Source organism: Cornus florida, unplaced genomic scaffold, assembly GCF_030987335.1.
Source record: "Cornus florida cultivar Cherokee Brave unplaced genomic scaffold, ASM3098733v1 CherokeeBrave_3.0.0_Hap2_Chr05, whole genome shotgun sequence".
Taxonomy (NCBI): domain Eukaryota; kingdom Viridiplantae; phylum Streptophyta; class Magnoliopsida; order Cornales; family Cornaceae; genus Cornus; species Cornus florida.
Window position 1 is genome coordinate 34,513,732 of NW_026775575.1, and position 144,179 is coordinate 34,657,910.

Genomic DNA, 144,179 nt, shown 5'->3' on the forward strand with positions numbered 1-144,179 from the left:
CATATAACTATATATATAAAATTCGTTCCATCCAAACATAAAAATAAACTATGGTATGTCATCTAATTATTCATTGACCTAACATAAATATAAGTAGGATTTAACATTTTTGTTAATTCATTCCCTTATACATGAATAGGTAGGACTTAACTTCTTTTGTTAATCCATCCCTAGAATGCCACCATCCCATACTGGTGCATTAAACCATACAATCCATAAATGATGCAACATATATAATATCACATCAATTAAATCCAAAAATAAGCATAATAGAAATCAGATATATACATTACCATATTATGCAGCCAATACATGATTAAAATCATACAACCTCCATTTAAATTGCTATGATAGTTTTAAGCAATTAAATCCTCCATTATCAACATGCAAATTCAATTAGAATTTAATACCGATTTAAATCCTTAGTATAATAAAATCATAAATATTACATGATTATATTATACTGCCAAAATATAATTAACATCATCCAATATCCACTTTAAATTGCTAAAACAAAAGTAAGCAATTAAATCAGCCATATCCAATAACAACATGCCAATTTATTTTAACATTTCATATTGTTCAAGTTCTTAGCATACTAGTGTTTATTATATATTCTGGTATTTTTCATGTCCATAACAATCATATAAATCATGTTTTATGAACCAATCAACCCTAAAACTCCAAAATCCAATTTCTAGAACCCAAAAACACGTCCCAGTCAAACCTTTAGCAATGGAGCCGCCTCCATCCAACATGGAGCCGCCTCCCTCTAAGAGGGAGCCGCTTCCATCCAACATGGAGCTGCCTCCATTCCTTATGGAGCTGCCTCCATTCCTTATGGAGCCGCCTCCCTTCCTACTACTCTCCATCTATTTCGTCTCCGGCGACCTTCGGACCTTCTGTTCTCCTCCGTTAAGGGTCCTAAAGATCTAAACTAAGTCCCAATTAACCCTAAATACATATATAAAGGTAATATGCATCTTAAACACAAATCAAAACAAGGTTTCATACAATAATTATCAAGATGAAACAAGAACATGCATCAACATATAAAATTTGTTTTAATTCAATTTAAGCATGCATCATAGATCAATTTAATATCTGATTACTCTTGGAATTAACCTAGGCATGCATATATAGAACACAAATCTAAGGGATAGAGTAGCAGAAGAACTTGCCTTTAAGGATTTCAGGTTAAAACCTTAAACCACCTTCTCCTTCCTTGATTCCGGTGACCTTGATTGCCATCAGACTCTCTGCTGCTCTGTCCCCATCCTCAACCAAGCCTCCCTTCCTTTCTCCTTGGTCCGCCCTTAACCTTGGCCAAAAACCCTCTTCTTTTCTCTCGGTTTCTCCTCTCTATCTCTCTGCCTCCACAATACATGAATAGAGTTTTGAAAACCCTTTGGCAGACTATCAATATATATACTACTTATAACAAAATCCTATTCTACATCCAATTCCCATCTAATTTCCTTATAGAATAATAAAAGAAAAAAGGAAAATTTATAAAATATACACACACACACACACACATATATATATAGGCTTAGTCTGAAAACTAACGTGATATATAGATTTATGTATATACTATATATAATTTATAATTATATATATAATTCTGACTATGTGTAAATTTTATCACTATTTATAATAATTATAAAATCCTTATGTACATATACACACATATATACATGCACAACTATCCATAGGTAATATTCGTACCCATTATATCTCTTATCCAAGTAGCCTATGCGACCCAATTGGTTAGTACATTACTACTATCCATAACCATCCTTTTAAGCAAAAAATAAAATAAAATAAACATTCAATCTACCAAATAAAATTTCAATTAATTCACATCATTTATGCACATAATTTAATTAAACAAATAACACATAGATAAATAGCCAATAAATCAAGTAACACTTAAATCAATTAAACACATAAGCAATTAGCTAAATAATTAATTAAATAATTAAAAATACAATTAAAACAAACAAATAAATACCGAGACTATCCTTTTAAAATTAGGAGTATTAAATTCTTCCCCCCTAACAAAAGGAATTCCGTCCTCGGAATTCGCCCTTACTTTCTTCCATTATTTCTGAAAACTATGAGCGAATGACATCCTCCCGTTCCCAAGTAAACTTAACCTTATTATGATTGCTCCACTTAACTCCAATGTATCAATATATTTAAGAAACACAATAACCGTACTACAAAAAGGTTGTATCTAATAACAACTCAATCTTATCCAATATTTATTCAAGGGCAACGATCCATAGTTCTTCAAGTTTAATAGAATATATGCACAAAAATCCTATGCACCTAGCGCTAAAGATTTGGTAACGCTAATTTATAGGCTACTGCCTTAATATAAACCAAATCCACGAGAAGTCAATTTAATAAGTAAAATTGACCTTCCTACAAAAATTATCTTGCTTCCTATATGGAAGACATCACGAGCAAACTACTTCTTGATAAAAAAAAAAAAAAACTCTAGTATACGAGTTTGACTATTTCCAAAAATTTGTTGCCACCTCCAAACCACGGGTAAACTATTACAAATGAGAGTATTTCTCTCCGACGTGTCTTTAAATGAAGTCAGGGTCTGATTATACAACCCTTGCTTCCATTTCAAACCAACAAATGAGAGATCTGCACTATGTAATATACAATAATATCACAGATAAAATTCTGAAAAGTGAAGTAAACACTTCCAATTGTCCATGAAAACCTAGGATATTTGCCTCAAGTATATCTTCCATGATCTAATTTAATTCTCGATCAATTACTTCGTCTAAAGATATGAAGCAAAACTGCTGCTCCAAAATCTTTAGAGAACTCCTTCTAAATAGTATTTTTCATCCACTATAATGGATATCCACATGCTATAACACCATTATCAATGCAATGTAGAACCGATATGAAGCTCTAAAGTGAACATCACTCGAATAATGTCCATAAAAGAACTTGCTTGTGACGGCCCTAGTTTTTCAAGCCAATGCGTCCTATGATGAATCGAAGATTGACCCGATAACGAATCTGAATGAGGTAGCGAAAACAGAAAATAAGACTCTAAGAAGTCAAAGTGACCTTCCATGAGGTCGTGGAACTCAATGAGAACTGATGTGGAAGCAAAAGATGAAAAATATGACAAATAAGCCCTAGGGGTAAAATGGTAATTTTCTAAAAATATGAACTCGGGTGCCACCGAGCACACCGCTAGGAAGATAATGAAAAATTAATCAAGATAGAGTCAAGAATCGCATGATTCGAAATCCGGACGAAGGAGAAACGGTATGACGAAGAAAAACGAGCACTTCAGGCAAAAAGGGTAAACTGATAATTATCTAAGAAGATCTAGGTGCAACCGAGCACATTGTTGGAAAGACAGTGAAAAATTAGTCAAGTTCAAAAAAAAGTTCACTCGATTTAGAGTCCGGACGAGGGAGAAACGACGGTTTGAAGTTGAGACGTCGCGGCGGCCGGACGAAGGCTATGGCGAGCCCGGCGCCAATGCGCGAGCCCACCGACAAGCATCGTGACATGCGAGGAAAGAAAACAATTTAGCCATAACTGAGAGCCGAAACGAGGTCCGAAACGAATTTTTTTGGAAAAACATAAAGAAGAAACCCCCCCTCCTCAAAAAAAAAAATCGAGTCTTCTACCTGACAGCGCGGAAGGAAATGAAAAAAACTCATTGCAAAATCTCCAAATGCCCCTAGATCATAACTGGACAAGAGGGCAAAAAGCTGCTACAGTGACTCTCCACATCTGAGATCAAATATGGGCTACCAAATGAATTTTTCTGGAAAAACCCAAAAAAGAAACCCCTCCCGAAATCAAATTTTCTACTTGGACATGTGAGAGGAAATAAAAAAAAAAAAAAAAAAAAAAAAAAAAAAAAAAAAACTCGTTGTAAAATGGCCAAAATTCCCCTCCAAGAAATCAGATCAAAAGGGCTAAAAAGCTGCTAGAATGCAAAACTGAAAGCTGAACTTCACGAGGGATTTTTGGTACCAAGACGGCATTTTCTGGGAAAATGTGAAGAAAAAATCACGTTTTCTAAGTGACTATGTGAAGAACGGAATTTATTTCTCAAAGAAAAATTCCAAAATGCCCTAAAATCATATTATGCAATAAAAATGCAAAATGAGTCCATAGGAGGGTCAAATCACCAAGGATGAGGTTTTTCTCGAAAAAGATCATGCGTAAAAAGTAAATTACCCATTCGGACATGCTACAATGGTTCACGGCTTAAAAATATCACCGATGCAAAATTCGACCCCCCATGGCCAAAAAGGCAAAAATGAACTAGAAATGGAAAATTTGAAAACTAAAATTAACAAATGATTTCAAATTACCGTTTGGCCATTGGCCACACTTCATGCATATTAAGTAGGTCCTAATGAATGTGCTCGTGCACACTTTGCATCACCCAATTTGGAAATTAACCCTTAAAGACTCGGATTTTACTATTTTAGCTCAAAATGCAAAGTATAAAACTAAAATGCAAAAATGAAAATAAAATGGTGATTGGCCCTTGGCCACACCTCATGCATATTAAATGAATGCTAGATAATGAATTTCATACTCGATTCACACTCCGATGCAAAAATGTCATGTTAAAACCCTAATTTCTCATATATTCTCATTAAAGGCAAGATTTCAATATTTATGAATATACATGAATTTCAAATATGGTTTGGCCCTTGGCCTCCTATCATATACATAAAATGAGAATAAAAAAGTGTGTTTAGGCACACATTACAAGTTTAGAATCAAATATACACATTTGACAAATAAGGCTACAAATGGCTTTTCAAGCCAACCTTTATAAGAATGGAACCTTCAAGTCCACAAATCATCCAAGCATAACGAGAATCTCAACCTTGATTCTTGTACCTGAAAAATGTCGCCACTACGTGGCTGAGTAACATAAAGCTACTCGTAGGAAATAAGCATGCATCAACCTAACGTTTTATAAAGTTATTATATTAACTTAAAATAATTCAAAAGGGTCATGCCACCTAACATCTATGTCAAAGGTGAGACTCAGGGAGCATCCTAAACTACCTTAAAACATTTCTAGCATAAATCACATCATTCATGCAATTCAAACAACATAGAAGCATGCTATACAAAGCAATGAGCTATAGATCTTCAAAGCCATTGACTTGAAATCTAAAATGTGAAAACAATTAAAGTGGGTCATGCCACCTAACGTCTATGTTCCAAATAAATCTATAGGATCATTCCTAAGTTGCATTTGAATATATAGCATAGATGTATTTAACAACATCAAAAACCTGCAATGATTCATTAGAAATCATAATGCCTGAATGTACTTAACAACATCAAAACCTACAATGATTCATTAGAAATCATAATGCCTTAATGTACTTATCAATATTAAATCGCCAATAACCAAAACCACAAATTACAATTAAACATTGGTTGCCAACTTAGAATTAAATGCGAAATCAAGTAGTGGAAGACTTGGATATCAAATCTTGGATAAAGTCAAGACCTAAACGGTTATCCGGGCATTAACCCGCTAGGAATACCACCCTAAGTGCGCACTATAAATGGGAAGAACTTATACCTCCCGCACTAGAGCTAAACTCTAGCCATGTCTCTGTAACAATGTCCTAAGTGGCTCCAAAATAAATAAGTTAACAACTTATATATGAAATATATATATATATATAGCACGAAACTACATTCCATACACAAGTAGGTTGTAACCACACAGCTCATGCTCTAAATCCATAACTACTATAGGATGATAAATGTCGAATCTTCAGAACGCGATTCGTTACGCACTATAATAATACCACATGTCGAATATTCAGTGTGCGATTCGTTACACGCTATTACAATATAATTCAATATTGAAAACATAAACTGAATAATCTAATACAAGTCCAAAATCATGATTTAAATATATAATCAATGTCAAACACGTGATTAAATCATTAACGCGATAGAAACGGAAATTAATTACATAACCTAATTAATTTCTCTAAGTTTCAAATCTCAATTAAATGACCCATAATTAACACATGTTAAACAACATAGCATGGCCATTACACATACCACATCAAAATCTTAATTAGGTCATTGAAATAATAAAGTAAAATTTAATTAAATCCCTAAGTTCTAAAGCAACTTCAAATGGTCCCAATTTAATATATGCTAGTACACAAGTCCTAGTCATCACAAATATCAAGTTAAAAACTCAATTAAGCCAATGGAACCTTTAAATATATTTTCATTAATTCTTTTAATTAAAATCTTTAGATTTTCAAACTTATCCAAATACTCTCAAATTAAAGTATGTTAAAGAACATGACAAGACTCAATTTAAAAGTATATCACAAGTTATTTCCATGCAAGGTACGGCCATGAGAATTAAACTTTTATCAAAGATAATTATTAAATAAAAAATGCAATTCTTATTCAATTAATCCCAATTTAATATATATTAACAAATATATTAAGGCCTAATTTATCATCATGCCACAATTCAATTCTAACTTATATACATCCTTGCAAACTAAATCTTATATAAAGAAATAAATATTACTAATTTTCTAGATTTGATACAAGGCATGCAAACAAGTTATATAATCATGGAAAACACTCAATACAACATATACATAATCCTAAAACATCCTCTACCTCAATTTGAGATGAAAATCTCAAAAGCCACCAAAATGAAACGGTTCCGAATCCGACAATACTTCAGGGTTTTATCGGGGATAACGTTGTGAACATTAAACTCCAAAGAGGACCTACCAAAACCCTAACTTGACCTCAAACCCGAACTCAAAAATTGGCCAAAAATGGGTTCTAATAAGGGGAAAAGATACGCGTAGTCAAGACAAACACAAAACGCAAAGGTACTATGACTTTTTAACACAGGGAAGGAGGTTTAATTGAGAGAAGAAGAGTGACAGCCCCCCTTGGGCTGCCATGGCAACTTCTGGTCATGCATGAAGAGGGGGGAAGATAACTTTTTAATTTTATAAGCCCCTATTTATAGGAAAACCCTAAAAATGCCCCGAAAAGGCCCCGCCAAGTCCGGAAAAGTGGAATTTGAGCAGATGTGCTCAAACGGCAAAACTCCGTGAACAGAAAAGAACCAAAATGAGAAAAGATGAATAACGAAACAAACTGCGTCAAAAACTGAGTCCTAAGAAGAGAGATATGCCCTAAACAAGTTCGGTGACAACCGGGGCTAGAAACCCTGAAACTGGAGAAAAACGACCAGAAGGGAATTCTAAGAGTACGCGACTTAACAAAAAGCCAAAATGAATCCTGTATGAGGATCCAGGCTCAAAATAAGGCATTTAGTAATAACTTTCATTAACTGCACAATGGCCCCTCCAAAAAGTGAAAACTGCACTAATGTGCATCATGATCAACCTAACGATTACAAACGACAATTACAATCAATCATGCAATATGCTTCAAAGTCAGACAACTGTAATTTAAATTAACAAGTATTGTTCCAGATCAAATTAAGCATGAATAGAAGACTAATTTATCATTCAAATAAATTCCTAGAGACTACCTAGGCATGCACAGAAAATAGGACAAAGGGAAGGAGCAAGAAATAGAACTTGCCTCTAGGTTTTGAATTGAAACCTTTAACCGTCCTCTGTCTAGATTTTCTGGTTACCTCTGATTGTCATCAACTTTTTTGTTGCCCTAGGTTCAAACTAGGAGTAAGCATCGATCACTTTTCCTTATTTTAGTCTTTGTCCATAGCCAAACCCTAATTCTCCTCACTCAGTTTCCTCTCAACCCTCTCTGTATACATGAACCCTCTGTATACATGAATAGAGTCTGTGTTTCTTTTTTTAAACACTAGGTAGACATAATACGATATATTTATATGTGTATTGGAAAACTTAATTCTAATTAACTGAGGAGACGCAACCGCAAAAGAAAAGAAAATAACAAATAAACTAACTATATGTATAAGTCGGCGATTTAATAAAAATATAAAACTCTAAAACCACATTATACATATAATGAAAAATGACATTAATTTAATCATTAATAATAATTAATAATTAAACCAACCCTTATACATATATATAACCAAATATATATGTAGAACCATCCATGGGTATTAACTGTACCCATTTAATCCCCTATCCTAGTAAACCATATGACCCAAAACCGTTGGTCCATTACTATTATCCAAGCCCAACTCCTTGACATAAAAAACATTTAATTTCAATTAAACAATTAAATCATTCTAAACATATAACTTCAATTTAAAACAACTAATCAATTCAAACAATTACTCAAGTAACCAATTAAACAAATACCACATAAATATATAATTTCAATTTAAAACAAATAAATCAATTTAAACAATTAAACAAACACATATTAAATAATTTCATATAATCATTAATTTAAATAAACCACGTAAGCACACAGTCACATAATCTATTAAAATGCACAAGAAATAAAAATTTAAATTCCAATTATATCCATTTAAAAACTAAGAGTATTGCAATTGCTAAGCTAGAAACTCAAGTTGGGCAAATAGCTAGAACTTTGAATGCTAGAGAATAAGGGAAAATGTCTTTGAATCCACCAAAGCAACAATTTGTTATGGAGACAAATTCCTCATCGGAAAGTCCCACAATTGAATATGTCAATGCAGTTACAACCTTGAGAAGTGGAAAATTTGTTGACAATCAAGTTGGTGTCCAAAATGAAGTGAGTGAACCGGTGCAACCAAAAGTTGACACCCGTCCCGTTTTCCATTTTATTCCTCCTTCATTGTATGTGCATGATCATCTTCTTGAGAAAATTGTGAAACATGATTTGAAAAATTCTTGTGTTAAAAATGTTGTGAGACAAGATTTTGAAAAAAAATTTGAGCCTAAAGCTCCATTTCTAGATGCCTTAAAAGGATCCATTTCTCTTGAAAAGCAAAAGACCAAAGTGAATGAAATAATTGAAGTGTTTAGGCAAGTGAAGATTAATCTTCCGCTCTTGGATGCAATTAAATAAATTTTGGCTTATGCCAAATTTTTGAAAAATCTTTGCACCCAAAAGAGGAAGAACAAAAGCCAATCACCAAAGAAAGTGATCTTGACCGAGCAAGTAAGCTCCATTTTGCAACATAACACTCTTCAAAATTTAAGGACCTCAGTTCACCTACTACTTCTTGCATCATTGATGACCATGTCATTAATCGGGCTCTTCTAGATTTAGGAGCAATTGTTAACCTTCTTCTATATTCGGTGTATGTTCAATTGGGCTTAGGAGATTTAAAACCGACGTTGATAGTTTTGCAACTTGCTGACCGATCCATCAAAAAGCCCTAGGGTATTATTGAGGATGTCTTGATAAAAATTGATAAGTTCTTTTTCCTGGTTGATTTTGTTGTCAATGACACTGAACCAGTCCCAAATCCCAAGAATTAAATTCCCATTATCCTTGGCCATCCATTCTTGGCAACCACTAATGCCAACATAAATTGTAGGATGGGGATAATGAAAATTTCATTTGGGTATATGAAGGTGAAGTTAAATATATTTAATCCAACCCCGAGTTCAATGGACAAGCATGAAGAAGTGTGTGTTTTGGAAAAGTGTCTTGACAATGAATTTGAAAAAGTTGAGTCTTTACTTGAAAATGAAATTTTCAAAAGTTTACCTTCCAAAATGATTTCAAAGAATATTGTTTTGAAAACAAGTGTTGAAAGAGAATGGAAGCCCAAGAGTTGCATTAACAAAGGATAATCAATCTCTTTTAATTCAAATCCAACAAGTTCTCTAGGGAACCATTTGTTGGGTGGGATTCAAAATGCCATTCACCCCTTCAAAGAGGGGATGGACAACAAGAGTTTTTATTTGAGTTAAAAGAGCCTAACGTTTTGCTAGAGACGTTAAAGACTAGTGCATTTCGTAGGGTTTGACAACCCTATTACTCCCTCATTTCTGTTTTACATGTTTCTACGTCGTCTAGATAAGAGTTGCATTGAAAAATCTAGCTTGAGAGCCATTTTCTGCATTTTGAGTACTGCCAGGGACATTTCGAACAATCGAACTCAAGTTCGATTGATCGAAGTCCCACTTCGATCAATCGAATCACCTGTGATGAGGACTCTTCAGTTTCCATTTCGATCGATCAAGGTTGAGTTCAATCAATCGAAATCCATTTAGGATTAATCAAAGTTAAGGGTTCGATTGATCGAAGTTCTTCGATCGATCGAAAATGCGTCATTTGAATTTTTCGGAAATCCCTTTTGGCCTTTCAGCTTCCCTATTTTTTTTATTTTTTTCCTTTTTCCTTTTCTTTTTCTTTCCTTTTTCTTTTCCTTCCCTATTTTCCTTATTTTTCTTTTTCTTTTTCCTTTTCTTTTCTTATTTTCTATCTTCTTCCCTCCTATTCATCTTCTCCCTCTCTCGCAAACCCAAGCCACCACCATCTCTCTCTCACCCGAACCACCTCCCTCCTCTCAATCTCTCATTCTATCTCTCCCTCAACCTCACACAAACCCAACTCCACCTTCTTCTTTTCATCTCCGGCGAAGAACCAAGTGGCCGAACCTCCATCACCACTTCCTCCATAGATTCTGGCGAAGTTTTGGCCCAAAAGTGACCAAAACCAATTTTCCCAAGCTCCATCCATCTCGGATTCTCTCTTTTTCTTCACCTCCAGCCAATTTAGGCCAAGGAAGACTCGAAAATAAACTCCAGCAAGCTCTAAATTTTCTGGCGAGGCTCCGGTCATCTTCTTCGACGCCGGCGAGGTTGAAAAACCTCCGTTTTTGCTTCAAATTTCTTACTCTACTCTTTTCTACTCTCTAAGTTGCCAGGTGAGTTCCAAATCTTTAAATTTTCATTTTTGCATCATTTTATTTTACTTTTTTTCATTTTTATTTTCATTTTGTTTCTTGCTTTCTTTTTATTTTTGCATTTTAGTTTTACATTTTTGTTATCATTTTGTTTATATTCTTATATACATATTTAAATTGAAAACAAAATAAAAATTTAAAAACAACAAAAACAAATAAAAAATGAAAAATGCTGAAAATAATAACAAAAAATGTTATGATAAAAACTTATTGAAGATTTGTTTAAAAAATTGGAAACATTTGATTTAGACTACACTTTGATATGTGCTGAATGAATGATGAAATTTTGGTTGGTATAGTTGATAGAAGGAGAATGGGCATAATTGAATTGGTTTTGTAAATTGGTTGTGGGCGGTGTCCCTCGTTGAACGTTGAGATTGATTATTGATTGATAAATGATATATACATGTTGTTTTGTTGTGTTTGAAAACTTTTAGGATGTCCATTTTTAAGGGCAGACCATGCTGGATTTTTAAAAAAAAATTGAACTTTGATTTTAAAATTCAAATGGCATGTGGTTTGATTTTAGGACATGAGTTAGAATTTGAAATGGATTTTCAAGTACATTTTGGGTTGAAAAGAAAGAAAATTTTAAATTGTTTTACAAAGTTGAGCTATTGATGTTGATTTTGCAAATTAAATGGCATTGAAAGTTTGAATTGTTGTGAGCATAGTTCCATCTTGTCTCATTTACTTGTCTTGAATATGAAATGTATGGATGTATTCTAAGTTACTTAAATTGCTTACAAGAATGACTTGACTTGAATTTATGCCTTTGAAATTGAAAATGCTAAGTCTTGTCTTAATGCATGAAAAATGTTTCAAATGGACTTCTTTGCAAAAATCTTGATTGGATTGAGTGCATTGTTTTTGGTAAAATGATCTTTCATTGTTGACATGCTTTGTGATCACACTTGTTAGGTTTCAAATGATTTAAAAAGAGAAATTTTTGAACTTTGTTTGAAAAATGTGAAGTTGAGTTGTATGATTCCTTCTATTATTGTTCAGTCATTGCATGATTCTAGTTATGAAGCTTTTCTACAATGCAATTGAATGTCTTGACCCCAAAGTTTTCAAAAGTTCCAATTTTGCCCCAAAAGTGTTGAGAAATTCCAAAGTTAACCAAAATGCCCTTGATTAAGTTGAAACTTGTTCCATTTGATTCATTTGCATCCATTTGCATGTTCTAAATGCCTTTGAACTTGTCTGTGATCCAATTCTTGATTTTTTCCATCCTCGGGCCCAGTTTGATATCTTTGGACCATCTTTTCCATGATTTTGATCTTCTAGTACTTAATGATTTTAAAACTTGCCAAATGTGATTTCTTTGGAATAATTGTGTGCACTTTGGAATAATTGCAACTTGTTGGTTGTATATACACCATTTTGCCAACTTTTACCACATTGACCGTTATGGACATTTTTTATGCATCCTTTGACCCTATCTTATTGGAATTGATTCCTGACTACGTTTGGGGGTGTGATATGGATTCTTGGAATTTCAAATGCATGATTTGGGATGTTGTATCTATTCTTTGGCCTTAGTCTATTTTCTCAAGCTTCATTAGGAAATTGCTATACATTTGACTTGACTCTGAGACTATGCTTGCTTTATTTTGCAAAATATTTGTTTCTATGCCATTGCCTTGATATCTTATACACTTTTGATCATTCTTGATGACCGAAGTTCCTTCCGGTCCAGATTTTGACTTATAGATTGTAAGCTTCTTGTATTCTCAATATTTAACCATTCTCTGCTTCATTTTAAGCATTCGAGGAGGTCACTAGCTATGAGTGATCATAGGATGTTGATTTTGTTGCATTACTATATAGGATATTTCTTTATCTGGAGTTGTTCTTATTTGTGCATCATTCAGATATATGCCATCTAGTTGCATACCATGTCCAGGATTCTTTCTTGAACTTGTCTATCATAACATGCCTTGGATTGCTGTGTTTTGCAACCGTGTATTTCATTTAGTCTTTATTGCATGACATGCCTGTTTTTTGAGTCCTAGGTTGACATTTGCTATGCTTATATGCTCCATACTATCCTATTGCTGTATTTTGATCTTCATTGTTGCACCTGTAGACATTCTTGCTAGGAATTGAAACGATGTCATTGTAGAGTCTACTTGTCATACCATTGTAGCATCTTCTTGAGTTTTAGGTTTGTGAATGCACGTTGCATCATTTATGCATATCACAACCTATGCTTGTCCAGTTGATCATATTCCTGCTCCATCTGTTTCATATGTGACTTTTCTGCCCTCTATGCCATTATTGCATATCTGATCTGTTTTGTTTAGCTAAGGCATGTAGAATGATGATTTTGAAGCTTTCTTAATCACTTCTTGCACAAACATGATCTTTCCTATCTATCCTTTGTCCTTATCTAACTCAGGCATGCTTTGTGTTTCATTATCAATTAATTACCATATTTTCTACCTATGCACTAATTTATAATTGTTTTTGCAGATGCAGCGTAAAAGAAAGACCCTTGCCAAGAAGAGAGTTCCTAAAGTGCCACAGCCTGCATCTCCAGTTGCAAAGCCTTCCTCTTCATCTTCTTCTTCTTCATCTGCCATAGATGCAGAGCATGCCATTATTAGATAGGTCCCCACTGAGTCTTACGCCAGTAAGCCATAGGAAACCGAGTATAGATTTGATATAGAGTTATTCGCTTCATTGGACCAGACTAGGTGGTCCTATGAGGAGCTCGTGAGGCAGGGCATTGCTGCTATTATGACCCCAGCAGACATAGACGTCTACCCCTGGTTGGTTGCTCTCTTCTACCAGCACCTCCAGATGGATGAGGATGATAGATTTCTATTGCACACTACCATTCACGGCCAGGAGATTGACATTTCTTTTCCGGCTATAGCACCTGCCAGTCGATGCCCCTACACTTCTCCACTAGCTGATGATACTCAGGAGCCTCTGTACCCTGCATATCCACCATTTCCTACTGAGCTGACCATGGTAGCTATACTATCACCACAGGTGGTATATGAGGGACACACATTTACAGACCCGGTCGAGATTGATCCTCGGTACTGGTTCTTCGATTCTTTGCTTCACCTCAATGCTTTCCCTACTGGTCATGGCACTCAGAGGAGAGAAGGGATCTTTCAGGCTTTATACCACATAGATTAGGGTTATTGGTTGATCGGTTGTCAATTATACATTAACCTTCGCAATAGCACAAATCATTGTAAAATAGGGCTATTGGTCGGGTAAGTCGAACCACTGGGACTGCGCTAATCTATGGCAACCTAAGTGTATAGAGTCTTTTTAGAATGATACGGGTGTTCATAGAGGATTTTTTGGTTGTCACTTAAGCTTATGAAATTAAGATGCATAAAATAAAAGCTTGCAAGAATTTAAATGAGATGAAATACAAGTAAAGAGGACTAGGGAAGTGAATCTGCCTCCATCCCTATACACATGCCAGATTAGAGCTAAATTGGGGAAAAACAATATATAATGGTCAAGAAATATATAGCAACACATCGTTGCCATATAATCAACAAGATGTACATTAAATCTCAAGCAAGCATGATCCATCAAAGGTGAACATGTTCAGACTACCTAACTAAGGTGTAGCTTAACCACATTTACTTGAATGAAAGATTATCAAGCCCTAGATAAAATGATGAAGCACATGAAGGTAAGAAATAAGCATAAACCATCAAAGGCATCACCTAAGCAATGATCTATCAAAGTTCTCCAATTCCATGCCATTAAAACCATTCCATGATCCAACTTCCATTATCACTATGAAAGTGCTAGCAATATGATTAGGAAAAGTAACCATCTAAGACAAGATGAATAACTCAAAATAACCATTTATAAACATTTAAAATCCATTACAACAAATAGAGGGCTCTAGATCATGGAAAGACCAAAAATATACATTGTTGTCCCAAAATATAACCTAAATTAGAACATGCTTACAAGGGAGGGGCCTCATCACCTCCCTAGATGGAGGTTTAGTTACCCATAGGAGCCTTAGAAGAAGGAAGAAGCTTGCCCTCCACCTCCATTTTCGAGCTCCAAGCTTCAAGACCCACCAAGTCCTTCAAAACTCAATTTTTTCTCCCTCTTGAAATCTTGCAAAGATGAGAAATCAAATAAATAATCAAACCCCTTTCTTATCCTCCAAAACCTACTCCCCATACTCCAAAATCCCGAGCTCTCCCCTCTGGCTCAATCTCTACCACATAAAAAGAAGATAAGGGAACACAAATGCTGAAAAAAAAAAAGGGGTAGGTGAACTGGAGGGCCGGCGGGAGCCCGCGAGGCGCCGGCGGGCGCCTGCGGAAGCTGCGGCTCGCGAGGATGGCTCTGGAGTGTTTGGCGGGCTCCCTCGGGAGGGCACGGGGGCTCTTGCGGCTGCTATGCAAGGTGCCACAAAACAAGGCAGTGAGATGAGCCATTGGCGGGCGCATCGCGGGAGCTCCGCGGGCGCCCGCGGAGGCCTGCTGTCTTCTCTTTGGCCACTTTGGATTGGCTCGACGACACCATCGTCATACTGGAATCAATACCATAACATTTGTGCACATAATGGTTCACGAACTTGGCCTAGATAACGGTCCCTAGCAACGGCGCTCTTCGATTCTTCAAAAACATGTCAAAACCGCTTTCTTTAACAATAATTGGGGAGACCGACCTAAAAGAAGATGAAAGCAAACAAATAAAGCTAAACTATGCATTAATATCAACTAATGGACTTAACTAATGCAAATAAGGGCGCTTGAATATGAAATATTCGATGCTTATCACACCCCCAAACTTACATTTTGCTAGTCCCTTAGCAAAACAAAAAGAATAGAATCTAGCAAAAATTACGACATGCATCAATCATTAAGCAGGAAATTTATCTACGAAGCTCAAATGTAACATGGAATGACAAAAAAATTTGGAGGAAGTTCCATTAAACAGACTACCTTGTATATATGAAGCCTTAATAATCAAAATGACAGAAATGAGTTCAATCTTGAATGCATCAATCATTAAGCTTTATATAAAAACTTCAATTATCATCTCTTGAATAACATGAACTCTCACTTCAGTGAAAGTGCGCCGAAATCCCAATATGCGGTTTTAACCCTCTTTTTCCAATCCCAAAAACACATTTTCACATCCTTAAATCTCCTTCAAAATGAGGTCCCCATGGCATAGTTTATTCACAATGCAACTTTTGTCGCTTATTAAGAACTCTATTGTTCAACACAAAAGAAAGCATACAATTGGTTGTGCAATGCAAAAATCCCTTAAGCTTTCTAACCAACCCATGTAGCAAGCGTTAAGCCAACAACTCCCAAACCAAATGGCTTTACGGTGCTAAGTGTAGAACACTCCTAGGGCTTAATAACTCGAGCTGGAAAGGCTACGAACTTCGACGAACCAAATCTATTTACTTTTGAATAACCGTGCAATGTCTAGGTTCTTTAAGCTTTCTAACCAACCCATGTAACAAGTGTTAGGCCAACAACTCCCAAACCAAATGGTTTTAGGGTGCTAAGTGTAAAAACACTCCTAGGGCTTAGTAACTCGAGCTGGAAAAGTTACGAACTTCGACTGGTCATTGATTGCTTTTTCTTTTTCTTTTTCTCTTTTTTTTTTTTTTTTTTTAAGATGCCAAGGGTATCCATTCATTAGGGTCATTAATTCAGATCACTGAGTCCCGATCAAGGTCAATTTGGGTTGCATGCCTCACGATTAGGTTTTCGGTGTGTAAATGTGCAATGTGAAGCATAAAAGAGTATGAAATCTGATATGAATTTAATTGAAGTCTTTATACAAACCAACTATGAATCAACATGCTTATTTCAAAAGTTTCTTTATTTTTAAAAATTATCTTGGCTTTTATACACAAAGTATTAAGTACATGCTTCAACCTTCAACAAGTTCCATGGTTACACTATCATTGCTTTTAACAATATGATTTTATTAACTTATGAGCATCAAAAAAAATGAGCAAAATCATACGAATGAAAGCACATGCACCCCCAAACTTGAATGTCATATTGTCCTCAATGTGAGAAGACAACGGGTAAGAGAATTAGAAAGAAAACTGGAGAGTGCAAAGAACAATAGTACCAAATTAAGGAGGAATAGAGTAGCGGTGCAAAAATAAGCCACTTCGTGAATTCCGAGAGCATTCCCCCAAACTTGAAATCAAAAACTTGTCAAAAGCATCTATACAGAGCAAGAATCAAATGAATCAAAAAATAACTAATGATAACTGCAATTTATTTCAAAGCTAAAATTCATGCAAAGTAACAAAAGAGATGCAGTTAAAAGTTTAAAAGAACGGGAAAAAAAATGCCAAACGCGGCCCAAAAGAAGTCTAAAAGTAATATTACTGCAAAAGGGAAATAAAACGAGAAACAGGAAATCAATCCTCCATCGGCGTGGAGGAGGAAGCACCAGGTGCGCCCGGCGCCCGGTCAATCAATGACTGGAGCATAGCCTGCAAAATCTCTTGATTCTCCTGGGTCTTCTGGACGGCACCCTCAATGGCGTCAAAGCGTAAATCAAATGCATCAAATCGAGCATTCATGGCAAGATAGTCAGCTCGAGTCATGACATCCGGCGGCTGGACAAAAGTGGCAGCTGGAGAAGCGGGGGCATTAGGAGGAGGAGGAGCAGGAGCCACAGGGGGGGCCGGAGCACCCCAATCCAGCGCGTCACCAATGCGAGCCTGATGGGATGTCTGAAGTTGAGCTGTGCTGGACTTCCAGACCCCAAGGTTGAAGTGCAACACATTTTTCTCTTTCTGTTCACCACGGGGAGCTCGGAACCCCATATTTTTGAGCAACCTTGTAATAAGGTATGGAAATGGGAATGCCCAGGTTGTGGTGGTGCACGACCGAACCAAGATTAATTCCTTGTACATTTTAAGCAATTGGTCCCAGACAAGTTGTGGGACACAAAACCAACACTCCTTTTCAGCATAGTAGAGGGTTTTCAAAAATTCCCCCTTTCACTCGGAATGGCCTGGCACGGGTAGGACGTTCTTGGCCAAGACCGAATCGAGAAACCATAGCCAGCAAGGTAAGAAAGATTTATTGGTGCTCGTGGTTCTGTTTCCGGTGAATTGATCATGACAAATTTCTCCCACAATGTCCGCTAAGGTAGGCTGATCGGGACCTTCAACATAAAGGGGGAGGCCCGCCTCATCCACTGGTGAAATCAAGGGGCAATCCATAGCCATAGCAAGGTTATCGAGGTCAAATTCATAATCATAGTCATCAATGGTGGTTTTGATTTTATCCGGTTCCTCACATGAGTGGACCATGTTGGCATAGAATAGCCGGACCACACGTGGGAAGTTCGAATGAGCGCGCGGTTTGAAAATAAAGGATAGGCCATAAGCCCTCAATTCACGGACAGACCATGCGGTCTCCACATTGCTCTCGAAAGTAAGTGTAATTTCAAAACGAGCTTCGGTTTCAAGTGGCCATTCAGCCCAATTTGGGGGCGGAGGAGCATTAAAAGGGCCCTTGGATGACCTAACACGCTTGGAAATAACCCTAGGAGCCATGGGAATGAAGAAATTTGGTTCAGGACTTTTAGCGAACACCTGGTGTGCAGCACAATTGGGAAGAGAGCAAAATGTTGGTTAGAGACTGAAAAACCCAAAAATTTTGTACCTAAAATCAACCATGCACAACTCCAACAAATTCACCAACCTTCACCACATCAATACTATCCTCCATTGATCACAAAATCAAAGAAGTAAAAGAAGAAGAAGAGAGACTTACCCAATGTGGAGGAACCAAGGCTTTGCAAGCTTGAATGATGGATGAGGAGGATGGAATTTTGATATTGGATGATGATGATGGAGATTGGAGATGGGAAGATGAATATTGGGAGAGAGAGACGGATGGTTGTAGGGTTTGAGAGGGTTGGGGCAAGAGTAGAGAGAATGGGAAGAGTTTAAAAGAAACCAAATGGGCTTGGAAGCCCATTTAATTGGCAGTGGAGGGAACCCGCGGGCGCCCGTGGACGCTCGGCGGGCGCCCGTGGACGCTCGGTGGGCGCCCGCGGTGCTGCTGAGTGCACTGGCATAATTCGCGGGCGCCCGCGGTAGCACGGCAGGCGCCCGCAAAGCTCTTGTAATGCTGCCTTGTGCAGCCAATTCAGGTTTTCCAACACACTAGCGGAAGCACAAGAACTTCCAACATAAATTGGAAAGCAACTGGGTCGTGATGACTGCGAAGAATGAAATGGAATGAACTAATTCACCACAACGGTCATAAGATGCAAACACTAAGAACTTTGGATAGAACGGGAGACGTGTCCAAACGGTTTCGAATATTTCCCGAAGTTGAACACAGATATGGTCATGATGAAAATGACCAAATGGAATTTCTGAAGTGCCCGATGAACCATTTCAAGAAACATCCACATTCTTGGTCAACTTCGCCACTTCTCAGAGAAGTCTTGTCACTGGACATGTAGAAGAAGGAAGTTAAGAATTCGGAAGAATTGCTTCTCATGAATGCTAAATTTAATGTCGATAGCTAGATGAACCAGGCTTAGCATGGCGCACTAGTCCTCATAAATTGGGTCCGTCAATAGGACTTTCTCAACTTTTCGAATAGGGACTATGCCATCAACATAAGGCTTGAGGCGTTAGCCGCTAACCTTGAAGAGAGATCCATTAGCAGGATCTTGAAGCTTAACCACACCATGAGGAAGGACAGAATTGATGAGGTATGGACCATCCCACCTTGACCGGAGTTTACCGGGAAAGAGTTTCAAGTGGGAATTGAAGAGCCAAACTTTTTGTCTCGGGGCAAAAAACTTATTGACAATGTGCTTGTCATGGAATGCTTTGGCCTTTGCCTTATAGATTTTGGCACTTTCATACGCATCATTACGCATTTCCTCGAGTTCATTTAATTGCAAAGCACGATTAGAGCCGGCCTGTTTGAGATCAAAGTTAAGCCTTTTTATGGCCCAAAAAGCACGGTGCTCTAATTCTACCGAGAGATGACAAGCTTTTCCAAAGACAAGCCGATATGGCGACATGCCAATGGGCGTCTTATAAGCTGTCCGGTAAGCCCAAAGCGCATCGTTTAGTCTCAACGACCAATCTTTGCGGTCCGGTCGAACCGTTTTTCCCAAGATGTGCTTAATCTCCCGATTAGATACTTCCACTTGACCACTCGTTTGAGGATGGTAGGGTGTAGCAACCTTATGAATAACAGAATACTTAAAAAGGACGAATTTAAGATAACGATTTCTGAAATGTGATCCGCCGTCGCTGATGATTGCTCGGGGCGTACCAAAATGACTAAAGATGTTAGATTGAATGACCTCGATCATGACTTTATGATCACTGGTTCTGGTAGCTGCGGCTTCCACCCATTTGGAAACATAATCCACCACTACAAGAATGTACTCATAGTCATAAGAAGGTGGAAATGGTCACATGAAGTCGATTCCCCACACATCAAAAATTTTAATTATTAAGATGGGAGTGAGGGGCATCATGTCTCTTCGGGACATGGATCCGAGCCTTTGGCATCTTTCACATGATTTACAGAAATTGTATGCATCTCGAAACAGGGAGGGCCAATAGAATCCGCTTTGAAAAACTTTGTGAGCGGTCTTTTTAGCACTGAAATGGCCTCCACAAGCAAGAGTATGACAGAAATTGAGGATGCTTGTGGTCTCAGTTTTAGGAATGCATCGCCTGATGATTTAGTCCGGGCAATACTTGAATAGTTCCGGATCTTCCCAAAAGAAATACTTGACTTGGGAGAAGAACCAGTCCTTCTCTTATTTGGACCAATGAGTTGGAATTTTAACTACTGCAAGACAGTTGACAATATCCGCAAACCATGGAAGATTTGTATGAGAAATCTGGAAGAGTTGCTCATCCAGAAATGAATCACGGACGACGGCAAAATCTGAAGATTTTTCAATGAGTAAGCGAGAGAGATGATCGGCGACAAAATTGTCTGCCCCTTTTTTGTTCCGGATTTCAATGTCAAACTCTTGAAGTAAGAGTATCCATCGAATCAAACGGGGTTTAGTCTCTTTCTTTGCTAACAAGTGCCGAAGAGCGGCATGATCCAAGAAAACTATGACCTTGGAACCTAAAAGATAGGAGCAGAATTTATCCAAAGCATAAACTACAACTAGCAACTCTTTTTCAGTAATTATGTAATTTAATTGAGCATCAGAAATAGTTAGACTAGCATAATAAATGACGTATGGGAGCTTGTCCACACGTTGGCCCAAAATCGCGCCTAATGCATAGTTGGATGTATCACACATGATCTCAAAAGGGAGAGACCAATTGGGCGGTTTCATTATTGGGGCAGATGAGAGGAGAGTGCGAAGTTTAATGAAAGCTTTTATGCAAGCTTCATCAAAATTGAATGAAACATCCTTGGTTAAAAGATTACACAAGGGCCAAGAAATTTTGCTAAAGTCCTTGATGAAGCGACGATAAAATCCGGCATGGCCAAGAAAGGAACGGATTTGACGGATAGAATTTGAAGGAGGAAGATTAGAGATTAACTCAACTTTCGCCTTGGCCACCTCAATTCCCCATTTCGAAATAACATGTCCTAAAACAATGCCTTCTTGGACCATGAAGTGGCTTTTCTCCCAACTTAGAATGAGATTTGTCTCCTTACACCTTTGGAGCACAAGAGATAAATTTTTTAGACAAGAATCAAAGTAGGAGCCAAAGACGGAAAAATCATCCATGAAAACTTCCAAGAATTTTTCAACCATATCGGAAAATATGGACATCATGCACCTTTGAAACGTTGCCGAAGCATTGCATAGCCCAAAAGGCATGCGACGATATGCAAAGGTTCCAAAGGGACATGTGAATGTTGTTTTCTCTTGATCTTGAGGGGCGATTGCCACTTGGTTATAGCCGGAATAACCGTCAAGAAAACAATAGTAGCTTTGGCCGGCTAGCCTTTCTAGGATTTGATCAATAAATGGGAGTGGAAAATGATCTTTCCTAGTTGACGAATTGAGCTTCCGATAGTCAATGCACACACGCCACCCAGTGGTGGTTTGTTGCGGCACGAGCTCACCTGTTGAATTTTCAACAACAGTGAGACCGGATTTCTTGGGAACAACTTGTGTGGGGCTTACCCACTTGCTATCAGAGATGGGGTAGATGATTCCCGCATCGAGCAATTTTATCACTTCCTTCATTACCACTTCCTTTATGTTAGGATTTAACCGACGCTGAACCTCTCTAGTAGGCTTTGCGTCCTCCTCCATATGAATGCAGTGCATACAAATGGAGGGGTCAATTCCTTTCAAGTCAGCCACTGCCCAACCAATAACTTCTTTGTGCTCTTGTAGAACCACTAGAAGGTTGGTTTCTTGGTCCTTTAGAAGGTCCGATGCAATGATGACCGGAAGAGTTTGATTTGAACCAAGGAATACATACTTGAGATAGGCCGGGAGCGGCTTAAGCTCAAGTTATGGTGGAGATTTCAGAGATCAAACCAGAGGAGTGGTGGAGAGCTGAGGAAGCGGCTCTTTTGGAATTTTCCAAGGGGGAATGTCCATGACAGCAGTAACATCAAGCAGAGAATTAATTTCTTGGATAGATTGATCAATGTCAAAGTTTGAGAAGTCGAAATAAGACATGCAAGTTTCAAGGGGGTCCTTGCTTAGAATGAAGGGGAGAGATTCTTCAACCACTTCATCAATGACATCAACAAGGAAACAATCATCCTCATTGGAAGGATGTTGAGTTACATGAAAGATATGGAGTTTGACTTGCATGTTTCCAAAAGCAATGTCCATCACCCCGGTTCGGCAATTAATTGATGCATTAGCCATAGCTAAGAATGGCCTACCAAGGATCACGGGAATGTGCTTTTTTGGATCGTGGACCGGTTCTGTGTCAAGAACCACAAAGTTTACCGGGAAGTAGAATTTGTCCACTTGGATGATAACATCCTCAAGAATGCCTCAGGGATGCTTGACCGATCCATCGGCAAGTTGCAAAACCATGGAAGTCGGCTTTAGATCTCCCGAACCAAGCTGTAAGTAAACTGAGTATAGAATTAAATTCACACTAGCTCCTAAGTTAAGGAGGGCCCTCTCGATTTTGTTGTCACCAATGACGCAAGAGATTGTGGGGGCACCCGGATCTTTATACTTTGGAGGAGTGCTGTGCTGAATGATAGCACTAACATTTTCAGTTAATCTCACTTTCTTTGGTAAATGATTTTTAGAAGTGCGCTTTTGAGTACACAAGTCTTTGAGAAATTTTGCATAGGGAGGGATTTGCTTGATAGCATCCAAGAGGGGTAAGTTGATCTTCACTTGCTTAAAAACTTCCCACATGTCTTGAATTTTACATTTCTTGTTCCTAATATGTGTTGACTCTTGAAGACGTTGAGGAAACGGAGCTTTTAGCTCATAAGTAGCTTCCACATTTGGGTTAATATGTGTGGGATTTCCGTGAATGGTATTTGGACGAGAAGAGCTTGGAATTTGATTGGAAGAGCTTGAATTTGGATTTTTCAAAGGAGGTTCATTTTCATTTTTGTCTCCATCAACCTTGTTGTCAACCACTCTACCACTCTTAAGGGTGGTGATTGCTTCAACATGCTCATGACTCGGCCCACTCGATGAAGGGGTTTCATCAATCGCATGCAACCCTCTAGGATTTTCAAATGGTTGAGCGGGAAGCTGATAAGCGCCGAATATTGCATATTCAAACGCCCTTATTTGCATTAGTTAAGTCCATTTGTTGATCATATTATACATATTAGCTTCATTTATGTGTTTTTGATCATTTTCAGGTTGGTGCCCCAAAGATAGTTAAGAGCGTTGCTTTGTTGAGTTTTTGAAGAATCAAAGCATGCCATTGCCGGGGACCTTCACTTTGGCCAAGCGATCTCATGTTTTCCCTGCAAAAAGCGCTAAGGAGGATGCCTACCAAAGCGGACTAAGCCAAAAAAAACATGGCAGCAGTGAAGTTTAACTTTGTTCTTCAATTTTGACCCACCACACTTGAGAATTGGACTCCCACTAAAACATGGCGTACTTAGAGCCTTGAATTAGATTTCCAAATCATCAAATGGTTCTTCATTTGGAGTTCATAGCAGAGAGTTATGGCCTTTTAACCAATGGTGCGCAGAACAGCCTGGCAGCAGTGAAGTTCAACTTTGATCTTCATTTTAGACCTACCAAACTTGAGAACTGGACTTCCATTAAAACATGATGTACTTAGAGCTTTCAATGAGATTTCCAAATCATCAAACAGTTTGTCATTTGGAGTTTGGAACAGGGAGTTATGACCGTTTTACCAAAGGTACACAGAGTTGAGGAACATCTGTGGCCGCCCGCCAAGAACCCGCGGGCGCCCGCCAAAAGGGCCAGTAGCTTCATGCATCCATGGGCGCCCGCCATTCTACGGACCAACAGGCATGGGCCTCTATTTTCTTCACCAAATGTTATCCCCTTTTTTTGGGGATTGCTCTAATCTTGTCTAGGGCTTTTAGGACCACGAATTTGGAGTGGATAGGAGGCTTAGGTGATATTTAGAAGGCGTGTATGGTTGTAAAGAAGGATATCTATCATTTTTGTAAGGTTCTAGAGAGAGAAAGGAGTGTTCTTGACTTCTTGGCTTGTGGGTGTCCTCTAAGCAAGAAAAATGGAGGGGGTTCTCATCTCTTCTCCTTCTTCTCTTGCATCCATGAGCAACTAACTCCCTATCCTAGGGAGGTGATGAAGCCATTCTTTGTAAGCATGCCATAATCTTGTTTTGATTTGGGGAATGAAGTGTATATGTGATCTTTTCATATTCTAGAGACTTACACATGTTGTCAATGTTCTTCAATTCAATAAATGATTGTGTTAAATGTATCATCTTGTCTTAGATTATATGTTTTCATGATTATAAGGATTACATCTTCATAGTGAGAATGAAGATGAGAATATGAAATGGTTTTAATGGCATGTTGTATGGAAGGTTTGATAGTCTATAGCTTAGGGCCTCCCTTTTGATGGATTATCCTTAGTTTTTGACTTCATGTGCACTTATCACACAAATTGAGGACTTTGATGGTTCATAGATTAGGAAGGATATTTCATGCTATACCTTAGTTTAGATAGATGAATTATACCAACCTTTGATAGATTATACTTAATTCTTGAATGTGTGAACTTCTTGAAGATATTGTAGTTGTCTTGCATTTCTACATATCATGGTTACATGTATATTTTGTCTCCCAAGTTATTTACAAGAAAGCATGTTTACATAGTTGATGGTGAATTCACTTCCCTAGACCTCTCTTTCTAGATTTCTACCTCTTAAATTCCTTGCATTTATTACTTTAAGCACATTTCAATTCTAGTGACTAAGTGACAAACCAACAAAACTCTATATCCCACTTTCATCAAACTAAAAGTGATTTTAAACACCTTGGTTGCCATAAGCTAGCAGTCCCAATGGTTCGACCTACCCGACCAATAGCCCTACTTTACAATGATTTGCGCTATTGCAAAATGGGTTGATTTATAATTGTAATCAATCCATCGATCAATTTTCGGCGCCGTTGCCGGGGATTGCAAACAGTTTTGTGACCGAGGTTTTAAAAATTACCTTTAGCTTGATTGTGAATATTTTATTTTGTGTATAGTTTTTGTTCTTGTGTTTTTGCGTTTTGTATCTTTCTATGTGATCTTAGGAACTCAAAACTCGCTAAGGAGAAGCTGAAAATCTGAAATCTTAAGGACTCCTGGTAAGTTTTTCAAAGTTCTAGTTTCAACATTGTGAATATCTTGCATGTGTTAAGTTAGAGATTTTTGAATTGTGAAGCCCTTGTCGAGGCTATTCCTGTTTTACTGTTTTACAAAGCATCAGTCCTTGTCGTGGCCATTTATTTTCTGTCTTATTGATAATTGAAGAGAAAGGGATCATTGCATGTGGATGTTTTGGTGAAGGGTTGTTGTGTATCTTGTTTGTGTTGTATCTATGTTATGTGTGAAATTTTTTTTTTTTTTTATGTATCTCAACAAAAGGTTGAATTAGTCCTAAATGGAGGGTAATTTTCCTTCAACTCAATTTTACACACCACATGAGTTTTGTGCATTCTACTCTAGTCATACACATCATACTAGAGATTGTCCTCCACCGGGATAATTTTCAGAATTTTATCTAGAGCAACCAAATGAAAATTTCTTTAAACCGGGAAATGATCCATACTTCAATGGTTATGACTCGGGTTGGGGAGATTATCAAAACTTCTTGTGGCGTGACATTGGAAATTCAGCCCCACAATCTCATGGGCAACATTTTCAAGCCAATTTTCAGCCCCATGATCATTATTTCCAGCCTTTATCTCATACACCCTCTCAATTTGAAAAAGCGATTGCCAATAACAACAAAGAAATATTGGAGTCCATGATGGGCTCTAACAAGCAAATATTGGCTTCCCTTGCTAGCATGCAATCCACAATAGAGTCTATCAATCAAGGGGTACCATACCACAAGTCCCAAGTTAGTGCAATGATAGATGACCAAATATCTCAAATTCAACAAAGGATTAATGCTCTAAATTATGTAAAGGAAGAAGAATTTCCCATTGAACTTGTGGCTAATCCAAAAGAAAATTCTATGAATGATGAGATTACTCCTAGTAACTTTCATCATGAGAATGATCAAATGATTACCACATGTGAAAATGAAGAAATTATGGTTGAAGATCAAATTGTTGCCACACAAAAAATTGAAGAATTTGTGGTTCAAAATGAGGAAAATAATGATGAAGAGATTGTCTCCTTTGAAATTCCAAATCAACCCCTAAATAATCCTTTGCTTAATACACCTCCTTTAATGGAGGATCCTCTAAAAGCTTGCTTGGCTCATTTCAATTGTGAGGATTTTGATGTTGACAATTCCATTTGGGAGGTAAATTCTTTGCTTGATATTCCTCCACCCATTCACTCTCTTCCTTGGGCAACATCAAATGTATCTCTTTCTTGGGAGATTGCATCTCTTCCCATTCCCTCACTTGAGTTTCTCAAACTATTGAGCCCGAACCACCGGATAAGTGTAAGGAGGATGTTGAAAGTGTGAAGGATATTTTTCCAGAAATTCCCACGCCAAATCTAATCCTTCACAAGTCTTTACTTAATGTGCCCTCACTTGATCCACCTTCCTATAATCCAAAGCAGCCCCATAGTCCAAAGTTCTTCATTGTGGATGAAGAGTGGGTTGAGGTCTTTCCGTTACCTCTTTTCAATTCTTATCTTCAAGCTCTTTTTCCTCTACTTTTAAAAGAACTTTCTTATTTGGGAAAGCATAACTCTCTAGAGAGACTTGGTGTAGGGTAAAACCTACTTTGAGATTCGTAGTTAGATTTTATTTTATTTTATTTTAGATTTTATCTTATTTCATTTTAATTTTTAGATGTTTTGATTTTACTAGACAATTTTTTTTTAATTACATGAATTTGTGAATATGCTTAGTTTAGTTTTCTTTGCACATTTTTAGTTTGTTTTTGTGTGCCTATGCTTTTATACTTGTGTGCTTTAGTTTTGTTTTCATAGGTTCTTGTGTCCAAGTTTGGGGGAAGATCATTTTGGCATCTCTTCATGGGATTGCATGCGGCCACAATGCCGGAATTGCCTCAATCACTTGGTATTATTGTTCCTTTTACCCCCCTATGCTCTTTATTTATACATCTTTATCTTGACACATTGAGGACAATATGCCATTCAAGTTTGGGGACATAGTGTATGGTATTGTGTATTGTAGAGTGTTTGCATTTGCTATTTTGTTCAAATAGATTTGTATAAAACTGAAATTTTTAAAAAAAAAAATGGAAGCAATGAATGGATACCTTTTGCATGTTGAAATTTTAAAAAAAATAAATAAATAAATGAAGTTGAATAATGATAATGACCAGTTTAAGTTCGTAGCCTTGCTGACTCGAGTTATTAAACCCTTGGAGTGTCTTTATACTTAGCACCCTAAAGCCATCTGGTTTGAGAGTTACTAGCGTAACACTTACTACATGGGTTAGTTAGAAAGCTTAAGGAACTTAGGCATTGCATGGTCATTCAAGAAATAAAAATAAATAAATATGGTTCGTTGGAGTTTGTAGCCTTGCTGACTCAAGTTATTAAATCCTAGGAGTGTCTTTACACTTAACACCCTAAAGCCATCCGGTTTGGGAGTTGCTAGCCTAACATTTGCTACAGGGGTCGGTTAGAAAGCTTAAGGGACTTCGGCATTGCACGACCATAATATGTATTTTAAAAAAAAAAAAAAAAAAAAAAAAAAAAAAAAAAAAAAAAAAAGAAGGAAACAAAAGTTGTGTTTTGAATAAAATCATGCCTTAGAGACCTCATTTAAAAGGAAATTCAATGAACTGAAAACTTATGTTATTGAAATTGGAACAAGAGGGTAAAAGCTGCATATTGGGAATCCGGTTCACTTTCAATGAAGCTTGAGATGATTTCTATTGTAGATATGACAATTAAAGTATTTATATAGACTATGATGTTGATACTTGAGAATTGAAAGATGATTAGCCATTTTGTTCTATCAATGCTTCATATACACAAGGTAGTCTTCATAATGATTCCATCTCCAATGTTCTCTATGTTCCAAGTTTGCAAATGAGCTTTGTGCATCTTCATGCACCATGTTTAATGTTTGTCGGTAACATTCCTGTCAAACCCTCACGAGACTTCACTCGTCCTCTAAGGATGCCTAGGGGTTTATAAGGCTTGTTGCATATGTTAAATGCAACCGTCTCTCCCACGAAATAGGAGAGTTGTTGTCATTTCATTAAGTATTTTCATTCTAGTTTTGCTATAGGACTAGCAAAATTAAGTTTGGGGGTGTGATAAGCGCCAAATATTGCATATTCAAACGCCCTTATTTGCATTAGTTAAGTCATTCGTTGATCATATTATACATATTAGCTTCATTTATGCGTTTTTGATCATTTTCAGGTTGGTGCCGCTAAGATAGTTAAGAGCGTTGCTTTGTTGAGTTTTTAAAGAATCAAAGCATGCCGTTGCTGGGAACCTTCACTTTGGCCAAGCAATCTCATGTTTTCCCGGCAAAAAGCGCTAAGGAGGATGCCTACCAAAGCGGACTAAGCCAAAAGCAACCTGGCAGCGGTGAAGTTCAACTCTGTTCTTCATTTTGACCCACCACACTTGAGAATTGGACTCCTACTAAATATGGTATACTTAGAGCCTTGAATTAGCTTTCCAAATCATCAAACGGTTCTTCATTTGGAGTTCGGAGCAGAGAGTTATGGCCTTTTAACCAAAGGTGCTCAGAACAGCCTGGCAGCAGTGAAGTTTGACTTTGCTCTTCATTTTAGACCCACCAAACTTGAGAACTGGACTTCTATTTAAACATAGTGTACTTAGAACTTTCAGTTCGCTTTCCAAATAATCAAACGGTTTGTTATTTGGAGTTTGGAGCAGGGAGTTATGGCCGTTTTACCAAAGGTGCGCAGAGTTGAGGAAGACCAGCAGGCGCCAGCCAAGAACCCGTGGGCGCCCGCCAAAAGGGCCAATAGATTCGTGCATCCGCGGGCACCCGAGGGGTACCCACCGTTCTATGGACCAGCAGGTATGGGCCTCCATTTTCTTCACCAAATGGTATCCCCTTTTTTAAGGGATTGCTCTAATCTTGTCTAGGACTTTTAGGACCACGAATTTGGAGTAGATAGGAGGCTTAGGTGATATTTAGAAGGCATGTATAGTTGTAAAGAAGGATATCTCTCATTTTTGTAAGGTTCTAGAGAGAGAAAGGAGTGTTCTTGACTTCTTGGCTTGTGGGTGTCCTCTAAGCACGAAAAATAGAGGGGGTTTTCATCTTTTCTCCTTCTTCTCTTGCATCCATAAGCAACTAACTCCCTATCCTAGGGAAGTGATGAAGCCATTCTTTGTAAGCATGCCATAATCTTGTTTTGATTTGGGGAATGAAGTGTATATGTGATCTTTTCATATTCTAAAGACTTACACATGTTGTAAATGTTCTTCAATTCAATAAATGATTGTGTTAAATGTATCATCTTGTCTTAGATTATATGTTTTCATGATTATAGGGCTTACATCTTCATAGTGAGAATGAAGATGAGAATATGAAATGGTTTTAATGGCATGTTGTATGGAAGGTTTGATAGTCCATAGCTTAGGGCCTCCCTTTTGATGGATTATCCTTAGTTTTTGACTTCATGTGCACTTATCACATAAATTGAGGACTTTGATGGTTCATAGCTTAGGAAGGATATTTCATGCTATACCTTAGTTTAGATAGATGAATTATACCAACCTTTGATGGATTATACTTAATTCTTGAATGTGTGAACTTCTTGAAGATATTGTAGTTGTATTGCATTTCTATATATCATGGTTACATGTATATTTTGTCTCCCAAGTTATTTGCAAGCAAGCATGTTTACATAGTTGATGGTGAATTCACTTCCCTAGACCTCTCTTTCTAGATTTCTTCCTCTTAAATTCCTTGCATTTATTACTTTAAGCACATATCAATTCTAGTGACTAAGTGACAAACCAACAAAACTCTATATCCCACTTTCATCAAACTAAAAGTGATTTTAAACATCTTAGTTGCCATACGCTAGCAGTCCCAGTGGTTCGACCTACCCGACCAATAACCCTATTTTACAATGATTTATGCTATTGCAAAATGGGTTGATTTATAATTGTAATTGATCCGTCGATCAGAAGCTCACCTTTGTCCTTTTAAAGCAATTGGTTCACAGAGTTAGCTATTTGGCCCACTTGATTTTTGAGCTTAGCTATGGATTGAGTATGAGAGTGAACCATTTGAAGAGTAGACTGCAAAGATGTCAAGAGTTGCTTGTTGAAATCCATAATTTGCTTGTTTAATGATTCCATCATTTGCTTGTTTGCAACCACAATTTCATCAGTTGGGTACACCGGAGGTTAATTGGAGACATTTGGATTATACGGAGGACAGTAACTTGAAGAGGCTGGAAATTGCCTATTTTGAAATTGAGGAGGGGGCTGATTTTGATGCCCAGGATTTTAAAATTGCGAATTTTGTGGGGCTTGTTACCTCCACGAGAAATTCTGGTGATCTCGCCATCCCGGATTATAGGTATTGGAATATGGATTATTCCCAGATCTTGAGAACATGGCATTAGCTTGCTCTTGATTTGGATTGGAAAATTGCTCCGGTATGGGGCAATCTTCCGTGAGATGGAATGGACTAGTACATGATGAGCATACCGAACTTGCCGAATTTTGAGATAATGAAGGAGAAAGATGTGGTGCCATCAATTGATAGAATTTATGAGCTATGGCATCCACCTAAGATGATTCCTCCCTTATTGATTTTGGTTGACAAGGGTTGGTGTTCTTTGCATTGGTTGAGGTCGGAGCCCTACGAGAATTATGTTGAAGTGAATTTTCGCTTAAATTCTCTAGTAGGGTCCAAGCCTCATCCGCATTCTTGGACATGAACATCCCACTACAAGAAGAGTCAACCATGAATCTATGGGGTTCGGTCAAGCCAGCATAGAAAACTTGCACTAATTGCCATTTTGGAATCAAATGATGCAGACATTTTCTAAGAAGATCTTGTAGCCTTTCCCAAGTCTCGTGGAGTTATTCTCCATCCGTTTGAGAAAAGCTAAGAATGGAACGCCTCATTTGGTTGGTTTTACTCATCGGATAATACTTCTTAAGGAATTCTTGCTGTAATTGAGCCCAAGAAGTGATGGAATTTGGAATGAATGAGTTCAACCAATACTTTGCCCTATCTTTTAAAGAAAATGGGAAAAGATGTAGATGGAGTGCATTCTCAGGGAAACCTCTCAACAGGATGGTCGAACAGATTTCAAGGAATTCATCAAAATGCTTATATGGATCTTCATTATCAAGGCCATGGAAAGATGGAAGCATTTGAATGGTACTTGATTTGATCTCATATTGAGCTGCATCAATGTTTGGCATCACTATGCATAAAGGTGAAGCATACGTAGTAGGGATGAAATGGGCCCTGAGAATTGGCTCTACATTTGGAATTTTGGCCCTATCATTATTAATTCCCTCATTTCTGTCATCTCCTACATTTTCAGCCATTGTGTTAAATTCAGTTTCAAGTTCTCTTACGCTAGAAGATTCCCTAAGGTTTCGTCTAAGAGTTCTTTCAAGTGAATTCATGTCAACTGGTGAGTCAAGAGTTGGTAGGGAGAGTGATCTACGGCCAAACATCAACAACACATAATGCTATCAACGCAACTATTCATCATTCACAACTCCACATACGATGTTCCCATTCTCCTCAATTATCAAGGCAGAATTTAAATGGTCACGACAAGGACCGATGTTTGTACACGAAATTTAAACAAGATAATAGCTTCAACAAGGGCTTCAAAACTAAATTATCACTAAATTTAAAACATGCACAATATTCACAATGTCGAAACTAGAAGGTCAAGAGACTTACCTGGGGTCCTCTAGACTTACAAATTAGCTAGCTGTCCCTCAGCGAGTTTCGAGTCCCTAGAATCTCACTTACAACACAAGATGGTCAAATTACACAAGAAATATTCACAATTCACAATATTGACAATCAAACCAAAATTAACCCTAGCACTTCGATTGCTAAACCGTTTGCAATCCCCGGCAACGGTGCCAAAAATTGATCGGTTGTCAATTATACATCAACCTTCGCAATAGCACGAATCATTGTAAAATAGGGTTATTGGTCGGGTAAGTCGAACCACTGGGACTGCACTAATCTATCGCAACCTAAGTGTCTAGAGTCTTTTTAGAATGATACAGGTGTTCATAGAGGATTTGTTGGTTGTCTTAAGCTTATGAAATTAAGATGCATAAAATAAAAGCTTGCAAGAATTTAAATGAGATGAAATACAAGTAAAGAGGACTAGGGAAGTGAATCCGCCTCTATCCCTATACACATGCCAGATTAGAGCTAAATTGGGGAAAAACAATATATGATGGTCAAGAAATATATACCAACACATCGTTGCCATATAATCAACAAGATGTACATTAAATCTCAAGCATGCATGATCCATCAAAGGTGAACATGTTTAGACTACCTAACTAAGGTGTAGCTTAACCACATTTACTTGAATGAAAGATTATCAAGCCCTAGATAAAATGATGAAGCACATGAAGGTAAGAAATAAGCATAAACCATCAAATGCATCACCTAAGCAATGATCTATCAAAGTTCTCCAATTTCATGCCATTAAAACCATTCCATGATCCAACTTCCATTGTCACTATGAAAGTGCTAGCAATATGATTAGGAAAAGTAACCATCTAAGACAAGATGAATAACTCAAAATAACCATTTATAAACATTTAAAATCCATTACAACAAATAGAGGGCTCTAGATCATGGAAAGACCAAAAATATACATTTTGTCCCAAAATATAACCTAAATTAGAACATGCTTACAAGGGAAGGGCCTCATCACCTCCCTAAATGGAGATTTAGTTACCCATGGGAGCCTTAGAAGAAGGAAGAAGCTTTCCCTCCACCTCCATTTTTGAGCTCCAAGCTTCAAGACCCACCAAGTCCTTCAAAACTCAATTTTTTCTCCCTCTCGAAATCTTGCAAAGGTGAAATATCAAATAAATAATCAAACCCCTTTCTTATCCTCCAAAACCTACTCCCCAAACTCCAAAATCCCGAGATGTCCCCTCTGGCTCAATCTCCACCACATAAAAAGAAAAGATAACACAAATGCTGAAAAAAAAGGGGCAGGTGAACTGCCTGCAGAGGGCCGGCGGGAGCCCGCAAGGCGCCGGCAGGCTCCCACGGAAGCTGCGGCTCGCGAGGATGGCTCTGGAGTGTTTGGCGGGCGCCCGCGAGAGGGCGCGGGGGCTCCTACGGCTACTATGCAAGGTGCCGCGAAACAAGGCAGTGAGATGAGCCATTGGCAAGCGCATCGCGGGAGCTCCACGGGCGCCAACAGAGGCCTGCTGTCTTCTCTTTGGCCACTTTGGATTGGCCCGACGACACCATCGTCGTACTGGAATCAATACCACAACATTTGTGCACATGATGGTTCACGAACTTGGCCTAGATAACGGTCCCTAGCAACGGCGCTCTTCAATTCTTTAAAAACATGTCAAAACCGCTTTCTTTAACCATAATTGGGGAGACCGACTTGAAAGAAGATGAAAGCAAACAAATAAAGCTAAACTATGCATTAATATCAACTAATGGACTTAACTAATGCAAATAAAGGCGCTTAAATATGAAATATTCAACGCCTATCACTGGTTCTCCATTCATACACTCATCTGGGAGCTTATCCATAAGTTTTGGAAGAACTTGCATTTTTCGCCTACCACCAGAACAAAGACCTGGCTTTTACCTTTTGGCCATTTGATCACATAGGTACTCATATCAGTTTAACCTTGAGGAGATTGCAGAGCTTAACGCTAACAGGGCAAAGACAGCTTATGATCTGGCCCAGTGGAACAAGACATTCAATTCATGCCGTAAGAACAGAGCCAATAGAGACTTCAAGAGACTTCAGAGGCAGCCGCAATAGGCGATGCTCCAGAGGATGATACAGCAGATAGATCTCCTCCCAGACAAAGACGTCACATTACTACTTCCAATTCTACCTCTTAGCCAAATGTACCTAGTGCATCTCAGCAGACTAACCCTTCACATGCTCTTTTTACTGAGCCGACAGCCCATGCCAGCACTAATTCTAGCTATAGATCAGAGGTAGATCAGTTGCATATAGATTTCATATCTTTTAGAGCTGATATGACTAGACGTCATGAGGATGTCGCGAGGAGGCATGATGACTTGGTGAGGAGACACGACGATCTGGTGGGGAAACATAATGATTTAGTTCGAAGATCCAATGCGCTACGAGATGAGGAAGCTGAGGTGAGACATGAGCTTGGAACTTTGAGAACCAACCTTACCACTTCGTTCACTCGCCACAACACTAAGATGTCTGCCATACTATAGCATATTGCTGACATGTTTACCCCTGATCCTACTGTCTAATGCCACCATTCTCTCTTTTTCCTGCTCATTACCTATCTTATATTTGCATTGCTATGACTGTGATATTTCTGCACTATTTAGATATTTGAACTAATTTATGGATTTCTGTTTTTGGATATTTTGGGATATTTTCTGGATATTTGATCTTGCACTTATTTTCTATATATGGATTTTTGGATCTTTGATGTTAGTTTTGGCTATCCTATGCTATATATTGCTATATGCTATGAGTTTTGCCCAGTTCTCAATATCACTTCTCATTTATATCATTGATGCATATGCTTTAACCATTGTTAGTGTGACCTATTTTCAGACAGGTGTCTGGAATCTAAGTTTGGGGGTGCGCCTTCCAAAGCTAAGCTTCCGTTGTCGGGTCCCTTTTGCTTCACCCATTTGGTATACTCTTTCCATTATCTATTACTTCTTTGTACATTGAGGACAATGCACAGATTAAGTTTGGGGGTGTATTAGCATATCTTACACGTCGCACTTGATTTCTATGCATGTGGTATGATTTGAGATAGATTTTTGGGTTATGATTTTGATTTTTTGAGGACCATGATACTTAGAATTTAAAAATTGCTTGACTTGAGAGTCCAATACTCCTTGTATGCCACCTAAAATAATTAATCCTATAAAGAAAATCAAATATAATACATATATGGTAATACGATAACATTTCGTGACAAAACCTTTAGACAACATATAATCTACCCAAGCAGGAAAAATAAATTACATTGATTGTCAAAAATTAAAAAATAACGGAACTTTAATCATAGAAGCTTTATCAAAGTAGTAAAGTATGATCCACTTCGAATATAGCCCAGCGATTTACTCGCTGGACTTTGGAGCTTAGCAAGCCCAAGGTCTAGGGTTCGAGTCCCGCTGGCTGTTCTTTGTGGCTAACATCCGCTGCCCCTGCAGTAACTTACCATGCTCAGGTGGGGAGGTGCCCTTCCGGGTCCTCGGGGATTAGTCGAGTTGTTGTGGAGCCCTAAGGGTTTGTGCCATCCCGGACACCCCGGGTTAATCAAAAAAAAATAATAATAAAGTAGTAGAGCATGTCTTCCATGGAAATAACCTGTAAACCTGCACAATGCTCAAACAAATCTACCTATGAAAGCTTAACCAAGAAATATAATCAACATATACCAATATGTCAATATCAATATTTCTCCCCCTCAATATAAGTAATTCTCCCCCTCAACATATACGCACACTTCTCCCCTTTTTTGTTACAAATTGACAAATAAAGCTTTAACAAATCGAATTCCGCCTGATAACTCATATATAGATTTACTATTTAATTAATAATTCATTAACAATCCAAATTTGATAATTCCTTTAAAATCATATATAAATTATGGTCGATGCAATCCGTTAACAATTCGATGTGAAGAAATTAATATAATATATAATATTGTACATATATTTTCTATCATTTAATTGGTAATGCAGTCGATGAAAAAATTAGTCAAAAATATTGTTTACATAGTGTCTTCATGTATGACATTGAAACTCATTATTATATCTTTTTTTTCATTTCTTAATTCTTTTCTTCCTCCTATTAGTTTTTTTCTCTTTTTATTGGTTTTTTCTTCAAATAATAATCAAATATATAATTTATTCTCCTTTTGTTCATATGTTACGGCCCTTCTTCTCCCTCTCTTACCTTTTTAAAAAAAAAATATTTTAAATAACAAAAATTAAACCTCTTAACAAATCGGATATTCAATAAATTACAAAATCGAATATGAATTCAATAAGAGATAATTCGTTATGTTATTGGACTGGATTGGATCAAGCTAGATCTTATTTGCATCCGATCAGTTAACAAATCTAGGTAATAGACCATTGTGGATGTTAAGAATGTAATTAGATACTCTCTTTTTTTTTCTTTTTTTCTTTTTTGTTAGGTATTTATTCACACCCCTCCCCCAAAAATACGTACTATGGAGCTCAAACTCCTCACCTCCCATTTTATAGAAGAGACATACAATAGAATTGAGTGGTCCTGCTAGGAATGACAAAGAGACTGGTACTTTCCCCACCTTGCACAGGCAGGATCTCAATGTCAAGTCTTTTTATTTATTTTTAATAGTTCAATAATACAATGCTAGAATTTGCAATTTTCTTGGTGATGAAGTTGAGCATATTTTATTATGTTCATTTTAGTGCCACCCCACTCCCCATTAAATATATATGCTATATCGTGCTACCAAGTAATGCACTAGCTTTATCAATATTTTACCTAAAACAAACAAGAATTAAATTATACAGGAATGATTGTACAATCTCCTTATAAAAAACCAATGCATTGAGCACCCAATAGGTCACCCCATCCCTTCAAGAATTCAGTAGCCCCAACACTCGATCTATCCATTCTCACACAGAAACACACACACAATTAAATTAATGGCTCTCTCCACTTCCTCACTTGCAATCTCTATGCTTCTCTTGTCAATAGTTGTGGTTGCTTCTGCAAATGGTTATGGCTATGCCCCAAAACCAAAGCTTGACAATCCTAAGCCAGAAGATAAGCTCCTCCCCACAATCATAGGCATTCAAGGGATGATTTACTGCAAATCAGGCCCTAAGCTCATCCCTCTTCAAGGTAATTTCTGCACCTATCATCATAAACTTATATCTCTTATAATTTGTATCTAAAGATTTCCTTATTTTGATTTACCCAAAAAAAAAAAAAAAAATGCTTATTTTAACCGTTGAAGGTTTAATATATATGTGTTTGTTGTGCTTAAATATATTAAATAATAGGGTAAATTTTATTTATCTCTCCTAAAATTTGTCAATAATTCACGAAGACCCCTCTAAGTTTTATCATCCTACTTATCTTCCCTAAAGTGCTGGCCGGTTTATGTAACAAATTCCTCCATGCTTGATCATTTTACCCTTCCAATGCCAGTAATGAAAACAAACATTTCTTAAGTAAAATAATATAAAAAAAAGTCACAAATAGGGGAGATAAGTGAAATAATGAAATACATGAGATAATATCACTTATTATTATTTGTTTCCAAAAATTTTTTATTTTTAACCAGAAATAATTTAATATGTAGTATATGCTTAAACATAAAAAAACGTACCACCAAATCACCAATAGTACATGTATAATACCCATTTAAACGTCGTACATAAAGGGCAGTCTCTGTTGTCACTATTATCAAAACAACACTGACAATTGTCGAAACAAATATGGTATTAGCCAGTATTCTAGTTAGTAAATCCTCCAACTGCATAAAATAAAAAAATTAAAATTAAAAAATTAAAAAAATAAAATAAAATAATATATACTTATAATATATACTTTGGAGTGTCAAATTTCGGCTCTCTCCATCTACTTATAATCTAACCTCTTACACTTCTAGGCTTGAAAGAAAAAAATACCTCTTACACTTCTTGTCTTGAAAGAAAAAAATAAATAAAAATTACAAAAAAGTAAATCATGCTAATGCTCTCAAGACATTCTTTTTCTTGTTGTTGTTAAAGGCGGACCTTTAAATAATTTTTCGAGTCCGTCCCTGCACCCCGTCACAACGGTGACTACATTTGCTAATTGATATACAATTTTTCATACTGTTTTAGGAGCTGTGGCAAGAGTAACATGTCTAACCGTCGATCAGGAAGGTTATGAACCGACTCCTATCACCATCTTGCGTTGCCCAACGGATGCAAAGGGTTACTTCTATGCTACATTGTCTTCATCCGAGCTTGAAAATGCATGGAAGCTCACAGAGTGCAAGGCATTCCTCGAGAAATCTGCATTGGAGACGTGCAATGTTCCAACTGATATCAACCAAGGGATCAGCGGCACTCTTCTTTCTTCTTCTCGTTTCCTCAGTGACAAGCATGTCCAATTGCATTCCGTTGGACCTTTTGTTTACACATCAGAATCAAAACCAATCTCCAAGGGTTATTAGAAAGAGAGATACACACACACACACACACACGTACACACGCACAAATGTAGTATCAAATGATCAGATCAAAAGTTAATTAATCTTTTTAATTGTTTCTATAGCAAAGAAGACGAGGGAAGGGAGTGTGTGTTTAATGTTTGCATTTGGAAATTTGTGTTAAGGTGTGTCCTGTTAATTAATAAGTTGAGAGCATATGCAAATATTGCTCTCTTGATATATTGTTTGTAATTCTTTGATCCTTATATTTGAAATTTTCTTGATCATATTAGTGCTTTCGAGATTATGTCATTTGAGTTTTATATACATAAATATGTTGGGTTTGTGGCTCAAAATTTGTATGTAGAAAATTAGTTTCCTTTTTCATTTTGGAAGGCTAAAATTTGTGGAGAAAATTGTATCCCATTATGTTTCTATTTTAGAGTTTTGATCATTAAGTTGAGGAATACTTGTCAACAAGAAATTGAGTTTGAATACTCTATAAATAAAGATGGATGTGAGGGGTTTAGAGTGAGAGGGAAGAGATAAAAGATGTAAGAGGTTTAAGGGTGAGTTGTAAGGAGAGAAGAGAGTATATGTAATTTCCTAGTGTATACATGTAGCCTCAAAAGAGATGATGAGTGAGTGAATGAAGTTTTGACATGTGGTTGTATATTCTCTTTCTTGATTCATAATAGTGAAATCTCTGTCTCTCATGGACGTAACCCTAGAATTGGATGAATCATGTAAAATATTGTATTGTGCGTGGATGTGTGTGATTGCTATCTCCATATATGCTTGTATTGATGTGATGTAATGATGATTTCGCTGTATGTGATGAAGGGGAATTTAACTCTCAACAATAGTCGACCATTGAGTTAATTGGAGAGAGTTAATTATCCCTAATAAAATAGAGTCTGAATGGTGTATTTTTTATATTGAAGAATATGTATAGTGGTGACAGTTTTTTTTTTTTTTTTTTTTTTTCTTTTTTTATAATATGATGAACTTATTGGCATGGTACATCGTGCTGTGTTGTGTTTGAATTTTGGCCTAATTGATTAAACAGCAGATAACATGAGCACCTAAATTGGAGGGTTTCTAATTGTTATGGGCATATATGCGTTGGCAGAAATTCAAGAGATAAGTCTTTGAGATTTTACTTTTCAATTGTCCTCTCAATTTAAATTGTACGTGTATTGTAGGGCCAAAACACATACTTTAAAAAAAATAAAAAATAAAAAAATTTATTGGAGGGTTTCTATATTCGTACACTTTAATTTGGAATCGCATTTATCTAATTTGTAAGATCTTAATCTAATAAACCTCTTTCAATTCATGTGGTTGAAGTGAGCCTATTAGTATCGTGTTGTTCGAGTAGTTGAGTTGTTCTCCATATTCGACTCTTGTACCTTCTCCTTCCCTCTAATAAATAATAAATAAATAAACAGTGAGCCCACTAAAATTATGTATCATAGAATTTGTAAGGAATATCATTTTTCCTGTTAACATGGGATGGTTTCTATATTAGTTGACCTTAATTTTGAATCACATTCATTCTTTGACAACTCGCCATAGAAGTCTCAACAGTGTTCCTCATCTTGGAATGGGGAATACCAGAATTATTCATTTTTGCTCTTGTGATATATATATATATATATAAACCAAACTAGAGGGGTTAATTTTTAGTCAACTCCTCATTGTTGAGTGGCTTTTGGTCATTTACTTTTACAACGAGGATTGACCTTTCCCTAAAAATCTCAATCTGAACTTAATCAATGTTGGATTTAAGTTGAGGTATTAGTAACCCAACCAAACTCAAATTCAAATTGGAACCCTAATTTTTTATATATATTTATAATTTTAAATATATCATATGTATTTCAAACGGTGATCAATCTTTTCTTTTCATCTTTTGTTTTTCTTTAAATCTTAATTAATTGTACATTAATTTTTTGGAGAATTAATATATTAGAATTTATTTATACTCCTTTAGATATTTATACTCATCAAATGTTGTACCTTAAAGATGGACATCTTAGATTCTGTAGAAGTTCACGACTCCTTTCACTATTAGCGCCTTCGGGGCCAACAAAATGTTGAATAATAGTGGTGATGAGGGTGTAAACCGCATCTGGAGCAGGTCCGGGTTGTTGGGTAGCTTCATCTTTAACTAACTTGGTGGCAGAAAAGATTTCAGCTTTCTGAATGTCAGTGAGAACATTATCCCACCATCCTTTAAGGATGCCTGTAAAACCAGCAACGACAAATTTAGCAATGGTTGGGTCAGTATTGTTGTTGATTTTACAAACTTGGCTATACATCAACATTTGATGAATAACCTCGTAAATCTGATAATCAGATTTCCCATCTATGTTCCATTCATAAATGGTCTTATCATGAAAAGATTTCTGTGTATGAAAATAATCTTCTTCATACAAGATATCTTGAGGTGTGGGTCTGGGATAATAATATCGACTCGGAGCAGGAGCTGTATTGGAGTGGATATTCTTATCATAGACAATTCTGTTTAACTCAGGTATCGGAGTAAAATCATTTTTGAAAACCTCAATATGAGATAACACATCATCAGAATCAGAACCTACTTCAGATTGATCATGGGATAAAGTCTGAATTTTTAGTCCTTGAATTTTCTGAGTAAGAAGAGTAAGAAATTCTTCATTCTTCTTAGGATGTGAAAGATTGAAGCCTGTAACTTCAATTGCAGGTTTGACCAATGCTTTGGATAGGGAAGCTGTAGGAGGAGAAGTCTTATCAGTAATACACTTAGTATTAATTGTATTTAATACTGTGTCTATTCCTGTTTCAATTCTCCCAAGCTGAGAGCCTATCGTTTGCAAACAAACACTCATATAATTGTTCTGCCTGTAAACATGAGAAATATCTTTCTTAGTAGCATTACAGGATGGATCAATTATTCGGGGTTGGCTATAAGCCTTGGTTTCCACTTGGACACCACTGTCAGGGTCAATCCTTTTCAGAATTAAATGTTCAGTGGGAGGATGGACAGAGTGGTAAACCTTATCTTCAGATTTAGTCCATGTTTTGAAAAAATCATCCAGTATGTTTATATTAACAAGAGAATGATTGGTCATAAAGAACCAAGAAACAAAAGGTATAACCATTTTGCGTTCTTGTAGAAAATCATAAAATTGAGTTTTAAAAAGCTGTAATTGATTTTGGTCAAAAGCTTTAAAATACCAATTTCTGAATTCTTTATATTGATCCTGTTGAAATTCAGTATTAATGGCAATTCTATCTGGGACAAAATCCATTAAAACTAATATTCATGAGGGTCATTGATGTCTGTAGGATCATCAAATTGATCCTTGACAGATTCATTTCCGATTCCCATTTCAGATGGAGTTGGGCTGAATTCAATTCCAAATTGGCGACGAGACATACCTATTGGTGCTTTCTCGTAGACTCCTCTTGGAATTTGATTCTGAGATTGTTGTATTCCTTTCAGCTTGAGTTGATTTGAACCAACGACTTCAGGGAGATCTTCCTTTCTGTAATTCGACAAAACTGAATGGCGAGAAGGAGGACAAGAAACATGATAAGGAAGATGACTTCCTTTAGATGATGTAGATCTAGGTAGATCTATTGATTTTCTGAAATTCAGAAAAACATCACCATCTTGATTCTGAATAACACAGTCCAAGCTATAATTAGCAATTGGCTTTGCCGGAACTGCATTAGAAATCGTCCAATGTTCAGGAAAAGTTATTTCACTCCAAGGAATCATCCTTTTTGTGGCAACATTGGATGTGTACATATTGGTGTCCCATAACGCTGTCACTCCTTTAGAGTCTTTGCGTATGGCATTCGGACACATAGTACCAAGTACTTTGTAATGGATGCGATAAATAACACTTATCACTTCCGATCCAGGTAAATAATCATACCCATAGGTCTGAACACGAAGACTGACGGCCTCATGGATATTTTTATCTGTTAAAGATAAATTCAGACTAGGATATACATTAAAATAAACCGGTCCATGACATAGACTGGTTTCCAGTGCACCCATTAAGGAAGGGTGAAATTTCAGATATCGAGCATCCCGAAGGGTTGCTTGAATACAAGCATCCATACCTAACAAGGTTAAAGGTTTAAAAGCAATCTGAATTAAACCTATATGGATGTACTTATATTTGTGCATGTGCCTCTGAAGGTCACGGGAAGACAATAACTTAATTATTGTATCCTTAGTGCTTAATTGCATGGTCTGTTCCATGGTCTTGACAGTCCATAGATCAGTTAAATTAAGCATTCCGATTTTGTAAATGCTCTTTGCACTTACTGGAGGGATAGTCCATCTGTTCAATTTATTTTGAACATTGGTCCATTCCACTAATTTAGTATTTTTTACCAGTTCTGAATCCTGATTTTCCTGTACTCCTGAAGAGGAGGAAGAAGATGGTTTTAACATATCTATTAATTATTGTTAATGCTTTAAGGTCTGCATAGTATAAATATTATAATATTATATAATGAACAGTAAGTTACTATTCTGTCGTCTCTCTGCTTAAAAGAGATTCTATTACTCGTCTGTCAACGATTTACTGGAAACAACACCATGTGCAGCAATTTAATGCAAAAAGTGGGCTAAATATTCCAACGCGACTTTTGGACGACCCATAATTGAATCTGGGATAAACATAATTAGACAAAATAATAGTCATATTGTTCATTACATAATTACGATAATAATCATGCTACCAGGACCTAAGAAGCATTAACAATAAAAGTTTAAGCCAGCATGGCTCTGATACCAAAATACAAGGATCGATATAATATAATCAAATATACAAGGATCGATATAATAGAATAGACAAGACAAGAATATGAAATTTAAACAGATTTACAGAAAACTTTCTTATTGAACTTCCAAGCTAGTACATAGAAATATTACAAAAGGAAGAAAAGGAAATTGAAAGATACATTGAAGGGAACTTTGCCCTCTATTTATACATAAAATGGACTTAAAATTAACATTTTGAAGTCCGCATAGTGTATGGGATCGTGTGCTGGAATAATGCAGTCGGTCGGCCCACCACTAAGTTCTGTCTCCTTATCTGATGGAAAGTAGACATCTGATGAAGGAAATACTGTAGAACCAAAGACTATGGGGAAAGTTCTCTGTCTTCTTCTGTCGGCAGGATAAGAGGAATCTTTACTTTTTGGGTGGATTCATCTTGTCCATCAAGTGACTGGTGAGAGAGTCCCAATAGTCGGCTACTGTAGGCTCATCTTCAGAAATAAGATCTTCATTGGGATCTTGGGCATACCCAGCTAGACAGGAAAACTGATTACCGTCTTGACTGGTTTGACTAGAGATTGACACCATGGATGCATCATCTCGTACTGTAAGTGTGGAGGAATCAAAAGATTTAACAAATTTGGTCCTCATAAAATTCATGCATGTAACCATTAAATCGGCTTCGGTAATTAATGGTTGTTGTTTTCTGATCATATCTTTAACAAGTTCAAATGGGTTAAAGATTTCGGGTTCTGGAATAGTTAACTTTGGAACCTTATCCATGTATTCCAGTGTTTTCTTTTTGATATGATGGAGGAGGGCTTGGATAGGGTCTTGAGTCATGCCGGACCACCATCAGTAATAAAAAATCCTCTGAAGGACTGGTAACTTGTCAGTGGTATAACCACATTGGAAATCCCATTTCCAAATCCAAGGGATTCCAAATTCAGTAAAGAACAAGAGGGTGGATTTCCCTACAGGAATATTATCCTGTCCCCGTAATTGAGGATGAAATTGTTGCCATGGCAAATATAACTGCCGAATTGATTCTGGCAAAATATCCAGATCAGGACCAAATATAGCCCACCAGGGTATAACCCAGTTTGGGAAATCAGCCTTAACTGATTGAGGGCATATCTTGAAGAACCAAGAATGCTTATGCTTCGGATTTTGATAAAAGAACGAATATGTCCAAGCTGAGATATAATCCCAATAATTGTAACTGTGACCATAGGATATTTTCCTTGGCAAATTAGGATTTAATCCCCAGTCACTAGGCCTTATAAGCCTCTTAAAGATAGCTTTACTATAAGTAAGAGAACTATCTTTGGAATTCGGAAATTGCTTCGTGTGGTTGATCTCCACAGAGGAAGTTTCAGTAAGAATGGCTTCATAGATATATCTATGGCGACCATCCGGTGCAGCATATTATTGAGTTTGGAAATATCTGGATTTCACTTCCCAAGGATCTGGCATCCATTGCTCATCCTGAGAATCCAGCACCAATACTGTCTGAATATACCTTTGATTAGGTATCCATGGAGTCTCTTGTTCAAGAACCTCTTTCATGGTTGGTTTCTGTTGTTTCTGTTGTGTACTGCTGCTTCCTTTAGAAGGTGTGTTGAGCAGATCAACAACATGATCCAAATATGGAAATTGATCATCATTTAGTGGTATAACCACTTTAGCCTTAGCCTTATTTTTGCCACGAGCCTTTGGAGTATTACCCCGGCCCTGCCCATGGGGTGGCTGATTCATGAACCCTGCAAAAATTCACGAGTTAGAAAATCAGGTAAAGAATTAGAACTACCTTTAATATATTCAATAGAAAAATCAAAAGCAGATAAATCAGCTTGCCAACCAGCAAATATCTGTTTGGAAACCAAATTCTTTACATCTTTTTCCAGTACTTGTTTGGCAGCACTACAATCAATGCGTAACAAGAATTTCTGATTGATTAAATCATCTTGGAATTTATAAATGCATTTAACCAAAGAAAGAATTTCCCTTTTGATGGTTGAATAATTTAATTGTGCATTTTTTCAAGTTCCTGAAGTGAAGCGAACAAGCTCTTCGGTTCCTGTATTTGGATTCTTCTGTTTAAGAATACCACCGTATCCAATATTGGAGGCATCTGTTTCTACAATTTTGAACCATGAAGAATTGGCTAGAGCTAAGCAAGGAATTTGTTTTGCTCTGAGTTTAATCTTCTGGACTGCCTTGGTGTGTTCCAAAGTCCATGGGGAAGGAGATTTCCTTAACCTTTTGTACAAAATTGCGGTATCCTGTGCAAGATCTCTGTAGTGATTTCGAATATAATTCAAACTACCCAGAAACCTTTGAAGCTAAGTTTTATCCTTAATTTCATCTGGAAATTTAGAAGCAAACTCAATACTGCGATTAATAGGTCTAATTTTTCCATCACAAATTTCATGACCAAGAAATCTGACCTTTGTTAAAAACAGTTTTAGTTTAGGAGCAGAAACTACTAAACCACTGCGGTAAATAACATCTTTGAAAATTTTCAAGTGTTTATAATGCTGATCGATTGATTTTGAAAATATAAGAATATCATCAATATAAACAATAGAAAATTCAGTAAAAGGATTAAATATGTCATTCAAAATATGTTGAAATTCTGAAGGGGCATTTTTTTAATCCAAATGGCATTACTGTCCATTCATACTGTCCAAAAAGTACGCAAAAAGCTGTTTTGTACCTGTCCTCTTCTGCAATCTGTACCTGGTAATATCCAGATTTAAGATCAAATTTAGAAAAGATTACAGCAGATTGTAACCTATCTAAAAGATCTTTGATGTTGGGAATTGGGTATCGGATCCAACTCAAAGCTAAATTAAGTGGTCGATAATCAATAACCAAGCGAGGTATCCCTCGTTCTTTTTCAGCATTTTTATTGACATAAAAAGCTCTGCAACTCCAGGGGGAGTAGCTAGTAGTGACGAGCTTTTTTGCCATTAAAGAGCTGATTTCAGTTTTGCATAATTCCAAGTAGTCAGCTTTCATGTGGCTGGGACTAGCTTTAGAAGGAATCATGAGATCGGTAAATCCCTTTGCATAGGGTAAAGAAACAATATACTTCTTTCTTGCCCAAAAAGCATTAGGAATCTCACTACAGATTTCCTTTAGAAAGTTTTGTCATATTGACTCAATTTTCTGTTGCTCAGTGGGTTGTACCAATCTTTGATTAATTGCTAAGGAGGATACCTCCTTTTGCAAATAATTCAGTTGTTTTTCCTTAAAGATAATATTATCTTTAAGAGCATTGATATGCTTGTTTACTAGTGGGGTCAAAAACTGAAAAGTGATTGACTGACCATGTAAATTAGAGCATATTCCATGAGAATCAATTTTCTCAATTGGCATAATCAAAGCTAAAAAGGGGGTGCCCAAAATAACTTGTTGTGCCATATTCCTGATGAGTAAGAAAGTAGATGGTAAACAAATACCTTCTTTACAAATGAAAACATGATTAAGTTTATACTTAATCTACATCTTACCACCACTTGCACTGGTAAGACCTTGAGTGGTTTTCTCAAAATTTTGAGTGGGAACCAATCCTTCCTGGATACAGTTCATATCTGCACCACTATCAACTAAGGCAATAGCATTAGTGATAGTGTACTCTTGATTAATTACCAAATTGATAGAGATATACCATTTTTGGTAAGTAACTTGATTCAAGAGTTGAAGATAATTCGTGCTTTCGGTTTGGGGGACTTCAATCTGGGATGATGAAGTTTCAGTTACAGACGTTGCTTTTAAAAGAGTAATTTCCAGTTCCATCTTATGTTGACAAGACTTTAACTGGCGAATTTCTTCTTTTAGAAGATTAATCTCCATATTGAGATCAGGGAGATTAGCAGGACGAGAATTTTGTCCTTGGTGTTCTAATCTGCTTAGAACTTCTTTCATGCTGTAATGATTTTCTGCTCTCAGAAAATCTGGATTATCCGTATCCTTCTTAGATCGTGCCAGAGCAGAACCTATTTCAAAGACTTTCATCTTGATTTGAGGATCCTGGATATGATCTATAAGATCCAATAAAGAGTGTTGAGTCGAAGTCAAAACATTTAAGCTTAACCCATTCATTTCAACAATTGCCTTATAATAATCATCATGAGAGGGATTACAGGAACATTTAGGATTTTCAATTTCTGCTTCAGAGAAAGAAGAAGACTATAATTCCATAACAATATCCCCATAATCAGCTGATGATTCTGATTCAGAAGAACTAGTATTAAGTAGTAATTTACTTAATTGAAGTCTCAGCTCATCTTCTATGTGAAGACTACTGAGTTTCTCCTTAGTTCTGCACTTGTTTGCATAGTGGCCTATACGTCCACATTTGAAACATTTAGCCTCAGCTTTGGGCTTTCCTTTACCCTTTGCTTTAGGAATATATTCCTTTTAGGCTTAGTATACTGTCTAGAATTATCCTTTTCCTTTGAATAATTCTTTCTTTTGGAATACTTCCTTTTATAAGGTTTTTCAACCTTATTTCTTTTCCTAGGTTTAGGATAAGATAAGGGAGTCTGGTAGGCAAATTGATCACAAAATTCACCCACTTCTTTCCGACCAGTTAATCTTTGTGCTTTTAACTGGGATTGTAACTTCAGATCATTACAGAGAGCTAGACCTTCCTGGATTACAATATTGACTAATCCACCATAGGTATAGTTTCTGTAAGGGATAGAGATACCATTATTCATATCTCTAAGCTTCTTTCTGATTCTTTCAGCAAAAAAGGTTGGTAAACCATCCACAAATTTTGCTTTCCAGTGCTCATGATTTGCATCATTGAGTTGGAGAACCTTGGCCAAGAATACATCTTTATACCACCGAAAATGATTTAAAGATGGACATCTTAGATTCTGTAGAAGTTCACGACTCCTTTCACTATTAGCACCTTCGGGGCGAACAAAATGTTGAATAATAGTGGTGATGAGGGTGTAAACCGCATCTGGAGCAGGTCCGGGTTGTTGGGTAGCTTCATCTTTAACTAACTTGGTGGCAGAAAAGATTTCAGCTTTCTGAATGTCGGTGAGAACATTATCCCACCATCTTTTAAGGATGCCTGTAAAACCAGCAACGACAAATTTAGCAATGGTTGGGTCAGTATTGTTGTTGATTTTACAAACTTGGCTATACATATATATATATACATTTATTCAATTTCTAAAAATCTAAACAGTGTACCTCATGATATTTGAGATGTGTTTTATTGTAGAATGTAGGGCATCCAATGAATAAAAAGAATCATAGTTGTCTGTATCATCTATCCTACAAATATCATGAGGCACGCTTCATCCAAACAATTGTGGCACTTTGAATGTGCTACTTATAGAAAAAGTAAGATGGGATTCTACTGTAGGACTCAATCACATCCGTTGACTACAGACCCAGATGTTTATTTTTTATTTTTTAATCAACGCACATGCATGATAAAGAATATGAAAATCATATACTATTTATTGTAGTTTAAATGATTACTTTAGGCCATGTATAAAGTCCCTTCTTACAGTGATGTCGTCCAATGCAAGACTAAGATGTTTTATAAATTAAAAAATGACCCAGATAGAATCCATTTTTACATATACAAAATTACCTGTTGTCCCCTTTCTCTCTCATCAACACAGCTCCTCTCCCTGTGGTACCATATTTGGTCCAAAACAGAGGGTCCAATAAAAATTTCATACCCTTCAACGACAATCCTATAGTTCTCACAGTAAAGTACAGGAGAAGATTTATAATTCTTATTACATTTTCCAATTCAATCACACACACACACAAACACACACACACACAGACACAGTAATATACACACAATGAGAAAGTAATATACTCACTTTTACTCATAACCTTATGATTTAATCCAAGTACTACTAAGGAGAATAATTATTTTAGGAAATTAACATTCTTTTAATTAGCCATTAATTATGAAATGACTATATTGGATATATTCTTAAAATAAAAAATAAAAAAAATTAAATTAACTATGAACGGCCATCACCCCACCACCTCCCTCACCACACCACCACCTCCCTCACCACTGTTACACAACCACCACCACCTACACCACACCACCTCCACCCAGACAGATTTGATGGCTACTTTTGACTAAGAATTACCAAATCTACAAATTGATACCAAATTCACAACTATAATCCAAGTTAATTTTTAGTGTATGTGGTAGTGGTGGGTGCAGCATGGTGGTGATGGAGGTGGCAGTGTTGTGGTGTGGTTGGGGGAGGTGGTCGTGACAGCGGGGGAGGAGGTGGGTGGTGGTGACGGACCGACAGTGGTGGAAAGGGGCATAGTTAAAGTTTAATCAGATTAAAAAAATTATTATTATTTTTTTAAAAAAAAAGGTATCAAATATAGTCTTTTCATAATTAATGGCTAATTAAAAGAAAAACAATTACCTAAAATAACTATTGTTTCAATTAGCTGTAAGATTAGATCCTAATGCTATGAATAAAAGTAAGTATACTAATCCCTGCACATCAGAGAGCAATCGAACAGTATTGTTTGTATGTGTGTGTGTGTGTATATGTATATATATATATATATATATATATATATATATATATATATATATATATGAGTGTGGTTAACCCATTAAAAACGAGTTTCATCTATTTTAGTTTTTTTAATATTATATAATTTTTAAAATACGTTGCAATCTTTTATTGGGCCACAACCCCAATAAAAAGAAACTTCCTTCTTATTTCTTACGACAAAAAAGTGTAAACTGCAAAATCAAATCAAACCCAATCAATCATTATACTTTAAAATATATTGTTTGTGACGGCCCAAGTTTTATAAACCCGGTGCGTCAGTGATAACCAAAAGATAATCCGATAATGGATCCGAAATGAAGAAGCAAAAGATGATCAAAGCAAAAGAAAAGAAAGTTCTGAGGCATGGATGAGCGCTTGTCCAAAACCGAAGCACCGAGTGCATGCCCATTTGGCACTCTTCAACACTGAGTGCTCATTCGGCACTCATCAACACTGAACACCTATTCGGCATGACTTACAAGGTCGGTCATTCTGATTCTGACCTACATGGTCAGGCGTTCTGACTTACATGGTTAGGCGTTCCGGCCTACATGGTCAGGCATTCTGACTAGAGGGTTATGGCCAAAATTGAACTTTACCTACTGGAATTGATCTCGAGCATGTGTCAGCCGGCTGATGGCTTTTATCAACCGAACGACGAAACAAAAAGCAATAATAAGCCGAATGACGAAACAGAAAAGTTCAACAGAAAAAAAAATATCTGTGAAATTTAAGAAAAAAGAAAGAAAGAAAAATGATCGGGTCATTACAACATACCCTCCTTAAAGGGATTTCGTCTCCGAAATCCAAAACACACAGAAGAGAACCGAACAAGATTGAAGTAAAGTCAAGCCAGTGGACAAATCATAAGGTGCGAAAGGGCAACTTCAAAAGCCTAAAGGTCATCCGAAGGAATGCAAAAACCAAAAACTGAGTGACACCTCCCAAACGAATCGGCATATTAACCCAATGTTAATCACCGAGAGAATCCCAAGACAACAAGAAGTTGAATCAAGACAGATGGCTAAGAATGATATGGCAGTATGAATAATGACCATAACTCACCCACACTTACTCGTCAGTAAGGTAGCATGACAGTATAAGGCACTAACAAATCAACCCAGAAAGAAACTTTTCGAAACAAATGACATCAATGTCGAAAATGATCATTACCAAAAGCACTATGAGAACCAGGCATCTGTGAGAGTTGGGGTAACTAATCCCAAAACTCTGACAACAATGTCATTAGTATCGTTACACTTAAGGCCTTAGATCCACAATGCAAGTAGAGTCAACAACTCCTACATTGCAAAACACACTTATCAACAACCTCCGGTCACGAATCCAAAGCTTGATATGTGATTGTGCGTCCTATGATAAACCGAACGTAGATCTGATAACGAATCTAGAATGCAGAAGCAAAGGGTAAAACAACTGTCTCTAGAGGTACTATATATCTATAAGACACCAACGTGACCCTCAATGAGGTCACGAAATCCAAAGAAAACAAATACGAAAACGACGTCTCAAAAACGGACAAGAATGAACCTAGGGGCAAAATGGTCTTTTAAAATTGAAATGGGTGCCACCGTATACACCATTGGAAAGACAATGAAAAGTTAACGAAAATAGACCCAAGAATCACCTGATTTGGAGTCCGGACGGAAAAGATATAAAATTAAAACAAAGTGGCATTCTCCGATTTGGAGATACCACGACCCTATCTCACTAAAATTATAATAACTCTCACTAAAATTGGAGTTTTGGTGTGTGGTTGGTACCATTAGAAAGCTAACTTTTAGCTATTGAAATTAAACTCAAGATCGACCTGATTGGGATTAGAAATGAAGGAGTTATGGATCTCTGAAGTTGATATAACAAAGGTGTCCAAGAAAAATCAAAGGGGATGATTCGAGGGAGGATCGGTCAACCGATGGCAAGGGTCAGCCGGCCAAAACTCCATTTTCAGCCGGCCGAACCCTAATCATCAGCCAGCTAAAAAGACCATTTTCCTTAAAAAAGCTACTGGAATTGATCTCGAGCATATGTCAACCGGCTGATGGCTCTCATCAGCCGACCGATGTTGCAGATAGCAGCAAAAGCTGCTACTGCAATGCATAGGAAAGGTGCTCGGTCAATCCCAAGACTTTATATGCATTTTATATGATCCGAACAAGTTTTAAAAACGTTCCCTAGCCTCATGCAAGCATCCAAAACATGCCAAATCAAAAGGGAACTCGAAACTTGCTCTCATGCATGAAATTTCCATGAAATTTTCATAAGTCATCCAAAAATAATTCAAAAGTTAAAATCTATGTGTTTTGTGAGATATAATCATGCACGTATACTTAAAACAATAAAGTAGACGCTCTACAATGGCCTACGGCCTCATGGCATGTCATACATAAAATTTGACCCTTCAATGCATAAAATCTCCTAACTTTTATATGCAACAAAGAAGTTAAAAATTAGCATACATATCACATAAGTGCCTTTGACCCTTAGCCTCATTACATACACGTCCTAAAAGTATCAAAAGGTGCACTTAAGTGCACATAACATAGTTTGAACAATAAATACATGTCTTGATATTATAAACCAAAAAGGGGCATGATATGTGTGATGACCCAGTGGGCGGGTGCGAGACACTGACAGGCTATCACACTGGTGAGTTACGGGTGTACAATCTCACATCACCTGGAAAAGGGAAAGGTGAAGTGCTTATATGTAGGTGTGTCACTCGAATTGGTATGAGGCCTTTTGGGGTAAAACCCAAGAGCAAAACCATGCGGGCTCAAGCCCAAAGTGGGCAATATCATACCATGTGGTGGAATGAGTCGTTACAAATGGTATCAGAGCCTAACCCAGCCGAAAATGTGCCGACGGAGTCGTTGGGCCTCCAAGGGGGGTGGATTGTGATGACCCTGTAGGCGGGTGTGTAATGGGCGGGTGCGAGACACTGACAGGCTACCATACTGGAGAGCTACAGGTGCACAATCCCATATCGCCTGGAAAAAGGAAAGGTGAAGTGCTTATATGTAGGTATGTCACTCGAATTGGTATGAGGCCTTTTGGGGTAAAGCCCAAGAGCAAAACCGTGCGGGCTCAGGCCCAAAGCAGACAATATCATACCATGTGGTGGAGTGGGCCATTACAATATGCTAACAAGTGCATATTCCATATAACAAAAATACTCTAAGTAATCAAGCAAGCCTAAGAGTGTTGTGCATCCCACAATAATGCTTCTTTACCTGAAAAACAACCCGGTAACTTTAGGGTAAGTAGACAAGTTTACTCGTAGGGAATGAGCATATATAAATCTAAATTTTATACAACTTGCAATTTGATGTAAACAATTCATAATGTTTAACCGACATTGGAACTTCCAACACAATGCAATAAGATGAAATCTTACAAAGTTTTTAACTTGGAAATTTAAAGTGCGAAATCAAACCAAAGTGGATACTTGGATAACGCCCAAATTAAAACCGTACTCTTGGGATCACTTTAGGGCAACTAACCCATGGGTACCTTCCCCTAGTGTGCACTATAGTGTAGGGAGCTCTCTATCTCCCGTACTTAGACCAAGTTCTAACCAAGTGAAGTTCTTGATGATATCCCAAGTTTCCAAAATCAACAAGTTGAGCAACAAGTCATGATATGTGATAAAAACACAATAAAAGCTCCATGAATTATATGACTAAATCATTAGATCAATAAAGTAGAAATTAAATAGACTAACTAATTAATTTCCCTAGATTTCAAGAGTTGTTCAAATGATTCCAATTTAATATATAACAGTGAGTAAGTCATGGTCATGCCATATATCAAGTCTAAAATGGAATACAAGCACAGTACAATTAAATAAAATTTAAATCAATTTAAATTACTTAAATCTCTAAATTTAAAAGCTCATTTAAATCATACCAAATTAATATACAACAAGGTTCAAGTAATGGCCATGCCATATACCAAGTCTAAAATGAGTTACATACATGCTACAATTAATCATTAATTTCTCAAATTTGTATAAGATATGCATATAACTTATACATCACTATAAAGGAAATTAATTCACTTAGATAATAAACTATAACACCCCCTACCTCAATAGAGAATTGAATATCTATAATCTAAGGCAACCAAGCTTAAAAATGGAAAACCAATCAAAGGTTTTATAGAGAAGAGTGAGAGGGAACTAAAGTATTCCAAGCTTAAAGGTCTAAGGTGAGTGAAATGAGGCCAAAAATGAAGTCAAAAGCCTTGAATCAAGCTTTGCTTCAATGGTAGTTAAGTTAGGGCTTGAGAGGAAAGAGATGAAATGAAAAAAAGTATAAACCCTAAGCTAAATGTGGTGGAATCCTCCACTCACTACGTGTTCTTACACTACTTCTTACACACACACTAATGTAAGACCAAATGTGAAGCCTACATTTATCACAAATCACTACAACAAATTTAGTCTTTGGCGACAAAAACTATAGCGACAAGTTGAATTTGTCGCAATAAAATGACCTTTTGTGACAAAAAGTAACTTTGTTACCTTAAGCTAACTTTACTCGACAAAAACTAAATTTGTCACAAAATGTTGTTGCAATATCTACCCCGGGAATTTCCTCACAGCCTGCTATATGGAGGGAAAGGGTATGGTGACAAAATTGATTTTAGTGACAAATATATTGTTACAACTAATTACAAAATAGCGACAAATATAGCTTTGTTGCGATTAACAAGATTTTAGTGGCAAATATAACTTTGTTACAATTGATGGCATTTTAACGACAAAAATTATTGTCGCTACAAACAACCTTCTAGTGACAATTGATGTATTGTCGCAAAATATTGAGTTATTGTGACAAATATAGCTTTGTTACAATTGATGGCATTTTAACGACAAAAATTGTTGTCGCTACAAACAACCATCTAGCAACAAATGATGCATTGTCACAAAAGATTGAGTTATTGTGACAAATATAACTTTGTCACAATTAATGGCATTTTAACGACAAAAATTGTTGTCGCTACAAACAACATTTTAGTGACAAATGATGCATTGTCGCAAAAGATTGAGTTATTGTGAAAAATATAGCTTTGTCACAATTGATGGCATTTTAACGACAAAAATTGTTGTTACTACAAACAAGCTTCTAGCGACAAATGATGCATTGTCGCAAAAGATTGATTTATTATGACAAATATAGCTTTGTCATAATTGATGGCACTTTAATGAAAAAAATTGTTGTCCATACAAACAACCTGTTAGTGACAAATGATGCATTGTCGCAAAAGATTGAGTTATTGTGACAAAACTCACTTTGTCACAATTAATAGACTTTTAGTGACAATAAGTGACAACATATTGTCACTAATTATTTTCATTTAGCGACGATAAATTTTTGTCCCAAAAAACTACACTCTAGTGACAAAAATTATCTTTGTCATCATTAATAGATTTTTAGTGACAAATTTTTTGTCGCCAATTTCTATCTTTTATCGACAAAGGTTATTTCGTCACAAAAGAGTAAATTTTTGTCACAAATTGGCCTTCTGCCACCATATACTTGTTTGGGAAATAATAAAAAAAAATTAAAACTTATCATAAGGTATGTTTTTAATATATAAAAGTCTGTGTATATATATAAATATATGGTAAAGTGCAAAAAACTCCCTGAATTATGTTTGAATTTGCAAATAACCCCCTTGAATTATATTTTGTGTCTAATACCACCTATTGCCAAAAATGCCTCAATGTTCTAATAATAAGTTAATCATTTTATAAAATGGTAGTTATTATTATTTTTTTAATGATAAATTAATTCTAATAATAAAGCTAAGGGGTTATTTGTATAATTCATATTTAAATTTAAATAAGAGAATATATATATAAAAGATTTATTAATTGGGAATAATTATTTTTATTTTATTTTAAAAATCATTTGTTTTATTTAATTGAGTACTTAAATTAATTATCTTATTTTAATTAGATTATATTTCTTTAGTATATTTGTTGAATTGATATGGTATTTTACTTTGTGGAATGCTATGATTAAATTGTCTATTTGATTTGTGTGTATTTATGTTTGCGTGAATTGTTTGTTAATTATTTGTAATTATTTTATTTTATTTTATTATTTTATTTTAATTGGATTGGGCTTGAGAGAAGTGTGACCAATGGATGTGGTCTTGGACTTGAAGGAAGCCTTGTTGGGTTAATTAATAAGTGTCCATGGTTATAAAGATATTTAAATAATTATCTTTGCATAATTTTATATATATATATATATATATATATATATAAATTATATGTATATAAATAGAATTAATTAATAATTATTATGAAAGAAAATATATATACATATATATATTGATATATATATATATGTGTGTATATAATTTAATTAGTTACGGATTATCATGAAAAGAAATATACATACATATTATATAATATATGTGTATATATATTATTTAAAATAATTATTATTTCTTTTATTTGGTAGTCCTAGTAGGAGCAGGATTTGGATTTTAATGTGTATAAATATACACATAAGGCTTTAGGGTTCAAAGTTTACACGAATAAGAGAGGTAAAGAAAGAAGAAGAGAAAGTTGACAAGGAGGAGGTCGGATTTGAGAAAGATGACGTCAGAATTGGAAGAGACGATCAAAGCTTGAAGCATTGGTTTCGTTTCGAAACCTTCAAGCAAGTTATTTTCTTACTCTACTCTTAGAACTTATCAGAATTTCACTTTGAGTATCAGTGTTTAGATTAAATTTTTTTGATTAAATCAGAATTAAATCAGAGTATTAAAAACAAGTTTTATTATTATTTTTATTTTTGAAATTGTTGAATTTTGATTATATATATAGGTTGTATATATTTAAAATCAACTATATGCTTGATCTATAACCTAAGAGGGTTATTTAGGGTTTATAGAATTTTTGGGATTTTTTTGTAATTTTATAGAATTTTATGGTATTTTTTTATATTTTTAAGAATTTATTATATTTTATTTTCCTATAATTGTTGAAAAATTATATATAAATATATACTATTTATATAGTATTATATATAAATATACACACACTAGCGTCTATGAAATTTGCGCCTCAATAGGGAATTGATCCAATGCGGCACGACATAGGTAATAGTGTATACACGCAGATCTTGAGCTTTGGATGGTGATGATGTGGGATGGATGATTCAGTGTGGTGCGATGTATGGGATTTTGGTGTTCATGGTCATCTGGACTATAGAAGTGGTCTGGTCAATGAGAAATTGATTTGGTGTAGCTCAGACCATGGAGAACGGTGCACACTCAGATCTTGACCGTTGACTTGTTCTGGTTAACAAATAAATTATTCGGTGTGATCGTGCTCATACTAGCGATTGAGCTCAACATATTATTTTTGACTGCTTTGTTACTTAAAATTTAAACAGTCATAACTCAGTCATCTTAAATCGAAATTGGGTCATTCTTAACCTCAAATTTAAGGATTTTTTGTCCTCTTTCCAATAGTATAAATTTCATTCTCAGATTTTCATCATCTTAAGAGATATTTACATTTTAGTGAGATGATGTTGGAAAATTATTTAAACTGATATAGAGTATTTATGGGAAACCATTTATGACGATATTTAGTAGCATTTAATTTGCGTAAATATCATTAATTAATAGTTTGGTGATGGAAGGAATTATATATATACTTAATTATATATGTGTATATATGATTTAATTAATTTATGTTTAGGATGGAAGGAAATATATGTGTGTTTATATATATATATATATATATATATATATATATATATATATTCATTAATATATATGTATATATGATTTTAAATAATCAAGAATTATTACTGAATGTATTATACATATATATATTGTATAATATATGGGTATATGTATATATCATTTAAGATAATTAAATTATTATTCTTATTTGATATATATTATATTAGACTGGTTATTAAATTAATCTTATGCATATAATATGCATGAAATGGTTATGTGTGAATTAATTTATTATTAAGTTTAAAGTTGATACATAGTTGAATTATAGGCATGGATGAGTTGTTATAAGTATAAATATATTGCCTAAGTATTTGTATGAATAAAGTACATAGGAAGCATTGCTGAGTTGTTAATTTAAAAGTATAAATATATATACTTAAAGGCACTACAACAAATTTGTTACTTCTAAAATGTAGGATAAACTTATTTCTATGTAATTCATTTAGTATAATTTTTTTCTTACTATAGAAATTCATATTTTCAGTTTACTAGATCATTCCAATCGAATGATTTACGGTTGCCAATATGTCTCAAGGAGACAAAAATGTATCATTATAAGGATATCAAGATTCAGTCTTCAATTCATATTTTGTCACCAATCCTACCTAATTCACATCTTTATTGGTTCTTATAATAATAATAATTATTATTATTATTATTTTTGTTGTAGTTGTTGTTGTTGTTGACCCTTTTAAAATTTAACTCTTTATTACTCAAAATTTAAGGGATAGCAAACATTCTCTAAATTTTTTCTAAAAAGGTTGTCGAAAGTTTTGCTATATTATTTATCAACAACTAATCTTATAATTTTAGGACCCTACCCTTCTTTGTATATAGCTTTCCTTCTCTAATTTATAGTCATGCCTAATGCATGCTTATTATATTATGACTAAATATTCCGCATACCCTTATTAAATTATATAAACTCTTATTGAATTAGTTAAACGTTTAGACTCAAACATTCATAATTTCATAATGCAATACTATTGAGTAATGAAAACTTAAAAAGGGGGAAAAATTTATTATATCAATTCTTGAATAAATTTATGAGATAAAATTTTACTTCTATTTATGGGTATAAATGGAAGATTTAGTGATTTGGGACTTAAATGGAAAAAATATCTATCAAAAGTAGGACTTATTGGTCATGGAAATTTTTTAGGACATATTTGTCTTTCAATGAGAGAAATAGGACTTGGTAGTAAATTTCTCTTTAATTACTAATAATTTCATGATTTTAATTAGTACAGATATAAATCCATTATTGTATTTGTCAAATGGGTTCCTCTGAGTTGTAATAGAGGTACAGGGGCACAATTATATAAATTTTTTTAAAAAAAGATAGCGAATAAAACTTAATTTGGTGTTACCAGGAGAAGACTTAAGAAAGCTACTCTGTTAGATACAATTCAACATGCCCAAGTTTGTAAATAAAAAGTAACATAATAATTCCATCTTTATTTATTTGAGTCAATTCTATTGATAATGAATGAAATTTACACTCATTGGAAAGGGAAATGGCAAAATGACTTGCACACACCATTCACATACCCACTTTGCTTATTTGGAGACTTGAACTCCCACTATTCACTTTGGAAGATACAGAAGATACCACTAGACCACAAGCCCCTTAATGTACTATAAGACTATTATGCTACGTTTGGTGTATATGAATGGAATGGAATGCAATGCAAGTGGGAATAAAATGAGAATGGGAAAGGAATGGAATGACCATACTCATTTAACACTACAAGAATTAAGGGTATTGGTGACAGTCCTTTAGGGACAATAGAAAAACTATCCCTAAAGACACCCCTCTTGGGGACAGTCCTAATTGTTTCGTCCCTAAAAGACCCCTTTTGGGGACATTCTTAACCTTTCTGTCCCTAAAAGACCAAAAAAAGCCCGCTCCAATTTTGTGGCGGCAAAATTTAGCGTCATATTTCTTTTGAGACAGTAAACTTATTGTCCTTAATTACCTACTTAGTGAGAGACTTTTAGAGACAGTACAAAAAACTGTCTCTAAAGACACTTGTTTTGGGCGGTTTTCAGGCCCAAACAATTTTCATGCAGCTAGTGGGAAACTTAGCGCTAGATAAATGAATTTTTTGACCTTAAAAAATGACATAGTTTTTGTCTATAGGTTTATATATCCTTGCCCACGCAGAACCCTCTGCATAACTCTGCGCTCTTTCTCTCATCCAAGCCCTAGCGCTCTCTCTCTGCTCTCTCTCTCTCGCGTCCAAGCCCTATCTTTCTCTTTCTGCTCTGTCTCTCGCGTCGAAGCCTTATCTTTCTTTCTCGATCTGCTCTCTCTCTCTCTAGATGAAGAAGATGCCGACAAGATGATGTTGTAGCTTTGATATCGCCTCCCTATTCGGGTTCTCTCTCTGGTTCGCCTCTCTATTCGAGTTCTCCCTTTGGTTTGCCTCTCTATTCGAGTTCTCCCTCTGGTTTGGACACGACAAACAACCATTTGGAGCGCAATATCCTCAATTTGGAGCAAAAAAACAAGGTTTTATTTATTTATTTATTTATTTTGGATCTTTCTGTAGTTTTTTTTATACAAATATTAATAACTTTTGAAATCTATTTGTTGTTTAATATATTGATGCATCTTGAACTTACCAGATCCTCTACCAAATCTAAGTTTTTTTCATCAAATATTTCAGACCATCAAAAAGGGCAAAGGCACATGTTAGTTACTCAGCCTGTAATTGCACTTTTTAACACAACTCTGTTCCTTTCTATTCATTGACATTGTAGCTTCAATCTGCGGCTTAAACCCCAAAAGTACTCTCAATACTCTTCTCTAATCTAAACATCATATTATTACTAAAATTTTACATTTTTCTTGCTAAACCCATCTTTCAATGTATCCCATTTCCCAGATCTGTAAATTAGGGTTGTATATATATATATGTATATATATATATAAATATATATACGTATATTGTGTTGAATGTTTCAAGTTTTGTGCTTTAATTTTTCGATTATTGATTTGAATCTAAGACTCATGGGTTCCGTTATTTCATTCTGAACTACGTAATTTTTATTTAGGAACGTCATGTTTTCGGCAAAGATTTGAACTTTATAATGCATTATTATTTGTTATTGTGTGCTTTTCGTCATCTTCTTAGCAAAGATTTGAACTTCAAAATGTATTATTGTTTCAGTAGTTGTTAGTGTGTGTGTGTGTGTGTGTGTATTTTTTTGGGGTTTCATCTGAATAGTGACAACTCAATAGTGAAAAATATAAATTTGAATATACCTTCAACTGGTCTCAAATCACTATATATGATCCCGATTATACATACTTGCACTTTGGCACTGCATAAACTGATACTTAGAATAACAGTTCATCTCATTTTTTTCTTCCTTATTATGTTAAATTGGTACTTTACTGATAGCTACCTAAACCATCTACTGATAAACTATAGATCCACAATTAATTTCTAATGTAACACATTATTTGTATGGTTGTATTGTATCTTAATTTTAATTATTTATTTATTTTTTAATTCAGGGCGGATGAGGAACCTATTGATACAAAGAAGCATCTTGAAGAGTCTTGCAAGCCGAAGTGTGTGAGACCTTCACTCGACTATAAGGTGCTTTTCGATTAACTATCAACTAAAATTTCTATTGCATTTCCAAAAGTTCACAAATATATATATATATATATATATATATATATTCCTGCTTACAATGTTTGTAGTTCCTTGTCAAAAAATATGTTCTCAGTTCTCTTATGTGACGGAATCGGTTGTTGTCTATAGACTATAGTAGTAATTCTCTGAGGAATGTTATCACATATGTAGGAAGATTAGAGCATCCTATTTATATGCACAAAAAACATTAAAAAAAATAATTTATTCATTTTTTGCTATTAAAACATAAGGATCTGAAGTGGAAAAGGCACGCATTTCTGAAGCTAATTCCATGACTACTTAACTGGTCAAAACAAGAATAATTGGACCAATTTCACTGGTACTTATTTAGCTGCACCATTTTGTAAATTGGGGCAACAGCATTATCCATGTTATTAAGCAATATAATTACACAACTAAGAGTTTAGAACCAGTAAATCGTCTTCTCCGGAATCCACTCGGCATGAATATTTTCCAAGGAAATTTTAGGTAACATTTGATTCCATATTCAGAGTGCAATCTTCTTGAAATTCTAGGCTTCAAATGGAAAATAGAACAGAATCTACCTTCGAATCATTTATTTGAAGTACAATTTTTTTTTTTTTTTTTTTTTTTTTTTTGGTGCAATGAAAATTCTTTGAATTTTATGTATAAAAATTAATTCTCAATTACATAAAGACGAAGGTTTTAGCTCCAAATCTAATTGCCACTTAAAGGGAAAACAAAACAGATCATCCCATTCACATTTAAGTATTACATAATGCTAGAATGGCTAAGTAGTTAGCGTTATATACTATTGAGGTGGGCATACTATTATATACTATTATACCCAGAATGCTTTATTTTTTTTTTTAAAGAATATGATGGATCATGAATATTGGAGAGTTGCATTTCTTTTTCACTGTTAAAGACATTTTATAAATGTTTTGACTTCTTTTACAGGGCTTTTGTGTATGAAGTGCTTGGGTGTTAAGCTGTTGGAAAGAACTATTTCATCTCTACTTAGGTCCCTATGCCATATAAAAAAGGGTAAGTTCCTATATGTGATTAGTGTTGGATTCTCTAACCAAAAAAAATGTGGCATAATGAAATTTGATTCTTGAATCAAACTAATAGTGACACATTATGTAAATCCACAGAATTAAAGATTGCAAACTCTGTACATGAAGAATCAGCATCTTCACTCAATATTACCCATCTGCTGGTTGTACCATGCCCTTCAGATATCATAGAGGTACAATTATAGTCATCACTCATTTTCTAGTTGTAGTTGTCTTTAATTGTCTGCTAGTTTTTTTTTTTTTTTTTTTTTTTTTTTTATGCTTTTTAATGTGAAAACTTGTTTGGTTCTACGAATTCAACTTACTCAAAATTTACAACAAGCCAAAACTTCAGAATCCCTTCAATTTTTTGTTTAAAGAAAATTGTTCATCATTTTACTAAATGAATCAATAATGTAAATCCTTCAAATAATGTGTAAATGAGAATGAAAACAATACATAAAACCTTCAGCTTCTCTGTTTCACTATTCAATTGTAACATTATCAAGTATAGTAGGTAATATGGTTTTATTGAACTATAAAATTTATATAGCTAAAACAAAATCAAAAAATAAACAGCATGTTCTCAAACTTGTAAGAACGAACTCACCTTCTTTGAGACGGCCCTGGTTTTTCAAGCTAGTGCGTCCTGTGATGAACCGAAGATTAACCCGATTACGAATCCAGATGCGGAAGCAAAAGAAACAAGATAATGGTCTCTCATGGCATATCACACCTCTAAGACCCTAAGATGACCTTCTATGAGGTCACGGAACCCAAAGGAATAACCGAAAGCGAAAGTTAGAATGAAAAGGTCACTTGGTACCCTATGACACCGCTGACAACCAAAGGAGCAAGATTTAGTTCAAACTAGACCACATATGCCGTTACGTGGTCCAAACATGATTTACGAAGTTGAATATAAGTAAACCAATTGGTACAAGCCTGAAGAGACAGCAACCAAACAAAATCAACAAGGCAGCTCCATTTCGGTCGACCGAAATGGAGCATCTGTCTGCCGAACTAAGCCTGAAAAAAAAAGAAGAGAAAAGAGCTCTCAGTTCGGTCGACCGAAGTGACAAACCGGTCGACCGGTTTAAGGCTCGAGAATTAAAAAATGAGTTTCGGTCAATCGATGTAGAGAACCAGTCGACCGAAATAAGCCTCGATGGTGAAAATGGCTACTGGAGTTGGAATTTTTGCTAAACAATGAAATCCAAGAGAGGTTCGGTCGACTGAAACTGGTCAAAAACGTGAAAATGAACCTACTATGCACCAAAACTGAAAAAGAGACATTAAGCCTCACTTGAATCCCCTATTGCATGATCAAACTTAATTATATGCTAATGTGTGATGATGTGAACATGCACGCAAGTGCAAAATGGTATTCTAAGCATGCTACAATGGCCTATGGCCTTATTACAATTCATTTGCAAAATTTTACATGCCTAACCTCTAAGGTTGGAAAAAGTGCATTTCAAGGCAAAACTTGGAGTTTACATACATACACTTGAACGTTAAAGTTTGTGGCCCTTGGCCTCATGTCATATATATCAAATATATCGCAAAAGGTGTACTTATGTACACATTACATATTTAGAATCAAATGTACAAGTTTGTTATACAAAGTTACAAATAGGATTTCATGCCAACATTTTCATGAAAATAATACTTCAAGTATACGAAACTTCCATGGCGTAGTGTGCATCCCAAATCAAGGTCCCTATACCTGAAAAATGTCCCCACTATGTGGGTGAGTAACATAAAGCTACTCGTAGGAGATGAGCATGCATCGACTTAGCATTTTACAAAATTATCACTTTAAGGTGAAATATGTCAAAGGGGCTCATGCCACCTAACGTCTATGACAGAGTGAGACTCAGGGAGCAGCCTAAGCTACTCATGCAATTGAATTGAACCACAGCATACAAATATACATGCTCAAGTATGCAAGTCAATATTAAAACATGATATACGATATATAAGCATACATTTACAAGTATACTAAACCATATTAATAAGTTATGCAATGTCTAAGCATGCATATACCAATATACAATTAACATGGAAAACTCATGAATCAAGTATACAGGCACAAGTATATTAAGCTAAATGAAGTACACATAAGGCAAGAATACACGACACAAGCATACATAATGAAATCCGATTGCACAAATCAAACATGCAATGCTTAAGTATACTAATTAGGGTTTAGATATATAACCAAGGATACAAGTTCAAATATACTAAATGAGATCTAAATACATAAAACAAGTATACAGTTTCAAGTATACTAATTGAGATCTAAATACAAGAAGCAAGTATACAGTTTCAAGTATACTAAATAGGATTCAAATACCCAAAGTAAGCATTAATACTCAAGCTACAAGTAATCCATGATTAACAACTTGAAATTAAATGCGAAATCAAATAGTGGAAAGACTAGAATCCTTGGCTGCGGACCAATCGAGTTATTCCGGGTTACTAGCCTGCAAGGTACTACCCAATGCGCACGTGTATAAGTTATTCCGGATAATTACGACCCACAAGGTACTACTTACTGCGCACTTCAAATGACTTAGAAAACTCACGAATCCGTATTAGGGCCAGACCCTAGCCATCACATGAACATCATCCTTACAAGCCTCCAAAAACAATAAGTTCAAAACTTATGCAAAATCAATAAGTTAAACCAAACTTATACATTTCAAATAATGTCTAGGAATCAATTTACATGCACAAGTAAGGTTGAATCTACACAAACCATGTCCTAGAGTTCAAGTCTACAATGACATTCACAATATCGAATCTTCAGTGTGCGATTCGTTACACGCTACGACAATTTCATTTCAACATTAAAATGCAATCTCATCCAAACGATCCCTAATTCAATTATGTTAAACAACATAGTATGGTCACTACACAAACCAATTCAAAAACTAAATTGGTTCATTGAGACAACAACATAGAGTTTAATTGAAACATGGTAATTAAATCTCTAGATTTTCTAAAACAATCCCAAATGGCCCCAAAAGGATATATACAAGTGAACAAACCCAAGTCACTACCATTATCAAGTTAAAATTTAATCAAACTAGTGGAACCAATATTTAGATTTTAATTAACTCATTTAATTCAAAATCTCTAGATTTATAAACTTATCCAAATGCTCTCAATTTAACATAGGTTAGAGAATATGCCAAGGCCTATTTTAATATCATATTACAATTTGATTTCATGCTTGTTTCAACTATGTGAATTAAACTTTCATAAAAGATAAATATTAAATAAGTTTTGCAATTCTTATTCAAATGCTCCAAATTTAATATATGTTACACAACTCACCAAGGCCTAATTTACTAGCATGCCACAATTTAATTCTAAACTATATACCATTATTAGAATTAAATCATAAACAAAGAAAATAAATAAATTAAATTCTAAAAACTTGAACAAGGCATGCTCACAAGTTGTATATGCTTATAAAACAATTAATACAACAATAATATAAATCTAAGACATCCCCTACCTCAATTTGAGATGAAAATTTCAAAAGCCACCAAATTGGAACTGCTCTGAATTCGACGAAACTCCTAGGTTTTGTCGGGGACAACACGATCTACATGAACCCCCAAGAAGCCCCATCAAAATCACAACTTGGCTTCAAAACCGAACTCAAGAAATGGTCAGAAATGAATTCTAATAAGGAGGAAAAGGTAGAGCACGTCGAGGGAAACGATAAACGTTAAGGCCGAAGAGTTTTCATTAAGAAAATCAAGTGGAGGAGAAGAAAGAATGAAGGCAGCCCCTTGGGCTCCCATGGCTGCCGGCCAAGAGGGTGAAGAAGATGATGTAAATCTGACTTTTTGACTTAAGACCTCCTATTTATAGAAAATCTCAAAAAGTGCCTCGAAAGGTCCCGTCGGGTCCGGAAAAGTGGATTTTGAGTAGATGGGCTCAAACGGTGAAACTCTGTGAACGAAAAAGATTCAAAATGAGAAAATATAAATAACGGAAGAAACGACATCGAAAACTGAGTCCCGAGCAGGGAGATATGCCCCAAACAAGTTTGGCGGCAACCGGGTCCAGAAACCCTGAAACTGGAGAAAAATGATCAGAAGAAAATTCTATGAGTACACAACTCGACGAAATATGAAAATGAATCCCGTACAAGGATCTAGGCTCAAAACAAGGTATTTTGCAATAACTTTCGTTAATTGCACAATAGCCCCTATAAAAAGGGTTAACTGCAAAACTGTCCCTGAATGAAAATATCTTCTAAAAGATATTTTCTTAGATGCCCCTGAAATAAAATATCTTTAAAAGATATTTACGAAAAACATCCCAAGAAAAGAAAAAGATTCCAAAAAACTATACATCCATACCCCTATGAACACCGGGAGCAACCAAAGTACTTTTCTGCAAAAGTAAAAATACGTATTTCGTGGAAACCACTTAGAATGATGATACGTAAAGTCAAAAACTAACTTCGAACACAATGAGTGAGGTTATGCCAACAAAGTGACAAATGGGGAAAAGACAAAATAGGGAAAATGACAAAATAAGGAAAATGACAAAAAGTGAATAGTGTTGAAAAACGAAAAATATGAAAATGACTCGGTTCTCAAAGGAAGTTGTCAATCCAAAGAAAAGAGTCTCAAAAACCATTTCCAAGTACTCAAGATGACACTAAACGATGAAAAACTGAACTCAGAAAAGAAATTTCAACGAAAAAAATTCATCCGTAAAATCCTGAGGAAAAAGGAAAGGAAGAAAATGACCGGGTCATTACATTCTTGGTAGGTACATACTTTAATTCCAAAAGAAAACTGGAGGAAGCCAGCCACAACAGACACTGATTGACTATTCAATTGACAAATCATAAAATTAGAGGTTTTTTTCCTTTTTCATTTTTTTTTTCCTCTTTTTTTGGGGTCAACTCTAATTATAAAAACTATGCCCCATCCATGATAATAACAGACTATTCCATTGAATGATTTGGTGGATTCATGGTTTGAAATTTTAAATTCTAGTTTTATTCATAAATGTTAGTGACACTGATATAAAGTAAAAAATTGTAGAAATGTTAAGTAAATTGAGCTGGAAACTTGCAAGTTCAAAGATAATGACTAATAATTTAATTAATCAACAGATGACTTTGAAATTCTTAGTAAAATAATAAATGGGCTCTTCAATCAAGGCAATACAAGAAACTTAATCATAACAAGAACATACTTATTATCAGGCAAAAACAAATTTTAACTTATCAAAAAAAAAAAAAAAAATACATAGGAGTAGAAACAATTAAAGCACACTAGTTTTATGGTACATGCACTTGGCATACATTCACTAGCTAAATGACTTCATTCATATGAGATAAAGGCAAGGATATCAATAATTATGATGAGTTATGGTATATATTGGCTAAAAAAAAAAAAAAAAAAAAACCACTTTGCATAGAAACTAAAAATGAAAATGCAGAAAATAATGTGAAGAAAGAGGTAAGGATTTTCTATGAGGGTGTTTATTTGTAATGAATATACTTTTTATTTATTTACTATTTTTTTTTTTTTTTTTGATGGTTCCATGTTCCTACTTTTCTTCTTTGATTTAGTATTGATATTCATTATTTAATCACTAATAACTTTTATTTTTCCTTGTGCGTGTGTGTGTTTGTATCCTTGGACTTGCAGATCGCATTCTAAACAAAATGGGAGAAGGTTAGTTTTTCCTCTTCATTGAATTATCATTATTTTAGATCGTACTTTTTTTTTTTATCAGGTGTTATTACTTCTTACTTTGGATATATTCCATTCATCCTATCCCTACTTTTACTTTTTCCTTAAAAGAAAAAGGACAGCAGAGGGAAGGGGAGGGGCCTTATTAACTGTGAACATTCCTAATTTAATTTATGGCATGAAATAATTGCAGAGACTTTTGGGCAAGTCTTGGAGTGTTTGGACTACGATACGAAAGAACTCGTGGCAATTAAAATTGTACGTTCAATACTCAAGTATCATGAAGCTGCCATGATTGAAATTAATGTCCTACAGAAGCTTGCCAAGCATGATGTTGGTGGCACCCAGTAAGCATCTCCTTTTCCTTTTATTTTCCTTTACTGGTTGTAACGTTTAAAGTGATATTGGTATAAGTGGTATCATTCTTTGCAATTGTGTGCAAATACGGAATTGGTTTGACTATCATAATCATATTTGAATTGTAACTATTTATTAATACTTTTGCAATTTGATCGATTTTGACAGGCAATGATGTTCCTTCACACTTGAATATTCTGTGAGTTAAATAATTTTTTTCCCATGGGCAAAGTTAAAAATTTGAAGATATAAACAATAGAATACAATAGAAGCCAAGGCTAATGGACAAAACAACATAGACCACTTTAAAAAGAGACACCATGCCCCTAGAGCAAACCAAAACAAAGCAGCAAAGCAAAATACCAGCAACAAATGACCACAAGCATTGAAGAAGTAATACTAACAAACAATGCCTATAGACAATAAAGATAGCTAGCATCTACCTAGGAGGCACTAAACGACCGGCCCAAAGCACCAACAAAAGCAACTCCAGCAAATCAGCAATAGAAGCCCACAAAACAACTAGCATCTTTCCAAAAAGCACCATAAAAACTGCAGCAATGTAGAGTGAAGCCAACTGACAAGCAGGGCTACCTCTTGCTAGATCAAACCCAAATAAAAATTAACAAATAACAGAGCACAGAAGATCAAAGACACTGCATCATAATTACAACTACACCATCAAGCACATACCAATAACTATAATTCCCATCGTCTATCCCTGCTCCCATTTAAATTGCCCCACTGCCCAGTTTATTTAATTTTTTCAATAAGCTAACATTATATGTTGATGTGAATAATACTTACCAGTGTTAGAATTGAGGCAAAACCAACCTAAACAAAAATTACTAATCAAATCCCACCCAAGTACAAGTAGGGATGGCAAATTCCCCATCTCCGCCAGGGCCCCGCCCCATTTATAGCTGGGATGGGGAACCTTTTAGCTAAACGGGGATAGTGATGGGGACAAGTTTTGAATCCCCGCCGGGGCCGGGGCCCCCGCCCCGCCCCGCCCCGATTAGGTGTGAAATTATTAAGATACCCTTGCCCATGTTATTATATTTACCAAACTAGCCTATACTATATATATACCATCTATGTTGAAACCTTAAAACCTTGTCCTAATAACCCAAGTCGCCGCCTCCTCCTCTTTTTCTTCTCCTAAGATTCGATAACAATGTCGACTGTTCCCGTCCTTCCGAATCCGTCTCCGGCATCGGATCTTCCCCGTCCTTCTGAATCTGTCTCTGGCATCAGCTCTTCCCCGTCCTTCCGAATCTATCTCCGACATCGTCTCTACCCCCTCACAGGCATCGGTTGAAGAATTTTTTTTTTGGAAAGTGGTTGAAGAAATTCTTGTTCTACATGTCTTCTCTTCCCTTTCCATCACTAAGGACTTCACTATTATGAGGTGATTGTATGTGTGTGTGTGTGTGTGTGTGTATTATAGATCAAATCATTTTGTTTTTGATTGAACTGTGATTTTTAATTTTTTTTTATAATTGGAACTGAGATTTTTTTTTTTTTTTTTATTTACAATTGGATCTGAGATTTTTTTTTTTACAATTGGAACTGAGAATCTTTTTTGTGATTTTTTCTTTCATGTATATGTGTGAATTGAGAAGCAGCAAAACTTAATCGGGGGCGGGGGTGTTGGGGACGGGGGCGGGGAAGATGGTGGCGGGGCGGGGAGGGGATAGGGGTGGGATTGAAAGTTTTAACGGGTATGGGGGCGGGGACGGGGGTAAAAATTTTGGCTGGGGATGGGGATGGGAAATGTGGTTCCCGCCCCACCCCGCCCCATTGCCATCCCTAAGTACAAAACATCCAGTAATTTAAGATGTTGGAAAAACTTATTAGAGAACTTCATAATAAATCTTAATAATGCATATATATATATATAAATATTTATATATATATATATAACCTCAATTTCTACACCAGATTCATATTCTTTCAATCTAACCTCAATTTTATTATCAATTCATATTCTCACAATCTAACTCACAACATCAAAACTAAAAAGAAATACAAACTCACAATGAGTGATGAAGTTGAAGAACTCATCGAAGACCTTTGTTTGCCTGGTGCACTTCCGTGATGGTGTAGATTAGGGATGAAATTGTCTTGTACTTGTCAATGTTAAATTTTCATGATCAAAAAATTTACGAAGATTAAACTTAATATACCGAAAATAGTTGGAAGATTGAAACAAAATCAGATCTGATCTGATGAAATTGCAAAATAAAATTATGCAATTAAAACATCACAAATGTATCCTTATACACATGCATATACATATGTGAGACATGATATGCAGAGAGAATTTTGAATCTCTTACCTCTAGAACTTTGTAGTGCGACAGAAGGCTCATTCAAACCCTAGGTGAGACTGAGAGTGATAAAATAAAAAAATAAAATAAAAAGAATTGAATATAGTAGCAGATCATAATAGTGAGTGTTGACATCGGGTTAGTGGGCTTACGGCGCGGGAATTTTTTTTCCACAAGGTATAGGGAGGGAATGATATAAATTTAAACTCAATTTTGGCTCAACATTGACAATGCAACAAATTGGTCGTTATAATTATGTAGGTTTTTAAAAGAAAATTGAATATGCAATTAAGTGCAAGCCATGGATATAATATTTAATGGCTTGCTCAAAATAAGAGGTTTAAATTAGTACTTAATAAGGTTTACTTTTTATGCATGTCGTTAATTACAGGTCATAAAAACCCTTTTTTTTTTGTAGTGTATTATCACCAGGATATCAAGTTTTCTAAAATACTCTTTAAAAATTTATTTCAGTTTTCAAATTATATTCTCATTTTTTCTTATTCTTATTTATTTATTTATTTATTTATTTTGCAAGTTTCACATTGATTGCAATCTAACTTCCCTTTTGGATTCAAATTTATTTTGGGATTTTGATATGTGTATGCGATTAGCATCGTGTAATATTGGATTCAGATATTAGCATTTTGATATGTATTGGAATTATCATTTTAGATTTTGGATGATTTGCATATTTTAATATCTAAATTCTTAATGGAATATGTGTTTTATCTTCTATGTTTAATTATCAAATATATTGATTTTGAGTGATATGCTTAGATCTTAGTTTAGATTGTTTAGTTTATTAATATTTTAATTTAAGTTATAGGTTCTAAATTTCAAATAGGTGAAAACAAAATTATATTATTGTATTAGTTGCACGATATATTATTTTGTCACAATATTTAGCTTATAGTGACAACATATCTATCACAACGTGATAGATATATTGTGACAAAAGATATTTTGTCGCAATAAAACAACTTTTATAGTGACAAAATATTATCGCAACATGGTATATATATTGCGACAAATGTATTGATTCATTTTGTCACAATATTTAACCTTATAGTGACAATATATTTGTCGCAATGTAATATATATATGGCGACAAATGATTTTGTCACAATATAATATATATATATATATATATATATATATATATATATATTGTGACAAATGATTTTGTCACAATAAAATAACTTATAGCGACAACTAATTTGTCGCAACATGGCCCATATATTGCGACAAAATTTTTGTCACAATAAAAATAGCGCATATCGACAATAATTTTGTCGCAACATGTTATATATATTGTGACCAAAATTTTTGTTACAATAAAGCAGCTTATTGTGACGGCCTTGGTTTTTCAAGTCCAGTGCGTCCTGTGATGAACCGAAGATTGACCCGATAACGGATTCGAATACCGAAACGAAAACAGAAAATAAGATTCTAAGAAGTCAAAGTGACCTTCCATGAAGTCGTGGAACTCAATGAGAATTGTTGTGGAAGTAAAAGATCAGAAAATAACAATTAAGCCCCTAGGGGCAAAATAGCCATTTTACATGAAAATGGCGTCCCTAGAATGTATATCATTCCCGAAACACATCCATGACTTCCCATGAAATCACGGAACTCAAAAGAAAGTAGCAGAAGCGGAAAGTAAGAAAAAACTGGGCAAAAATAACACCAAAGGCAAAATATGACCTTTCAACGGCCGAAAGTGCCTTAAAATACAATAAATGAAACAAAAATGCAAAACCTATAACAAAATGGTATTTGGCCCTTGGCCACACCTCATACATGATCATAGAGACCCTATGAAAGAAAAAGAATGGAATTCCCACACCTGATGCAAACATGGTGAAGGAAGGACTTAACATTTTCCATTATTTTCATAATAAACCTTGAAAACGAAAGTGCATAGAATACATATTTGATGTCATTGCCCTATGGCCTCTACTCATACATGTCAAATATGTTGAAAAGAGTGTACTTATGTACACTTTACATATATGGAATCAAAGATACAAGTTTTGATATACAAGGCTACAAAATGACATTTTATGCTAACATTTGCATGAGATGGAAATTTAAAAACTACAAGTCATCCAAGGAATGATGAGCATCACGAACCAAGCCTTTGTACCTGAAAAAAATCCCCAGTAACTTCGGGGTGAGTAACATAAAGCTACTCGTAGGAAATGAGCATGCATAGACCTAACATTTTACAATAATATTACCTTAAGGTAAAACAGGTTAAAGTGGCTCATGCCACCTAACGTCTATGTCAAAATGAGACTCAGGTAGCATCCTAAGCTACCTTAGAGCATTTCTAGCATAAACTACAATATTTATGCAATTAAACGATATAGAAGCATGCTATACAACGCAACAAGACATAGATTCTCAAAGTTATCAACTTGAAATCTAGAATACGAAAACAACAAAAGTGGGTCATGCAACCTAACGTCTATATTCTAAATGAATCTATAGGATCATTCCTCAGCCACATTAGAACAATATAACACAAATCGCAATATCGATGCAATTTAACCAACATTGGAACTTCTAATACAACACATAAAGCATGATTTCTCAAGGTTAATATCTTGAAACTCAAAATGGGAAATCAATTAAGGAACAACAAGTTACGATATCATCTACTTATCAAATTGAAATGAAATGTGAAATTAAGCAAAGTGGATACTTAGACATCATGCCAGATCAGACCGACACCATAGTTACTTTAGGGTTACTAGCCCATGGGCAACATCTCTATGTGCGCACTAGACTATAGACGAACAATCCCCCGTACTAGAACCATGTCCTAGCCTTAGCCAAACAACGACATCCCCAAATTCCAAAATCATCAAGTTATGCAACAACGTATATAACGACATGTATATACAAGATAATCAATTATCTACTACGCAAAACCAAATTTGGAAACACATACAATACATGCTCTAAATCCACAACTACTATGGCATGACAAATGTCGAATCTTCAGTGTGCGATTTGTTACACGCTATAACAATGTTACTCAATATTGAAAACGTAAACTCATTAATCTAAATATAACAACAATGTTATCCAATGCTCAAAATGTAACCAAGTGAATGTACAAGTCCAAGCCCATGATTTAAACATAAAAACAACTTTCAAAACACGATTAAATCCATAGAGCAATTATATATAATTTAATTGAATAAAATAATAAAATTCTTTAGATTTCAAAATAATTACAAATGGCTTCAATTTAATACATACCAAAGATAATATTCAGGTCATTACAATTATCATATCAATACTTTAATTAAAGTCATGAATAGTAAAACAGAAATTAATTAAATAAAAATAATAAATTTCTTGATTTCAATATTCATCCAAATATTCCCAATTTAATATATTAAAGAACATATCAAGTTCATCACTAATATCAAGTCAAGGTCTAACTAAATATCAAGTCCTTAATTAATTCTACACAATATACAATTATGTGAATTAAATTTTTAACTAATGCCTAATTAAATTAAATCCTAGATTTTATGCATAAACATAGTATAAGCATCAAAAATAATAAATCACATACTACATAAACCTATAATCATCTCCTACCTTAATTGGAATGAAAATCCCAATTACCACCGAAATGAAATCACCCCAAATTTTTGGTCCGCGAGACAGATTTTTCAACTTGTTAACTTCAACTTGAAAAATTCATAAAAAAATTCAATTTTAATCCAAATTGTATGAATTCAAAGCCCAATGAAAGCTTAAATACTGTAATTTGATAATATCAATTTAGTTTGACAAAATATTATCCTAATTAAAACAGTTTTGACCCCACAACTTCGAAACAAATTATGTCCAGAAAACACAATTTCAGCCTGTAGCTTCCAAATTTGAAAATTCACGAAAAAATCATTTGACATCCAAATTGGGCAAACTTAATTTATTTTGGAAGTAAACATATGAGAGTGTAAAACTGAAAATTTAAGCCATGATCTAATGTCAAAAGGTTAGCGAAATAAATCATCTAAAAATATGTTTTCCAGCTGCAATAAAAATATGGACAGCTGATAGTTTCAGATTTTTAATAAAATTTAGACATGCTCTAAAATCCTGAAAAACTTCCGAATAGTGTAAGACCTATAGGGGAAGTTCCAGTAAAAATTTCAAGGCAATTGAAGCAACATAGCTCCATATAAAAATTCATTTCCTGACCAAATAAGGGAAAGATTTAAATTTCCAACAACTAGCTTGCAACTTCAAAAATTCATAACTAATTCATTTTAAATCCAAATTACATGAAACTAAATCTAAATAGAAGCTAATTGAATATATTTTCATATTCTATATTTAATTTAACAAGATTAATTTCAAGTTAAAACAGTTTAAAGGAAGAATATAAGTCCTTCTCTTCTATGCATGCAAATCACTCAATAATGACATAAAAATACTTCAAAATCATAGATCAATAGGTCATCATACTCATACCTCAAATAGAGTAAAACCCCCTACTTCACTAGAGAATTGAATCGCTAGATACCAAAGCAAAACTAGCAGTTAGGCTAGATCCTTTAAAGGTTTTGTAAAGGAGGATGAGAGGAAGCTTTTCTCTCCCAAGCTTAAGATCAAAGGATGAGTGGAAGGGGCAAAAAGTGAGCTCACAAGCTTAAGCATCAAGCTCCTCTAATGGTGGCTAGGGTTTTTGGAGAGTGGGGAAATGAAATAATGAGATGAAGTGTGAGTGGAGGAATTAGAAATCCTCCACTCACTATGTGATCTTACACCATGGTCAACACACACAAGTTTTGGTCAATTGCACAAAAACCCCTCTTTAAAACCATAATCCCAAAGTGGCCCAAAAATAATTGCAAGACTTAATTTGGAGCATACACTTGTCACTCATCCAAGCATCCATTGTGGGCTTAATCCTAAGCCTACACTTGTCAACCATCCAAGCCAACAAGTGCACATATCCTAGGTCAACAAGTGGTTCAATCTCCACCCTCCACATGTCATCATCCAAGGCATCAAAGTGTCCCCACATAAATGCCAACAAGTGGACCAATGAGAATGTGACACTTGTCACACTTTTCAAAAATTGCAAAAAGGTCCTTTTTGAAAATAACTTCAAAATTAAATTGTAAAATGGTCCCTAAGACGAAAAATAATTACTTTTCATAATTACACTAAAACCCCAAAAGTTTAAGAAAATTACCAAAAGTTATGCATCTATGCCCTTTATAAGAAGAGTAAACATTTAGCATATTTTTATACAAAAGTAAAAATGTAGATATCATAAAAATTAAATATCATGGATGCATGCAAAGCCGAAGTCAAATCCAAGGGCAAAAAGTGAGGCTATGCAACGAAAAAGGAAACCGGGAAAAGACAAAAAGTGAATAGTGACGAAAAATGAAAAATGTAGAAATGACTCTGTCCTTAAAGGAAGTTGTCAATCCCAAGAAAAGAGTCTCAAAAACCATTTCCGAGTACTCAATATGACACTAAGTGACGGGAAACCAAATACAAAAAAGAAAAGACAACGAAAAAAATTTATCCGTAAAATTTGAGTAAAAAGAAAAGGAATGAAAATGACTGGGTCATTACATTATAGTGGCAATATTTTTGTCGCAACATATGACGTATATTGCAACAAAAGATTTTGTCATAATAAAATAGCTTATAACGACAATTTTTGTCACAAAATACTATACATATAGTGATAAAAATTCATTTCGTCACAAAATAGTAACAATCAGCGACAAATTTCATAAATCTCGGAGGTTTTAAGGCGACAATTTTTGAACATTTTATGAAAAATATTTTGTCGCAATTTTTTGCTCATTTTGTGACAAAATAAATTTTGTCGCAATATACATTACCTCTAGCGATAAATCAACATTTGTCACAAACAACATATTGTGATCGGCTCCTAACGACGACCTGGTAACAAAAAATTTTTGTCGCAATAATCTTATCATGACAAAATATGTACTTTTAGAGACAAATTCGTTTGTCGCGAAAGACCAAATTTGTTGTAGTGAATCCATGGCTCCTCCCCAGGCTTAATCCTAAGCCTACACTTGTCAACCATCCAAGCCAACAAGTGCACCTATCCTAGGCCAACAAATGGGTGAGTCTCTACCTTCCATGTGTTAAGTGATTAAGCTTCCAAGTGGTTCCATCACACTTGTCACATTTTTCAAAAATTGTAAAAAGGTCCTTTTTTCAAAATATCTTCTAAATTAATTTACAAAATGATCCCTAAAACGAAAAATAATTACTTTGCATAATTACACAAAAACCCCAAAAGTTAAGAATATTTCTAATAAATTATGCATCCATACCCTTTACAAGAAAAGTAAACATCTAACATACTTTTCTACAAAAGTAAAAATGTAGATATCACAGAAATTAGATATCATGGATGTATGCCAGGCCGGAGTCAAATTAGAGCACAAAAAATGAGATTATGCAAGGAAAAATGATAAATGAAAAAAGGACAAAACAGGGAAAAGACGAAAAAAGAAATTACCCAAAAAAAGAAAGGAAGTAAAATGACCGAGTCATTATAACCTCCCCACGTTAAAAATGATTTCGTCCCCGAAATCAAGTCGTACCTGAAAGATAGAACAAATGGGGATACCAAGAGCGAACCTCCTGCTTGAGCTCCTAGGTAGCCTCCTCAATGTCGTGGTGTCTCCACAAGACCTTAACCAATGGAATGGTCGTGGTCCTCAAGACCTGTTCCTGTGAATCAAGAATCTAGACAGGACCTTCCTCGTAGGTTACGTCCTCATCAACAACCATATCAGTCCATCACAGAATATGCGATGGGTCTGGCTCGTACTTCCTTAGCATAGAAACAAGGAAGACGTCGTGAACCCTATCTAGGTCTGGCAACAATGCCAAACGAAAAGCAACTTCACCGATGCGCTCCAAAATCTCAAATGGTTCGATGAACCTATGAGACAACTTGCCAATCTGTCGAAATCTCAAAAGCCCCTTACGCGGAGAAATCTTAAGAAAGACATGGTCCCCTACCTCAAAAGACAAGGATCGCCTCCTCCTATCAGCAAAACTTTTCTGTCTGCTCTGTGTGGTAACCAACCGCTGCTGAATCAACTTGATTTTCTTTGTAGTCTCAATGACAATTTCGCGACCCAAGACAACAGTATCACCGACCTTGGTCCAACAAACTGAAGATCTGCAAGGTCTGCCATATAACACCTCAAAATGTGTCATTCCAATACTGGTCTGGTAACTACTGTTGTAGGAAAACTCAACCAAAGGTAAGTAGTCCTCCCAACTACAACTAAAATCCAAGATATAAGCCCGTAACATATCCTCTAATATCTGAATGGTGCGTTCCCACTGACCATCAGTCTGAGGATGGAATGTCGTGCTAAAATGAAGCCCCGTATCAAGAGCCTCCTAAAAACTCTGCCAAAAATGAAACGTGAACCACGGATCCCTATCCGAAACAATGGATACTGGAACCCATGAAGACTGACAATCTGCCTCACATATAGTCCACTCAGTCTCTCTGCACTATCTGTCACTGTCATAGACAAGAAGTGAGTCGTCTTAGTCAACTTGTCAACTATGACCCAAACAGCATCATTCCCTACCTGAGACCTCGGAAGTTTCGTTACGAAATCCATAGTGATATGCTCCCATTTCCACTCAGCTACTGGTAATGGTTGCAACAATCCTGTCAATCGCTGATGTTCTGCCTTCACTTGCTGATAAGTAAGGCATTAAGCCACAAACTGTGAAACATCCCGTTTCATACCCTGCTACCAAAACTATTGCTGCAGATTGTAATACATCTTCGTACCACCAGGATGAACTGCGAACAGAGAGTTCTGAAAATCCCAAAGAACGTCTTCACGATAAGACAAAGGAACAAACATCATCCCCTTGTACCTAAGACCACTGTCTGAATGTAAGGTCCAACCCTCTACATTCTCACCGCCTGAAATCTGAACATGGATGGCCTTCATCTCCCCATCCTTCTATTGTGCCTCAATAACTCTGTTAATAAGAGCCGGTTGTGCCATAAGGCTAAACAAAATAGCCGGTGAAGCATCCTCATAAGAATGTAAACCAAGTCCTACAAGCTCTTCTAGCATCTTCCATCTGTGAATGGAAATGCTAGCAAGAGTCCCCCGTGACTTCCTACTTAATGCATCGGCCACTACATTGGCCTTACTGGGATGGTACTGTAACTCAAAGTCGTAGTCCTCCATGAACTCAACCCATCTGCGCTGTCTGAAGTTCAAATCCTTCTGAGAAAAGAGATACTTGAGACTCTTATGATCGGAGAAAACCTCAAACTTTTCCCCATACAAATAGTGTCTCCACCCCTTCAAGGCAAAGATAACTGCCGCTAACTCCAAATCATGTGTCGAATAGTTCAATTCGTGAAGCTTCAATTGTCGAGACCCATAAGCAACCATCCGCTTGGTCTGCATCAAGACACAACCCAAACCTTCCCGCAAAGCATCACAAAAGATCATATAACCCAAACCACGTTCAGGTATGATCAAAACTGGAGCCGATGTCAACCTAACCTTCAACTCCTGAAAGGCAAACTCACATGCCTCGTTCCATACGAACTTGACCCCCTTACTGGTAAGTCGAGTCATAGGTGCGGCTAAATGAGAGAAATCTCGAGCAAATCTCCAGTAATAGCCAACTAAGCCAAGAAAACTCCGAATCTCAAACACTATCTTCGGACGTTCCCAATCCATCACCGATTCAGTCTTTGACGGATCCACTGCAACACCGCCCCCTGACACAACATGTCCAAGGAACTTCACTTTCGATAGCCAAAATTCGCATTTTTTGAACTTGGGGTACAACCGATTATCCCTAAGGATCTGTAACACTGTCCTCAAATGATACTCATATTCCTCCACCAAAGCTGAGTATACAAGAATGTCATCGACGAAAAGCTGCTAGAGCATTGGTCAAACCAAATAGCATCACCAGAAAGTCATAATGGCCATACTGTGTGCGGAAAGCGGTCTTGGATATATCCTCATCCTTAACCCTCAACTGATAGTAACCCGATCTCAAATCAATCTTTGAAAAACAAGTGGGTCCCTTCAATTGATCAAACAAGTCATCAATCCTAGGCAAAGGATACTTGTTCTTGATCGTGACATGGTTCAGTTTGCGATAATCGATGCAAAGTCTTAAAGACCCATCCTTTTTCTTCGCAAAAAGAACCGGTGCTCCCCAGGGTGAAGCACTAGGATAAATAAAGCCCTTTCAAATCATCCAATTGAGCTTTCAGCTCATCTAATTCTGTCGGTACCATACGGTACGATGCCATAGAGATTAGCGCAGTACCAGGAATAACGTCGATGGCAAAGATAACTTCCTTAAGAGAAGGAAGCTCCGTTAACTCCTCTGGAAAAACATCCAGAAACTCCACAACAACTGCTGGATAAACGTGGCCCAAACTACTATCCTCGTCAGCTAACAGGCTAGCCAAGTAGGACCTATGGCGATTCCAGTCACTGATACTGAAAATCATCGTTGAGTGGGAATCGCTCCGATCTCCCACGAAGTGAAAACAATCTCCCGTGGGAGTCCAAACAGGCACTTGCCTACAGAAGCAATCGATCGTGGCATGAAAGAAAGACAACCAGTCCATCCCGAGAATGACGTCAAAGCCCATCATATCAAAAACGACGAAATCAAACTCTAAGGTCCGCCCAGTTATCTCGATAGCGCAACCCCGACAAGCACGGTCAAAAACACTGGACCCCAACTGGTGTGTCAACATTAAGGAAACCATCCCACTACGTGACCTCCAGACCCAAAGAATGTGCAAATGAAGCAAATATGAATGAATGCAACACACCCATATCAATAAGAACTCTAGCTCAAAAACTGAAAACTAGAAAGATACCTCGAACCATAGAAGTCCCTGCGGAGGTATCGGCCTGTGGCAATGTGTAGACTCATCCTTAAGCCCTTGACTGTTGAGAACTGCCCTGGTGGCCCAGCTAATGTCTAGAAGCAGTAGGCGTAGAGCTTTTACCCGGATATAAACTAACTGGTGCAATTGGCTGAGAAGCACCCTAAAACCTGACTGCACAACTGCTGATTGTGTCAGTGTGGCCTGTGAACCTGTACCACTCTGTGCCCTGCTCCGTAGATAAGGGCAATCCTTCCTCATGTGACCCGGCTGCTTACAATAGTTATAAGTCCTTTGACACCCTTCATCGAGGCTGTAGGCTTACTAACCTGTGATTTACTGCCTGTGGCTGAAGTTGTGGGCAGCGAGGCTTAATATGCCCCGATTGCTAACAGTGGTGAAAAATTACTCGCCGGGCTAACCCTAAAGATACTAGAATTGTAGGTACAGACCAAGCCCTGAGTACGTGAACTGTCCCTGGCCATAGCCTTCTTCCACTAACCCCCAATAGATGCTGATGGAGCCTCTCCACGAGATTGCTTATACGAACCCTTGATCCTGTGATGATCTCGGTCCTGTGCCTCAACCATCATAGCCCTCTAGGCCACCTCTCCATAGGTCCTCAAATCTAATACTGAAATCCGTAGCCTAATATCAAGATGCAACCCATCCCAAAACTTCCTTGCCCTGAGCTCACCGATAGCTACCATCTCCGATGCATAGCGTGAAAGAAAAGTGAAACGTGTCTTATACTCAATGACACTTATCATGCCTTGATAGAGACCTGTGAATTGCACCCTCATATTCTGCTTCATAGCCCTCGGAAAGAAGCGGTCGAAGAACAATGTCCTGAATTCCTCCCAAGTCATCACCTCCACATCGTGGATATTAGTCACACACCTCCACCAGATATTAGCATCTCCCATAAACATAGAGGCTGTCAAGGAGATTCTCAATTGATCTGTAAGTACTACTATGCTATCGAGCTTGCATACCATGTGATCAAACCATGCCTCTGAAGCAAGCGGATCCATACTCCCAGCAAATTGGTTTATCTTAACCCGTTGTAACTTCATGAAGTAGTCCAATGCCTCATTAGCTACTAGTGCCAATGCTGGTGCCGATACCAGGATTTACATCTGTGATGGCCCAAGTTTTGTAAACCCGGTGCGTTAGTGATGACCAAAAGATGACCCGATAACGGATTTGAAATGCGAAAGTAAAAGGTGAGGCAAAGGTGTCTATAGATATAATGCGTTTCCTAGACACCAATGTAACCCTCGATAAGGTCAAGGAACCCAAAGAAAACAAATGTGGAAGTGACGTTTCAAAACGGACAAAAAGGAACCTAGGGGCAAAATGGTCATTTCCAAGGTCAAAGTGGGTACTACCAAACACACCATTGGAAAGACAATGAAAAATAAATGAATTGAGACTCAAGAATCGCTTGATTCGGGTCCAGATGAAGAAGATATGGCTAACGGAAGAAAAATGACAAAAAAAAAAAAATCAAAATGGTCAACCCTAGGTCATCTAACCGGTTACTAAGCCTTCCTAACCGGTTAAGAGGCCAAAAATGAAGACCACAACACTGCCCACACTTATGTAACTGGTTACGAGACCCCTTCTAACCAGTTACGAAGCAAAAACAGAAGGTTCAGCAAAGAAAACTGGCAGTAGGGGTTTTTCGGCAAAAATTAGAATTTTGAGGGCCAAGATGACATTTTCTGGAAAAACACAAAAAAGAAACCTCCCCCCCCCCCCCCCCCCTCCAACCAAAATCGAGTTTTCTACTCGACAACATGGAAAAAAATGAAAAAAACACATTTTTAAATACCCGAAATGCCCCTGGAACATAATAGGGTAAAAACTCAAAAAAATGCAACCTTAAGTTTTTGTTTCATCAAGAAGGGTATTGTTTGCCAAAGTGAGTATGCAAATGTATGTAATATGATAAAATAGATGTGCTACAATGGCCTATGGCCTCATTACAATACATTTACAAGTTTTGGCATACTAAGCCTCAAATTCTCACAAATAAGCTACAATGGCAAAACTTGAGTTTTAAGGAAAGCATACTTGTAACCTTTCAAGTTAATGGCCCTTGGCGTCATGTCAAACGTACAAAATGAACACTTCCAAATGTATTTAGATACACATTACAAGAAGGAAGCCATCTTAGCTTCTAAAATACCATACATTTATGGTATACAAAATATATCATCCAAAAGTAAAGCATGCTAAACAAGTGCATGTCCATATACAAAAATGCTTCAAATGGCTCATGAGCCTCTAAGGATGATGAGTATCCAAAAACATTGTCTCCTTACCTAAAAACCCGTGTCAACAAGAACCCGTGCCCAAGAACTAAAAACTGGAAAGATACCTTGGACTAAAAAGGCGCCTGTGGAAGAGCGTAAGGTCGTCCCTGAGCCCCTGAGCCCTGCTATGAACTGCCATGATAGCCTGACTAATGTGAAGAAGTAGTAGGTGTAGAGCCCCTGGCTGGATAAATGCCAACTGGCGCCACTGGCTGTGGTGCCTAAGGAACTCTGAAACCAGACTGAACCACTGCAGACTATGCTGGTACCATCTGTGAATCTGTGCCACCACGTGGCTTATTCAACAACTGTGGACAATCCTTCTTGTGATGTCCTGGTTGCCTACAATAAAAGTAAGCTCCCTACCCTGTTTTCGTAGAAACTAATGTCTAACTGGCCTGTGGTCGAAGCTATGGGCAGTGAGGCTTGATATGCCCTGGCTGCTGACAATGGTGACAGATCACTCCCTGGGCTGGTCTTGAAGATACTGTGGGTGCAGAATGAGTCTGCTGCGGTGCCCCTTGTGAGTGAGTATTGTTCCTTGCCTTAGCCTTCTTCCACTGACTCCCAGAAGATGACGGAGTGTCGCTGAGAGGCTGCTTGTGCGAACCCCTGATCCGTGACTAATCCCGCTCTTCTGCTTCAGCTAGCATAGCCCTCTGGACCACCTCTCTGTAAGTCCTCAAATCAAGAATTGAGACCCGTGGCCTGATGTCAAGACGTAGCCCATCCTGAAACTTCATTGCCTTGGCCTCATCTGTTGCCACCATATCCTCGGCATAACGAGAGAGAGAAGTAAATCGTGTCTCATACTCAATAACACTCATAGTGCCCTGATAAAAACCTATGAATTGTATCCTCATCTCCCTCCTCATAGCCCTAGGAAAGAAGCGCTCAAAGAGCAAATCTCTGAACTCATTCCAAGTCATCAACTCAACATTGTGGACATTAGTTATAGACCTCCACCAGATATCTGCATCTCCCATGAACATAGAGGCTGTCAGAGAAATCCTCAACCTGTCCATGGGTACTGCCATACTATCCAACTTGCGAACCATAAGGTCTAACCAAGCTTCTAAGACTAGTGGGTCTGAACTCCCCGCAAATGGATCAATCTTAACCCTCTGTAGTACCATGAAGTACTCCAGTGCCTCATTGACTATCGGTGCCAGTGCCGGTGCTGGAATCTATATCCTTGCCACCTGTCTGCGTATCAATTCCTGTAGGGATTCAGCGATCCCCTAATTAATTCCCTAAGCCACTCGCTCCTCATGAGTTGGTGCCCGTGGTGGATCAGCATCCACGCCACGAACTGGAACCCTGGACCTTCCTGGACCCCTCGTAGGCTCAATGTCATCCACTTGCTCCTTAATACCCTGACATGAAGACTCTCCACGTGTGACAACCATGATGCTAGACGTACGAAATGAAAATGGTCAGGAATAACACAAGTTATTATTACCGGATATAACTCATACTATGAGTGCGCAAAACACAAAGCAAGATAAGATACACAACATACGGTCATGCTAAAGCAATCAAAGAAAGTTATTTTAAACAGTTAAGCACTTAAGCAATAAGCATACATGTCAAACAAGGATGTTTCTTAAACACATAAGCATATAAGCATAAAGGCATGTTATACTACTAAGCGTGTTACCAAGAAACACATAAACAAGTTATAACGTCGAATCATGTTATCAAAAGCATGTGAAAATATCAAAGTAGATCAACAAAAGTATGATATGCACGCAAAACCCATCGTCCTAAGGTGTTCAAACCTAGGAGCTCTGATACCACTTGTGACGGCCCAAGTTTTGTAAACTTGGTGCGTCAGTGATGACCAAAAGATGACCCAATAATGGATCCGAAATGCGGAAGAAAAAGGTGAAACAAAGGTCTCTAGAGATATAATGGATCTCTAAGACACCAATGTGATCCTCAATGAGTTCACAGAACCCAAAGAAAATAAATGTGGAAGTGATGTTTCAAAACGGATAAAAAGGAATCTAGGGGAAAAATGGTTATTTCCAAGGTAAAAGTGGGTACTACCGAGCACACCATTGGAAAGACAACAAAAAATTAATGAATCTAGACTCAAGAATCGCTTGATTCGGAGTCCGGATGAAAAAGATATGGCTAACGGAAGAAAAAGGGCAAAAAAAAGTCAAAATGGTCAACCCTAGGTCATCTAACCGGTTACCAAGCCTTCCTAACCGGTTAGGAGGCCAAAAATGAAGACCACGACATTGCCCATGCTTATGTAACTGGTTACGAGACCCCTTTTAACCGGTTACGAAGCAAAAACAGAAGGTTCAGCAAAGAAAACAGACAGCAGGGGTTTTTCGGCAAAAATTGGAATTTTGAGGGCTAAAATGACATTTGAGTTTTCTACTCGGCAATGCGGGTGAAAATGAAAAAAACACATTTTGAAATACCCAAAATGCCCCTGGAACATAATAGGGTAAAAACTCAAAAAAATGCAACATTAAGTTTTTGTTTCATCAAGAAGGGTATTGTTTGCCAAAGTGAGCATGCAAGTGTAAGTAATATGATAAAATAGATGTGCTACAATGGCCTATGGCCTCACTACAATACATTTACAAGTTTTGGCATACTAAGCCTCAAATTCTCACAAATAAGCTACAATGGCAATACTTGAGTTTTAAGGAAAGCATACTTATAACATTTCAAGTTAATGGCCCTTGGCCTCATGTCAAACATACAAAATGAACACTTCCAAATGTATTTAGATACACATTACAAGAAGGAAGCCATCTTAGCTTCTAAAATATCATACATCTATGGTATACAAAATATATCATCCAAAAGTAAAGCATGTTAAACAAGTGCATGTCCATATACAAAAATGCTTCAAATGGCTCATGAGCCTTTAAGGATGATGAGTATCCAAAAACATTGTCTCCTTACCTATAAAACAATCCAAATCACTAGGGTGAGTAATCAAGTTATTCGTAGGAAGAAGCATATGTGTAAACCCTAAAGTTTCAATGTCATTGCAAGATCAATATAGACGAATACAAGGGAGCATTCCACTTAACATCTATGTTCAAGGTGTCCTAAGAAATCATCTTCAGCTAACTTAAATAATTCTATAACCATGCAACAATATTATCAATGTACTTAACAACATCAAATCGCTATTAGCCGAAAACACAACTCACAATTAAACATTGGTTGTCAACTTGGAATTTAATGCGAAATCAAATAGTGGAATACTTGGACATCATGCCTTGGATAAAGCCAAGACCTAAACGGTTATTCCGGGCATTAACCCACTGGGAATACCACCTTAGTGCACACTATAAATGGGGAGAACTCATACCTCCCGCACTAGAGCCAAACTCTAGCCATGTCACTTGTAACAATGTCCCAAGAGAATCCAAAATATAACAAGTTCAAAACTTATACACAATATTAAGGCATATATACCACCTTCCATGCACAAGTATTTTGAAACCACACAAACCATGTCTTAGGGTTCCAAGTCTAGAATGGCATAATAGATGACAAGTTTTCGTCATGATATAATGTATAAAACAATATCACCAACTTATCAATTTACTTTATACCTCAACAATTATATAGGATTATCACCACCATGAATATAACAATTCAAATCAATAAGAATTTTATATAATATTGATAATTCTACTAGAGTTCTATATCACTATCACATGTGAAAATACTAGAATTTAGTATTCTACTAAATCATATAATCCTCCTACACAAGGTAAATACATATCATACATGCTTAAATCAATAAACCCTAAGTCAAGAAGTGAGGGTTTCCTATAATATGCAAGACTATCATATTAAAAGCATGTACATAATATATATTAAACCCCAAAAGACTTAAAACACTTGAAGTATAAACATACTACCACCCTTACCTCAATAGAGAATTAAATCTCTATAATCTAAAGCAACAAAGCACAAAAATGGATAAAAAGTCTAGGGTTAATGAAGAGGAGAGCAAGAGGAAACTTTTGTCCCCCATGGTTTTTGGTCTAAGGTGAGTGGAAGGAGACCAAAATGAAGAAGAAAGCTATTGACCAAGCTTTTCTCCAATGGTGGCTAGGTTAGGGGTTTGAAGAACAAGTGTAAATCATGAAGATGAAATGAAAATGGTGAGTGGAAGGTCTAGAAATCCTCCACTCACTATGTGTTTTTACACTACCTCTTACACACACACAATGCAAGATTTATTTTGGTGCCTACACTTGTCACAAATCAATGGCTCCTTCCTATGCTTAATCTTAGGCCTACACTTGTCAACCATTTAAGCCAACAAGTACTCCAATCCTAGGCTAACAAGTGGGTGAATCTCCACCCTCAAAATGTCAAAAGATTATGCATCCAAGTCACTCCACCTTAATGCCAACAAGTGGCACCATGAGAATGTGACACTTGTCACATTTTTCAAAAATTGTAAAAAGGTCCTTTTTGAAAATATCTTCCAAATTAAATTACAAAATGGTCCCTAAGACAAAAAATAATTATTTTACATAATTATACTAAAACCCCAAAAATCAATAATATTTATAAGAAAGTATGCATCCATACCTTTATGAAAAAGTAAACAACTAGAATGTATCTTCTACAAAAGTAAAAATACAAATGTCATGGAAAATAAATATCGTGGATGCATGCAAAACCGGAATCAAATCCGAGCACAAAAAGTGAGGTTATGCAAAGAAAAATGATAAACGGGAAAAAGACGAAATAGGGAAAAGGATGAAAAAAGAAATCTCCGAAAAAAGAAAGGAAGGAAAAAGACCGGGTCATTACAACACCCCTGCAATATGCTGACGGAACATCTGTTAAATAGACTCTGACATCCCCAGAGCCACTTTCTATGCTATCTGCTCCTCATAAGTCGGCACTCGTGGTGGATTAGCATTTACGCCACGAACTAGAATCTTGGGCCCCCCCAGACCCCTCGTAAACTCGGTGTCATCCCCCTGCTCCTCAATGCCCTGACGTGAAGACTTTCCACGCGTGACAACCATGTTGCTAAACTTACATAAGAAAAGAGGTCAACAATAACATAAACTATCATGACCGACTACAACTCACACTATGAAATCACGAAACACGATAAGATAAGGTATGCAACATACAGTCAGGCTAAAATAGTTAAAGAAAGCCCTTTAAACAGTTAAGCACTTAAGCAAATAAGCAGACATGTCAAACAAGGATGCTTTTAAACACATAAGCATATAAGCATAGAGACATGTCATAATACCAAGCGTGTTACCAAGAAATACGTAAACATGTTCCAACGCCAAAACATGTAATCAAAGGCATGTGGATAAATCAAAGTACACCAACAAAAGCATGATATACACCCAAAACCCGTTGTCCTAAGGTTTCCGAACCTAGGAAATCTGATACCACCTAGGACGGCCCTGGTTTTTTGGCCTGTGCGTCTTATGATAAACTTAACATAGATCCGATAACGAATTCAGAATGCGGAAGTAAAGGGTAAAAAAATGGTCTCTAGAGGTACTACGAGTCTATAAGACACCAACGTGACCCCAATGAGGTCACGAAACCCAAATAAAACAAATACGGAAACGACGTCTCAAAAACGGACAAGAATGAACTTAGGGGCAAAATGGCCTTTTAAATTGAAATGGGTGCCACCATGCACGCCATTGGAAAGACAATGAAAATTTAACAAAAATAGACACAAGAATCACCTGATTCAGAGTTCGGATAGAAAAGATATGAAATTACCACGACCCTATCTCACTAAAACTGCAATAACTCTCACTACAGTTGGAGTTTTGGTGTGTGGTTGGTACCATTGGAAAGCTAACTTCAAGCTACTGAAATTAGACTCAAGAATGACCTGATTGGGATTATAAATGAAGGAGTTATGGATCTCTGAAGTTGATATAATAAAGCTATCCAAGAACAATCAAAGGGGATGGTTCCAAAGAGGATCGGTCGACCGACGACAAAGGTCAACCGGCCAAAACTCGATCGTCAGCCGGCCAAACCCCAATCATCAACTGGCTGAAACGACCCTTTTCCTTAAAAAGGCTACTGGAATTGATCTCGAGCATGTGTCAACGGCTGATGGCTCTCATCAGCCGACTGATATTGTAGATAATAGCAAAAACTACTGCTACAATGCATGGGAAAGGTGCTAGTCAATCCCAAGACTTCATATGCATTTTATATGATCCGAACAAGTTTTAAAAATGTTCCCTAGCCTCATGCAAGAATCCAAAACATGCCAAATCAAAAGGGAACTTGAAACTTGCTCTCATGCATGAAATTTGCATGAAAATTTCATAAATCATCCAAAAATAATTCAAAAGTTGAAATCTATATGTTTTGTGAGATATGATCATGCACGCATAATTAAAACAATAAAGTAGACGCGCTACAATGGCCTACGACCTCATGGCTTGTCATATGCAAAATATGACCCTTCAATGCATGAAATCTCCTAACTTTCATAAGCAACAAAGAAGTTAAAAATTAGCATACATATCACATAAGTGCCCTTAGCCTCATTACATACACGTCCTAAGAGTATCAAAAGGTGCACTTAAGTGCACATTACATAGTTTGAACAATAAATACATGTCTTGATATTATAAACCAAAAAAGGCATGATATGCTAACAAGTGCATATTCCATATAACAAAAATACTCCAAGTAATCAAACAAGTCTAAGAGTGTTGTGCATCCCACAATAATGTTTCTTTACCTGAAAAACAACCCGGTAACTTTGGGATAAGTAAACAAGTTTACTCGTAGGAAATGAGCATGCATAAACCTAAATTTTATACAACTTGCAATTTGATGTAAACAATTCATAATGTTTAACCGACATTGGAACTTCCAACACAATGCAATAAGATGAAATCTCACAAAGTTGTTAACTTGGAAATTTAAAGTGTGAAATCAAACCAAAGTGGATACTTGGATAATGCCCGAATTAAAACCGTACTCTTGGGATCACTTTAGGGCTACTAACCCATGGGCACCTTCCCCTAGTGCGCACTATAATGTAGGGAGCCCTCTATCTCCCGTACTATAACCAAGCCCTAGCCAAGTCAAGTTCTTCATGATATCTTAAGTTTCCAAAATCAACAAGTTGAGCAACAAGTCATGATATGTGATAAAAACACAATAAAAGCTCCATGAATTACATGACTAAATCATTAGATCAATAAAGTAGAAATTAAGTAGACTAACTAATTAATTTCCCTAGATTTCAAGAGTTGTCCAAATGATTCCAATTTAATATATAATAAGGAGTAAGTCATGGCTATGCTATATATCAAGTCTAAAATGGAATACAAGCATGATACAATTAAATAGAATTTAAATCAATTTAAATTACTTAAATCTCTACATTTAAAAGCTCATTTAAATCATGCCAAATTAATATACAACAAGATTCGAGTCATGGCCATGCCATATACCAAGTCTAAATTGAGTTACATGCAAGTTACAATTAATCATTAATTTCTCAAATTGGTATAAGACATGCATACAACTTATACATCACTATAAAGGCAATTAATTCACTTAGGTAATAAACTAGAACACCCCCTACCTCAATAGAGAATTGAATCTCTATAATCCAAGGCAGCCAAGCTTAAAAATGGAAAACAAATCAAGGGTTTTGTAGAGGAGAGTGAGAGGGAACTAAAGTATTCCAAGGTTAAAGGTCTAAGGTGAGTGGAAAGAGGCCAAAAATGAAGTCAAGAGCCTTAAATCAAGCTTTGCTTCAATGGTGGCTAAGATAGGGCTTGAGAGGAAAGATATGAAATGAAAACAAAGTGTAAACCCTAAGCTAAATGTGGTGGAATTCTCCACTCACTATGTGCTCTTACACTACCTCTCTCTCGCACACACACTAATGCAAGACCAAATATGAAGCCTACCTTTGTCACAAATCCATGGCTCATCCCTAAGCTTAATCCTAAGCCTACACTTGTCAACCATCCAAGCCAACAAGTGCACCTATCATACGCCAACAAATGGGTGAGTCTCCACCCTCCATGTGTCAAGGGATTAAGCTTCCAAGTGGTTCCACCACAAGATCAACAAATGGCACCATGAGAGTGTGACACTTATCACATTTTTTAAAAATTGTAAAAAGGTCCTTTTTTCAAAATATCTTCCAAATTAATTTGCAAAATGGTCCTTAAGACAAAAAATAATTACTTTACATAATTACACAAAAATCCAAAAAGTCAAGAATATTTCCAATAAACTACGCATCCATACCCTTTACAAGAAAAGTAAACATCTAACATGCTTTTCTACAAAAGTAAAAATGTAGATATCTCAAAAATTAGATATCATGGATGTATGCAAGGCCGAAATCAAATCCGAGCACAAAAAGTGAGGTTATGTAAGGAAAAATGATAAATGAGAAAAGGACAAAATAAGGAAAAGACGAAAAAAAGAAATTACCGAAAAGAAAGGAAGTAAAATGACCGAGTCATTACATGACAAGTCTGTGCCCTCAAGCCAATGAATCGGACCCACAAAATCAAAAGACACTGTCCTGAAGCAGACCTATCATAAGGTCACAAACGGAAACAAAGTGCTAGATCAAAATCCCTATTATGGATAACTAAATCCTCAAAATAGAAGTCTACTACGTATTTCATGTAACGACCCGGTCATTTGCCTTCCTTTCCTTTTTTCCTGAAATTTTACGAATGAATTTTTTTCGTTTAATTTTCTTTTCTGAGCTCTGTTTCATGTCGCTTAGTGTCATCTTGAGTACTTGGATTGGTTCCTGAGACTCTTTTCCGTGAATTGACAACTTCCTTTGAGGACCGAGTCATTTTCACATTTTTCGTTTTTTAACACTATGCGTTATTTCATCATTTTCCCTATTCTGTCTTATCTCCGTTTGTCAGTTGTTGGCACAACCTCACTTCTCATGCTCGGAGTTGGTTTTTGACTTCACGAGCCTTCATCTTGAGTGGTTTTCTCGAAATACGTATCTTTACTTTTGCAAGAAAGTACTCTGGTTGCTCCCGGAGTCCACATGAGCATAGATGCACAATTCTTCAGAATCTTTTTCATTTCTTGGGGTGTTTTTCGTAAATATCTTTTGAAGATATTTTATTTCAGAGGCATCTAAGAAAATATCTTTCGGAAGATATTTTCATTCTGGGAGAATTTCGCAGTTAACCCTTTTTGTAGGGGCGATTGTGCAATTAACAAAAGTTATTGCAAAAATGTCTCGTCTGGAGCCTGGATCCTCGTACGGGATTCATTTTCACTTTTCGTTGACTCGTAAAATCATAGAATTTCCTTCTGGTCATTTTTCTCCAGTTTCAGAGTTTCTGGACCCAGTTGCCACCAAACTTGTTCGGGGCATAACTTTCTGCTCAGGACTCAGTTTTCAACGCCGTTTCTTCCGTTGTTCATATTTCCTCATTTTGAATCTTTTTTATTCATGCGGCGGGGCCCTTTCGGGGCACTTTTTTGAGATTTCTATAAATAGGTTGCCCTAATTTTTAAAATCAAATTTTCAGACCTTCTTCCTCCTCTTGGCTGGCAGCCATGGGAGCCCAAGGGGCTGCCTTCACTCTTTCTTCTCCTCCACTTGATTTCCTTGGTAGAAATCCTTCGGCCTTAGCATTTGTTGTTCGTCTCGTCGTGCTCTACCTTTTGACCTTATTAGAATCCATTTCTGACGATTTTTTGAGTTTGGGTTTGGAGTCAAGTTGAGATTTTCATGGGGCTTCTTGCGGATTCTTGTTCACGGTGTTGTCCCCGACAAAACCTCTCGGTATCGTCAAATTCGGAGCACTTTTATTTTGGTGGGTCTTTGAGATTTCATCTCAAATTGAGGTAGGGGATGTTCTAGGTTTAAATTCTTGTTATATAGCATGCCTGTGATGCTTATACAACTTGTTTGCATAATTAAATATAAAATCTAGAAATTTTATTATTTATTTTTCTTGTACGGGATCTAATTTTCCCGGTTGCTCGTGACTTCGTTTAAACATGTAGCATGATTTTATATTACCCCTTGATATGCTCATTGTCGTGTATTAAAATTAGAACATTTGAATTAGTATAAAAGATTTTATATAATATTTATCTTAGGTAAAAGATTAATTCACATGGCCTTAACTAGCTTGAAATTAATATGTGTTGGCATATTATATTAGGCCTTAGCATGCTCCTCAACATAGTTGAATTTGAAAGTAATTGGAGGTATTTTAAAAATTAGTAATAATTAATTAATTTGATTAATTAATTTGCCCCGAGTGCACTATTCACTCTATTTAAATTCCGACTTGATATTCTTGACTTACATGCCATATAGCTTCACATATAATTGATTTAGAATATTCGGTTAGGTTTTAAAACCTTTTATTTAATTAAATTCCATATTTAAGATTTAATCCTCATGATGATATACAACTTGGAATTGTATTGTGGCATGTTAAAAAAAAAATTTTAATGTGGTTGTTCACATATACTAAATTGGGATTAATTGCATGACAATTGCAACCTTTATTTTATATTTAACTTCAGTGAAAGTTTAATTTACATAGGTGTAACTTGCATGCAATTAGCTTGTAATGTGATATTACATTAGTCCTTAGCATGTTCTCTAAGATATGTTAAATTGAGAGCATTTGGTTAAGTTTAAAAATCTAGAGATTTTAATTAAAAGAATTGATTAAAATCTATTTTGTGGTCCCATTAGCTTAATTAAGATTTTAACTTGATATTTGTATTGGCCATGACTTGTTTACTAGTATATATTAATTGTGGACCATTTGAAGTTGTTTTAGAATCTTGGTAATTAAATTAGCATGATTCAATTAGAGTTCTACTTTGTTATTCCAATAACCTAATTGAGTTTTAGAATGGATATAGGTGATGACCATGCCACGTTCTTTAATATGTATTAATTTGAGATTATTTGGAATTGAATTAGAATCTAGGGAATTTAATTATTTTTATTTAATTAAATTCTATCGAATTGAGCCATGGATTTAATTGTGTTTGAAAGTCGTTTCTATATCAAAATCCTGGACATGTATTTGTTGTATATTCATTTGGTTGTTTTGAGCATTGGATAACATAGTTGCTATGTTTATACTCATGAGAATATGTTCTCCTTATTGAATATATTGTTGCCTTGTGTAATGATTTGCACATTTTGTATTTAATATCATTCATGCATAGCATGTAACGAATCGCACACTGAAGATTCGATATTCATCACATTATATTATTTATGGACTTAAAGCATGTATTGTATAGGTTTCCAAATTTGGTTGTGCTTGGTAGATAGTTGATTTTCTTGCATATTCCTGTTGATATATGCGTTGTTGCACAACTTGTTGATTTTGGAAACTTGGGGATGTCGTTGTTTGGCTAAGGCTAGGACGTGGTTCTAATACGGGAGATAGTCCCTCTATATAGTCTAGTGCGTACATAGGGGGGTTACCCATGGGCTAGTAACCCTAAAGTAACTATGTTATCGGTCTGATCTGGCGTGACGTCCGAGTATCCACTTTGTTTGATTTCGCATTTTATTTTCAAGTTGATAACTAGATGATGTTGTAACTTGTTATTTCTTATTTGTCGTTCCATTTTAAGTTACAGGATGTTCACTTTGCGCAATTGTGCTTTATGCGTTGTATTGGAAGTTCCAATGTTGGTTAAATTGCATCGATATTGAAATCGTGTTTTGACGTTCTAATAAAGCTTAGGATTGATCCTATTGATTCATTTATAACATAGACGTTAGGTGGCATGAACCACTACTGTTATTTTGTGTTTTAGATTCTAAGTTGATGGCTTTGAGAACTTAAACCTTATTGCATTGTATAACATGCTCTTTTGTTGTTGAATTGCATGGATAATGTGATTCTTGTTAACTTGTATTCAAATATGCTTTTGTCACGTTGTATGGATTACTCTAGACCTAGTTCAATTGTATCGAAAATGCAATTCATGTTAATCTATGCTCAAGCATTCTTCTTGTCGTGTTCTTTAGATTATCCCAACCATGATTCGTTTCATACACGTATGTATATCATGATTCTTGTTACTTAGACTCTAAGGTAGCTTAGGATGCTCCCCGAGTCTCACTTGGACATAGACGTTAGGTGGCATGAGACATTTTAACATGTTTCACCTTAAGGTGATAAATTTGTAAAATGCTAGGTCGATGCATGCTCATCTCCTACGAGTAGCTTTATGTTACTCACCCCTACGATACTGGGGCATATTTCAGGTACGAAGACTTGGTTCGTGACGCCTAGCATTCCTTGGATGTTATGTAGCTTTCAAGTTTCCATTTTATTCGAATGTTAGCATGAAATGTCATTTTGTAGACTTGTATGTAAAATTTGTATTCTTTGATTCCATGTATGTAATGTGTACATTAGTGCATTCCTTTCAATATATTTGACATGTATGAGATGAGGCCGGAGACCAATTACATGTGTATTGTATTCTATACAACTTTTTAACTTCATGAAATATTATGAAAACTTTGAAAAATCGCAAGTTATTGCTTTACCATGATTGCATCGGGTGTGGGAATTCTATTTTCATTCTTTCATAGGGTCTTATTAATCTATTATGAAGTGTGGCCAAGGGCCAAACGGTCATTTGACTCCATTTTATATTTTTGGATTCCATATTTTCCATTCCAAGTCCATTTTTGCCTTTTTGCCCGTTGGGGGGTCGGATTTTGTATCGGTGGTATTTTTAAGTCGTGGACCATTGTAGCACGTCCAAATAGGTAAGTTACATTTGCGTGCATGGCCATTTTCGGGCAAAACCTTATCGTTTGTGTTTTGAGCCTCTTGTGAATTCATTTCGCACTTTTTTTGCATATTCTGATCTAAGGGCATTATAGACTTTTCACGGTGGTTTTATTTTCTTCTTTCAACATTGTTAAATAGAAAACATGATTTTAGGGGGGGGGGGGGGGGGGGGGGGTTTCCATGTTTTTCCAGAAAAATGTCATCTTGATATCGGAAATTGCTTACGAAGTTCAGTTTTTAGTTTTTCAAAATAGCAGCTTTTTGGACCTCCATGACCAGATTTCATGGAGGGGCATTTCGGGCATTCTTCATTAAGTTTTTTTTTTTAATTCTCACACGTGTCACGTAGAAAACTCAATTTTGAGGGGGGTTTCTTCTTTGTGTTTTTGCAAAAAAGTTCATATAGGCCTCCAAATTCAGCCTCTGTTCTAGACTTTTCTGAAAAATAAACACAAAGCAGCTTTTGGGCTGCTGCTGCCAGCCATGGCGCACTCAGCCCGCGCGCGGCGTGCATGGGTGCGCGCATAGGCGTGCGCATAGGGCTGTCATGGCCCCTCGTCGGGCCGCCGTGACGTCAATTCTTCTTTTGGGCTTTTCTCCTTCGTCCGGACTCCGATTCAAGTGAATTTTTTTTTGAACTTGACTAATTTTTCGCTGTCTTTTCAACGGTGTGCTCGGTTGCACCCGGTTCTTCCTGGATAATTACCAGTTTACCCTTTTTGCCTTAAGTGCTCGTTTTTCTTTGTCATGCCGTTTCTCCTTCGTCCGGACTCCAAATCATGCGATTCTTGAGTCCATCTTGATCAGTTTTTCGTTATCCTTCCAGCGGTGTGCTCGGTGGCACCCGAATCTATAATTTTCAAAAATGACTATTTTACCCCTGGAGGCTTATTTGTCATATTTTCGATATTTTGCTTCCGTATCAGTTCTTTTTGAGTTCCACGACCTCATGGAAGGTCACTTTGACTTCTTAGAGTCTTGTTTTCTGTTTTTGCTTCGACATTCGGATCCGTTATCGGATCATCCTTACAGTTCATCACAGGACACGCTGGCCTAAAAACTAGGGTCGTCACAGGTGGTATCAGAGCGTCCGGGTTCGAAAACCTTAGGACGATGGGTTTTGGGTGCATATCATGCTTTTGTTGGCGTACCTTGATTTATTTATATGCCTATGATAACATGTTTTGGTATTATAACATGTTTACGTGCTTTGTTTGATAACATGCTCGGTGTGATGACATGTTTTATGTACTTTTATGCTTGTGTGTTTAAAAGTATCTTTATTTGACATGTTTGCTTATGTGGCACCTTGAGTAGATAGTCCATTGCTATGTTGCATGCTAGCTGCTTCCTTTATGTCATGTTTTGACATTGTCTCATAAGATTTGTCGTATTCCTTGGATGCATTCTTGTTTCATGAGTTTCTTCCTTGGATAGGAGAAATTCATTCTGAAAGGACCCATGTCGGGAACCTTCTTGTCTATTTTGTTGATGCGAGTAAGGCTCATGTGAGCGTAGAATCACAATCCTTGTCTGGTGGAGTGAGACGTGTGCCAAGGAGACACCGTTTCATTTCCTTTTCCTTCGTGGCTTCTAGATCTAAGGCCTTAAGTGTAGCGGTGCCTAGGGCGTTGTTATCAGAGTTTTGGGATTGGCCAAGATGGTCTGGCCAGACATTATTGGACCATACCCCACTCTCGTAGATGCTTGGTTCTCGCAGTGTTTTTGGTAATGATCATTCTAACATTGATGTCATCCATATCAAAAGTTCTCTCAGAGTTGACCTGGTTTAGGGTATGTTACATACTAGTGCATTATACCGTCATGCTACCTTGTTGACGAGTAAGTGTGGGCGGGTTCTGGTTGCTGTTCGTACTGCCTTGTCACTCTCTCCTTTCATCGTGATTCAATGTTCCTTTGTCTTGGGATTCTTTCAATGGTTGACGTTGAGTTAACGTGCCGGTTCGTATGAGGTGTTGTCTCAGTTCATGGTTTCGCGTTCCTTCAGTTGATCTTTAGACTTCAGGATTTGTCCTTCAGTGCGTTGTGAGCTGTCCTTTGATTTGACCTTTTGTTCGGTCATTATTCTATTCTCTCTGGTATATTCCTAATTTGGGGGACGAAATTCCTTTAAGGAAGGTAGGTTGTAACGACCCGGTCATTTGCCTTCCTTTCCTTTTTCCTGAAATTTTACAAATGAATTTTTTTCGTTCAATTTTCTTTTCTGAGCTCTGTTTCGTGTCGCTTAGTGTCATCTCGAGTGCTCAGAATTGGTTCCTGAGACTCTTTTCCGTGGATTGACAACTTTCTTTGAGGACCGAGTCATTTTCACATTTTTCGTTTTTCGACACTATGCGCTATTTCATCATTTTCCCTATTCTGTCTTATCTCTGTTTGTCAGTTGTTGGGACAACCTCACTTCTCATGCTCAGAGTTGGTTTTTGACTTCACGTGCCTTCATCTTGAGTGGTTTCCTCAAAATACGTATCTTTACTTTTGCAAGAAAGTACTTTGGTTGCTCCCGGTGTCCACAAGAGCATAGATGCACAATTCTTCAGAATCTTTTTCATTTCTTGGGGTGTTTTTCGTAAATATCTTTTGAAGATATTTTATTTCAGGGGCATCTAAGAAAATATCTTTTGGAAGATATTTTCATTCTGGGGCAGTTTCGCAGTTAACCCTTTTTGTAGGGGCCATTGTGCAATTAACGAAAGTTATTGCAAAAATGTCTCGTCTGGAGCCTAGATCATCATACGGGATTCATTTTTACTTTTCGTTGACTCATAAATTCATAGAATTTCCTTTTGGTCATTTTTCTCCAGTTTCAGAGTTTCTGTACCCGGTTGCCGCCGAACTTGTTTGGGGCATAACTTTCTGCTCGGGACTCAGTTTTCAACGCCATTTCTTCCGTTGTTTATATTTCCTCATTTTGAATCGTTTTTGTTCATGGAGTTTTGCCGTTTGAGCGCGTTTGCTCAAAATTCACTTTTCCGGACCCGACGGGGCCCGTTCGGAGCACTTTTTTGAGATTTCTATAAATAGGTTGCCCTAATTTTTAAAATTAGATTTTCAGACCTTCTTCCTCCTCTTGGCTGGCAGCCATGGGAGCCCAAGGGGCTGCCTTCACTCTTTCTTCTCCTCCACTTGATTTCCTTGGTAAAAATCCTTCGGCCTTAGCATTTGTTGTTCGCCTCGTCGTGCTCTACCTTTTGCCCTTATTAGAATCCATTTCTGAAAATTTTTTGAGTTCGGGTTTGGAGTCAAGTTGAGATTTTCATGAAGCTTCTTGCGGATTCTTGTTCACGGTGTTGTCCCCGACAAAACCTCTCGGTATCGTCGAATTCGGAGCACTTTTATTTTGGTGGGCCTTTGAGATTTCATCTCAAATTGAGGTAGGGGATGTTCTAAGTTTAAATTCTTGTTATATAGCATGCTTGTGATACTTATACAACTTGTTTGCATGATTAAATATAAAATCTAGAGATTTTATTATTTATTTTTCTTATACGGGATCTAATTTTCCCGGTTGCTCGTGACTTCGTTTAAATATGTAGCATGATTTTATATTGCCCCTTGATATGCTCATTGTCGTGTATTAAAATTGGAACATTTGAATAAGTATTAAAGATTTTATTTAATATTTATCTTAGGTGAAAGATTAATTCACATGGCCTTAACTAGCTTGAAATTAATATGTGTTAGCATATTATATTAAGCCTTAGCATGCTCTTCAAGATAGTTGAATTTGAAAGTAATTGGAGGTGTTTTGAAAATTAGTAATAATTAATTAATTTGATTAATTAATTTGTCCCGAGTGCACTATTCACTCTATTTAAATTCCGACTTGATATTCTTGACTTACATGCCATATAGCTTCACATATAATTGATTTAGAATATTCGGTTAGGTTTTAAAACCTTTTATTTAATTAAATTCCATGTTTAAGATTTAATCCTCATGGTAATATACAACTTGGAATTGTATTGTGGCATGCTAGAAAATTAAGCTTTGGTGTGGTTGTTCACATATATTAAATTGGGATTAATTGCATGAGAATTGCAACCTTTATTTTACATTTAATTTTAGTGAAAGTCTAATTTACATAGGTGTAACTTGCATGAAATAAGCTTGTAATGTGATATTACATTAGTCCTTGGCATGTTCTCTAAGATATGTTAAATTGAGAGCATTTGGTTAAGTTTGAAAATCTAGAGATTTTTATTAAAAAAATTGATTAAAATCTATTTTGTGGTCCCATTAGCTTAATTAAGATTTTAACTTGATATTTGTATTGGTCATGACTTGTTTACTAGTATATATTAATTGTGCCATTTGAAGTTGCTTTAGAATCTTGGTAATTAAATTAGCATGATTCAATTAGAGTTCTACTTTGTTATTCCAATAACCTAATTGAGTTTTAGAATGGATATAGGTGATGACCATGCCATGTTCTTTAATATGTATTAATTTGAGGTTATTTGGAATTGAATTAGAGTCTAGGGAATTTAATTATTTTTATTTAATTAAATTCTATTGAATTGAGCCATGGATTTAATTGCGTTTGAAAGTCGTTTCTATATCAAAATCCTGGACATGGACTTGTTGTATATTCATTTGGTTATGTTTTGAGCATTGGATAACATAGTTGCTATATTTATACTCATGAGAATATGTTTTCCTTATTGAATATATTGTTGTCTTGTGTAATGATTTGCACATTTCGTATTTAACATCATTCATGCATAGCATGTAACGAATCGCACACTGAAAATTCGACATTCATCACATCATATTATTTATGGACTTAGAGCATGTATTGTATAGGTTTCCAAATTTGGTTGTGCTTGGTAGATAGTTGATTATCTTGCATATTCCTGTTGATATATGCGTTGTTGCACAACTTGTTGATTTTGGAAATTTGGGGATGTCGTTGTTTGGCTATGGTTAGGACGTGGTTCTAGTACGGGGGATAGTCCCTCTATATAGTCTAGTGCGCACATAGGGGGGTTACCCATGGGCTAGTAACCCTAAAGTAACTATGTTGTCGGTCTGATCCGGCGTGACGTCCGAGTATCCACTTTGTTTGATTTCGCATTTCATTTTCAAATTGATAACTAGATGATGTTGTAACTTGTTGTTTCTTATTTGTCGTACCATTTTAAGTTACAGGATGTTCACTTTGCGAAATTGTTCTTTATGCGTTGTATTGGAAGTTTCAATGTTGGTTAAATTGCATCAATATTGAAAATCGTGTTATGACGTTCTAATAAAGCTTATGATTGATCCTATTGATTCATTTATAACATAGACGTTAGGTGGCATGAACCATTACTGTTATTTTGTGCTTTAGATTCTAAGTTGATGGCTTTGAGAACTTAAACCTTATTGCATTGTATAACATGCTCTTTTGTTGTTGAATTGCATGGATAATGTGATTCTTGTTAACTTGTGTTCAAATATGCTTTTGTCACGTTGTATGGATTACTCTAGACCTAGTTCAATTGTATCGAAAATGCAATTCATGTTAATCTATGCTCAAGCATTCTTCTTGTCGTGTTCTTTAGATTATCCCAACCATGATTCGTTTCATACACGTATGTATATCATGATTCTTGTTACTTAGACTCTAAGGTAGCTTAGGATGCTCCTCGAGTCTCACTTGGACATATACGTTAGGTGGCATGAGCCCCTTTAACATGTTTCACCTTAAGGTGATAAATTTGTAAAATGCTAGGTCGATGCATGCTCATCTCCTACGAGTAACTTTATGTTACTCACCCCTATGATACTGGGGCATATTTCAGGTACGAAGATTTGGTTCGTGACGCCTAGCATTCCTTGGATGTCGTGTAGCTTTCAAGTTTCCATTTCATGCGAATGTTAGCATGAAATGTCATTTTGAAGACTTATATGTAAAATTTGTATTCTTTGATTCCATGTATGTAATGTGTACATAAATGCACTCCTTTCAATGTATTTGACATGTATGAGATGAAGCCGGAGGCCAATGACATGTGTATTGTATTCTATACAACTTTTTAACTTCATGAAATATTATGAAAACCTTGAAAAATCGCAAGTCATTGCTTCACCATGGTTGCATCGGGTGTGGGAATTCCATTTTCATTCTTTCATAGGGTCTTATTAATCTTGTATGAAGTGTGGCCATGGGCTAAATGGTCATTTGACTCCATTTTACATTTTTGGATTCCATATTTTTCATTCCAAGTCTATTTTTGCCTTTTTGCCCGTTGGGGGGTCGGATTTTGTATCGGTGGTATTTTTAAGTCGTGGACCATTGTAGCACGTCCAAAGAGGTAAGTTACATTTGCGTGCATGGTCGTTTCCAGGCAAAACCTTATCGTTTGTGTTTTAAGCCTCTTGTGAATTCATTTCGCACTTTTTTTGTATATTCTGATCTAGGGGCATTATAGACTTTTCACGGTAGTTTTATTTTCTTCTTTCAACATGGTTGAATAGAAAAAATGATTTTAGGGGGGGTTTCTTTTCCGTGTTTTTCCAGAAAATGTCGTCTTGATATCGGAAATTGCTTACGAAGTTCAGTTCTTAGTTTTTCAAAATAGCAGCTTTTTGGACCTCTATGACCAGATTTCATGGAGGGGCAGGCATTTCGGGCATTCTTCATTGAGTTTTTTTTTTAATTCTCTCACGAGTCACATAGAAAACTCAATTTTGAGGGGGGTTTCTTCTTTGTGTTTTTGCAAAAAAGTTCATATAGGCCTCCAAATTCAGCCTCTGTTCTAGACTTTTCTGAAAAATAAACACAAAGCAGCTTTTGGGCTGCTGCTGCCAGCCATGGCGCACTCAGCGCTGTGCGCGGCATGCATGGGCGCGCGCATGGGCGTGCGCAAAGGGCTGTCATGGCCCCTCGTCGGGCCACCGCGACGTCAATTCTTCTTTTAGGCTTTTCTCCTTCGTCTGAACTCCGATTCAAGCGAATTTTTTTTTTAACATGACTAATTTTTCGCTGTCATTTCAACGGTGTGCTCAGTTGTACCATGTTCTTCCTAGATAATTACTAGTTTACCCTTTTTGCTTTAAATGCTCGTTTTTCTTCGTTATGCCGTTTCTCCTTCGTCCGAACTCCGAATCATGCGATTCTTGAGTCCATCTTGATTAGTTTTTCATTGTCCTTCCAGCAGTGTGCTCGGTGGCACCCGAATCTACAGTTTTTAAAAATGACTATTTTGCCCCTGGGGGCTTATTTGTCATATTTTTGATCTTTTGCTTCAGCATCAGTTCTTGTTGAGTTCCACGAACTCATGAAAGGTCACTTTGACTTCTTAGAGTCTTGTTTTCTGTTTTTGCTTCCGCATTCGGATGCGTTACCGGATCATCCTTACGGTTCATCACAGGACACGCTGGCCTAAAAACCAGGGTCGTCACATTTCACTTCTGACAATCCCGACAACCAAGGTCACAAAACCCCAATATAAGTGTAGGAAAGATGAAACAGTATAAATCAAATACTCGCATAGAAGGTACTCACAAATTTAAATGACATAAATCAAATAACATCTTAGTACTAAACACACAATATACATAAGGTAAACCAAATAAACCATCAATCACATAGGGGTTAAACAAATGATGACACGCTATACACCACTAATGACACTAACATGTTAAACAAATACAGTATATGAAAACGTATCATATATATCCTCACACGAACTACCACATAGTCATATATCCTAAACATGTTTCTAATACATGCCTGAAAATAATGGGGCTCATAAACATGTAAAAGTGATCTCACAAATGGAATTTGCACAAAATAAGAAAAATAAATGGAATGCCTCTCAAAAGGACAACCTCTCAGAAAACGTAACACAAAACCTAGATGAGTCTAATCTCTCACTATGAGGAAAAAAATCATTTCCCCAATGACCACTAAGGTCCTCGAAACATAAGGTCAGCAAGTCTTTCCCAAGACCAGTTCACACCTTGATGAAATCCCCACACCACACGAAACAAGACAACAATTAGCCCCAATGCTAACCGTTACGAGACATCAACAAGAAAACCCCCAATCCAAGATGCCAACGAGTTCGATAGGAACTCTACAAGATTCTACCAGAACATTAACATAATGCCCCAAGTCTCCAAAGACAAAGAAGAGTAATTAATTGCACCAACGTAATTAATTACATGAAACCGCTCACATCCCAACCGTAGCTCGTAAGAGCTGTCCAAGGCAACACAAGAAGGATCCTAAGTCAACACACCTATCCAAATCCCAAAACCATCATCCTAAGAAAACAAGACACAAGAACCTCGCCCTAAGGCTTATACGGAAACTCCCGACTCCCCAAGGAAGAACTCTAGTCAGTCCTGACTCATCGTCCCATGACGCTAGAAACAAAGACCTCAATGACATTATGACATCAAGACCACTACGAAGTCCTAAGAAATGACACCGACACCTCTAACACTACCATGACTACATCACGAAGAGACAAAAGAAAATGAGACGAAACGGTGCCTCCGTGGCCTATGTCTCATCTCGCTAGACGGAGACTACAACACTACGCTCACCTGAGCCCTAACGAGAAGACTCTCTGCAAGTCAAGACTGTGACGCTATATGCATGAAAAAGAAATGAGATCAATAATAACATGAGTTATTATGATCGAATGCAACTCACACTATGAATGCACGAAACACGAAGCAAGACAAGGTATGCAACATACAGTTATGCTAAAGCAATCAAAGAAAGCCCTTTAAATAGTTAAGCACTTAAGCAAATAAGCATACATGTTAAACAATGATACTTTTAAACACATAAGCATATAAGCATAGAAACATGTCATAATACCAAGCGTATTATCAAGAAACACGTAAACAAGTTACAACACCAAAACATGCTATCAAAAAACATGAAAATATATCAAAGTAGATCAATAAAAGCATGATATGCACCCAAAACCTGTTGTCCTAAGGTATTCAAACCTAGGAGCTCTGATACCACTTGTGACGGCCTAAGTTTTATAAACCCGATGCGTCAGTGATGACCAAAAGATGACCCAATAACAGATCTGAAATGCGGAAGCGAAAGATGATCAAAGCAAAAGAAAAGAAAGTTCTGAAGCATGGACGAGCGCTTGTCCAAAGCCGAAGCACCGAGTGCCCGTTCGGCACTCTTCAACACTGAGTGCTCGTTCGGCACTCATTAACACTGAACACCCGTTTGGCATGACTTACAAAGTCAGGCGTTCTGGCCTACATGGTCAGGCGTTCTAACTTACATGGTCAGGTGTTTCGACCTATATGGTCAGGCGTTTTTACTGGAGGGTTATGGCCCAAACTGAACTTTAGCTACTGGAATTGATCTCGAGTATATGTCAGCCGACTGATGGCTCTTATCAGTCGAACGACGAAACAAAAAGCAACAATCAGCCGAACGACGAAACAGAAAAGATTAACAGAAAAAAAATATCCGTGAAATTTGAGAAAAAGGAAAGGAAGGAAAATGATCGGGTCATTACATTGTCGTAACTCGTTCATTTTAGAACTAGACCAAACCATACATCCCCTAATTACACTCACTTTCTTATAGATACATTACTTTTAAAATGAAATGATATTTGTGTTTTTAAATCATAATTATTGAATTCAATATTAAGGTTAATTACAAGAATACCCCCGGATGTTTGTCATAATGACACTCATATACAAGTTAGACGTTTTTTAGATAATGATACCCCCTAACAAAATTTGGAACCAAACAGGCCCTTAAAAGGTTTGAAAAGACCAAATTGCCCATCAATATTTAACTAATTTTAATTGTAAAATATTAGAATTTTAAAATGATACTTTTGCCCTTCTACTAATCTCTTCAACCCATCGATCCCCACACCTTTTCTCTCTTCACCCGCCGCCATCATCTCCTCGATCAAACGCAACCACTTAACCACAGCCACCCCCACTTATCCTCAACCACATCCCGCTGCCACCATCTCCTCAACCATAACTGCCGTCATCATCTCCCTCTTTATATTGCCATCACTTCTCCTCAATCACAGCCGCCACCGCCACCACTTCTCCTTAGCCATAACCACCACCACCGTCTCTGTCCACCACCGGTGATTACACAGTATCACATCTCTTATCAGCACCACTACGCCTGATCTATGCAAAAATGTGCAAAAACAAACAGAGTAGCAACATACAGATCAATCCAGATCCATTTGCATCATGAGACCGTGGTCGAAGGTTACGGCGGAGGTGGTGGTGGTGGTATCACCCAAATTAACTAAATGAGATTCATTTGATTCCTTTGCGCAATCTAAAATCTCGCTTGAATCTACTCCGACAAGCAAATGGCTTAGGGAAGTCAGATGATTGTTGGTCGGCGACGTTTCGAGCAATGGCGGCAAAACACACTTTGTTCTGGCCACAGATCAGTATATGTGAGTCTATATATATATCAGGTTATGTATATATTTATCATATTTGCAGATCGAGCAAAGTGAGTCTATATATATATCAGGTAATGTATATATTGATCATATTTGTATATAGAGAGATGTGAGAGAGGTTATTTTGGACATTTTAAATTTATTAGAATGTGTAATTTAGTAATTTCGCTATTCAAAAGTATCATTTCATAAATCAAAGGGCACTTAGGTCATTTTACCACATGTCAGCCCCTCAACGGGTGTCTTTGTCAAAGACAGCAAAGCTGAGGGGGTATTATCGTTCAAAAATGAGCTAACTTGTATATGGCTGTCAATAAAGTAAGCTTCAGGCGGTGTCATTGTAATTAACCCTAAATATTAAAAGTATTTCTGTTATATAATTTTTTTTATTTTTTTTTTGACTTATAACTACCAAATAAACTCTCAGCTACCCACCTCGACTCACAATTTAAGTAACATTTTAAATTGAAAACTTGCAGAGTTAGAGTAGAACTAAGCCCACATCCAAATGCTTGATACGAGCGAGCGTCTACCACTTAGAGGCTCTTCCTCTCACCAACTTTGTTGCGCCCATGGAGGCATAAAAATTTTTTTTGTTTAAAAAATATATATATTGAATTTTTTTTTTTTTAAATATAAATTTTTTTTTTGTTAAAAAAAAAAAAAAAAAAATTCCAACAACAAAAGGATTGCTTTTATAAAAGAGAGTGGTAAAAGTGTGAATACATCTTCCTCGTAAACCTATATTCCATGTGGACACGTTAGAGAGAGTTTTAGGTCTAGTTTCCCGCAAGTCACAGCCCTAAAGTTCCTCAAATCTCCCAGTAAGTAGGCCCTCCAGACCAACCCAGTTCTGACACTGCTGCTGCAAATCAGCAGCTTTTGACCACATAAACAACACAACCCGCTGCATGTGTCACATGGCTTGGATGGTATTGAACCATTGGTTTGGCATTGGTTCATTCGGTATATCTCCTCCATCATCACGTCGCTTTCTTTCAACGGTCAATTGGTGGGGGCCACACCAACGGTAAAATATTCATTCCGCCACGTTATCCCATTAAGAGCCTAAACCATTCCCATTGTCCTCTTGTTTGCTTTCCATTCGGTATTTACATACACTACTACTACAATATATATATATATATATATATATATATAGTTTTTTGCGTTGAATGAAGTGAAAAAAATATATCTCATTTGATCGATTACCTTTGATATAAAGTTAGGCACAATAATAACTTCTCCTTTTTTTTTTAAGTGTAGTTTCATTGGTTGAAAAATGAATGGCCAATGTTGGATCTGCAGGATTTTCTCGAAGTAAATGATAGCTATATAGGGTGGTTTCTTGTTTGTCAGGATATATATATATATATAGGTGCACATGGCATTCTACTGTTCTTGGTGGAACTGGTTGAAATCGAAACGGTTCTGATTTCGATTCCTAACTAGTTCTAGATTTCGGTTCTGGTTCAATTTTGATTCCTTTTATTTTTAAAAAAAATTAATAATTTAATGACTCTAAACTCATTTGTAGTGCATTTTGATATATAAAAATATATATTTATTATATATTTCTTTATAAACATCAATAAACATATATATTAGTAGTTATATAATTAAAACATAATATATAATTATTTTACGGTTCCAATTCTGAAGTCTGGAACCGAAACATTTCCCAACGGTTCTTAAAAATTGGAACTAAAACCATTAAGAACCAAAATTGAAGCATCGGTTCAGGCTCCAGTTCTTTGTGCACCCCTAGTTATATATACTCATTTTATTAAGAAAGTTGTACAATACCCAAGGTAAAGTATCATTGAGTTTAAGAGTCGCTGAATCAACCATCAGGGGAGTTTCATCACCGGATTCATTGACTGAGAAAACTGGAATTACGATATCTCGAAAATTATTTTAGAATTTTTCCAATACAAAGATGTTATGTACAACTATATATATATATATATATATATATATACACACACACATACATATAAATTGAGGGGTATTTTTTTGCAACTCCATCCCTTTTATATATACACATATATTGTATGGATACCACCACTTTTTGGAAGAAGTTGGACTTCTTTGAGGATTCCTTACTTGTTAAACCCTAGAAAACATAATACAAGTTCCAAAGCAAGACAAAACATACTAAAAGAGCAGCTCTATGGCCATTTCATACTAATATTTCACACAGATAAAATGCCGTTTAAGGCACGAAAGTAGTACTCAAACAATACATCAAACTGTTACTAAATTAATAACCTAACATAATCTATAAATATAAACTATATATCACCTTGACAACCTCGCCACACAAGGTTTGGGGCTCGAGCCTTAGGTCTCGACCCTAACCACAGCCAAGGGAATATTTGAACCCCACAATTAGATACTACTAATATATAAGCTAGAATTTTGGTGCCACTGTCTTAAGGGCACACACTAGAGTTGGCCAAATGAGTGAGCAAGATAGGCCAATGCTCCTACAAGAGGTGCGTTAATATAGGTTGCTGGCTCCGACTGCTCGTAATCCGACCGTTGATCCGGGAAGCAATCGTGCTGATCGGGCCCACCGACCACCGCCCCCACATGGATGTTAGGGTTAGGGGATTGGGACTTCATGATATTGAAGCCCGAGGAGCACTGGATCTTGGCTGGGTGTGCCACGACGGACGGTAGGGATGATCCCCTGTGATGGATCCTCTGTGGGTACCTTGTACCATATCCAACCATGAAGGACATCTTCAAGGGATTGTCTCCTAGTAGGTAGTCCACCTGTTAAATGTGACACATTCTAAATGTCAATACCAAGGACATAATCAAACAAATTAAACACTAACACACCATAAAAGAAATGGCATAAATGTCCCTAATATATATATATATATATATGTACCTGTTTCTTGGCAATTGTTCTGAGCCTCCTAGGGGTGACAATGGCACCACCACAATTAACAACCTTGTGGGCAGAGGTTAAATACTTTGCATAGGTCACCAGCAAGAAAGAGGTGGAAGTCACATATTGCATGTTACTATCATTCATCTTAAAAAGAAGTCCCCCTGTTAAATTAAAGCCACTATTGCATTACAAATCACACACACATATGTATATATGTGTGTATATATATATAAGAGAGAGAATAAATCTACAGAGAGAGAGGACCTGGGGTATACTGGGCAGAAGAGGAGGGGGCCCCTGGAATGAGAGAACAGATGTAGTTATCTGCATGGCCTTTGTAATCATGGAGGGACTGGACCTTTTGGACAAGAAATGACTGAATATGCAAGGGCAATGTTGTAAATTAGATTAAAAGTCAAAAAATTAATTAAACCACTTCCATAAAAAAAGTGACAAGGGACCTTAGAGAGAAGGATGGTGATGAAAAGTCATATGAATATGCATGTGAAATAATTGAAAACATGGTGATGAATCAATATTGAGAAAAGGGACCTTAGAGAGAAGGATCCTAGCTCCAACATGCTTGTTGTCCCAACCAAATGTATTATCAGTCTCATCAGCCCCAAGCGTCTGCCCATTTACTTGTATGTAGTTGAGATAAGTTGGTGCCTTGGTGGCTCTATGCAACCAAGCAGCACCCCACAGCAGCTCATCCTTCAATAACAATATATATAAATATAAATATATATATTATTAAAGAAAAAATTAAAAGCAAAAAATATGGGATTATTAATTACCTGAAAACCAGAGAAAGAGCAATAGAAAGGACAAACAATTTTCCTCAACCCATTGCTATACGAACCTCTGTACTTATCAGCAAACTCAAATACCTATTTCAACATACAAACAGCATAAAAGCTGAGATTTGTGAAAAAAAAAAAAAAAAATTAAGAAATAGTATTATATGTTTTTTTTTTAGGTAAAAAAATAGTATTATATGTTGTTTGTTGCTATGTATCAAGAGTTGGTTTGTGTTCATCCGAACATACCCTTATGGCCCTCCTGACCAGAAGCCTAGAGTAAGTGGGGTCAGTTCTTCTGAAGACCAAAGATGCAGCAGCAAGAGCAGCTGCAGTTTCAGCTGCTACATCTGAGCCAGGGGTGTTCCTGTCTATCTTGAACACAGTCCTTGGTGTGTCCATGTCTTCTGGTCTCTCCCAACAAGCATGATCTTTGTTGGCATCACCCACCTACAAAAACACACACATACACCCAGTCACACACAGTTTTACAAATAAAAAAAAAACATACCCAAATCTCATAACATAAGTGATAAGCCCCTCTGTTTTGTCCCAAATAATATGGGCCTAAAATGCCCAAAAACAAAAAACGAAAACAAAAACAAAAATAAAAACAAAAAAACTCCCAATTAATTTGTAATGGCATTGTTATGGTCCCTTGCAGGCATCACCCATCTATAAGGCTATAAAAAAACACACACACAGTTAGATATATGAAAACATACCCAACCCCATAGCATAAGCCCTCTGTTTTGTCCCAAATAATATGGACCTAAAATGCCCAAAAATAATTATAAAATAAAGTTTATAATCTCAATTAATTTGTGATGGCATTGTGATGGTCCCTTGTGATTCTGTTCTTGTCCTTAACATAATGGGGGCTAAAATGCCCAAAAATTTGTGAAGTCCCATTTTGTGAAATACACAATGTAGAGAGAGATTTGAGCACAAACCTGGACATAAATGGTGTCTGGTTGGGCAGTGGCTTTGAGAAGGTAATCAGTAGCCCAACGAATGGCTTCTCTAGCATTCTGCAACTCACCTTTCATCAACCCACCAAACTCAATCACACTCCATGAAAGCATGGTGGTAGTGAAAGCCATAGGGAACCCAAACTTGACATTGTCCCCTGCGTCGTAGTACCCGCCAACCAAATCAACCTGCATTGTCACATTCACACACCAAAATCAACAAAACCCACTTCAAACCTTTCACAATATGACAAGAAAAAGTGTGTTTGGAGGGTGAGAAAATGTACACATACATGAAAGGAAGAGCCATCAGAGAGACCAGAGTCTCTCCTCCAAGTGACCCTCTGGTTTGGGGGAAGTTTCCCGGACCTCTGACCTTCAAAGAAGAGGATTGATTTGGTGAGAGCGTCTCTGTAGTTGTGAGAGGCGAAGTGTGGGTGGCGGTGGTGGTGGAGGGGGTAGTGTTGGCCATGGAAGGCATTGCAGAGAAGCAGAGAGGGAGAGAAGGAAAGGAAGAGGAGGGGAAGGAAAATAAGTGGAAAGAAAGGGAAATGAGAGGAAGCCATTTGAGTTGGCTCTGCACAAAGTGTAAACGAAAACCCAAACCCCAATCAGCCAACCAACAACTTACCTGCAAGCTGCACAGATAACACTGAGACCTCTCTGTATTTATAAAGCAAAAGCAACTGTTTCTGTAACATGCTTCTTTCAACAAATAAACCCACCTGCCCTTTTACAGTTTTAGGTTCTTTGGAATCAATTAACAATTAATTTTACTCATTCTTCTACAAAAGCAATTAGTCAGTTTTTGTCGTAGGTGGATACATGTTGGCTCCCTGGTGATTTTACATGTAGGTTCAAATATATATATTATTTTTTTAATATTTTGTGTAAATAATTTGTCAAAAATTAATTATTAAATTTTTTTTGTTAGATTTTTTTTTTCTTTAAATATTTTATAACAATCAAATATCAAAAAATAAAAATAAATTTTTATAAAAATATTTTACATCCAACCAAATATAACAAAAGAATAGAATTTGCATAAATGAGCTGATGTGCTGCTACTTGGTCGTTCAAAAAAATGGAGTTTGTAAGAAAAGGAGTTTGAGAAAAATATTTTATTCCACTCTATTTTTCTGGAATAACCCGAGATAAATTTGAGAAATTTAAAAAAAAAAAAAAAAAATTGCATCAGCACAATACTGTCAAATTTATTATGTTTTCTAGTTACTTTGCTAGGCAACAGTGAGATAATTGCAATATTTTTTATTTTTTATTTTTGAGTAAGTAAGATAATTGCATTTTGTGAAATAATATTTCCTTGAACAAATCCATTTTATGTTGGGAACTTGGGAGCATTTATTATATGATTTGCTTCAGTATTAAATATGTGACTTGAAACTATTTAATGACAATTTTGGTTGCACTGTTATTAAAGTACAAGGATATATTTTTGGACTCTAGAACTGTGTAGGACTAGAGGCTTTTCGAAATTTTTTTATTTAATGTGACTTGCTATTTTTCGTTTTAAGGACACAAGGATGCATTAATGAGAAGCCTGACCTGTCACAACTCACGTGTCAATTTGAGTAGTTTGAATGTTTTTAAGTAAAGGTTACTTCTATGGACACCTTTTTTAATTTGTTTAAATATTCTATTGAAATATCTTTTATAAATTATTATTATTATTATTTAGATTTAATTTTCCCTTTTCGAACACTATTAAAAACATAAGAAAAGACAATTTCATTCCTAATTTTTTAATTCATTTTAATCCAAAATATCAACAAACTTAAAATACAAAATTACCCCCCATTTATTTCTTTTTCTAAAATTCACTCTCTTATCTTCTTTTATCTTCCAACCTTCTGCACACCCACTTTTCCTTCCAAGGTCTCATAACCCTCTACAGACTCACTGATCACTCACCTCTCTTCTCCACAACCCATGTATATGTATATATATACAAGCTTATACGCACAATAAGAGTGGTGATTTTGTGGTTGTTCAGTGTCCATTCCCTCATGTGACCCACTGATTCAATATTTCTATAACGGAGAAGGCAAAAATTATTTTTGAATTATGAAATGAGGCTATGGATCTCCTTTTTTTTTTTTTTTTTTTTTTCCTTTTATTTTATTAGTATGGAATTATATTTTGTGCTAATTTGATTTTTACGTTGTCAAAAATTCTGCATACCCATTTGGCTCCTCTGAGTTCGATATATATATATATATATATATTTAAAATTCTGCATACTCATTCAATTTTTATATTCCATATTTAAATTTGTGTTCTCCCATGGTCTGGTGATATATGTGTGTGATTGTGTGTATATATGTGTGTGTGTGACCGGTGTGGAAATGGTGGTGATGGTGATTGTGGTGGCTGAATGTAACCCATTTTTGTTATGCAAAAGGACAATATAAGAATCATATAAAATTTTTTTTTTATTTTTTATTTCAAGCTTCATCAATGACATAAAAATGGAGTCATTTTTTATTTCAAACTTCATCAATGACATAAAAATGGAGTCGGTGATCTAGTGGGTGGAGACAAAGAGAGTGGTGAGAAGATAAGATTGGATAGTTTTAATAGGGTTATGGATATTTTGGTGACTAAACATTAGTTTTATAAGTAATTAAGTCATTTCATACATAAGTCAACCATTTATAAGTCAAAATAAAAGTCAAAAAGAAATTAATGTTATTTTATTTCGAAAAGTGTTTCAATATGTTATTTGATCAAAATTAAAGGGGTGCGAGTAAAATTAATCTTTAAATAAAAGATTTTGGCTTAATAAAGCTATATTTGGTGACCAAAAATATATATATATGTATATGGAAAGAAGGAGAAGGAGGAGGAGGATGATAAGATTAGTTAAAAAAGAAAATAAAAGAATGAAAATGAGAGGATATGGTTTATGATTGATTAATAAAAGGAAAAAAAAAAAAATGATAGTAATAAAGACAAATTTACTTTTGTATTTTTTCATAAATTTTATCTTTTTTAAAAATAGAGGCAAATTTGTAATGACAAAATTTCATTAAAAATGAAAGTCTTTACTTTCTTTTTCTCCCATTTTTTTTGGAAGAATAACAAAACCAACACTTTAAAACTTAATACAAAGCACAATATTTCATTTCCTTCCATTACCTTTTTTTTTCTTTTCTTTTCCTTCCAAACTCGGCCAAAAGAAACATTGAAATAAAACCACTAAAGTGGAAACATTGAATTAAAAAATAAATAAAAAGTCTCATATAATTTCCATAAAATAAGTTAAACTTTTGAGATATAGTTTTAAATAATCAAAATTTATTTAATAATGTACTTTTTTCCACGTTGCCCTTCATTACTATACCCCACTAAAATACCAATTATGCTCTTTACTTCCAAATTCACTGTTCAATTATATCAAATTCACTATTGGTAATAAACTACTCATAACGTGTTATAAATTAATTACAGCTAATACTTTTGCATGCGTTACATTTGTAAATAATAAATGAATTATTTTCATTACTTTTAAATTTTTTACTTCACATTTCTTTAAAAAAAAAATCACAAGAATAAAAAATCATCTTTCTAATTTTATCTTAAAAGGATGCATCAAATTTGTTTTAGTGAATTTAATATAACATGAATCTAATATAAAGCTTATATATATTCATTTTATTCAGTCAAAATTTTAATAAATTTTTTTGGGACAATTAGTAAAATAACATACATGATACCAAAAAGGTAAAAGAAAATTTTGTATTTAGTACTGTATAAAACTTTGTTGCAAGTATTTCTCAAAAGTAAAACTTCCTTGTTTCAATTTGTTTTGTAAATCTTTAATGTGTTACTCGGGGTGATTTTTTCTCAATAAAAAGGGTGTCAAAATCATTAACTTTAGGTTCTTCATGGGCTACACACTATCCATTGTAATCCTATATTTATTTTTTTTCTTCTTAGTTTTTTATGTGACAAAGGGCTTCATAATGTTCTTGAAAAGACTTGATGGTTATGACATCTATTTTGAAAAAAAGACAGAGGCCACTAAATTTCAGATTGATAGTTATCAGGTCTATTTTTTGAGATGACAAAATTGAAATTTCTGAAGACCAAAATAATAAGTAGTCCAATCCACTCTTTTATATGAGCGAGAAAAGATGACATTATGATGTCATAAAATAGAATGATGTTATCTTTCATCCGAATAAAAGTAGTTGGATTTTCAAATTCTGTATCATCACTAAGATGACAAGTTGTGTTTGCGGGTCATAATCGTTTTGTGTCGATTTAAGGTTATTCTATTAAATAGATTAACCCGAATACTACCCATTTACTAAACTAAAAAATTCTATTATTTAAATTATTAATAATACTTAATCAAACAATAAATAGTAAAAAATATATAAGTTTCAATCCAACCAAATTATTACTAAATAGTCTGTAGTTTATAAAAAAATAAATTATAAGACACAAATTTAAATAGTTATTTTAGAATTTAAATATAAATTTATTTATAACACGTATAGTTAAACGGATATATACGAAATATAAAGGTTGAACCACTTCAACTCAAATAAAATACAATTAATTAAATAGATTAGTCATGTCGACCCGTTTATAACCCGAACCCGACTAAAGTCAAGCCAAACTCATTAAACTCGTGTCGTTTTTGAGTCGTGTTAACGGATTGTGTCAAACTTTGCTATCCTTAATCACGACTCTTCCGAAGAAATAATAATAATAATAACACTAATCTCACTGCTCTTATCCAAAGAAATAAAGGGCAAAACTTCACTCCCACCTACTGGGAACAAGATAAAAGAATACCATATCCCATGGGTGAGTTCCAAAAGAGAAGTAAAGATTTGCAGTAATATAATCCGACACTTCGTCGGATAAAGGTGTTGAATATGAAGATGGGATCTTTGAGTTCACGAGTGAGTCACGGAAGTGTCAAATTATGCACATGCCAATGCACAGTCCGGAATGGACCACTCGAGCCAAGAAATAAGAATGGTTTAAGCAAGTTCATTCTGCACAAGCCACCATTTCATATAGAACCAACTAAACTCCGTCCTCTCAAAATCGAGTCTTATCTCCATTGTCTTTTTCAATTTCATCCAATCCGAATAGATTGTGGATTTCCCGGCAAAGAGGTGTGCATTTAAACTACATGCAGTTTGCACATTTCGTAAAATACTACGCATTTATGATCCACTATTGAGAAAATTTAGGGAAAAGAGTGTTCTAAAGTTTGAATCCATCAATTTCAATAATTGTGTTTTATAAATAAAAATGAGTGGTCACTCGACTTTTATAAAGTGTTGTTGCAATTCATTGTGTCATTTTATAAAACTTAGAGTGCATGGACCAAGTGGAAGATTGTTGGAATTTTTATATATATATTTAAATAATAAAAATTATTTTTTGGTCCTATGCATTAGGTTTTCTAAAGTAAGATTGCAATGTAATTATTGATACTTGATGACCGTCCCCCTGTTGTTGTTACTGTTAGGAAACGTGCTAGTTTTAAAAACTTTTCGAGAGATTTAAATTCATAGATCTTGATTCATTACATAGAGACAAGTTTTATGCAAAAATAAAACACGATGTATCATTCAATTAAAAGATTGAATACTTACATCAAGGTTTGAGTAAACCTTAGATCTCTCCTCTAAAGTGAATGTTCTCACTTATTGTAGATTCCTTAGCAAGATGCATTCTTCTTGGATCTCCATCTTCTTGATAATTGTTTTACCTTTAGGAATCACTCATATGCCTCCATGAATGACCTTGGAAAATTAGACTTGTGGGAGCCTCCATTAGATGAGAACATAAACCCTAATTTTCTAGAAAGAGAAAATATATTCCTTTTTCCTTCTACTAAAAATCACACACAACCAAAATATACATAGACCATGTATATATATAGGCAACATAAAAATAAGGAAAAGGAAACTATAAATCCTTCTCAATCTCTAATTCACATATCTCAAATCTAATATGATTCCAATATCAAGTTGGGTTATGAGTGAGAATCCTTTGGGCTTATTATTTTTATTGGCTACAATGAATTAATAATTGGCCCGGTCTATGGACCCAATTAAATTAATTTCGTAAATTAATTTCTACTCCACTAAAAAAAATTAATTGAACTCCAATTAAATAATAAATAACCTCTAAGTCAATGTTGCACTTTGACCCCTCTATGCATAATTAGTTATCGAATAAATAATGTCATCAATCCGACTACTTAATTAATATATTTATTTTGATACCTTTGATTATTTCTGGCTTAATCACAATAAAACATTTGTTTGACAAAAATAATAATTTAAATAAATAAATATATAATAAATTATTTTGTCTAAAAACACACGAAGGCCTTCGAATTTACTTTGTGATCAACCATAATCAATACAAAATAAATATAAGTAGCAATGATGCAAATATTGAAAATATAACCCTCTAATTATTAATTACATAACTACCCAAAGTGTCGGTCTAAGGATTCCGAAGAATCCGCTGAACAAGTCAAAGTAATTATTAATTTATAAAAAAGTCTATAATTTTCTCATGCTTAAGAGTCAAATGCCATGACGGTGATAGGGAGCAATTGCATACGATGGCTCTCGCAATATATCTCAACCTAACGCGGATCCAGTTCAAATCTTAATTAATTATGAGTCTATCCATAATTACCGACTATGAACCATTTATGATTACTATTTATATATCATGCATTGATTGCCATCACATACATATATATAAATATCTCTTGTAATCAAATGGACACTATCAATTCTATAATGAATCGAAATATAATACATTGAATTCACCAATTGTATAAAACATAAATATTTCAGAAATGTCAGGAACATATGTCACTTTAATCCAAACAGGAATTTGCTATGCCAGGGCATATAAATCCCAACAGCTCCCACTTGTCCTCATAGCCAATTCAAATTGCACCGAATTCCAATGTTATCCAGATGATGATCAAAATTATTGATCAATGACACCTTTGATAATGGATCAATAAAGTTGTGTTCCAATACAATGTTCTAGCTACAAGTACATTTTTTTGCCGGACAATATCATGTAGAACATGATACTTCCTCTCAGTGTATCTTGTTCCTCTATAGAACCTTGGGTCATTGTTTTGGACTACTTTTGCACTATTGTCACAACATAGCTCAATAGGAAGGCTAGTATACTCCACAACCTCCAAATCAGTGAGATCAAACCAATAGGCTTCCTTTGCCGCCTTTAAGGCTGCAATATATTCCACCTGCAGGTTTGAGTCAGCAGTTGAAATCTGCTTAACAATCTACCAACTGATTTCCCTTCCATTAAGTGAACATACACTAAGTCATGAATCTCATAGTATCTACTTCTGATTGAAAATCAGAACTAGCATACCTGACTAGGACCATATCATCATATCCATAAATGAGTATGGTATCCTTGGTCCTCCTTAGATACTTAATGATATTTTTCACAACAGACCAGTTATCAAGTCCAGGATTGGATTGATATCTTTTGACTATCCCTACTATGTAGCGGATGTCCTATTTGGTATAGACCATGACATATATGAGACTTCCATATGCTAAAGCATATAGTTCCAGTCTCATTTACTCAATCTCCTCTGCTAGTCTTGGAAAACTACTTACTAGAGAGAGCAATCCATATCAATAAAGTAAGAACTCATTCTTTGAGTTATGCATACCAAACTTGGTCAAAACTTTATTAATGTAGGATTATTAAGATAAGCCTATTTTCCTTTTAACCTGATCTTGCAAAAGCTTGATCCTAGGAATATAGCTTATATCTTGAGATCCTTCATTTAAAAGTAATTGAACAACTACCTTTTTATTGATGACAAAACTTTCACATCATCCTAAATGAGTAGGATGTCATCAATATATATAGAATCAGAAAAATAATGACATTCCCTTGTACACTAATGATTTATTCACTAAGAAATCTTCTGGTGTCTTTTTGTAGATTAATTTGCCTTCCATAGGTATCACCCTACTAGAAAGTTCTACAAGATCCCAGAATTTATTAGAATACATAGATTCCAACTCTGATTTCATAGTAACTCGCCAAAACGATCTGTATCCATATCGATTCACGCTTCCGTGTAGCTTACTGGGTCCAACTCATGTTTAACAGGGATGTCCATAACAGTCTCACCTAAAAACATGATTCTGTCGGATTGGATGATAATCTTCCTACTACTTCAATGTACCGATGCAGGAATCTATGTACTAGATGATGCTAACGCATTAATAGGGAATTCATATATTATTCTCAATCTCTATTATAATAAGTGTGTTCATATGTGGTACATCTGGTACTCATACCATATTCTCTAACACTATGCTACTAAGTATATGATTCATAATATGATTCTCCTATAGATAAACAGTGAGTGTAAACAATCAACTTTTATCATTGAGATCATAAAATAATCCGTCCTAGTGACCTTTAGAGTAGCTATCAAATCTATCATGCGTATGATCTGTTTCCAACTTACTTGTCCATATCAAGTGCACATGTGCAAGACTACCCCATATGTGCATGTGATTCAAACTAAGATTTTAGTCAAAAACACAGCTCAACGGTATCCTTGAGACAGACTAAGATGGAATGCAGTTCATAATGCGCATTGATGTCATTAACGCTAAACTCTTAAATGAAAGAGATAATATGGCATAACTGATCATAGATCTAACCATGTTAAGTGGAATTCTGTTATTCCTATTTGACACCTAAATTAATTTAGCATCAATTGCGGAAAACTGGTACACAATACCCTCATTGACCATATGGTCTTTGCACTATCCCAAGAAATACTCAAATACTCGATCAGATCGAAGTGTCTTGATAAGTTTACCTAATCTGTGCTCCACATCAGTCTTGACCCTCTTGGAATATACCAAAAGTATAAGACTTGTGTCGCAACAGGTAATTTATTCAAAACGTGAGTAATCTTGATTGGATGTTCATAAGACCACACGTGTTCGTGTGTACCGACTCTAATTGTTCTTTATGTCTATTTCATTTGGCTGATTAACCCCTTAGAGTTATCTATCCTTCAAATTCACAAGTTTGGTTTAGGCTCCTCTGCCTCACTAAGTAATAAACCTTCTTTGACCAATCTTTGAATCTCATTTTGATTGATTACAACCCAAAAATAGACACCAAAAAATACAATGAGTCAGGAATAACAAATTTTCTCTTAACATTCAATCTAGAGATGCAACATTAATTTCTACATCCTGCAAATCTTAAGAGTTTGTGATTATAGTATATTAACCATCTTTCAATGTACCAGAAGCAATCGCATATCTATTCAATTTTATAAAACGAGTTTTACAAAATAACGATCCAGTTTTTTATAAACCACAAGTGAAACAAAAATTAGATAGCGTCTAACCTCTGTGCATAAAGATAATTCTCTAATACTAATATCCTCATACTCTCTAATTTCAGATGTAATACTCCCACTAACTTAGCTACAACCTTGTCATCAGGTCAAGTACAAATATATTCCATATCATCGAGGCTTCTGGATTCCTGAAATCCTTGCAACGAATTGCAAACATGTTTAGTGGCTTCAGAATCTATCCATCAGGAATTAATAGATACAACCACATAACATGGCTCAATGATTAAATATATATTTTCCTATGCCACGTCATTGCTTAGACAGTTCATCCTTGAGTGTCATAGTTAACAGCAAAAGAAACAATTTCCTTCGCCCTCAACATACACTGCCTTATTCCCTTTAACCTTTTAGATACCTATGTTTTGTGCTAGCCTAGTCCTATTATCATCCTTTTTCTTTGCTTTGCCCGTCCATTTGGGCCTAGAAGAAGATGGTATAGACTAGGTTAGATTGATAGGAATGCCCATAGTCTTGATTATCCCTTCATCTGTTACCAATTCTATAAGAATATCAGCGAGTGTGAACTCAAACTGATTCCTTATTTAGTTCACTCTAACAGAGTCGAACGAGTTTGGTAACAAGGCAATAATCATGTCAACTTGAAACTTACCACCCAAGTCAGCCCTATTGATCTCTAGCTAATTTTTAAATAATAAACAATCATTTTCCAAAATTCGATTTCATACTGGAGTTCCTTATGCTATCTTGATGCTATTCAAGTCTGACATAGTACTTTGGCATACTCTCTATCTAATCTCACCAAAACATCTTATTGAATTTTAACATGATACTTGAAGAAAATAAAATAATGTAAATGTTAGCTTTGGAGCGTATTCGAGGTAAACTCTAGAATACTGCACCAAGTCATCTCATTTGCCTTATTTCACTTATTCAAAGCATTAATGTTCTCTTGGGTATCTTAAAGTAAAAGGATTAGGTTTAGGAGTAGTAAATACATTTGTACCCTTACGTTGTGAATAAAAATATCAAAGTTCCTTTCCAAGTCAATATTAATGAGGTCCAGTTACATTGAATATGTAAGCAAGCAGATAAACTGGATTAGACATAATTAATCTTAATATAAATGCATTCATACAATATGCAAGGTGAATTATTAATTCTGTCATGCGTATTTAAAATTAAAATGAGTTTGTTTACCACATAATATAATAAATCTCAATCGGACAAGAGATCATTATCATTATTGGTGAACAATCCCTTTTAATTAATACGGGTCCCTCAACTCTGTAGCATAATAAATCAACCAATCAATATGTCAATAACTTATCTTGTTGAAGGAGTTCATTATTACTATTGTAGAGATTCATTTGCTATTAGGTGAGCACTTCCATTAAAATAATAATATGTGGGTCCCTTAACTACTGCATGAAAAATCGGATAACCAATATGCCAATAACTTATTCGGTTGGCGAAGTTCATTATTACTATTGGCGGACAAATCCCATCATCTCCATATCTCTTAAGACAATACCTTGTCTATCTATATGAAATGATTCCCGATTATGTTTAGCCTTTCTAAAATCACCTAATATACACCACTCCGTTGGGGAGCTAATACTATTGATTTTAGATTGAGTGTATAACGTTATTAAAACTCTAATGAAAAATAAAACATTAAATATCTTGTCATTATAATTTAGACTCTTTAAATCATGCGTAGGGTCTTATTTTTAAAGATTTAATTACAATGAACATTTAATATTTTAATTTTCACGAGACAACCATTCTTGTAATATTAAGACTCTTCAAATCATGCGTTGGGCCTTATTTTTGAAGACCTAATTACAATGGTGTTAATAACGAAGGCCATGGGGCAATGTATAAAAATTCCCGCTCCCACTCAATTTTTAATCATTCATAATTAGGGTTTTCATTTTATTCATTTACATGATATAATGCATGCAAAACGTCTTGATTTTAATCCAATTAAATTTAGAAAATATTTAGACTTTAAACGATTCACTAATATTTAATTTGAGGCACACTTCAAAAATAATTTATAAAAATAATTTTCATTTCCCAATAAGTGCCCTCTAATTAATTAGTAATCAAATCCAATTAATTTTCATAATTTAATTAATATAAATCAAGCCATTTTAAATAAATATCATGAATCCAATGCATGAATAATAATAATTAGCAATTAATTATTTCATGCATCACATACAACAATAAATGACAGATAAAGCAAATTAAATGGCCAATGGATTCAGCTTTTAACATTTAATTGCTCTAAGTATTGCGGGCCTACCACCGACTTGTACACCTGTAAGGAGCTGGTACGAGCCTGGAGAAGCAAAATAGCGTTCGAAACGCGCCGGGGGCATGCAGCAGGTGAATGCACGCGCCCCCACGCGCTGGCATGCGCTTCCAAGCGCCTTCATGTGCGTGGAAGTAAATTCAGCCTTAGTTGGCGCGTGTAATGCACGCGCCAGCATGTCATGGGCCTACTACCTCCTGGCGCGTGTTCCTCACGCCCCAGGCTCACCCTTTGGTGTGAAGCATGTGATTCCAGCCTCCTCCGATGCATCTTCTCGCCGCCGGAAAAAGGTCGAAAAATTCCAGAAAAATCAGAAAAATTCTCAGAAAATTAAATTAAGCCTCAAAAAATTCCAGAAAAATTCCAAAAAATTCGGAAAAATTTCAGAAAATTACTGAAGCATAATTTAACCCTTTCGGACCCTCTTAAAGCTTCATAGCATCCTTTGATGAAAATTACATGGCTTTAAAAATATTTACAATTTGAAATACAATGGAAAAAATTAAATTACATCATTGAACTTTCAAACGGCTAAATCAAAGCCTTAATTACATTCATCCAAAGATAAAATTACATTCAATTATCCTATAAGTTTCATCCATGGCCCAACCATACATTATCATTCATTCACAATTATTCATACATCATCATGTATCAATATATATCAACATATTAAATCATACATCAACATACATCAATAAAAATATATATGAATATAATTTTGGATCCATGAATGATGATTTTCATAAAATCATGATCTCTAGTAATGAATCAAACCATGCTCTGATACCATTGTTAGGAAACGTGCTAGTTTTAAAAACTTTTCGAGGGATTTAAATTCATAGATCTTGATTCATTACATAGAGACAAGTTTTATGCAAAAATAAAACATGATGTATCATTCAATTAAAAGATTGAATACTTACATCAAGGTTTGAGTAAACCTTAGATCTCTCCTCTAAAGTGAATGTTCTCACTTATTGTAGATTCCTTAGCAAGATGCATTCTTCTTGAATCTCCATCTTTTTGGTAATTGTTTTGCCTTTAGGAATCACTCATATGCCTCCATGAATGACCTTGGAAAACTAGGCTTGTGGGAGCCTCCATTAGATGAGAACATAAACCCTAATTTTCTAGAAAGAGAAAATATATTCATTTTTCCTTCTACTAAAAATCACACACAACCAAAATATACATAGACCATGTATATATATAGGCAACATAAAAATAAGGAAAAGGAAATTATAAATCCTTCTCAATCTCTAATTCACATATCTCAAATCTAATATGATTCCAATATCAAGTTGGGTTATGAGTGAGAATCCTTTGGGCTTATTATTTTTATTGGCTACAATGAATTAATAATTGGCCCGGTCCATGGACCCAATTAAATTAATTCATAAATTAATTTCTACTCCACTAAAAGAAATTAATTGAACTCCAATTAAATAATAAATAACCTCTAAGTCAATGTTGCACTTTGACCCCTCTATGCATAATTAGTTATCGAATAAATAATGCCATCAATCCGACTACTTAATTAATATATTTATTTTGGTACCTTTGATTATTTCTGGCTTGATCACAATAAAACATTTGTTTGACAAAAATAATAATTTAAATAAATAAATATATAATAAATCATTTTGTCTAAAAACACACGAAGGCCTTCGAATTTACTTTGTGATCAACCATAATCAATACAAAATAAATACAAGTAGCAATGATGCAAATATTGAAAATATAACCCTCTAATTATTAATTACATAACTACCCAAAGTGTCGGTCTAAGGATTCCGAAGAATCCGCTGAACAAGTCAAAGTAATTATTAATTAATAAAAGAGTCTATAATTTTCTCATGCTTAAGAGTCAAATGCCATGACGGTGATAGGGAGCAATTGCATACGATGGCTCTCGCAATATATCTCAACTTAACGCGGATCCAGTTCAAATCTTAATTAATTATGAGTCTATCCATAATTACCGACTATGAACCATTTATGATTACTATTTATATATCATGCATTGATTGCCATCACATACATATATATAAATATCTCTTGTAATCAAATGGATACTATCAATTCTATAATGAATCGAAATATAATACATTGAATTCACCAATTGTATAAAACATAAATATTTCAGAAATGTCAGGAACATATGTCACTTTAATCTAAACAGGAATTTGCTATGCCAGGGCATATAAATCCCAATAGTTACTTATAAGGGTTTTTAAAACTCTTATTCAGACCTATCGTATTAACAATTTTTAGAAGGGGAAAGGTATTTAAAGTTTAATCTTCTAATAGAAAGTGTATCTACCAACTGAACTATGTAATAGATAAGCACTTGCTCATTTATCCAAAAGTTCAAGTTGTTGGATAGTACTGTATAGTCGCCCATTTATACTCAATTACTTTTTCATCCGGATCCGATGTAGAATAAATGACCCTTGTTATATTTCCCCCGCACAAACTCGCAACACCTTCATTGCAATTCGGGCCACCCTGCCTATCCTGACTGGCTCACTCGGACGCCTTCCGGGTCGGCTTGTCGTGGTACCGGATCAAGAATTGTGTCTGACTCTAATACCAACTGTAACGGGTAGGCGCTTACCCATTTACCCAAACGCTTAAATTGTTGGGTAATGCTGCATACTCACCCATTTATACCAAATCACTTTTCCATCCGAATCCGATGTAGAACAAATGAGCCTTGTTACAACTACCTAGCTCACCCCAAAATGTCCATTAAATTTTTACTATTATACGGTTGGCAATTTATTGTATTTTATTTTTATTTAAAAAAATTACATGTGATGCAACATTCTATATAATCACCCCTTTAGCAATTTGGCATTTTTTTTATAAGTATTTAATTTTCTTAGTTTGGCTAATTTTTTTTTTTCGGTTTAAAAAATAAAAAAAATTAGTTTGTATTCAACAAGAAAGCTTAAGATTACTACTAAATGCTTGAGGTCATCACGTTAAACTAGCAATTTATTAGTTTTGAAAACTGTAGGTGCAAAAATTCGTCAATTATAATAAATTGAAGAATAAAAGCAAAACACTCAATAAAAATAATAAAAGTAATGCACAACACTCAATAAAATAATAAAAGTAATGCACAATAGATATCCAGAGAAATTTTGATATCTTCATTGTAGGTTCATGCCTCTATTTATACAAGAATTGGTGGTAAAATTATTGTAAGACTCGTTTTGCTTGTCTCGCACGATTTATTCATCATTATCTTTCTATATTTTGTTTTATATAAAGCTTTTCTTCTCTACTGGGCTTTTTCTTTATATAGATTATTCCATGTGAGGTTTTTCTTCTATACAGAGTTCTTTCTTCATATATATTCTTCCATGTAAGGTTTTTCTTCTATACAAGGTTCCTCTGATGCAGTAATTGATCTGATCCGAAGTTTGGATAATGTTTATCCAAGCAGTATCTTTAACTGAGAACTAATTAAGCTTATTCTATGATGGGCTGACAATTTCTCCTTTAGGCTGTATCGAACTAGGCTTTGAAAGTCATATGGCCCAAAAATAGATGAGTCGTAATTCATTAATTGCTGACGTGGTAAGCTCTTATTGGTAAGGGGATTTTTCCCTCCACAAAGACATTGAAGTTGCTCAACATCTTCCCATTGTCACTTTCCTCGACAACATTTACAAGTTGAATAAGCAATGTATTTTAATTTTGGTATTTTTGTTTTTATTGAGTATTATAGCCGTGAATAGTGGAAAAAACACATTTTGTAAAACATATTTTATTTTACAGTGTCTCAATGTTTCATGATTAGTGATAAAAAATTGAAATATCAATTTGATATTTTTATATATTTTAGCACAGTAGGCTGTAGCAACGGGTAACAATATACAACCAAAAATAATAATAATAAAATAAAAAAAATGAAAAACTCACATTTTTAAACTAACCATTATATTTTTTAAACTTGTAACATTTTTATTATCAAACATATTTTTATATTTTTATTTTCAAAAATTTTACAACAAATAAACATTATAAAATATATTTCGAATTAAAACACCATACAACAAAATACTTGATATTTCAAATTACAACAAAAACTGAAAAATAAAACACATACATAGGTGTAAATCCTTCTAAAAGCATTAATATTAAGATCAACCATTAATGTAAACACCCCCCCCCCCCAACAAAGTTATGCCTAAAAGACAAGTAGATACAACTTAGGTCATTTTTAGACAATGACACCCCCCAGGTTTGCAAACTTGAATAATGATACCCTATTCTATAAAAAAGAGCCAAACATAGCCTTAATTGACATGAAATGTCTAAAATGCCTTAAGATATATTTTAATTCTCTATAAAATGACCAAACTACCCTCTCCTTATCTTTTTCTTTTCAAAAAACCCTTTTTAGGAAATTTAAGAAATTTCACAATACACCTTAACTCCGTACTTGTATTTTGTATTTAGAGCTATAACATTTTAAATATATTTCACACATTCATAGTGTGGAGTGTGTGTGATTTTGTGTGTTGTTGCTATAACGGCAGCTATGAATACCACGACAACCCAACCAGTGGAGTTGTCTTCGGTGTCGCTCTCACTGCACGAGCTCGTGGCCAAGGCCGTGCACAAGCGCTACGAAGGGTTGGTGATAGTTCGAACCAAAGCGATAAAGGGTAAAAGGGCTTGGTACTGGGCACATCTGGAGCCAATACTGTTTCACAATTCCGATACGGGTCTGCCCAAAGCAGTGAAATTGAGGTGTTCGTTGTGTGACGCCATGTAATTGAGGTGTTCTCTATGTGACGCCATGTTCTCTGCTTCAAACCCATCAAGGACTGCTTCAGAGCATCTCAAGAGAAGGACTTGCCCCAATTTCAACTCTGTTTCGAAACCCATTTTGTCCGTTTCGCCTTCTTCGCTGCCTAATCTCACTTCGCCATCCTCTTCTTCACAGCAACCCAACCACTGAAAACAGAGTTCTTCTTCTTCCCATGGTCGCAATGGTAGTGGCGACGGCGACGGCGGCGGCGGCGGGGGCGGAGAAAGATTGAAAAGAGAAAGATAAGGAGATGATAGTTTGGTCATTTTAGAGAGAATCAAAATATCTCTTAGGGCCATATTGGACATTTCATCTCAATTAAGGTTATGTTTGGCTTTTTTTTTTTTTTTTTTTAAATAGAATGGAGTGTCATTATTCAAGTTTGCAAACCTGGAGGGTATCATTATCTAAAAATGGTCTAAGTTATATTTACCTATCCTTTAAGCAAACATAGGGGTGACTTAAGTTGTATCTACCTATCTTTTAGACAAACCTAGGAGGATTACAATTTACCCTTTAATGTAATATTATAAATTGATTTATATATAAAATCTTCATGCCCTATAACAAATGGTAACGACTGACTGAGTGAATTAAACCAAAAATAATTTTCATTTGGATGAACATTGAGTCCTTGAATATAGATGGAAATTCAAACAAAAAGCCAGTCTTGTACATTATCGACAATCCTATTTCGCAAAAAAAAAAAAATCGAATTTATTGAGAGTTGAATCTCATGAAAAAGTAGGGAAATCCATACAGTCAAAAAAGTGTTTTTGTCCCCATGGATAAACTTTATGTTTCATATCCACTAATTAAATACTTATGAGACACAATTCACTTAAATTGATGTATTTATACTTGTATAATAATATATATAATGTAACATTGTTTATATATAATTGGTTGATAAAATTAATAACAATTTTTATTTTTTTGGTAAATTTTACATACTTTTTCTTTTCCTTTTTTTTTATTTTTTTTTATTTTTAATATCCCCACTTAATTTGTTGAAAGCATAATTTGCAGAAATTGAACACTTAATCGTCCATCTTGATAATGGTAATGCATTATTTTATAATTTTATAGGTATTATTTTACAATTTTATCCGTGAATTATACATTATCATTTTAAACGTTAAAATGACAAAGATGATTATAAAAATCTATTACTATTAGTGTATTAACAAACTTTAGAAGAAATAAATAAAATTTATCTTTTATTTTTTGAAAGTTAAAACAAGCTTACAAATACACTATATTACCTATTATCCCTGGACTTGATCGCTCAACGTCTTGGTAGGCTAGAGTCCATTTATGACACTAACATGTTACGTCCAGTATAAAACAAGATATTTTTTGTTTTTTTACATATTATTCATGGAGATGATATATATATGTATATATAGATGTGTAAATATATATCTATAATATGTATGAGAGAGTGGTGTTGTACTGTTGTCTAGACGAAACTGGTCCATGAGCCATACTGACACGCAAAAGGGGCCAAATAATGAAAAGCAGTGAGAAGGAGAGCTTTTGCATTATTAAATTAAGAAAACAACGTCTCCTCTGTATCCTTTTATTTATCCGGATGTCCTCCTCGAAATAAATTAAAATAAATAAATTAAAAACTTAAAGAGGTCCTGAGTTAATAATGAATGCCTGGAAAAAAGCAAAATTTTTATTTCTAAAGACAGAAACATCAAAAACGTGGAACTCTAGGTCAAAAAGTTATCAGACCAGACTTTGCAGGCATGTTTGTAGGAGTGGCCCACTTCTATAGTCCATGTGCTCTTCTGATATCCTCTCACATGGGGAAAATAAAAGAAAAATAAAAAGCATATATATAATAATTAATTTCAAGTGGTATCATGCTATCATCTTTCATGTGCTCCTGTGTGAATGCAAATACAGCAACTTAATAATAGAATCAAAGTCCTACCACCTCTTTTTTATTGGGTGAGAACTCTGATAAGTCTCATGGAATGAAAGGCCTTGATTTGTCTACATTTCATGTGAAATTATTATTATTATTATTATTTCATGTGAGGTTCAAGTGGGTACATATGATCCCTCATATGGGAGTTGTTATTGTTTGATTGGGTAAGCTCAAGTGCACGAAGGAAAAGATAAATATGCTTTGCTGGACAAGAAGGAAGAAAGAGAATGGGAGGAAAGATGGTAAGGAATGAATAAATTTTTTTTGTTCCATAAATATGAGAGGAGGAGAGGATAACAGGAGGAAGTTATAAATTTTTTATCCCTTTAAAAATGAACCAAAGATAGGAGAAAGGCAAGCACACTATTACAGTAGTTTTAAATTACAATATTATTTTAAATCGTACAAGTTTTAAATTATAATATTAATCACTATCTTCTATAAATTACAATATTAATTATGGATAGTGATGGGTATAATGATAAATGTAATTTAAAACTCTTTATTTCTTTCTCTACTAACAAATACAATAAATTGTAAGTTTATTTTTTCTCTTCCTTCCATCTAATTTTTTTTCTCTCTATAAAACCAAACATTAGGGATTCAAATTTTTTGAAAAGGGGATTCGTTTGGAAATAAAGGGAAATGATAAATAAATTGGTTTACTCACAAATAGAACAATTTTATAATACAATGAATTATTTTTCTTTGCCTTTACTACTCACAAATAAAACAATTTTATCTTTTAAAACTTGACATTTTTATACAAGCACGATTAAAGGTTAATATTTTTATTATGTTTTTATCTCCGAAGCATAGTTCTTCGTAACCTTTTTTTAATAGTTCGATTCAGTTATATACTTTCATTTTGATTCGGTCAATTTACATTAATATTCGTCCGAATCTATTATATGCAACTGCGAATCATGCTCCTAAATTCCTTCAGTGTCCGCTACCTAACATTGCAGCCAAACAATTACCAAAAATATATTGGAGTCATTCCAACAACACTTTTTTTATTTGACGTAAAATACTTATAATCTTGAAATAATATTTTATTTCTTTGTGCTGAGTCTGCTGACCATATCTTGTAATAAAATACCTGTATCACTCTTGTAGTTTAGTTTAATGTCGTCTGTGTGGGTTCAAAATTTCAACATTCTCGGCTTACAACCCGTGATCTACGGTTTTTGCAGTTACTCTGTGGTATGTGGGGACTGGACCATAACATATCCATGATAGTGGTACTGGTACATCATCCTCAACTCCTCAAACCATCTTCTTCCTCCCACGGTCCCACCCTCCATCATCAAGTCATTGGCCCAAACTAGGTGTAGCAATGAGTTAGCACGGTTTTGATATTTTGGTTCATTTTCAACCAAGACTTTCACCAGGAGTTTCAATTGGGCCCGCTGCACCAATGGCTAGTTTGTATTTGTTTAAATTTTTTGTACTTACTTCCCTGATTCCCCCTCGGCAGAAGAATTGTAGATGACTAGGGCCTTCCTTTGTCCGTCCTGAGACCACCGGCGAAACCACCAGATATCTAACTTAAAGGAAACTCGAGGCTCTATCCATGCTTGTGAAGTTCCCTTCGATCTTCAACTGCTATCTGTTGCCTCTTTGGGCTTTTGTTCGCCTCTAGGCTTTGTTTTGTCAACTTAGCGTCTGGGCTTGGTTGATCTATGATGTATGCGCTCCTATCCTGGCCCATTATCTTTATGGGTCTGGTGTATTACTCATTATTATTTATACAATTGAAATTCACTTTTCAAAAAAAAAAAAAAAAAAAAAAAACCAAGATCAATTAATTTATAAATTAATTTCTATTCTAATAAAAAAAATTAATTGACTTCCAATCAAATATTAAATAACTGCTAAGTCAACTTTGCAGTTTGACCCATTTATGTATAATTAGTTATCGGATAATTAAAACCATTAATCTGATCACATAATTAATATATTTATTTTGATTTCTTGATTATTTACTGATTTGATCACAATAAAATATTTGTTTGTAAAAAAAAAAAGAAATAGTACTCCAAAATACTTGCTCATCTTTTCATTTTTAGATATCCCAAAATACATGTCCCTTTTCAAAAATAGATTTACTACTTTTCATAACATTCCTAAACTATCATTTTTCATTTAACTGATTAAAGACATTAAATTTTCAAAAGAAAAGTAAATGATTTTAATGTCATGCTCCACCATGTAGTACAATAAAATTCAAAATTGTTGCCACATTCTACCATAAAATACGTTTAGCACCTGCTTAGCAAAAAGGCAAAAATAAAAAAATAAAATCACAAAACAACAATACTTGATAAAAAGGCAAAAAAAGGAAAAAAAAATTAAATCACACAACTTATGATCAAAATGTTTAATCCCTGATCACGAAAAATACAAAATATAATCATAAAAAAATTACACATAAAAAATCCTTGATAAAAAGGCACAAAAAAAAAAAAAAAAAAAAAAATTGCACAAAAGCAAAATTATGATCAAAATGTTTAGCACCTAATTAGGAAAAAGGCAAAAAAAAAAAAAAAATCACACAACTAAAAAAAAAAAAAAAATCAATACTTTTTTTGGATTCGAACCATAGACTTTTGGGATTGCTAAGCTCTAACGTTTAGCGTGTAAACCATTAGGCTATATCCAAAGTGGATACAAATTACAACTGCAATACTTAATAAAAAAGCAAAACTAAAAAAAAAAAGAAGAAAAAATTTAAATCACCCAACAGCAAACTTACAATCAAAACATTTAGGGCCTGTTTGGTATCTACTTTGTTTTTGTTGTTTTTGTTTTAGGTCCGCTACAGTAGCCCAAATGAGGCCCAAAACATGTCTGGTTGATTATGTTTTGTTTTGCACAGTTGTGAAACATTTTAGTAAAAAGCCTCAAAACTTAAAACACCAAAATGGTGTTTTATCTTGTGTCAGCCCTATTTGCCCAAGATTTCACTGTAGCGGAAGAAGCAGCCGACCCAATTTAAAACATACTTACTTTAGGTATATAAGCATTTTAGGTCATTTTGGGCAAATTTTTCTCTCTCCTCTCCCAATACTCTCTCTGCGATTCAAGGGCGATTTCAGAAAATTTCATCATCATCGATCGAAGTCGAGCCTTCAATTTACTGGATTTGATCAAATACAACACCTATGGAAGCTGGATTTGCTGGATTCAAACTTGAAACATATACAACACAGATCACATAGAAACAAACCAGTATCGTCTTCATCTTCTTCCTTTCAACCAGTAAACCTAGTGACACATGATATATTTACTTTAGTGCTCTGAAATAAAACCATGGCTGCCAATGTTTTCATAATTGGAAATTCTGAATTATTCTTGGTCACTGAAGTTGAATATGCAATCTAACTCAGGTAGATTCCACTCTCGGCAAAGCCAAAATTTTGAAACCATTTGCTAAAAATAAAAGCCCCAGTTTCAAAGCTAGAAGATTTTTTGAAACCTTTTACTGAAATTAAAACCCCAATTTCTGTAAAATCTAATCTGGATACAAACCAAACCCAGATCCAGAACAATGGAGTCTTCATCTCGCGTTGGCGGCCTTGTTCGGAGGTCGGTAATGGCGGTCTCTGCCTTCTACATCCACAAGCGCAGCCTCGACCAAGCTCTCGAACACCTCATCAAAATCCGCCACAAATCCCCTCCCTCCGCTACCGACGACGCCAATCATTTCGCCTCCGATGACGAGGAACGTGAAGATCACGATGGAGGCGGAGAGATTGTCAACTTCATGTCAGCTGAGGTCTTGAGATAAGGCTGACCCTTTTTTTTTTTTTTTTTTTTTTTTTTTTTTTTTTTTTTTTTTTGCAACAGTTGCAGTGACCAAACGATTTTGCATGTTTCTGTTTCTAATATTTTCACAACAAAATATCATTCCCAAACGTGTTTCTGATTTCTTTACAAAACACTCCTACAACAAAAACATTGTTTCTGTTTTTGCCAAAAGTAAAACGCCAAAAACAAAATGCATGCCAAACAGACCCTTTGCTGCTTAGTAGCAAAAAGGAAAAATAAAATAAATCACACAAAAGCAATCCTTGATAAAAAGACAAAATATATATATATAAAATGAATCACCCAATAACAAACTTAAGACCAAAATGTTTAGCACCTGATTAGCAAAAAAAAAAAAAGAAAAGAAAATCACACAACAACAATCCTTAATAAAAACGCCAAAAAAAAAAAAAAAAAGAAAAAAAAAAGGCACAAAAGCAAACTTATGATCAAAACATTTAACCGGATTAGCAAAAAGGCCAAAAAAAAAAAAAAAAAATCAGACAACAACATTACTTGATAAAAGGCAAAAAATAAAAAAAAAACTAAATGACCAACAACAAACTTATGATCAAACTTAAAACACACAACATCAATACTTGATAATTAAAACATTATGCACCAGATTAACCAACAAATCACACAACTTTAAACTTGATTATCAAAGAGTGTTTTATGGTCTTTATGTACAAAGAACCTAACTAAGAACATAGTCCAAATAAGAACATTATCTTACCTTCCCCTTCATTAGGACTTATCTATATATATTGACAAAATAATAGTGCAAAACCGAGCATTGTTGTTTTCCTGCTGTATTTTTCCTGGGCTTCCTCAACTATAGATGTATCTTCATTGGGACAAAATCGCATAGCCAAACACCACTCTTTTTATACTCTATTTATCCTTAGCTTCTTCAACTATAAGAGTATCATCAATTGACAAAATCACATAGCCAAAGCTGCCAAACAGAGCACCTATAAACAAAAGTCAACATGGTAATATGAATGATAAATCAAACTAAGAAGCAAAACTTACTGCTATGATAAATTCTACATAGAACTCTAGAGAAAAATAGACTCATTTTGATTTTCAAAAGTATACTCATTTTTGTAGATGGAGAAGAATTTTTACAAGAACTTTAGGATCGCAATGCAACTGAGAAAGAAGATTACCATTTCCTTTTAATTGAACTTTTCCCATGTGTGGTAGTTTGTAATTGTTCCTCCATAAACCTTCATTGTCTCAATCACGCACTCTTGCAATGTTAAGAAAACATAATTGAGGGTTTCCATTGCTAATTCATTGAAAGATTTTTTTACCACATCAACCAATTCATCAATTGTAGTGGGAGTTTGTTGGTGTTGTTGAAGGCACAACGGAAGCATTTAAAAAATTTCAGGAGCGTATCCACGTGATTTTTCAACAAATCAATAAATACTGTAAAGGGATTTCATACCTTTGGACGATTGAATAATCGTCGTATTCTATTCACTTTCTTCTTTGGCCTTGAAAACTAATTAGTCTTCATCTCTAGGATTCCATTGGTAGGTTTGTGGAACCCTTTTAACCTTTTCTCTCACTCTTTGTATATTATATCGTGTAACAAAAATTATTTTGTATCTTAGCGTTACCTAATATATGACTTGAGAGAGTCGGTTCAAAGTCTGGGGCTAGAGATGAGGATCCAATTATTTTTTATCTTAGTGTTACCAAATATATGACTTGAGAGAGTCGGTTCAAAGTCTGAGGCTAGAGATGAGGATCCAAGAGGGCTTCCTTATCCTAGCTCCAATTGGATAGAGATAGAGTTATCTCATAACTTTATCTTATCCAATTAATTACAATAAGCACCACAATAGTATTGTAATTGCACTATAGGATTTATAAATTACGACAAGGCCCTATCTACTAAATAATTATATATAAGCCCCTCCACTATTGAATATCCATAAGTAGCCCTAGGAAAATATATACCGTCCCACCTAAGGGTTACTTATATTTTATATTCCTTGAGTAACCAATTTAATCCTTATGATCACTGAATTAAATTCTTTTATAAAAGGATTTTTCCAAATAAATATTTTCTAAATAAATAATAGAAAAATAATTTAGTAAACATTTTACTAAAATGCCCTTCCTAGGTTCCAGTGATTAAACTTATTAAATTGCATCAAGGGGATATTCTAACTCTTATAAAGAGTGTGGATTCCATGTTGAGTATTTGTGTTGCCAGAGCTATAACATTAGCCATCCAAGATACCGTGGTATTGACCTTAAAAAGATCTCACACATTGGTAAGTCAAAGTGACTTGTATTGAAACTTGAGTTCACTAAATCTCTTAGGATTTAGAGCCTATGAATTTAGTAGATAAGAAACACACCAGAATGATGATAGTACATTGTATGGTGTGATCCTATGGTGATCTTGTTCAATGTACTCCAAGCACACTAACATACTACCTTAGAGTCAACTACCCCAATGGTCGAGACAAACCATCCTATATTATAGAGGTCAAGTGTGTTACAGTCTTACAGATAAAAGTGCCCAACTTTGATCACTGACTGCGAACAATACCAAGGTGCAAGAAACCGATGAGCCCAAATCTCTTGCGTGTCCGGTCTAAGTTTTAATTTATTATTTAATTGCATGTGATGTAATTATTTAATTAGTGGCGGTATTTTAAAGGGCTGATCTAATAAGGATTGGTTTCCCTAGCCGAATAAGTTTATTTTATTTTATCTTGTTTAGAATTTTTGTAAGCCCTAAATTGGGTATAGGACAAAAACTTGTACTATATTTATTAAATTTAGGTTTGAAGTTCTTGAAGAGTTCAAGAAAGGATTCAAACAAGATAAGAGTCAAAGGCTTCCAATAGAGGAATTTGGAAGTACAAGGTGATCATGAGATGATTTTTAACCAGCCATGAGAGGGGATTAGCACTATTTATAGTGTAACATGATTTTTATTTGCATACTTATATTCATGTAATGGTTATATGCTTAAATCATGAATTGCTCTAGTTTTGTTTTAGTTAATTTTAAACTAAATAAAATTGGAATTATTTATTTGGGTTGTTTTGGGAAAATTAGCACTTTTCAAATTATTTTCAAAAATTTGATTTTCTGAAAATTAAATATTTTATTTTTAATTAAATTTTATGGAAAGTGTAGGATTATCCCATAGTTAAGCTTAAGAAATTGAGCTAAGTTGACCCAAATAGATTAGGCTCATTGTGCCTAAAAGAAATTTTAAAATAGATTCCAATATTATTTAGATTAAAATTAATATTGTAATATGATGATATTATGCATAGGATGTATGGAATTTAAAACTCTCTAATTTCAAAAGTTAAGTAGGAGCGGGATTTAATCTTAAATTCCACAGCCTTCCATTGTCGATCTATGGTAAGGTGGAACAAGTATCTCGCCACCAATCTTAGGTGCTCCTCCGAAGGGTATTTGTTTCACTGGTTACTAGATTTAGATCTCGTATGATAGAACTAGTGGCAGGCAGATGGGGACGATCACCATTAGGAGACGGACCTCATTCAATTGCACTACTTCTAGACAATGGTATACACTTGACTAAGTGGGAGTACGCTCCATCTCAGGGGGTATTTTCACTTAGGGGCCAAGGATAAATCGGCTGCCATATTTCATTTGGCATGAGATGCCTAGATAGTGGGATATGGTGGCAATTATTTCTGTCTAATCAAGGTAGTGACATGATCTCTTGGTAGTGGCATGTTCTTATTGCCCCCTGAGAGAAACGAGTGAATATCTACATGGATTATGATTATCGATGTTTTCATTACATCAGTGGTTTAGAGAGGCCCACTGAGAGACTATATGAAAACTAAAGTTTAATTTTTGTTTCTGAATGTATGCCCTTTTATTTATGCATGAATGTTTATATTTCAGATGTCGAATATTTTCAATCTGTTTGCTTCTATACTTAAAGGACAACAAATTAACCAGGTCGAACTATGTTAATTGAAAGAAAAATCTTCACACTGTGCTTACTCAAGAGTGCCCTCTTGAGCTTAGCCCCAATGACATCCAGGAGCACAAAGAAATTGATTCTAGTGCTGGGGTTGTCAAGGTTAAGGGCAATAAGTAGGATAAGTCTAAAAGGAATTGTTTCCATTGTGGCAAAGAGGGACACAAGAAAATGAATTGTTTGGTATATCTTGCTAAGAAACACTCTGAAGATATTTTTCATTCACTTGTTGCTGAGACATGTTATGTGGCAGGATCTACAGATACCTGGTGTGTAGATTTTGGAGCCACTAACCATGTTTGCAATTCATTGCAAGGGATCCAGGAAACCAGAAAGTTAAGTGATGAGAAAATTTATCTTCAACTTGCTTCACAAGCAAGGGTAGCAGCAGTATCAGTGGGAGTGGTTATTTTAAAAATAAATGGTAGGAGTTTATTATTGGAAGATTGCCTTTATGTACCAGAAAGCAGAAAAAACTTGATTTCTATTTTGGCTATTTCAAAATTTGGTTTTTCAGTACTATTTGATTCAAAAGTTTTGATAAAGAAAAATGGAAAGTTTATTTGCTCTGGTACATTGGTGGATGGTTTATATCTAATTACTCCTACACATCACTCCTTGTATGATACTGAAATGATTGATACATCGAGTGTATTACCACAAAAAAGGAAGATTCATTCAAATAACTCTACATATCTTTGGCATTTGCGATTATGTCATATTAATCTAAATAGGATCCAAAGACTGGTTAAGGATGGGCATTTGGGTTTTTTAGTGGCTGAACCATTTCCAGTTTGCGAATCCTGCTTGGAGGGTAAAATGACCAAAAGGCCATTTACGGCTAAGGGGCATAGAGCTAAAGAGGTACTAGAGTTGGTGCATACAGATGTATGTGGTCCTATGAACATCAGGGCTAGAGGAGGATATGAGTATTTCATCACTTTCACAGATGACTACTCTAGGTATAGCTATGTTTACCTTATGCATTGCAAGTCTGAGGCTTTTGATAAATTTAAAGAGTTTCAAGCAGAAAGTCCCAATGAACTCCTCATTTCAATGCATATCAAATCGCAGTTGCTCAGAAAAATAACTTTGGTGATGAATCTTTTGCTTTTACAGGTACGTAATGGTTTAACTTCTTCAAGGAGAAGATAATACTTCTCTGATTCTTTAGACATGAAAAACCATATTTCATCAATATGCACATATTTATACATGTTGCAAAAAATTGGTCTGCTTGCAAGAGTATGTGACTCAAGCATTGACAAACAGAATAACAACTTTGCCTTCTTATTCTCATCAGTAAGATATGGCTTTATTTCATTTGAATGTCGTCTAATTACACCTTCTTTAATTCGCCGATGAAATGTTGATTCAGTAACTTCTATAGCCACAATTAATGAACAAATGTTTGTACATTGTTGAAGGGGAATTTATGAGATTTGAGTGAGGTTAATTTGCGTCTTTTGCGACTAGATCTTCTTGCTCTTCTATCGAACACATCAATTATGAGACCATTTGAAAAACATGCCAATGCTTGTTGCCAAATTCGGTTAATGGTTTTGACTCTTACAGAGAATAGTTTAGCTGTAGAATTTATCGAACCCCTTTTTAGTGAACCATTTTCACTTTGTTTTAGTAGAGTTTCGACAATAGCTCAACAATCCTGATTAGTTATTTTTTATTTTTTTGACTTTGGTTGGCCAGAACATGCCTCTGGCAAGGCTTCCATTTAAATCTGGAAACCTTGGAATGGTAGAGAAGTAACATAATAGATAAATATTGAAAAATTTATGGGATTCTGATATGTTAAGGAGTTTGTGAGAAAGAAGAATATGTGGAAGAGAGTATCAAAATAGTGAGGTAATTAATAGTGGAGAAAATAATTTGTTTTGAAGTTAAAACTTTAAATTGGTAAGGATGCTTCAAAATTCACCGCCATTATAGTTTTGCTGAAATTAATGAAAGAAACTCATTTGTAGCAAAAAAAAAAAAAAAAAAACATTGTATTCTTATTGTAAAAACAAAAATGAAGTAGTTTGCCCCTAATCAAATCAATTTTTAAAAATTGACTAAATCTCTATACAATAAAAGGTGCAATAGTTAGTATTATTTTTTTCACAAGGATAAAATTGGAACTTCACTCATTATTAGTATTGTGAAAACAGTGTTAACATGGGGTGCGGAAGCTATTAGTTTATTTTAATTGTGATTAACTCCTTTAATGACCTAGATCTGATTATTAGGTCAACTTGTTTAATTTATGATTGATTAAATTATCTGGTCAATTAACCATCCACAATCATAAATATAAATACTGAAAAGTAAAGCAAGTTAAGGTTAGAAAGATTGTACCAGGATTTTTAATGAAGAAACCCCAACTGGTAAAATAGGCAAACTATTTGCATGGGAAAAACCTCGTGGACTATGCAGTCCAAAGTAAACCGATTCACTATGTTTGAAACAAAGTACACTGAACTTTGACTCTGGCTCACACCCTATCATTCTACCAAACACTAATTACTGATAATCCTTTGGCTTTACGATGTCCCGTCCAACAGTAACTTGACCTCAGGCTTATGCTTGATCTTTGTAGAAGAGTAACAGGTAGATCAAACAACACTCCTCGAATGCTTTGATCCTTTTAAAGTGTGATCGCTTTTACTTCTATTCTTTAAGATCTGAACTCGTTGTAGAAGAATTAAATCCTACTTTTTCTTCGAAATCTCTAAATCTTCAACTAAGCTCCAATTCAGATGAGATAGAGAACAATACTACCAAATCACTCATGAATATATGTGTGTGTTCTCAAAAATACATTTTGAATAATCAGATTTGATTTTCTAAATTTTATCTCTCTAAAGGCTTTTTCAAAATATATAATTGATGTTCCTCAAAGCCATGAATAAACCTAGATGACTATCAGGGTTTATATAGAGTTTAGAATGTCCTAAACCCTTTGAAAATACGAAAAATTATCGTGCATAGGACTTGGAAAGAAGTTTAGTCCAAAAAGGAATCAAGCAGAATGAAAAAGGTAAGTTTCCAAAATTGTTCAGGACACTTTGAACCGGTTTAGGATTCCTTGAACCGGTTCAAGGAGGCCAACAAGTTTTCGAAGATCCCCTTTAAGTCTTGAACTGGTTTAGGAATTCTTGAACTGGTTCAAGATGGCCAAACTTGAAATTTTCTCAAAATCCGAAAAGTTTAACTTGTTTGATTATTCTTGAACCAGTTCAAGATGGATAGAATGTACTCCTTCCAAGAAAAACTTCGAAACTCTTTCTAAGTGTTCTACCTCACAAAACTTTCTAAAGCATTGTTCTTATCATCTTGGAGTGTAATATACCATGAACACTTGAATTTCTTTAAATCGACATCCGATATTCAATCTTGGAATTTTGAATCAAAAAATTATAACTCGATTGGACTTGTTTTGACAACGAAATTAGCCAATTGCAAAATATATATCTCACAAGTACAATAAAAAATATTAAGAAATACTTCCAAAAAAAGTTGGAATCCTAAAACATCCCAAATATTTTGGGTTAGAGGGAGTAAATAAATACATTAAAACTATTTTGTCTAAAACACACGAAGGCCTTTGAATTTACTTTGTGATCAACCATAATCAATACAAAATAAATATAAGTAGTAATGATGTAAATATTGAGAATATAACCCTCTAACTATTAATTACATAATCACCCAAAGTGCTAGTTAAAATATCCCTAAGGTTCAGCTGAACAAATCAAGGTAATTATTTATTAATAAAAGAGTCTATACTTCTCTTATAATTGAAAGTCAATTGCCATCATAATGATAGGGAGCAATTGTATACAACGACTCTCATAATATATCTTAACCTATCGCGGATTCGGTTTGAGTCTTAGTTAATTAAGAGTCCATCCTTAATTATCGAGTATGAACCATTTATAATCGTTATTTATATTTTTGTATTAATAGCCATCGTATACATATAAATATCTCTTGTAATTAAGTGGACACATTCAATTCTATAATGAATTGAAACATAATACATTTGCATTCACCAATTGTATGTAATACATAAAAGTGATTTAAGATAAGGAACAATATCTATATAATTCAGGTAAAAATTTTCTATGCTAGGGCATATAAACCCTAACACCAAGTACTCCACAAGTACGAGCTTTCTTTCTTCCGTGGTTGTCAGTCGAGCTATGGCATCTGCCTAGTCATTATATTCTTATGGGATATGATATATAGAGAATTCTCAAAAGTGTTCCTTGAGTTCCTCTATCTTCCAAAGGTATGTAAGGAGTTGTCCCTTTTTCATTTTCACTATTGTCTTGTTTCGTCATTTTCGGGTCTCAGGTCAAGTGGGGCTCGACCCAATGTGTTCGGGAGATTTTCCCGACGTTTTGCATTTATTATTTTTGGGATATATTGGACTTATATATTTAATTTGGAACACTTTGGATATCATGTTTTATATTGAGCCATTTGCGTTATTATTTTTTAGATATTTTCTATTTTTGGGCCCTTTTGCAGTTTTAGCTTTTGTGGGGCCTATGGTGTTGGTCCCTACAGTTCATTGTGTTTGCCCTTTTAATGTCAAATCAATGATTCACAAGGCTATTGAGGTGTTCTCACTTTACCATTGTTGTGCACAGTGGCTTACAACATCTCTTAGGGGAATTTCAGTCATTTACCATCTTATGGTACTCTTTCATAATTATTTAAGATGGTACATTGTGATTTTACTTCAGTTCATAGCCTATTTTTTGAGTTCAATAAGGTTCTGTATATGAAAATTGGCTACGGGGTGATTTAGGGGTAATGTGGTCATTTCACACTTGAATTATATCTTATTACATTTGTCCAGCATGCTGCATGATGCGAGTAATTTGTTATTAGTTAAAATCACCACTTGCAATAGCACAAGTCAATGTAGAATAGGGCTATTATAAAGGTTTGTCGAACCACAAGGATTGCTAGTTTGTGGCAACCAAAGTTGTAAACTTACTTCAAGTTTGATAAAAGAGATGATAGTTTGATTGGTTTGTCACTTAAAGTAATGAATTGAAATTTCGTAAAAATAGGAAATAAAATGAATTTAAATGAGATAAAACTTATGAAGAGAAGGCTAGGGAGTTGAATCCACCATAAACCTCATAACCATGTGGTGGTGTCGCACCCCAAAATTCAAAGTTTGTGCACTAAAAGATAGTAGTGTAGAGCTATGATGAATGTGGCCAAGTTTTACATTTAGAAATTGCCACTATTACCTTTCACTAAAAATATAGTTAGGGCAAGTAGGGATCGTCCGAGGGGATTGGCGGGTCGTATTAGGTTATGGAATTGAGATTAAGGTTAGTAGGTTGAGTGATCAAAAGATTGGTTGGTGGTTGAATTACACTATGATGCAATTTAAACTAAAGTAGGCAATTAAATATAATGGAGAGAAAATAAGAGAGAGATCTTGGGGTTTAGAGATCACCACTAAGCATAACTTTTCTGCACCCTTAATGAATGATTAATGAGGGGAAAAACATATATTGCAACATAGTGTGTGTGTGTGGTTGTTTCAACAAGCATATATGGATGGCAAATTAAGCATATATTGTCTAAGCAACATGGTGGATAGCACAATATATCAAATTAAGCCATTAATCCTTTCTTTAAGCTCACAATCCAAACACATCAAAAGGGTAGAGATATATGCTACTTGCTTTCATAAGTATGGAACATCAAACAACAAGCATGGATTGTCCTCCCATTTAACACCTAAACTACAATTGCACTATAATTAAGGTAATGACATGAAATTAAACTAATTAAACTAAGGGAGAGGCACAATCCATCAAGAAATGAGTATGAACCATCAAACAAACCACAAGAACATTCCATTAAGCACTATGTCTTGATAATCTCTAGATCTATAGCATTCATACACATAGACATGCATCAATGACACAAGAAATAGAGATAAACACATGAACATCTATTCTAGCATACATAGACATATGGATGAATGAAATGATCAATTGGAAGCATTAAACCACACAAATCATTGAATAAACAAGATCTATATATATAAAAGTGTCAAAATATGTATCACAATACAAATCCCCTCAAAAATATATAAATCAAGATGTAGAAAGCATGCTTAGGGCTAACTCTAGGCCCAAGAGGATGTCTAGCCACTCATGGATGGTGTCCTCCAACCCTTAAGGGCTAACTCCGTGGTAGAGATTGCTCCTCTTCTTAGTTGATGGAAGAACTCTAAGCTTATGTCTCTAGCCTCCTTATTTCTTTTCTTCCTCACTAAGAATATGGAAATTGTGTCTCTATCTACTCTCTAGTGTATATATGCTCTCAAAAAGTGGCTCATATTCCTTATATAGGTAGGTTAAATATCACCCCAAATGAGCTGGGCTCGTACACCAATATTCCTTTCAATGATTGGATATGAGACAACTTTTAATGAGCTGGAATTTGGATTTTCTCGGGATTTGGGAAGTTC

The 144,179-nt window shown here is 35.4% G+C and overlaps 2 protein-coding genes and 1 long non-coding RNA gene across 6 annotated transcripts; 2 read left to right on the plus strand and 1 right to left on the minus strand.

The window, feature by feature from the left end:
• Positions 1–37,364: 37,364 nt before the first annotated feature.
• LOC132310104 (protein SEED AND ROOT HAIR PROTECTIVE PROTEIN-like) lies at positions 37,365–38,887 on the plus strand. The gene is made up of 2 exons (XM_059808329.1): positions 37,365–37,563; positions 38,553–38,887. The coding sequence occupies exons 1-2, from the start codon at positions 37,365–37,367 to the stop codon at positions 38,885–38,887; spliced, it is 534 nt and encodes a 177-aa protein (XP_059664312.1).
• A 21,285-nt stretch (positions 38,888–60,172) lies between these two features.
• LOC132306262 (uncharacterized) lies at positions 60,173–102,260 on the plus strand. 4 transcript variants are annotated; one of them, XR_009481889.1, is made up of 7 exons: positions 60,173–60,539; positions 61,551–61,635; positions 62,617–62,703; positions 62,814–62,908; positions 68,408–68,434; positions 68,646–68,799; positions 102,031–102,260. It is a non-coding gene; the product is annotated as an uncharacterized LOC132306262 (long non-coding RNA). The 4 variants fall into 4 exon arrangements; XR_009481891.1 differs by lacking the exon at positions 102,031–102,260 and adding an exon at positions 95,689–95,706; XR_009481890.1 differs by lacking the exon at positions 102,031–102,260 and adding an exon at positions 68,978–70,149.
• Positions 102,261–108,823: 6,563 nt separating this feature from the next.
• LOC132306264 (endoglucanase 17-like) lies at positions 108,824–111,990 on the minus strand. The gene is made up of 8 exons (XM_059803589.1): positions 111,638–111,990; positions 111,327–111,533; positions 110,623–110,823; positions 110,371–110,463; positions 110,126–110,287; positions 109,838–109,949; positions 109,571–109,734; positions 108,824–109,449 (listed from the first exon to the last, which is right to left on the minus strand). Exons 1-8 carry the CDS (start codon positions 111,908–111,910, stop codon positions 109,117–109,119), a joined length of 1,545 nt encoding a protein of 514 aa, XP_059659572.1. The 5' UTR covers positions 111,911–111,990; the 3' UTR covers positions 108,824–109,116.
• Positions 111,991–144,179: the final 32,189 nt, after the last annotated feature.

Coding starts and splice junctions, on each gene's coding strand:
- LOC132310104 (XM_059808329.1), top strand. CDS start 37,365: ATGGCTCTCTCCACTTCCTCACTTGCAATCTCTATGCTTCTCTTGTCA. Junction 37,564..38,552: donor TAAGCTCATCCCTCTTCAAG/GTAATTTCTGCA, acceptor ATACTGTTTTAG/GAGCTGTGGCAAGAGTAACA.
- LOC132306264 (XM_059803589.1), bottom strand. CDS start 111,910: ATGGCTTCCTCTCATTTCCCTTTCTTTCCACTTATTTTCCTTCCCCTC. Junction 110,464..110,622: donor TGGTCAGGAGGGCCATAAGG/GTATGTTCGGAT, acceptor ATGTTGAAATAG/GTATTTGAGTTTGCTGATAA. Junction 109,450..109,570: donor GAACAATTGCCAAGAAACAG/GTACATATATAT, acceptor CACATTTAACAG/GTGGACTACCTACTAGGAGA.